General features: G+C 35.8%; 11 protein-coding genes, 1 long non-coding RNA gene and 2 pseudogenes across 17 annotated transcripts; 6 read left to right on the top strand and 8 right to left on the bottom strand.

Moving 5' to 3' along the window:
• Positions 1-2,464: 2,464 nt before the first annotated feature.
• On the top strand, positions 2,465-6,699 carry LOC137713630 (probable inactive leucine-rich repeat receptor-like protein kinase At3g03770). Of its 3 annotated transcripts, none has more exons than XM_068452954.1 (8): positions 2,465-2,937; positions 3,536-4,882; positions 4,975-5,108; positions 5,209-5,452; positions 5,555-5,766; positions 5,860-5,882; positions 5,973-6,084; positions 6,245-6,699. In XM_068452954.1, exons 2-8 carry the CDS (start codon positions 3,589-3,591, stop codon positions 6,455-6,457), a joined length of 2,232 nt encoding a protein of 743 aa, XP_068309055.1. In that variant the 5' UTR covers positions 2,465-2,937; positions 3,536-3,588; the 3' UTR covers positions 6,458-6,699. The 3 variants fall into 3 exon arrangements, with proteins under 3 accessions (XP_068309055.1, XP_068309054.1, XP_068309056.1); XM_068452955.1 differs by lacking the exon at positions 2,465-2,937 and adding an exon at positions 3,021-3,065; XM_068452953.1 differs by lacking the exon at positions 2,465-2,937 and having other exon boundaries at positions 2,952-4,882.
• A 3,602-nt stretch (positions 6,700-10,301) lies between these two features.
• Positions 10,302-12,343, top strand: LOC137712327 (F-box protein SKIP23-like). Its single transcript, XM_068451426.1, has 3 exons — positions 10,302-10,327; positions 10,923-11,819; positions 12,009-12,343. Exons 1-3 carry the CDS (start codon positions 10,302-10,304, stop codon positions 12,316-12,318), a joined length of 1,233 nt encoding a protein of 410 aa, XP_068307527.1. The 3' UTR covers positions 12,319-12,343.
• A 7,019-nt stretch (positions 12,344-19,362) lies between these two features.
• Positions 19,363-21,730, top strand: LOC137713469 (uncharacterized). 2 transcript variants are annotated; one of them, XR_011065310.1, is made up of 5 exons: positions 19,363-19,745; positions 19,845-20,012; positions 20,135-20,215; positions 20,918-21,002; positions 21,450-21,730. It is a non-coding gene; the product is annotated as an uncharacterized lncRNA (long non-coding RNA). The 2 variants fall into 2 exon arrangements; XR_011065309.1 differs by lacking the exon at positions 21,450-21,730 and having other exon boundaries at positions 20,918-21,443.
• A 428-nt stretch (positions 21,731-22,158) lies between these two features.
• Positions 22,159-25,244, bottom strand: LOC137712037 (beta-glucosidase 24-like). Its single transcript, XM_068451184.1, has 11 exons — positions 25,160-25,244; positions 24,990-25,048; positions 24,838-24,913; positions 24,619-24,696; positions 24,052-24,139; positions 23,683-23,941; positions 23,460-23,575; positions 23,132-23,355; positions 22,983-23,011; positions 22,494-22,708; positions 22,159-22,414 (listed from the first exon to the last, which is right to left on the bottom strand). Exons 1-11 carry the CDS (start codon positions 25,227-25,229, stop codon positions 22,240-22,242), a joined length of 1,389 nt encoding a protein of 462 aa, XP_068307285.1. The 5' UTR covers positions 25,230-25,244; the 3' UTR covers positions 22,159-22,239.
• A 3,630-nt stretch (positions 25,245-28,874) lies between these two features.
• LOC137713514 (argininosuccinate synthase, chloroplastic-like) lies at positions 28,875-32,793 on the bottom strand (annotated as a pseudogene).
• Positions 32,794-40,094: 7,301 nt separating this feature from the next.
• Positions 40,095-43,099, bottom strand: LOC137712043 (beta-glucosidase 24-like). Its single transcript, XM_068451191.1, has 11 exons — positions 43,015-43,099; positions 42,845-42,903; positions 42,693-42,768; positions 42,474-42,551; positions 41,907-41,994; positions 41,538-41,796; positions 41,315-41,430; positions 40,987-41,210; positions 40,838-40,866; positions 40,349-40,563; positions 40,095-40,269 (listed from the first exon to the last, which is right to left on the bottom strand). The coding sequence occupies exons 1-11, from the start codon at positions 43,082-43,084 to the stop codon at positions 40,095-40,097; spliced, it is 1,389 nt and encodes a 462-aa protein (XP_068307292.1). The 5' UTR covers positions 43,085-43,099.
• A 3,630-nt stretch (positions 43,100-46,729) lies between these two features.
• On the bottom strand, positions 46,730-50,640 carry LOC137713178 (argininosuccinate synthase, chloroplastic-like). 2 transcript variants are annotated; one of them, XM_068452445.1, is made up of 11 exons: positions 50,485-50,638; positions 50,337-50,414; positions 50,047-50,105; positions 49,859-49,943; positions 49,533-49,674; positions 48,731-48,779; positions 48,427-48,609; positions 48,048-48,122; positions 47,788-47,973; positions 47,578-47,666; positions 46,730-47,493 (listed from the first exon to the last, which is right to left on the bottom strand). In XM_068452445.1, exons 2-11 carry the CDS (start codon positions 50,401-50,403, stop codon positions 46,947-46,949), a joined length of 1,482 nt encoding a protein of 493 aa, XP_068308546.1. In that variant the 5' UTR covers positions 50,404-50,414; positions 50,485-50,638; the 3' UTR covers positions 46,730-46,946. The 2 variants fall into 2 exon arrangements, with proteins under 2 accessions (XP_068308546.1, XP_068308545.1); XM_068452444.1 differs by having other exon boundaries at positions 50,337-50,640.
• Positions 50,641-57,949: 7,309 nt separating this feature from the next.
• Positions 57,950-60,948, bottom strand: LOC137712045 (beta-glucosidase 24-like). The gene is made up of 11 exons (XM_068451192.1): positions 60,864-60,948; positions 60,694-60,752; positions 60,542-60,617; positions 60,323-60,400; positions 59,756-59,843; positions 59,387-59,645; positions 59,166-59,281; positions 58,840-59,063; positions 58,691-58,719; positions 58,204-58,418; positions 57,950-58,124 (listed from the first exon to the last, which is right to left on the bottom strand). The coding sequence occupies exons 1-11, from the start codon at positions 60,931-60,933 to the stop codon at positions 57,950-57,952; spliced, it is 1,389 nt and encodes a 462-aa protein (XP_068307293.1). The 5' UTR covers positions 60,934-60,948.
• Positions 60,949-65,081: 4,133 nt separating this feature from the next.
• On the bottom strand, positions 65,082-67,945 carry LOC137711957 (protein ROOT INITIATION DEFECTIVE 3-like; annotated as a pseudogene).
• A 2,578-nt stretch (positions 67,946-70,523) lies between these two features.
• Positions 70,524-73,470, top strand: LOC137712917 (cycloeucalenol cycloisomerase-like). The gene is made up of 8 exons (XM_068452119.1): positions 70,524-70,643; positions 70,757-70,899; positions 71,095-71,178; positions 71,720-71,761; positions 72,212-72,322; positions 72,395-72,586; positions 72,925-73,022; positions 73,117-73,470. Exons 1-8 carry the CDS (start codon positions 70,637-70,639, stop codon positions 73,307-73,309), a joined length of 870 nt encoding a protein of 289 aa, XP_068308220.1. The 5' UTR covers positions 70,524-70,636; the 3' UTR covers positions 73,310-73,470.
• Positions 73,471-74,636: 1,166 nt separating this feature from the next.
• Positions 74,637-82,511, top strand: LOC137713146 (ribonuclease J-like). Of its 2 annotated transcripts, XM_068452406.1 has the most exons (17): positions 74,637-75,003; positions 75,493-75,715; positions 76,059-76,182; positions 76,477-76,533; positions 77,017-77,208; positions 77,287-77,364; positions 77,718-77,900; positions 78,018-78,098; positions 78,769-78,834; positions 78,935-79,027; positions 79,521-79,646; positions 79,947-80,060; positions 80,210-80,305; positions 80,387-80,484; positions 80,581-81,083; positions 81,434-81,879; positions 81,971-82,511. In XM_068452406.1, the coding sequence occupies exons 1-17, from the start codon at positions 74,817-74,819 to the stop codon at positions 82,064-82,066; spliced, it is 2,763 nt and encodes a 920-aa protein (XP_068308507.1). In that variant the 5' UTR covers positions 74,637-74,816; the 3' UTR covers positions 82,067-82,511. The 2 variants fall into 2 exon arrangements, with proteins under 2 accessions (XP_068308507.1, XP_068308508.1); XM_068452407.1 differs by lacking the exon at positions 74,637-75,003 and having other exon boundaries at positions 75,557-75,715; positions 76,059-76,168.
• Positions 82,512-84,251: 1,740 nt separating this feature from the next.
• Positions 84,252-85,202, top strand: LOC137713992 (putative calcium-binding protein CML19). Its single transcript, XM_068453353.1, has one exon. The coding sequence runs from the start codon at positions 84,498-84,500 to the stop codon at positions 84,918-84,920; it is 423 nt and encodes a 140-aa protein (XP_068309454.1). The 5' UTR covers positions 84,252-84,497; the 3' UTR covers positions 84,921-85,202.
• A 1,857-nt stretch (positions 85,203-87,059) lies between these two features.
• LOC137713068 (conserved oligomeric Golgi complex subunit 2-like) lies at positions 87,060-92,707 on the bottom strand. Its single transcript, XM_068452311.1, has 12 exons — positions 92,054-92,707; positions 91,568-91,774; positions 90,824-91,160; positions 90,144-90,305; positions 89,946-90,045; positions 89,630-89,845; positions 89,439-89,547; positions 88,997-89,197; positions 88,264-88,368; positions 87,628-87,753; positions 87,401-87,535; positions 87,060-87,299 (listed from the first exon to the last, which is right to left on the bottom strand). The coding sequence occupies exons 1-12, from the start codon at positions 92,507-92,509 to the stop codon at positions 87,186-87,188; spliced, it is 2,268 nt and encodes a 755-aa protein (XP_068308412.1). The 5' UTR covers positions 92,510-92,707; the 3' UTR covers positions 87,060-87,185.
• Positions 92,708-97,048: 4,341 nt separating this feature from the next.
• Positions 97,049-102,679, bottom strand: LOC137711965 (metal transporter Nramp7.2-like). The gene is made up of 13 exons (XM_068451116.1): positions 102,530-102,679; positions 102,322-102,400; positions 101,945-101,985; positions 101,518-101,596; positions 101,096-101,200; positions 100,463-100,572; positions 100,156-100,337; positions 99,910-99,979; positions 98,788-98,961; positions 98,262-98,366; positions 97,953-98,084; positions 97,761-97,856; positions 97,049-97,375 (listed from the first exon to the last, which is right to left on the bottom strand). The coding sequence occupies exons 1-13, from the start codon at positions 102,677-102,679 to the stop codon at positions 97,049-97,051; spliced, it is 1,650 nt and encodes a 549-aa protein (XP_068307217.1).
• Between the last annotated feature and the right edge of the window lie 2,616 nt (positions 102,680-105,295).

Genomic DNA, 105,295 nt, shown 5'->3' with positions numbered 1-105,295 from the left:
CACCCTATATGTTAATTGAAACTACGAGAATAAATCAACTTAGTTACGTCCAGCTGCACTAGGAGTAACTTAAACATGTTTGATTGACATAAATTTGGCACCCACCACATCATATGTGGTATCTGCAATCCAGGGCCGTCTCTAAGATTTTGGGGGCCCTGTGCGAAATTTATAAAAGCGCCCCTCCTTAAGATAAGTCTTAAAAAATGTAAGACAATGTATTGACGCTAGAAAAAACCACTTAAATCAAAACAAAGTTTAGCACTCACTGATTGTAATCTAAAAATGTCATTAATAATAAGTAAAAAGAGCTACAAACATAACATTCACTAAATAATCAAAAGCAGTTCAATCTTAAACAACCAAAGAAGAAAACGAATTTCAAAAACTCTAACTTCAAAGTTTCACTTGAATATGTAACATTATTATATAATAATATTGAAAAAATACCGTCTTTTATGGTGTATTATTGGCACTCAAAATATCTTATTGTACTCTAAATTTTTGTATTTAGAAAGAAAAAAAAAAAATTCTTATAAGGAGTGTAAGATGAGATTTTAATGTGCTAACAAAATCAATTTTTGAATATAGAACATTATTTCATACCAAAAACAATTTTAAATATAGAATATTAGGTGACAAAACTTTTGAGGCCCCTTCAAATTTGGGGCCCTCTGCTACTATACCTTTCGCACCCCCTCAACGCCCCCTCTGATGCAATCTAATGTTGAAGTGGATAATGACTTTTAAAATGCTCTGCAACCAGCACAAGCAAAGCCTTGCATTTTCCACTTTATTTAGAGCTGGTTTGAGCAGTGTTCTAAAAATCGGCCTAGGCGGCACCTAGGCGCTCGGCGGTGGAATCCCGATCTGATTCGAGCTAAATCGTTCAGGTAAGGCGGGAAGGATTTAGGCAGCTGCCTAGGCTGTGCTAGGTGGGGTTCAGTGCTCTGCTAATCTCCCCTCGCATCCCCACGATCCACAACCCACAACCCAAATCTTCAAACATGCGCTCTTGCACCCAACATCAATCAATGAACCCAAGTAGATTGAGAATATAAAAGGATGAACAATACACATAATCCGTCTGTTGGGTTTTACTGCAGAGAGAGAAGGGGATATGTTGAAGAGATCCGTCCGTTCTGTTGAAGAGAAGAGAGAGAGAGTCGAAAGAAAAACTGAAAATGGGAGGAAAAGAAAGGCATAACCAAAGACTAAAGAGAGAGTCCGACATTAAAAAAAAAGACTAAAGAGAGAGAAGGGGATCTCTTTGCAGAGAGAGAAAGAAGAGGAGATCTGTTGATAATAAATGCAAGCCTACAACCACTGAACAAGTGATGGTTGATTGGGATTAGCATTGGAGAGACCAGAAAAGTTGTCGGTTTAATTGAAAAAGAGGGCTTTTCTTTCAAGTTGGGTCCATTTTGTTCAAAGAAAAAACAAACTAGGCCCAATATTCTTTGTATAAAATTAGAAAAAAAAGTCCTAAAATTATACACATATACTCATATTTTATAATATATAGTGTAAATTTATGTAAATCCGCCTAAGCCGCCTAACCACCTAGGTGCTAGGCGTTAGTCCACCGCCCGACTAACGCCTAGCGTTTTTTAGAACTTGGGTTTGAAGTTATTTAAATTTTTTCTAAAAGTGGATTTTTAAAAAAGTAAAAAAAAACTTAATTGTGTTCGTTAAATAAAAAAAAAGTATTTTTTTTTAATTTTTTCAAAAGCATAGATTTAAAACACTAGAATGCAGAAACAATTATACACATACTTTAAAAAAACCGTTCTTTTTTATTAGAGGCAGGTGAATAATACCAAACACTTTCCTATCTTTCTCCATGACTGAGTATTCTCACAACACAACAAATACAATTTAAAAAAAATAAATACAGAAACTCAGAAACTAGCCCTTTCATACACACCACATATTCACTTGAAAGTGCTACTTCATAAAAGATGCAAACAAATCCAATGACAGACAGTACCATTAGAGGACAGAGATTTAGTGGTTGTTGTTGTATTGACCTGGACGATCTTGCAGATTCTTGGCACTGTCATTTATCTCGAAGATTACCTAGCAGTGTTTAAAGCTGTAAAAACTTGTGTAGGGTTCGAAAACGTTAATATTTCGTCAATCCGCATTCAAAGCGATGGAGATTTGAGTTTTGAGTTTTCCATTCCAATCCAGTACAATTTGTTTGGCAGTGCTAGTATGATAGTATGTACATATGAAATATCTTCTAACTAGCCGACTGCTTCAGAAAATTTGTATGGCTTCGTCTGCTGCTAATTTTGGTCCTGGTTTGGCACACAGCCTGTAAAGTTATGGCAAGTAGCAATCACAAGTTCAAAGGACATGCATTCCTTTTACCAATTTACCCTTTTGTTTTACATATTTTGTGTTCATAATCGAATTACAAAAAAAAAAAAAAAAAAAAAAAAAAAAAAAACTAGCCAGACTCTCTCAATCTACAAAGTTCTGATTTACTCCTTCAACTTTCAGTTTAGTTATAAGCTCTTAATCTATAAAATAAGTTTTTCTGAATTGTTAAATTTATCACCTTTTTGTTGTGCTATTCCTCGTTTGATGAACGGAAATAACTCTTGATTACAATTTTGTCAGTTGTGGACAAATTAGCATGTTTTAAAATATTAGACGGCCAGAAATCAAAATTGAAAGTCGATAGGACAAATTAAGATACCAAGTTCATAAGTCATTGCTTCATAAAAAAAGTACGAACTCCCTTCCACAATTTTTCTTGTGTTTTCAAGTTGGTCTCATGAGGTCTACCACTTCTCTCGTTGCTGCGCAGAGAGGGCAAATACTGTTTCAGAATATTAAGTAAAGCCTACTCCATTAATGATGGAGATAAACCACTTTTCTTTCCAAGAAAGAACACCATGTGGGAGAACTTTAATGCATTCATTGGAGGTACCCACCACCCACTTTCTCTCCAAACTTTCTCATCTTTTACATCCATTTTTCTAAAAAATTTCACAATTTTTATTGCATCTAATAAACTCGTTTTACAGACGTGGGATAAGCCAGTTAGTTAGAGTGTGAGTTTGCCTCGTTGAATTCAAGTTTGAATTTTTAAGCTAGTTGACCACCATACGTGTCTGTCTCTTTGCACTCAATCTTAATCCCTCTGTGTGAAGGATTTGAGTATTTTAGAATATCGACGTGTAAGAAAATCTAATACAGTGTATTAGGAAGCAAGTGTGATCATCCACTTGGAACTTCACTTCCATTTTTCTCTGTTTCTGCCTGCTTCATATGTTTGTTGAAACTTTCTCAAATGCTCAACTTTGGACATTTTATTTTCTTTTATCTCGTATGAACTTTCTTTTTTGTATTTTATCTTATCTCGGTTTCTCTAAAATCTCATGAATTTCCCATTATCCAATCTGATTCTGTCATAACTCACAACTGTGTTTCATCTTTAATGATCCCCAAATAGTTACCATCATTCTTAAATATAGGTTGGAAGTTTTCAATTCCTGCTTTATTGGGTTCTTTTATTTTGCAGATTTCAGAAACTTAACTCCTTCATGAAGCACTTCTGAGAAAAGCGATTTTGTAATGGGGTGTTTCAGATCATTTCTGCTATTCTGTTTTGCATGGAGCTTCTTACTTCTAGGCACTCATCAACTCCAATCCTCACAGACCCAAGTGCTTCTGCAGCTCAGAAAGCACTTAGAGTATCCAAAACAACTAGAAATTTGGAACAATCCCAGCTTAGATTTCTGCTCCATTTCTTCATTTGGTCAAGTTAACATTACATGCTTGGACAATCTTGTAATTGAGCTCAGAATCAAGGGTGATAAGATTAAGCAATCCAAAGAAAGCGGCTACTTCAACGGCTTTCCAATCCATAGCCAAACTTTATCAAATTCTTTTTCTTTGGATTCTTTTGTCACTACCCTTTCAAGGCTAAAAAGTTTGAGAGTTCTTAGCCTTGTGTCTTTGGGCATTTGGGGTCAACTTCCAGATAAGATTCATAGGCTGTCTTCCCTTGAACATCTGGATTTGAGCTCGAACTTTCTATTCGGTTCAATCCCACCTAGGATTTCCGCAATGGTAATGCTTCAAACTTTTAAAATCGATGAGAATTTCTTAAATGATACTTTCCCTGATTGGTTTGATTCGCTTTCCAATCTTACAACTCTGAGCTTGAGGAACAACAAGTTGGAAGGTACATTGCAAGGTCTTAGTAGCCTAAGCAGTTTACAAGTGCTAGATTTGAGCAGGAACAAATTGAACTCTGTGTTGCCTCCAATGCCGAAAGGGTTGGTCATGCTTTCCATCAGCGAAAACTCCTTCTCCGGCCAGATTCCAGTGAAATATGGCAAGTTAAGTGGACTTCAACACATTGATATGTCACACAATGCACTTATAGGCACACCTCCTGCTGCAGTCTTCTCTTTGCCTAATATTAGTTACTTGAACTTGGGGTCAAATCTGCTGAGTGGCTTGCTTTCAGGCAATCTAATCTGCGGTAGCAAGCTTAATTTCATCGATATATCGAATAATAGTTTGACGGGTAAGTTGCCTTCATGCTTAAGAAACGTATCAGAAGAGAGAGTTGTGAAATTTGGTGGGAATTGTTTGTCCATTGGTATGCAAAACCAGCATGAACAAGCATACTGCAAGGAAGTGATCAGCCTGAAGAAGAAAGAGTCCGGAGGGAACAATGTAGGGATCTTGGTGGGAGTGATTCTAGGATTAGTTGTACTTAGTGTGCTTCTGGTTTTAGGGTTTATCATTTTCTGCAGAAGATATTGCCTTCGTGGAATATCGGAGCAGAATTTGCTGCATAAATCAGTGCAGGAAAATTCAGCAGATGGGTTTTCGACCAAGCTTCTAGCAAGTGCAAGTAGGTCAATCGCTAACCAGAATGTACTCTCTTTTTTTGTTTCATTGAATGAATATTTAAGCTGATCAAGTTGGTTCTTTTTGCTTATTTAGGATTTATTTCACAAGATGGAAAGGTAGGGATACAAGGCCTCCCCGTGTGCCGGACATTTTCTTTGGAAGAGTTGATGGAAGCTACGAAAAATTTCAACAGCTCTGCCTTTTTGGGTGAAGGTTCCTATGGGAAGGTATAGTTTCAATGCAGAACATAATTACGAATTGAAACTATAATTTTCGTAACTACATATATTCTTTAAGTTCTTACTCTTTTTTTCCTTTGGCATGCAGCTTTACAAAGGAAGACTATACAATGGGACTCAAGTTGCTATAAGGTGCCTGCCTTTGTCAAAAAAGTACACAATTCGAAATGTTAAACTTCGGTTGGACCTGCTTTCCAAGCTTCGGCACCAGCATTTGGTGTGCCTTTTAGGGCACTGCCTCGATGGTGGTGGACAAGATGATTACAGTCCGAACAAGGTCTATCTTGTGTCTGAGTATGTCCCCAATGGGACATTCCGTGCTCATCTCTCTGGTAAATTTTCAAAACCTAAACACAATATACTCTTGGTGGAAAAACACAAACTTATCATTTTGTTGTCTAAGCATAGCAATAATGTTATGTATGTTTTTGTAGGGAATAGTCCTGGAAAGGTTCTCAACTGGTCGGAGAGATTGGCAATTCTAATTAGTGTGGCCAAGGCTGTGCACTTCCTACATACCGGAATTATTCCTGGTTTCTTCTGCAACCGCCTAAAGACGAACAATATCTTGCTCGATGAGCATGGTATGGCAAAATTGAGTGACTATGGACTGTCCATTCTAGCAGAAGAAACCAATAAATCCACGGTATGTCTCCTCATAGTGACTCAATGATCATTTACCCCTGCGATAATTTTTTCTTCCCACGCAGTTCTGATTGTGTACTTGTCTTGTTTGTAGGCAAAAGATGGCCTAACATCATGGTAAAATTTACACCATATTTTTACTGTCTACTTTCTGCAGGTTTGTACTAGAGTTCTTTAGTTGTTGACATTTAACATTGTCTTGATCAGGCAAATGAAAAGTTTAGAGGACGATGCTTATAGCTTCGGATACATACTACTGGAGGCTCTTGTTGGATCTTCCATGCCTTCTCGAAGAGAAGTAATCCTTCAAAATAATATGGTTACTCATTAACTTCTGACCTGTTGCTTATCTACACTAATATTTACGCTTCACACGAAAAATGTGCAGAATTCATCATGTCCTATTGTTCTCAAGATTTTGGTGACCGTATAAGTACGCGCTTTTATTGATCGAAAAATGGTTCTACAATTTGCTGCAGGCATCTCTGAATAGCCAGGACGGGCGGAAGCAGATAGTTGAACCGGCTATTCTAGCCACATGCTCACAAGAGTCTCTGTCGATCGTGATCTCTATAATGAACAATTGCATTTGTCCAGAATCGAGCCGTCCATCTTTTGAGGACATCCTTTGGAACTTACAGTACGCAGCTCAAGTGCAGGAAGAAACAGCAGATGGAGACCAAAAGATTTGACACACTGCAGCGCATTCATTGAGTTATATTTTTGTAGCCTCTCCAAATCACTGCCACTTCATTGATTTTCAGAATATTGATTTTGGGGCTAAATAAACAAGAGAGAATATGTGAAATTCTTTAGTGTGATCGACAATAGTCCACCAATGTTATATCACGTGCTTTATTCATTAGTATTATCCAAAAATATAGAGACATCTGACCGCCACATTGAGTTGTATACCTAAAAACATTTGGGCCAACAGAGAAAGCTTTGTTTTTGTTACAAACCACGTTACCATTCTAGCTCGTATAAATAACTAATTCATCTGAGATTACTGAAAAAACTTAAATATTCTTGATATAAATAAACTTAATTATATACAGCAAGATTAACATCGTTAATATAAGGATTTGATTGTATAAATGACACGCTCGATCCCGATATCCACCAAACATCAAGGTAGGCACGTGCTGGCCGACATCCGAAGGTGACGAAGTCATATTGTGTGTGTGTGTGTGTGTATAAGGCATATACATATAGAACACTTCATCATTCATCTGAAGGTTCTACATCACGCGCCTGTAGGCAGATCATTCGCCCGTAGACAGTACCATTTGCCTGTAGGCACTACATCTTCCAGCCGAAGCCAATATATAAATATCTTCTGGCCGAAGCCACCAATCTACGCCCTACTAAGGCCAATATAAATAAGTATCTTTTGGCCAAAGTCACCTACGCTTGGCTGAAGCCAATATAAATATCTCCCACCCGTAGGCACCAACCTAATGCCTGGCCGTAGCCAATATAAATATCAATCGACCTGTAGGCCCCTACATCACCCGATCAAAGCCAAAATAAGTATCAATCGCCCGTAGGCTCCTACAACACCCACCCAAAGGCATATAAGTATCAATCGCTCGTAGGCAGGACCGTTCGAATAACCACTAAGTAAGTATGTAAGGACATTAACATAATATTTATAATATATATATATATATATATATATATCTATCTTAATCAGAGTTCAATAGTTAAAACGTCATATCATAAAACCTATTTGTAGCATATAGTCATCAATCATATATACTATAAAGAACGTAAACTCGATAAAGCATGAATATCATAAAGTGTAAATCCAATTTACTCATAAACATTTCATAAAACGTAATCGTTAAATCATGTTTTTCATGTATACATTTCTAATAGTAAAATATGCATTTTAGAAAGGGTCTTCTCACCTTACACCATTGGCGAAGAGTCGTGTAACCAAGGGTGGATGGAAACGCCACAAACAATTACACTTAAGTACATAAAGGTACCAATTAATAAAACTATACTATAACGATTGAATTTCAGGAAACGAACGTCATAAATAGATTCATGACATCGAATTACCCTAAGAAGGGTCCCGAGCAAATTTCGTAAAAGTCAACACAAAGAATATTCTAGGAATATTCCAGAGAATATTCCATTTGGGTTGGGTCGGTCCAGCCGATTCTGGGCCTAAACTTTGGGCCGGTTCTATGGGTTTGGGCTGAAAGGTTTCTGGGCTGGACTCAAGGTTGGGCCGGGTAGCTTGGCCCAATGATTGGGTTGGGTTAGTGTTTTCAGGTCGGGCCTGGCCCGTTTCCATGCCGGTTTCGAGGAAGAGGAAAGCCGGAGCTTTCCAAGCATCGTTCAACCACAAAACGTAACCAAAACAGGTTGTGCAATATACCAAAATGAAGCCCAAGGAACAAGGAAGAGCTTCGTACCATTTTCACAACATGTGGTGGCCGGAGTTGGCCGAAGTTGGCCGGAAAAAGGCCTGGAAGTTTCAGGATCTCGCCAGGATATGGGGAAGTCTCCCCGAGCTGGTTTTTCTTTGTCAAACGTCCCCAAAACATACTTAAATTCTTTAAAACAACCCAGAATGTTGAAAAGGAAGGATGAGCAATGGTATTTCGAGCCTCACCTAGTCGGGAAAGGTAGAACTTGCCGGCGTGTGGGTGTGCTAAGCATGTTTGGGTGGTCTCTGTGCTTCACAGAGAAGGAGGGAGAGAGGAGAGTCCAACGACGGTGGTGGGTGATGGTGTTCAACGGAGGAAATGGGTGTCCGTGTGTGTGCATGTGCGCGCTCGGGGGAGAAGAGCACAAAGTAGAGACGAGAGGGAGAGCTGAGATAGAAAGAGAGATAGAGGGCTTAGCGTTGTACACGGAAAATAGGAGAGGAAGAGAAAAGAGAGACCAAGAGAAAGTGATGGAGAGAGAGAGAGAGGGTGCCACGTGGCAGGCAAGGAGAAGGGAGGGTCGAGGGACCAAAACAGAGGTGGGCCTCTTGGGCATACCATTTAACGAGAATGTATGATATACAGCCTAAATTTACATTTTAATTTCATAAATATCAATTTTTATAAAAATTATCAAATATATCCAAAATTTTACTGGAGTAGACCTCAATACCCTCAAAGTTAATAACAAACCTAACCCTAAATCGAAACACTATTAGATGAATGAACCTGTTTATGAATGAACCTGAATTCATTTCCAAGAAAACTTGCTGTTTGACAATACCATCCACATCTCATGGTCTCATCCCCACCTCCCAATCAATCAGACATTTTGTTTATGATTTTGGTTTTGCAATAAAAATTGAAATTTGTTTGTCTACAAGCAATTCTGATGGGCTTTTGACAAAAGGTAGAGCTCCTAATGATCAGTGAATAGATGGCAACATGCCATCGTTGCTCCCAATTAGCCAGACCCTCATTCAACTTTCCTAATATATTTCCTTTTGATTTGTTAGGTTTTCAACGCATACCGAAAGTATAAGAACAAAAACTAGTTATTATTTTAGTTTTTTTAATTGAACATTTCAAAACAATATGAAGGAGAAGGATAAGCAAAGGCAGAAGGGGGGAGGGTTGCGGTGGTGGGTGGTCCGGTGATAAGTAAGCAGTCTTGTGAGTTTGAATGACAGGGAATTCCAACGATTTTAGGTGTAGTGTAATTTGATTATAATTTTGAGGACAGTTTGGTCTATTTAAGCGTGTTTTTTGCTATAATTGATAGTTTTTATAAAAACAGACATTTATGAAATTACAGGGTAAGTATTGGTTATATATGAGAAATTCCCCCATTTAACACTAAAAAGAAATATTTAAACAAATAAAACCCAATCAAAGTGAAAACACCAAAATACCCCTTTTGTTCTGTAAATTTCAGGACCCGTTGTTACAATAAAAGAGGAGTTAACAAACAGTCTATCATAAATAAGAACCTTCAATAATATACCAAAAAAAGTTGTATATGAATGGATTCTTACCCTTTGCGCTTGTGATCTATACGATCGATGCCCTCTGCGATATACTTCATCGCTCAAGGTTCCCTTTGCACATCGAAAATTTCAGACAAAAAGCAAGAGTTTAGCAGAGATTAAACAAAAAAACTCAATTTTAGTGCAGATAATGAGCAGATGTCTTGAACCGCTCTCAGTAGTGGAACTGACAACTACATGAATTGCTTAATATAGGAAGAACAAGAGACTGAACTCGCTCCGGGTGCATGCTAGCTACCAAGTCCGAATCCAAATCCAAGTCAAAATTTCAAGAAGCGGAGCTTTGCTGGAGTGTTGCGAGGAACTTAATTTTGACTTAATAACTGTTACTTATTTTTGACTTGATAACTGTTAGGAATACTTAGCTAATTCATTTGCTCTTCTAATTTTTACAAGTGGATTTACATATTAAGTGGTGCGTGCGTAGCAATTGTTAATTATTTCTCCTTTACCCAAAAACAAAGGTAATTTCCAATGAGTTTGAATCCCAAGAAGTTGACCCTCCGATTAAAATTTAGAGACACTTTATTGGAAGTTCAAAGGAAATGCATGTTGTAGAATTCCAAGTCAGGTATGCTCCTTTGTTTTGGCTTCGTGACGGGAACTTGATAAAAATGCGGGTGATTTTCTAGTTGAAATACTTCATTCTAACCGGACATTAGTCCTACCGCTCAGGACCTTATTCAGTGTTGTGTATTCTATTCTATTTCTTTCCTTAAATATATGGATATTGATTAAGTAATTAATTTATCACCCTTAATAATTATGACATTTAGCCTTTTAGGATAACGAAGAATAAAAATGAAAAGTTTCCTATTCACATAGGGATTGGTTTACTACATACACACACAAAGTTTTCCATTTGTCACTAGGATTTGTTTGGACGTGTAAAACAAGGAAACTTTACTGAAAGTACCCTTTCCAATTGTCATTAGGATTCGACGATATAAAAGGAGTGATTAAGCACTGAGTATTCATATTCACAGTTTGTGCTTTCACCACGAGATTGAGAACGAGAAAGATTGAGAGAGAACATCAGAAACCGGGATCTTTTCTGCCTTCTTCTTCTTCTTCTTTCCCGGGATCTTTTCTTTCGTTTTGCAGTACCAGCTAAGCCTTGATAGTTTAATATATGCATATGGCGAGTGGTTCCGGTAATATCCCAGACGAAACCGCCTCAACACCAAAACCGACGTTTCTAGATTCCGCGCAGTCTGTAAGTTGTGGCGGTCCTCGATTCCTTCCTTCGAGAAGAACCTGCTCCAATTGCCCTCGGAAGTGAACATTGCAGACCCAGACAGCGGCTATGATATTTGCGGATATAGCTTTACCCTCGTCGAGAGTGTAGTCTATCATCTCGCACCTCCCAACGATGATGATCCCCAGAAAAGAGGTTGGTTGATTAATGTCAAACAAGTAGGTCTTGATCAAAAGGGTGAACAACACACTCATCACATGTTGCATCCGCTCTCCCGCTTATTTCGAGGGCAGCCCAAGTCCTTCCCCAAGGTATTCAACTTTATGGAATCTCGGGTATTTGAAGTGGCAATAATGTATAGTCTAGTAGAATATGGTGGGGAGATGCGTGGTGATTTTAAGGTGGCTGCATCCTTGAATCTTGATTTCCCTGCTTTCATGGCAATTGATCTATTCGGAACGTTGTACTACGGAGAGCTAGGTGCTGACGTTGTAGATTGCACCAACTTCCTTCTGAAGTTGGATGACGAATACCGCGATTTTCAAGACGTTATTTTCTTCAAAGGAAGGTTTTGTGCCGTGTGTCGTGACGGGAGAGCAGTGGCGGTTGATTCTTGTCTGAATACGGAAATGATTGCATCTCCATTACCGAATATCGCTTGCCTTGACCACGAGAAGAAGAAGAAGTTGGTGGAGTCGTTGGGAGAGCTGCTTTTAGTTGATATGTATTTGAAGGGAAATCCGTCAGACTATACATTCGAGATTTTTTACGCTCAAGCTCACGAGAAGCAATGGGTTAAGCTAGAGGCGCAAGCTCTGGATGATCGAATATTGGTGCTAGGGGATGACGGCTGCTTCTCTCTTTCTTGGTTTCAGGGAGCCTGTGAGCAAGAGTTATCCCCCGAAAGCGGCTTTCTATTCTAGGAGGGAAGTGGGCTTCATTCAATGGAATGCCTTGTTGGTTTAGCGAAAAAGGTAGTTTACTTGCTTAGTGCTTGCGCTAAGGGCTTATACCCAAAAAGTATGACACACACTATATGTAATGGGACGGACGGGATGAAAGATTTCCCTGGAGTGGAAGGGAGATGTATTTATTTCCACGAGCCTCATCATAGCAAGAGTTACGAGTTCCATCGGTTAAGAAGCATATTAAGCGATATTGCAGTGTACAGCTTGGATTCTGGCCGTGTCTCGCGGTTAGCAGATTTTCCGAGTTCGAACATCATCTTTTGCCCACCCCCAACCTGGACGTGGCCTAATATGCCAGAGTTGTCTTGCAGACGTGATCAAGGGGAAGACTCCGGATCAAGGGCGAGGAGGAGGAGGAAGATCAAGGCCGTCGTGAGATGCCGCAATGGGCGTTGAATAAGTTCTCGATCGGTGGTGTTTCTCTTTTACATACCATGTATTCTGTTCTAGCTCGATGACTTCTTATGATTCTCTGTTTGAACTTTGTAGTAGTTTTTGTAACTTATACATCTCATTGTCTTGTGTGTTTCTGTTTTCCGTTTCCAAGTTGGTGTTTATGATGATCGATTACCGAAAAATATGAAGAAAAACGAACTCGAAATTGAGATCTTAGCAGAGCAAAAGGTTGCTGAAACTGCATAATAATTTCAATAATTCACTTGATCCTATATTACACCTTCATTCTTATCTGCAATCTAGCAGAGGTACAATGGTTTCAATCAAGGTACAGATGTATTAGCTTATCTTAGCCATACAACACATCATGGACGAAGCCAGAGATCAATATGAACGGGACCATTCTCAAACAACAAAGTTATAAATTAAAAAACTCAAGAATTTACTAAACAAAACACTTATATATTAATTTATAAAGTTTTTTTATTACTAATACCATCAAATATCTTTATAAAAATAAACATGTTATTGTTCATCTATTGATCTATAACCCAACTTCTCAATTGATTCTTAAAAAATTCCCTAACTGAAAAGTGAAAACACTCTATCACGTAAGATTACCATGTGCATTATGAGCTTTTTTTCTTTTAAATAAAATAAAATAAAAAATGGGGGCGAATGGCCCCAAAGTGGCTCCGCCCATGCAACACATCACTAATATAAGACGAACAACTAGAACATGCAATTCCAACTGAATCATTAGTATAGTGGAGACTAAGACCGAATTAATGACATGATTAAGACCAAACGACATGCTTAGGGTTTGTGGTTTGGGATTGTGGTGCTTTCAAAAGAAGCAACTTATTAAATAATTTAAAACATTAAATATGTTTGGTAAAACAAAAAAAAAAAAAAATTTAAAAAAAATCTGCTATCAATGAAAGTAAAAAAAACATAAAAGCAGAAGCAAGGTTACTATGCTTCTAAAAAGGTTTTTTTTTTTTTTTTTTTTTTTTTAAAACACAGTAATCAATGCTCATTTAGTGAACTTTTCAAATGGCAAGTATAACTCTGTTTTACAAAATTACAATCTTTGCCCCCTGCATTATTCTCTTTAACCATTATTATATCACATTAAATACTATATCCTTTTTAGTCGTTAAAATGACAGCCCGTCCCAGACTTTTCGTACCATAGAGGTGAAATGACGATTTTGCCCCTAATGGATAATTGTTGTTTGTGTGGTTGTTTTGAGTTCTTGGTTGGTTGCATCCCAACCACACATCCATCATCATCCTCACCCCTCTCTCCTGTTCTCCCTATCTGTCCCGAGACCCTCTCTCTATCCCTTTCCTATCCTTTTCGTACGGACACCACCCAAAACCCTTGAAATCTTCACAGATCGAGGAAACAAGTTACACAGTTGTGCTCGTGAGGTCCTTAGGAGTTCAACCATACCCATTTCAGGTAAGGATACCTTCGTTTTCACGTCGAACTCGAGATTCCCGATTTTGGTCACTGTTCATACACACATTAATTCTTGTGTTTTTGGGAATTTCAAGCTTGTAGGAAGCTCGGTGAGGTCCTTATATGGCTCGGGATGGTTCGTTTGAAGGTTTTGGACGTCGGGATCGTGAGTTGCAGGTTTAGCCGGAGTTTGGCCGGAGAAGACGACAGAATATTCCATCAGTTTGGACAGAATGTTCCTAACGGCGTTAACGGAATCCGTCAGCGTTAACTGACGCCGTCAGTGTGCCAGGCACGTGCCTGCGCGTGGGCGGCACGTGTGGCCGTGCCTTGGCCGGCGCGTGGGGGCGCGTGAGGCGTCGAAAAATTATTTTAAAAATATGGGGATGTTCCTGAGGTTGAGTAGATCACGTTGGTGTATTCATACATCCTATTTAAGCATTTTATGAGAAGTTATTTCGTAAGGTTGGTTATGTGCTTTAAAATTTACGTATTTATAATTGTTTCGCATATAGGTGAGACCTATCTCGAGGACTAGCGCAGTCACTCGAGGCAAGGAGGTTACGACCCTTCTACATACCAGTGAGTGGGCTTTTGGTTTTTCGTATATACCTATATACTTATGTTTTTTCCCAGAAAGTGAAATGAAACGTTTATACGCTTTTATGCCATGCATTATGTTTACCCATTTAATTATGCATTATTAGTTGCATGTATACATATGTTTGGTGCTGCGGACGCACAGGTAAGTACCAGGTAAGTTATGGTTTATGTTTATATTTAGTAGTGATTTGAGATGCATAGAGAGCTCATAACTTGCACCCCCGGTGTTAGTGCTCCCGCCCAGAGTTGGGCACAGTCCTTCACGTGATGTTCACCTCCCGCACCACATGCTCACCTTGGATCCAAGTTAGGTGCACAGTCTTATCGTACAGACCACTTTAGGTGGTTCCGACTCGTAGGTGACCCGCGATTATTCGCCCAGTCTTCACGTGATCGTACCACTTGAGCGTACTTATTATACACCCAGTCCTGTCGTACAAACCAATTTAGGTGGTTCCGACTCGTGTGCAGATGTAGTTAGTGAGTTGGAGATTTGAGCTCTAGATTCAGCCGTACAGGTCACGTTAGGTGACTCCGGCTGACATATTACATGGCATTGTTTGGCATTACCTGAGTACTTGCATTTTATTTCGAGGCATGTGGCATGGCATATTTCCGAGCATGATTTATATATATGTATATATGTATATATTATATTTTCTGGGAAGTATACAGGTTTTATGGCGAGGGGTTAGAACTTTGTTTATGAAATGATTTTCGAAAAGCTTTGTTTTTGCCCACTCACGCTTTCTGTTTTGCGCCCCTCCAAGTTCTAGTTGGCTAGCACTTTTGGTGGCTCCCCAAAGGATTTTCTCGGCTTATCTGACAGATTATCACCAGTGTAGGACCGCCTTTGGGTGTGTTTATTTAGTATTGTTTCTCCCGGACTGCACTAGGTCTTCTGTGCTCTGAACTTGGATTTTCACACTTACGCTTGCACATGTATGTTATTACTTTGTGTACAGCTGGTTTTTATTTATTCGTACTTTTATTATTATTTATTAGTTTCCGCACTGTGCACATGGTTACGTCACTTCCATGTGACGGGCAGCATGCCCTGATCTCGGTCAGGGTGTGTCAGTTAACATATCCAAAACAATTTATGTAAAAATTTACCAAACACTCAAATACTACTTTTTTTATTAAAAGCACTTTTACAAAAAAAAAAAGGGTTTAGCAAACTCTTAACAACTTTATTTTATAACTGTCACATCCCAGCCCGGGACGGATCACTTCCCGGGCCCGCTCCACCACCGTAGCACGATATTGTCCGCTTTGGGCTTACCATTCCCTCACGGTTTTGTTTTTGGGAACTCATGAGCAACTTCCCAGTGGGTCACCCATCATGGGATTGCTCTAGCCCCCTTCTCGCTTAACTTCGGAGTTCCTACGGAACCTGAAGCCAGTGAGCTCCCAAAAGGCCTCGTGCTAGGTAGGGATGGGAATATACATTTAAGGATCACTCCCCTGGGCGATGTGGGATGTCACAATCCACCCCCCCTTAGGGGCCCGACATCCTCGTCGGCACACCACGACCAGGGTTAGGCTCTGATACCAAATTGTCACATCCCGGCCCGGGGCGGATCACTTCCCGGGCCCGCTCCACCACCGTAGCACGATATTGTCCGCTTTGGGCTTACCATTCCCTCACGGTTTTGTTTTTGGGAACTCACGAGCAACTTCCCAGTGGGTCACCCATCATGGGATTGCTCTAGCCCCCTTCTCGCTTAACTTCGGAGTTCCTACGGAACCCGAAGCCAGTGAGCTCCCAAAAGGCCTCGTGCTAGGTAGGGATGGGAATATACATTTAAGGATCACTCCCCTGGGCGATGTGGGATGTCACAATAACTATTTATTCTCACAACATAGTAGAAACATTTTTTTTTAAACACAGCAATATCAAACTAACCCTTACACTATGTTTGGATGAGGGAAATAAACTTGGAATTTGGGTAAAAATTAGAATTTATAAATTGACATGCACCAATTCCCTTGTTGGATTCATAAATATAGAAATTTAGAATTTCCGCGTGGAAAAAAACTTGGAATTTGGGACCTCCAATTCCCAAGTTTAAATTCCATGTAAATAGGTGTCATTTCCCAATTTCTATGAATGAGAGTTTAAAAATAAAAAATTTCATATTCAATTCCATTATTTTTTTAGGTTTACCAAATAAGAAAATTCACAAATTCTAGAAAATAAAATCTCGTCTTTTCAATTTCCATCATTTTAAAATTTCTTCATCCAAACATAGTATTAACATCATGGTTACTCTGTTGCTATGTAGATGTTCTCGAATCCAGAGCATACAATATTTGCCTTCGAACATTTTTTAAAAAAATTTATTTATTAACCTAAATAAAAATTGCTAAAACAGTTAATTTTGTACTCTTTTTTTACCAAAGAGCCCACGAGTAGAAACAAAAATTATGCTATAAATTGTTATAATTTTTTTATTTCATTTGAGTCTTTTTCAGTTTTTCCAGTCACAAAATTGGACAAAAATAAATACACAATCACCACTAAAAGATTAAGATGAACAAGAAATGGGACAAGAACTCCATATTCCACATACAAGACAAGTTCCCTCATGAGCCCTTAGTTTGTAGACAGGTTTATTTTGATTAGCAGCAAATAGCTCGAAAACATGAAGTAGTGATGCAGTGCATCAAACTGAAATTCACTGAGCTCTCATATTTAAATGGCTAATTTATATTTTAGTAATTTTGTGTTTTGGTAAGTTGTGTTTTAATTATGTATTTGGGTTGAGATTTGATGATTATCATATATAAAGTTTAAGTAGACTAGGAAGTTGTGTTAGTATTTAATTAGGCAGTTGGCTAGACCTTTTAAAATGCTGAAATTCTATCATTTAGTACTACGGTCTGGTGGTATTCCTCTTCATCTGGAAGTGAGAGGTCTTAGGTTTGAATCTCGTGGATGACGAATTCGATACCAAATTAAGTTGCCCATTATGTGTATATCGTTGTACTAAAAAAAAAATAAAAAAAAAAAACTAGAATTCTGGAGGTTGGGGAAGATTATGTATTTGAATGAATTTATGAATAGAGTTTGGCACCTTGAGACCGTCAAAAGAGGATTGGAGGAGGTTCTCCGCTTCTGTCAGAACCTGCACTGAGGGTGTGCAAGTGATGCCACTCACGCAGGGCCAACAATTCGCAAGACTCCCGATTTATGATTTTATTTTTCCTTTATGTATAATATATAGATTAAATCTGCATCTATATATCAAATTGTTCATTCAGTCTCTTTGTCCTGAGCGTCTTATCACTGCACCACCAACTAGGTCCGACTCCACCAAGCGACTTTTCTTTAGTATTTTATTTAATTTTTTTGGTATTTAAAAGCCTGGTTTTGCGTTTTATTTTAATTTCTTTTTGGTATTTAAAAGCATGTTTTGTATTTTATTTATTTTTTTGGTATTTAAAAACATAGTTTTGTGTTTTATTTTAATTTCTTTTTGGTAATAAAAGCATGTTTTGTATTTTATTTTAATATTTTTGGTATTTAAAAGCATGCTTTTGCGTTTTATTTTAATTTTTGTTGGTCCTTAAAAGCATGGGTTTTGAACTCAAAAACATAGGGATGTAAATAGATACCTAGCCACCACACCAAGTCTTTTTTTTTTCTTTTTTTTCTTTTTTAACACTATCTCAATTTATATATAATAATAAAAACTAAAATGTAAAAGAAAACTTTTATTTTTTTGGTATTTAAAAGCATGGATTTGTGTTTTGTTTAATTTTTTTTAAAAGCATGTTTCATATTTTATTTTAATATTTTTGACATTTAAAAGCATGATTTTATGTTTTATTTTAATTTTTGTTGGTACTTAAAAGCATGGGTTTCGAACTCAAAAACATAGGGATGTAAACAGATACTAGCCACCACACCAAGATTTTTTTTTCCTTTTTTAACACTATCTCAATTTATATATAATAATAAAAACTAATATGTAAAAAAAAAAAAAAAAAAAAAAAAGCAACCCAATGTTACACCTTTTAAGGGCTTTAATATTTTTTTTTTTGGGTATATAAAAATAAGGAGCTTCGAACCTAGAAACATAGGGATATACAAAGAGGTACCTAACCACTACACCAATTTTTTTTCTTTATCCCAGTTTATGCATAATCATAATAATTAAAATGTAAAAGTAAACATACCAACCAAAATTATATACATTTTTAGGGGTCTTGCACAGGCCCCAAAATCTCAAAACCGGCCTTGCCTCATGTCTACCTGATTTGGACGCACAAATTCCAACTATTACGTGGTTATGTAGGCAAAAGTTATAGTTTTGTGATTGAAACAATGAAAGTGATATTCGTGTAGAGGTTAAATAGTTTCACCAGGTAGGATACACATCACCAAACGATTTAGACTTCGAACATCACATATGGTTGTAGAAACTGTGGTAAGCCTTCTAAAGGTAATTGTCATGTCGATGGTTGTTGTTGTACTTGTGATTTACCTTAATGCCATAAACGTGCCATTTACTCATAGATACTTTGTCTGTTGTTTATAACACTTCAATCGATGGGTTAGGTAATTAAAATTAATGTATGGATGGATTCTTAGTAGATGAAGAATTTAAAATTGGACGTGATTGCATTTGTACAACTCACTTTAAATAGATAATTTATCATTGTGAGAAGTTGAAATGACACAAAATATTCATTTACACCGTAATAAAACAATTGTGCTTGGTTTTTTTTGTCTGAAAAAATATTTGTGATTGTTTGTAGGAGTATTTCATGAAAAAAGTATTTTAGAAAAGAAAAAAAAGTTGCAAGTTTTGAACCTTATATGATACATCATATCTAGGATGAAGTTGCAAGTTTTGAACCTCATACGATACATCATATCTAGGAATTCAACATCCATGAAAAGTGGATCTAGGATCCCAAAAATAAGGAAAGGTTTCTAGCAGATGGACATTGCTTACAAATTAATATATACTAAAACTCAAACTCCCCGGTACTGTTCTAGAGCAGTAAAATGGCGAAACAGCCCCTCAAAATTTTTCGTCCTCTCCATTTTGGTGTTGCCTTTCTACAGTAACAAGACCGTTTTGCCCTTATGGTTCTACGTGTCTTTCATCACTGGGTGCTTTGGCTTCGGTTGTTCTAGATATTTCTTTCCGTTTTCCTCTCTTGCATACCTCGAGTTAGTTCGTTTGTCGCCGCCTATTTCTCTTCGCCTGGGATTCTATTTTCTGTCGTTGTGCTGCTTCGTTGATTTTGTTGTTCTTCGATTACTTATCAGAATTGTTAATTTCGGCCTTTTTTTGGTTCGATTGGAATTATTTTTTGGCTGATTTGATCACTGTTTGCAAGTAAGTGTTGTATGTTTCTCACCGAACTAGGTTTCAATTTTCTACGTTTTCTTAGATGGTTTTTTAGAATATCTGATGTGGTTTGGTTTTTGGTTTCAGAAATTTGTACCAATTTGGTTTCGATTGGAATTTCTGGGCTCATCTAATCCAACATTTCCAGGTGAGAAAGTTGCTTAAATTTTGATCTTTATTGAACTCAGGTAAGCTTCTTCAGTGTTTCAGATTGATTTGAAGGAATTTTTTGCCCAGAAAAGCTAGGGTTTTCTGGTAAGTTTTTCAAGTCTTACATCTTGGGGGTTTTGTTTTGTTCAAATATGGGGTTTTGTGATTTTGGATTTATAAATGGATTGAAATTTTTTTTTTTTTTTTTTATTTCTCCTCCCACTCAGAACCTGATACTCGGTGACCTTTAGAGCAGCTTCATTCTCTCTTCTTCTCCGACCATGGTTGCTGATCCACAGGGCATCAAGGTGAGTTTGATATTGGCCATATTTTTTAGCTTTGTCAGTGCATCTAATTTATTTTTTTGGATTGGTGGTTTTCAATTTGGGGATGAATATTGTGTTTAAAGCACATGTCGTTCTGACCTTTTCGTTTATGAGGAACAAACACGCTTGCTTATTTAAGAGCCAAACTGTTTAAGTTGCTGAAGGTGCTGACCAAGTGGTGTTAAAAAGGTCTTCCATTATAATTCCCGCCTGATTAATCTTATTCCATCTTGAGATTGGATGTCCTGTTGTAATGTCCATGAGATTGAGTCAAAAGCTCCACCATTTCAAATTATTTCCCATGTAAATATTGAGAAGAAAAGAAAACAAGTTAGAAATTTTGTTGTAATAATTGGTGAGAAAATGATATTAGAAAGTGTGTAATTTGGGAGAGAGGTCGCAGTTGGTAGGTGGAATAAAAGGAGATAAAAAGAGGTTGTAGTTGGTAGGAATAAAAGGAGATAAAAAGATTAAACTTGATGATATTTACAGTGTAAAAAAAGAATTGGTTTTGCTTACAAATGAGGAACTTAGTCCACTGGCGTCAAATGCAGTAAAAATGTTATTGATGGGAATTAGCAAAATGGTTAGGCTAAATCTTGAGAAAATTTGAATTTTTTTTGGTATTTGGCAGACATTTTAAAGTGATTTTTATGGATTTTTTTATTGTTGCTGCAATTACAGATCATTTGATGAGTATGAAGGGTAGAAGTTGCTTAGAACCAGTTCAAGCTCTAATCATTTAGCAATCAAATATCTTCAGTCATAGGTTTGGGCCTTACCATCTGTATTTTAATGTTTGTTTTATACCATTTCCTACATTGTTTTGTTGTTTTAGGTTGTAGATGAAATGTAAAGTGTTATTTATTCCAAGTAAAATTAAAAAGGAAACTAGGTCCCCTTCAAAATGCATGGAATAAGCCTATGGGTTTTAACTTGGTTCTTAAATTATTTTTTCAGTGATAAAATCAATTATCAATGTTTACGTCATTTGTCAAGTGATGAATAAGTTGACATATTATATTTATTACTTAACTTTTGTTATTAAATTGTGAGTTTGACTGTACAAATCCTTCATTAATCTTTCTTTTATGTGGAGGCCAAATCACAGGAAGTTTTACTCTTTTTTTATGGATAATTTGAAGTCTTTTATGCAAATTGCAAGTTATTTTTACTTTATTTGATATTTAACATTCTAAATTACATTTAAACACAGGTACAATGTAACCTTCTTTCTTGAAGATGAGACCGATAATGAGGCAACTACAATGTCTCACAAAAAAGAAAAAAAAAAAAATCATAAGACCTCTTTTTATCAGTGGCAAAAAAAGGTTACACCCTACATAAGACCTCTTTTTATCAGTGGCAAAAAAAGGTTACACCCGACTAAATAATATCTTTTCCTATATTTAATCTTTTCTAACAGTCTTTTATACCTTGGAAACATAATTTTTCATATGATTCTTAATCCCGCAGCAACGCGCGGGCAATGTTTTCTAGTTTCTACTAAATGGGCTTTGGGTATTTTGCATCCCTCCCTCTCAGTTTTTTCGTTTTGTTTTGTCATCAAAAAATTGTGTGCGAGTATAGGATGTTCCACCGCATATTGGTTACAGACTAATCCCCTTCATTGCAGCCAATTGTTAATAGCAAAAAAGAGAGAAAATAGAATAGTAGGAAACTCCTGCCTCCTTGCAATGGGAGATACAATTGCTTCACTTGTTTCATTGAGTGTAAGAAACCCTTAAACTCTCTTGAAAAAATGATTCTTTAACTAATAAGAGGACAATCAAAGAAGTTGATGTAAGATTGTTTTGCTTGCAATATAACAAGTATATTAAAAGTACATGGCATTCCCACAGAAATTACAAGCCTATAAAACTCAACATTCAAGGCACATATAGTACATATGTTACCACTCTTTATTTACAGTTTTCTGCAATTGTGTGCAAGAAAGTAGACGAGCTTGATCAACCATCTGGAGTTTATATCGAAACCTGAGTACGTCAAGCCTCGCCCTTTAGGAACTTAGGGAGCCACTTAGCAGACTCTTTTGGAATACGCTTGAGATTGTCTTTGTAGTCGACATAGTAAAGCCCGAATCTTGGGATATAGCCTTCTCCCCATTCAAAATTATCAGATAAAGTGTAGTGGAAATATCCTTTGACATTCACACCACTCCTGCAAAAACAAAAACAACATAAGTAAATGCATACTCCATGCATCCTCAAACTTGTAAACATAGATTGCAGTGACTTACTTTATTGCCTTCTTGATCCAGTACAAATGGCGAAGAATGGATTGAATTCTATGTGGATCCTTAAGTGCGTCACTAAGTCTTAGTTTATCGTCCTTTGCCTCAGTTATTCCATTTTCAGCAATGTAGATTTTAGGGTGCCGGTACTTCTTCTTCATAAACTTTAGAAGTTGTTGTAGGCCTTGAGGGTAACTGTAGACGAACCGACTGCCTCCAGCCTACACAATTAAAAGAAGTTAGTTTTACTATATATAGAGAGAATTGTTATTAGCACTCCAAAAATCTCATTTTACAATCCTCACAAGTGTATTTTTCTTTCTAATTATGGAAAGTTTGGAGTGCCAAATGAAATTTTTGGAGTGTTAATAACAATTCCCTATATAGAAAGATGGAAATTAAACTACATAGTACAAAATTATATATGCATGTCATCCTTCCCCATTGGCTCAATTAATAAATATCACAACTTCGCAAGTCAAAAGTTACGTGCACCTGAGGACCAATTTGGGTTCCATTTGCATCTACAACAATCACAACATAAGAAAACCGTATAAGTTTTAAAAATTCTCATCGACTTATTGACACAAAAACACATGTGCGCACACAGAAAAGAAGTAATGGTGAGATATTATGAAGTTTACTAGTAATCGACGCCAAAGCTAAAGGATCATTGCTATAGGAGATTGGTGTTTGTGGATCTGCTGGGTTGTTTCTACCATATCTCGTGCTGTAATAGTTGATGCCGACAAAATCTAAGGATCCCGTGATCATCTTCTTCTCTTTCTCAGTGAAATGTGGTAGCCTGTCCTTGACCAATCGTCTCATACTCTTTGGATAAGATCCATATACTAATGGTTCCATGAACCTAAATAAGAACACCATATACAGCAATAAGACTTCTTATACCAATGAAACAAGTAAATGTAGGGATATATATACAGTTATACACACACACATATATATACTAACCATCCAAGTTCAAAGTCTATTATTCTTTTTGCAGCAGCTTTGTCTTCTGCCGAACTCGAATAAGGCTTGACAAATTGCCCTACTAGACAAATTCCAATTTGTCCGCCTTGCCTTTCCTAAAAAATAATATTAACCAAGAAAAAACAAAATTTTATCTCATTTATTTGAGATATGCAAAAGACAAAGCTTCTTTATTTCAGCACATTCGGTATGAGCGTTTCACCTGAAATTTCTTTCGGTAAAGCTTAACGGTGGAAGCATGGGCGAGGAGAAGGTGGTGTGACACAATGTAAGGTTCTGTGGCTGAATTACCACCATTTGTGCACGGAAATACAGTTTGAACTGAACACCTGCCGGGTGGACCAACGCCTTTGTCGTACCCCATCTTCGCCATAATCCATGGCTCGTTGATTGTAATCCAATTTTTCACCCTATCTCCATAAAGTTTAAAACAAAGTTTACTGTAATCCTTGAAATCTTTCCTGAAAAGAAAACGTGACAAGGAAAATATCAGAATTTATGGTCAATGACTAAATGGTATGTTATCCTAAACTATGAGAAATGAAATGGATGTAATTTAGAAGGTGCTTACACGAAGGAGCGATTGAGAATGCCGCCGTACTTGTCTGTCAAAGCTTGTGGTGGATCAAAGTGCAGTATCGTCACAAATGGTGTGATGTCTGCATTAAAACATATGGTGATATATTAGAACCTCTTCAGTGTGACAGTTAACCCCGCCTTATGATGTCAGAGTCCAACTCATGTGTGTTCATTATTAATTTTATACTGTAAATTTATCATCCATCCATATTATAACACTCATCACATTAAAGAACTTTCTGTGAATACGACCGCATGAATGTTTGAAAATTGTATTTTATGTGAAGTGGATTTACCAAATTTCTATAGAGTGGATTTGTCAAATTTGTACACAAAGAATGAAAATAAAATATGTGGAAAATAAAGCGTTGTTTCTACTTTGAGCTGGTCGATGTGGAACAAATTAGTACAACATAAACAAAGTTCAACTGAGATGCTCATGAGATTACGGAAGCCTACGAGATCTTTCTGGATATATAGATTTCAACAAACTTATGTATAATATATACAAGATCAATTATTGTCGTAATATAAAGGATTTGCTTGAACATATTCTTACCATTCTTGATTAGTTCATCGATGAAGTTGTTGTAGTGATCGATACCCTCTTGGTTTACTCCACCACTCAAGGTTCCCTCTACAGATTGAGAGTTTCAAACATAAAGCAAAAGTTTAGCAGAGATTAAACATAAAACCTTCAATTTTAATTCACAGATTAGCGGAACCACTTATTAGCAGAACTGGAAAAGAAAAAAAAGAACTAGGTAAAACTGATTACTAGGAAGAATCCTGGTCCAAGAGATGGAAAATCTGTGAAAATCAACTCCAAGGTCCTTGAGACCCTTCACTTCTTCCTACAATTACAAATATTTGGTTTAAGATTTATGCCAAAGACGAGAGAAACTTAATTATTGCTAGCTCGATATGCACCTTGTATCGCTTGTATGAATCGATGGCTGTAAACATGTTCGTGTGGTCTGCAATCCGTTCTGAAGGTAAACAAAAAAATCATAAACAAAACATAACGAACATAAGAAACTAAGAAAAGTAAATGCATGCATTATAATATATATGTCTTAGCAGCTGATATATATATAAACCTGGGAATTTCTCAACGTAGTAGTCCCAAACACTTGGTCCTCTTCCTGCTTCTTTTGCAGATCCTTCCATTTGTGCAGCAGCAGTGGTGACTCCGAACACGAAATCACTAGGGAAGTCGGACCTCTTCACTTTTAGTTCTTTAGGGTTTGATGCATTTTGTAATGGCTGAAACTCGTTCTCAGCATTCACATAAGCTGCATCAACGTATGCACTTAAATTTATTGGATTTTTTTAACTTTAATCCTTCAAAAGATTGAAATTTAAAATAAACCTGATATTAGATTAGATATTGATTATAATCCTTTGATGTGTCCTTAATTCAAAATAATTAATATGCATTTCAATTAATGTTTCCCATTAAATATTTAAATTTATTAATATACACATTTTAATTTATTTTTTGACCAAAAAAGATTTTATTTAATTTATTAATTTTATTTAATATTCTTCAAACTTGAAAGACTCAATTAATGTATCTAAATGTTAGTACCGAAATGTATAATATTGAACTAATGTATTTAAATGTTAGTACCAAAATGTATGTACCAAAATATATGCACCGAAATGTATTATATTAAATTAATTACCAAAATATATGCACCGAAATGTATTATATTAAATTAATTATCTAAATGTGTGTACCGAAATGTATGTACCGAAATGTATGCACCAAAATGTATTATATTGAATTTATGTACCTAAATATTTATATCAAAATGTATGCACCGAAATGTGTTTACCTAAATCTATGCACCAAAATGTATTATAATGAATTTAATTTACCTAAATGAAGAAGATAAAGTACATCGAAATATATTGAATAACAAAAATTAGTTTATCTAAATATTTACAACAAAAAATATTACGATAAATGAAATGAAAATGAAAATTAATACATTAGAAACTAGGAAGAAAAAGAGAAATAATTAAAAAATCAAAATATAATTAATAAATGAGGTTATTAATGTATCAAGGGAGTAAAATTAAATTTTGACCTTACTAATGGTTTTAATCTAAAAGTCATCTTTGCTAAGGATTAAGATGAAGGTTTCTATAAATTTTATTCCCTTTTTCATGTTTGAGATGCAGCTTAAAAATAGCGAAGAAACAAAAAAACCCGAAGACATGTTTTATCGATTGGAAAATTCGTGCCTCAACATATTTTCATATGAAGAACTGTTCCACAATTGTAATTTGTCTTAGTTGTTGATGCAATATGGTGAGCAAACAAAGCAAAAAATAATTATCAAGAGAAATTTTAAGATTTAAGATATTGAAGTTAATTTTATAATTAGAACTTACAAACCTTGTGACAAAGAGGCAATAATAAAAGCAATGGCACACATCCCTTGTAAGATCCTTAACCATGGTGGTAAGAACTCCATGACCTCCAAAACGAAAACCCTAATCTTAATCTTTAATTAATATTTCTTGTCAGATTAATGAAACTTAACCCATCTTTATAGGACCTCTTCTTGTCTAGCCATGAACAAGAAAACAAGAAACCAACTAATTAAACAAGATTAAACACTATTTTTCTATATATATTTTTTTGGTCAACAACAACAAACAATTAACAAACTGAGAAAATGGTAACCTTTTTTTTTCTAGAAATTAAGTGAGATATTTTTTATGTGGACCACCACTATATTAGGAGTTTGGTATCTAGGGTTCTTGAAATATTAATAACAACTAAAAAAAACCCACCATTTATAGGCAAACCATCATCCTCTCTTTTCGTGAAAGTTCCCTTTCCCCCTTCGTTAGAGTACCTTCTCTCCCATGTGTACGCCTTTTTTGACATTATTATTGATGACAGGGCCAGTCCAGGCTCAGTGCGGGCAGGACGACCATCTGAGGCCCAAAAAAGTTGGGGACAACAAAATTATTAGGGTAATATATTGATATATGTTTTTATAAGAGTATAAATTTATAAAATTTGGTTTAGTGACTAAGAAATTTAATCAGAACTAGTGCTTTTGTTGTTCAAAATTAATGAAATGAGGAGGTCTTAGGTTCAAAACACCATAGGTGCTTATTTAGATTTCAATTTTTACAAATTTCTTTTCATAATTGTATAAATTTATAAAATTTGGCTGAAAGATCAAGAAGTTTAATTAGAAGCAATGGCTGTTTAAAATTAACGAGACGTCCTAAGTTCGAAATGTTATGTGCATGTTTATTTTTTTCAATTTTTACAAATTTTTGTTTGGTTGTTAATTTATTTACTAGCTAGTTGTTATGTGGGTTGTTATTTTTAAACATCCGTTTCAATTCAAGTCTAATATTCAACAAAGAGTAACGCGTAGACTAAATTTTTAGACCAAATTTGCAAATACTATTACATGACATCAAAAGGTTTAACTTAATGTTCATTCATTACTTATACATATTCTTAAAGACTCGAAAACATTATTATTATTTTAGTCTTATATTGACGAGGTTAGTAAATAAGAAAAAATACCTCACGATTTATACAAAAACACTTTAAAAGTTTAGATGGAAAACAAAACTCATAATCTATCTACTTGTAAGCCCAAAGTTTTTTAGTTTTCTTCTCTCGATATAAAATAAATTAGCTATTTTGTGTTTCTAAATTATTGAGTTTGAAGTGTTTTTCTAAATATAATTTTATTGATGTCTTACATATGAAAACAAATAATTTTTTTATATGAAGTAATGACATATTTTTAACGTTGTCTTGGGTTTCAAAAATCTCTGGACCTGACTTGCTGGTGGGATCTCTTTCCCACTGGTTTCTTTTAAACTCTGGTTCAGACCACAAGTTTTTACACTCTGTGACTCAGATCCATTTGCTGTTCGATGGAGGAGGCTTGCGGCTTTCTCTTCCGCCACTTCTGGGGAGTCGGTTGGATGGATCCACTGCTGGGGAGGATGGCCGTGCACGGAGCAAGATTGCTGTGCTTCAATGGCGGTTGTATTACGGGCTGATTTGGGCTGTTTAGTTTCTGTTTTTTGTCTGACCCAATTTCTGTTCACCAAAGGTGCCGAAACAGTTTTTGCAGTACTAACCCAACGTTTAAAGTGGTCTTAGTTTTGTTTATTCTCTTTTTCATTTTTAATCAACCCAAAGATCAAACAAATTTTTGCACCAGAGCCACACCAAAACCTTGCAACAAAAAACAAAAACTGTGCAATAATCTCAATTTACTTTTTATTTTTATTTTGGTCTTCTTTCGGTCTGAAATTTGTACAAAAATAAATTAGTATAAAAGCAAAACAATTAAAAAAATATGGTTTTATAAATTAGTAAAACAATAAAAAATGCATTTGTGGGGATGAGTAATATACTTTCTGTTTTCTTAAATTAGTAAAATAATAAATAATTTCACAAGTATGACATGGTTGACATCTATTTCATTAGAATGAAACTGTAGGATTTCAAAATTAGATGGAAGAAATAGATAAATGGTTGGTTTGGAAAGTGTTTTTAAATGACTAAAAATGCTTTACAGAAAATGTTTTTGAAACCAATTTCTAGTAAAAATGCACATTAATTCTGAAAAAACACTTGAAATACTTCATGCAAAAACACAAAACTAATGCTTCCTAAACGCAATAACACTTTCTTTAAAAACACTTCCCAAACAAACCCAAAGTGTATTTTGATTAGTGGATGACATTTAATTTTTTTTTTTTTTTACTTTTTGGTCAACAACATTTAATTTGTTTTTCATTGTTAGACATCTTCTCTTTTGTAGATACATTAACTTTGTAAAAATTAATCAGTAGGTACATAATGTTTCAATATTCAGAGTAATACAAATAATATTCTCATTTTTTTTGCTAATTTACCTTACCTAAAACATAAATAAATTAGAAGTAGAACCACAATTAGATTCTTGTTTAAAACAACTGGCTAACATAACATTACAAACAAAACCTAACAAAGCCATTGAAAACTCCCACTTCAAGAGTCGAGCATTGCTCGAACCCTAATGGGAAGGCCATACAGCCTAATGAACCCAGCCGCATCAGCCTGATCATATATATCCACTCTCAAACGACGAGATGTCCTGCCTGTACAGGCTGTACGGGCTCTTCCGCTGGTCACGATAACTGAACCCTTGTACAGCTTCAGAATTACTGAGCCGGTGGTTGTTTTCGAGATTTCCTCCATGAACGAATCCAAGGACTCGCGAAGTGGGTCGAACCACCTGCCTGCATATACACAGCTCCGCGTATTTGAGGGCTAGTGAGTCTTTAACTTGCATTGTTCTCTGGTCCAGTAGTTTAAAGACTCCAGCTCGCGTGCAGCAGTGAAGAGGATGGTGCCTCCAGGAGTTTCATAGACTCCACGGCTCTTCATACCAACTAGCCGGTTTTCAACCATGTCAACACGGCCAATTCCATGCTTTCCACCAATCTGATTTACATGATCAAGTAGAGATGCTGGTGAAAGCTCCTTCCCATTGACTGAAACTGGAATTCCAGAAACGATTCCAATTTCTACATACCTACAGGAAACAAGAGCATGGGTTTCGAAACATACTCAGCGCACACAGTAAGAGCTAAAACACATAAGATCAGGTGGAACTTACTCAGGTACATTTGGTGCATCTTCAGGATCGACTGTTAACATGAACATATCCTTCTTGGGCTCGTTTTCTGGGTCTTCCAAAATATCACCCTTTGATCAATTCAATCAACATATAGACAAATGGAAGAGAGAATTTTAGAACTCAATAGGTAAGATCTCATATGAAAATTCCTATTTATCCAGACAAAAAGGAGAGTTGTAAAGCCTATACCTCATGACTTAGGTGCCATAAATTGCCGTCTCTGCTGTATATGGATTTCTTTGTCACTGGGACAGGCACATTATGTTTCTTAGCGTATTCAATAGCATCTTCTCTACCTGTAATATCCCACTCCCTCCAAGGAGCGACAACATTTAGTTTGGGATTGAGAGCGAAAAATGTCAGCTCAAAGCGAACCTAACCAGACAAGAGAGATTGTGTCAGAAGGAGTACATAAGTTGTTGTAATACTAAACGCTCTGAATTGCATGCCTGATCATTTCCTTTCCCAGTGCATCCATGAGCTACAGCATCAGCTCCAACTTCTTTCGCAACATCAACCATGGCCTGTTTTAAGAAATGTCATTGTATGGAGTAATAGGTAAATATTTAGTTTAATGTGTTATAGGATATCCTGATATTGACATGACAAAATGACATGGTAAAAATTCTCAAATTGAACCAATAAGGATCTATACTCGGAGAAACCAACCAGCGAGAATTAGACCTCGAAAGAACATATGCATATATCAAGAAATCTAAAAGGTAGTATCTTAATCTGTACATTTGTCTCGACTGTGGATGTATCAATCTACAAAGGTGATGAATTCATAACTAACACAGAATTGCAAAAATCAAACTGAGAGATCACCTTAGCAATAACAGGACGGGCCATTGAAGTCCCTAACAAGTATTTCCTCTCATAGATTGCACCAGCCCGCAAGCAAGGGAATATGTAGTCCTTTACAAACTCCTCCTTTAGATCCTTCACTACTAACTGAGAAGCCCCACTGGCTTTCGCCTTTTTTTCCAGACCATCCAATTCTTTTATACCCTAATAATTTCGAATAAAGTAGCAAGCACGCAAGTCAGAACCAATAATGACTATCTTAAAGTACATAGCATGAAACAAGAAAATTTTGACTTTGAAGTAGATGTTGCTACTTCTGACTTACTTGACCAACATCAGCCGTGAAGCAAACAACATCACAACCATAATTCTCCCTGCAAGTAAAAAAGTATCAGACAAAACAATAGTGACAAAGTCAATACTCAGAAGTAAAATGTCAACTGTGTTCCCTTAGAATAAATCAATATGCATTAACATTGAGTATGAGGAAATGCTTCCGGAATACATAAACGAGGACGCATGCAGCACACAAAAGAAAACTATCCAAAATGGGAATTCCACTAATCTTTAATCAGACAGAGTTATGTTTGGTCCTTATTGGTTGCGGTCCAAAGCAATTATCTCAACTATTCTGTAACAAAGTAGGATAACATGATAATGCAACAATACTTATTCTTGAAAGTACAACACATATAAACATATATAATATAATTTATGTTATGTTATACTACAAACCCCTGTTTCCTAATGTATTAAATTTGTAGTCAATTCCTTATTTACCCACAATTATGTTTAAACCTACGTATATGCTTCATCTACAATCATACTATCCCTGAGGTATGAGACAAATTGAACATTAAAAAATACTTATTCCAAAATTTGAAAATTTATGCAATTATAACATGCATATCAAAGTGTCCCAAAAAAAACCATTGGAATATGGACAGGGCTGCAATTTATGCCTCCAAAGCATGAAAGCTATTGTTCTCCACAAAAGTATAGAATTTTCAGAATTTGAATTGCAATCGAAGATAAAATTCAATCATGATGAGTCTCGTAATCTCGCGGGACATTAAGTACTTGTTTTGAAAACAAATGCCTTTCGGGGGAAAAATACACCGGCATACCTTAACCATGGGACAATGACTGATGTGTCTAAGCCACCACTATAGGCCAGAACAACCTTGTTCAATTTGCCACGCAGTCCTCTTTCCTTCGTGGATCCGGACACTTCTGTCTCGCTGTAAGTGGGCAGCACCGCTCTAATAACTGCATTCACAATTTCACGTAAAGGTAAATATAAAATTGGCATCCAACACCTACAATATTACAAGACAAACGAATAAGTGAATTTTGAAAATTAAATATCATATATCGGCATCTCAATTGAGGTCCTTTATTTGTCTATCTATCTAATGTGCAAGTGAAATAACCTCTGATTAGGCAACCGCACCTTGCTTGTTATGAGCTCTTACCCTTCCATTGCCACTGGTAACCGCAAATGCATTCCCCTGCAGCTCACTCTTTCGTGCCCCCAACTGCAGAAACAAATTAAAACGAAAAATCGCATTGCAAACACGAAAAAGGCAAAACGAACAAAAATTGATGTACGCAAGGTATTACAGGTGTAGGTACAGCTACCTCTTGAAATGAAGATAATTTCCCCGGACAACAAACTCTGCCATGATATGGATATGATTCTGCTCATACAACAAAAATAAATTATACACGTTGATATCAGAATACAACACCAAATTGTAAAATCCAGCAATTTTTCCATCAAGATTTAAGCTTTTAAGCATCTGGGTACTGCTCATTTCTCCTCAAATTGTTCTAAATCCATAAAGATTTAAATTTTATTCTCGAAATTAATCAGCATCATTTCAGGAAAAAAAAACCATCTTTGGAGAAAAGGAAAGGTGAAAATGTACCTCTTTTGGGCGCGTGAAAAGTAAGGTTGACGGCGGAGCAGGCGGACATGGACTTCAATTGGGCCATGGTTGCGGCGGCTGAGATCAGAAATGAAATTCAACGGAGAAAAGTAGAATTTGCTGAGGAAGAAAAAGAAGGGAGTCTTCCGTGAACGGAGGTTAGCGGCGGCGACAACGGCGGATGGTGAGGAGTGACGAGCGAACAGACGGTGGTTGTGTAGTTCGAGTCGCTGGCTGTGTGTCTGAGCGTCTGTCGGACTGGGGTTTATTGTGGAGGTTTATACCCAAAACAAACTAAACCCTTATTTTTAGCTAGAATCCATTTATTTTCTAAAACTCAAAATTCTTCCCTCTATTTTATAAAATTCAATATTCACGCCAATTTAGCTTATTTATGTGTATTCCGTTAAACAAACCAAAGCGAATAATGAGTTTCAGGGCACAATGAAATTGAAATCGAGTTAGCTAAAAATAAGCCTAAATTAAAAACTTGAAGGCAAAATAACCACTGAGATTATCATAACTATTTACTTTGATTCTTAACAATGAAATCGACAAAAGTGGTCTTAAATTTGTTCACCGTAAACTATTTTGATCCTTTTATGAAAAATTTATCAGTAGTCTCATTAAATTGTCATATAAACGACCACGTGACCACCTTTTAACAGTATTTTTGTGAATCAATCTCTCCACTTAACGAAGATATTGACAGATTTTAACAGTAGTCTCATTAATTATTTACATGACCGACCATGTGACTACCTTTTAATAGTATTTTTATCAATCAATCTCTCCACTTAACTAAGATATTGACAACTTTTTCACGAAAGAACAAAATAATTTACGACAAACAAATTCAAAAATTATTTTTATCGATTTTATTATTAAGACTCAACATGAAAAGTTATGACAACGTTAGAACTAATTTAACAAAAAAGCCAAATACCCACCCACTGGCAAACATAAAAGAGTCTCCCTTTTAACGTACGTGCACTTACGTCGCACAAAGCTGTTTTGCGCGACGCCACATACGTCACGCAAAGATGTTTTTCGCGACTCACGTAGCCCTGCGTCACGCAAAGTCAACAGAAAAAGCGGTAAAACTTACTTGCTTCAGTGCTAAAATCGTGCGGGACGCACAAAACGTCGCGCAAATGGCCTTTGCGCGACGAAGATTGGCGTCGCGCAATACTGTTTTGCGCGACGTAAGTACCCTTACGATATAAACAGAACACCCTAAATTAGATAAACAAAATTCATACGCAAATTCCATCTGAATATCGAAAGTTGTCAGCAAGATTCTATCACCTATGCAAATATCTCCATCATCATCACATTCAAATCAACTTTAGTTAATTGAATTAACTTTAATAATTGTAATAGGAAGTAATGATTATGTCCAACCTTTGGGACAACATTTGTAGGCTATATCTGCAAAAAAAGTACTAAAAAGTAGAAAAACTCACCAACGAACGCCAGACGTTAAAAAAAGGGACCCTAATAAAATCGAAAAACCAACAAAATTTGTATCAACAGGAGATAAGATAAGGTGTAATAATGAGGCTACATACCTATTTTTCGCTTGGAAAAATTGAAAAAAAACGCCTATTTTTCGCTATGGACCGCCAAAATTATCAATTCGCGTGACGTAGGTATACAATTCGACGTCACGCAAAGTGGTTTTGCGCGACGATTAAAGCGTCGCGCAAGGTTTTTTTATTTTTTTTAAAGTATTAAAAAAATTACCAAAAATGTGACTTTACTCCTTTCAAGTTCAATTTTTATTTCACATAAACCCCACAATAATATATTATTCTAAAAAAAACCCATAATAATTTTTTTTACATATATATCATTCAATTTCTTAAGTGTTATAAGCACAAAATAAATAAATTAAAATCTACTTAGTAAATACATATACCATTGCACTTGATGGGAAACACATTGTACGAAACTAGTTTCAACGATCCAACCGTCAAACTTATTTGTATATGCTTCGAGATCGCATACGCCAAAAATAGGAAAAATAACGATTTAACGGTAGTTTTAACGCCGATTTTGATGATTTTTTACAGCTACACTCCTTGACCCTATATGGAGTGTAAATTTCATCTTCTCCTTGGTGATTGCATTGAGGCTTGATCTTGGTGATTCCACAGGCTTACTCGTGAACTGGGCTGGAAGATTCTTTTGGTTTCCTCCAATCGTTGATTTTCCACAGGCTACTCTTGAACTGGGCTGGAAGATTCTTTTGGTCTCCCCCGAAGGTCTGAGCTTACTCTTTTTATCTGTTTATTTGTTCAATCTCTCCAATTCGTATTGAAGAGGGTTAGAGGATAACTCAGCATATGCAGTTGTTGCTTGTCTCCACATGCTTCAATGTATCATTTTCACTTGCCTTACTTGCTCCCCTTTGCAGAAGTGGTCCCTTCTCTGGAAGTGTATCAACCGTTGAAGATGACTACTCGAGAGCAAAGCTAGGTAAGCAACCAGGGAATAGATTACAAGCAGTCGGTTCCAGATCGGAAGACTGACTCCAAGTGCCAGCTGATTGCTTCTTTCACTTTGTCATGCGAGTAAGAACAAGGACAAAGAAAAAGACAGGGAAATAGCATGATATGAGATACTTTTGCTTTTTACCTTGATGATATGAGATACCTTTGCTTTTGAAGAAGCGGTGAATGAATCAGCACATGTATTTGTTGTGCTTGTCTCCACATGCTTCGATCTACCGTTTCCTCCTAGGTCATCTGTACTCCAGGCATCTAGTATCTTCTTTGGGGAAGAAGAAAAAATTGAGTAATTCGATAGGCTTTGCTGGGAGTGCACCCTCAGAGGTGAGGAAGAGTTGGGCATTTTCTTCAGGTCTGCCTTGCCATAAAAGATGAAGGTCGACATATATAGGGATTTCCCAATAGCAAGTGGTGGTACTGTTCTTTTACCATTGTCGACAAAAATTTTGATCCAGCAAATCCGGCTTTTTGAAAAAGAGTGCTGACTCTTCGATTTCTGAACGAATGCCTCTTCGATTTCTGAACGAATGCCTCTTCGATTTCTGAACGAATGCCTCTTCGATTTCTGAACAAACGCCTCTTCGATTTCTGAACAAACGCCTCTTCGATTTCTGAACGACACGTAGTAGTGCGGATGCGGCTCTGTCAGAGATCTTTTGACAAAGTTGCACGCGTTTTCTGGAAAGCCGAGAGAGCGTCGCCGAACTTTACGCAGGAAATTCTGGCTTTTTGAATCGGTGGTCGTGTCGCCTTGACTTTTTATAAAGGTATCGATCACCTCCAACATGCACACTTTGAAGATTGCCCATCTTTGAAAATCGTCTCCGGCCCTTTTAGATTTTACTTCATCCAACCCTTCTCTTTGAACACCTTTGAAAAATGGCTAACCCCCATCTAACCTTTGCTTAGATTTGAGTCTCAGCAGCGATCTGGTTGCGCCCCGTCAAGGTAATGTATAGCGCTCTTCTTTTTTATCTTCTAATGGCCCTCTTACAGGTGAAGACTCCATGATGACGGATGCAACAACAGCTACGATAGTAGCTAGGAACCTCCTCACTCCTAAAGATAGTAGGCTGCTTTCAGGACAGTCCGATGAGTTGGCCGTTCAAGAGTCCCTCGCTCTCAGTGTTCAGTGTGCAGGCTCTGTGTCCAACATGGGCCAACGCCTACTTGCTTGTTCCCGTCAGGTTGAATCGTTGATGGCAGAGGTGGAAAGTCTCAAGTAAGAGATCAAACAGCTTAAGCACGAGAATAGAAGTTTGCACGTGCTTGCAAACAATTATTCGACGGGCATGAAGAGAAAGCTTAATGAGCTGCAAGAATCTGAAGGTCGAATTCAAAGTGACCGTCAAAGGCTTGCGGCTTATCTCCAGAGGCACCTCTTTCCTGGGTCATCTAGCGTTCCACCAAGTATCGAGGCCTCGAATGGTCTATCTTCGATGCCTCCTGCTCCGATGCCTCCCGCTTTGATGCCTCTCGCTCCAATGCCTCCCGCTCCGATGCCTCGTAGTGGGGCTTCACGTAAACATCCTTTGTGAAGGCTCCATCATTCTGCCATGTTTTTTTTTTTTTTTTTTAATCAAACGGCATGGAATTTATCTTTGAATGGACGGTGATACTTGAAATGATCCGGTAATAGTTTAAATTCAAGATTGGGTGCTTGAATCATCAACAACATGTTAGTATAAAAGAAAATTGAAATTCGGGGATTGGTTTTGGATGAATTTGAAATTAAAACAGAAACTTGGAAACAAAACAGATTGTAAAACGTATTTGATGGATCAATGGATGATGGAATAGCTAAGGGGTTCTTCTCCACACATGTTACACTTGCATACAAGATGATTTTCAGTTGGTCTTTCGATAAATTATGAAACTCAACACCCCGGGTTAATTAGGTCCGCTTAAATTAACCGTCAAAAGGGGATTGTAATGGTGTGTGGTGTTGCTTGTGACTGAATGAATGGATGGATTGGTGTGTGGTTGGCACGGCATAAGGGGATTGTCTCCTTTGGTCTTCAATTTCGTCCATCTACTTGGCTTTAAGCATATGCAATCTTATGTTATACACAAGTGGATACCACAAAATCTTATGTTATACTTAATGAAAGTATTAATAAACTCTAAGTGTTAGTAAATCTACCATTTTGATGGACGTTTAGGTACGGATATTTCAGTACACTAATTTAGTGAAATATATTATGATATGGACGTTTACCAATATATTTCAGTACACTAGTTCACTACAATATATTTAGATACGGATATTTCAGTACACTAATTTAGTGAAATATATTATGATATGGATGTTTAGGTACACTAATTAGAGGAAGTTAAATAAAATTAATGAATTAAAATGTGTATAATAATAAATTTAAAATTTAATGCAATGACATTAAATAAGATATCTATAAAACAAAAATATAATATGAGTTTGAATTCAGTACACATTAAGAGACTAAAATCAATATACAATCTGACACTAGATTTTTATTAAATTTTAATCGTCTTAAAAGATTAAAGTTCAAAAATACAATTCTCGACTTGCCAATCTATTTGTTTACTAACACATGGAATTGAAAAAATTTAGCTTGTTAGTTACTAACACGTGGATCAGGCCAATCTTCGTCACGCAAAGTGCAGTCGCGCAAAGGCCATTTGCGCGACGTTTTGTGTTTAACGTCACGCAAACATACTTTGCGCGACGCATTTAGCTGCGTCGCGCAAGTTTTCGTCGCGCAAACATGTTTTTGTACTAGTGTACACAGGGCCAACAATTCGCAAGCCTCCCGATTTATGATTTTATTTTTCCTTTATGTATAATATATAGATTAAATCTGCACCTATATATCAAATTGTTCATTCAGTCTCTTTGTCCTGAGCGTCTTATCACTGCACCACCAAGCGGCTTTTCTTTAGTATTTTATTTTATTTTTTTTGGTATTTAAAAGCCTGGTTTTGCGTTTTATTTTAATTTCTTTTTGGTATTTAAAAGCATGTTTTGTATTTTATTTATTTTTTTGGTATTTAAAAACATAGTTTTTTGTTTTATTTTAATTTCTTTTTGGTAATAAAAGCATGTTTTGTATTTTATTTTAATATTTTTGGTATTTAAAAGCATGCTTTTGCGTTTTATTTTAATTTTTGTTGGTCCTTAAAAGCATGGGTTTTGAACTAAAAAACATAGGGATGTAAATAGATACCTAGCCACCACACCAAGTCTTTTTTTTTTCTTTTTTAACACTATCTCAATTTATATATAATAATAAAAACTAAAATGTAAAAGAAAATTTTTATTTTTTTGGTATTTAAAAGCATTGATTTGTGTTTTGTTTAATTTTTTTTAAAAGCATGTTTCATATTTTATTTTAATATTTTTGACATTTAAAAGCATGATTTTATGTTTTATTTTAATTTTTGTTGGTACTTAAAAGCATGGTTTCGAACTCAAAAACATAGGGATGTAAACAGATACTAGCCACCACACCAAAATTTTTTTTTCCTTTTTTAACACTATCTCAATTTATATATAATAATAAAAACTAATATGTAAAAAAAAAAAAAAAAAAAATAGCAACCAAATGTTACACCTTTTAAGGGCTTTAATTTAATTTAATTTTTTTTTTTTGGTATATAAAAATAAGGAGCTTCGAACCTAGAAACATAGGGATATACAAAGAGGTACCTAACCACTACACCAATTTTTTTTCTTTATCTCAGTTTATGCATAATCATAATAATTAAAATGTAAAAGTAAACATACCAACCAAAATTATATACATTTTTAGGGGTCTCGCACAGGCCCCAAAATCTCAAGACCGGCCTTGCCTCATGTCTACCTGATTTGGACGCACAAATTCCAACTATTACGTGGTTATGTAGGCAAAAGTTATAGTTTTGTGATTGAAACAATGAAAGTGATATTCGTGTAGAGGTTAAATAGTTTCACCAGGTAGGATACACATCACCAAACGATTTAGACTTCGAACATCACATATGGTTGTAGAAACTGTGGTAAGCCTTCTAAAGGTAATTGTCATGTCGATGGTTGTTGTTGCACTTGTGATTTACCTTAATGCCATAAACGTGCCATTTACTCATAGATACTTTGTTTGTTGTTTATAACACTTCAATCGATGGGTTAGGTAATTAAAATTAATGTATGGATGGATTCTTAGTAGATGAAGAATTTAAAATTGGACGTGATTGCATTTGTACAACCCACTTTAAATAGATAATTTATCATTGTGAGAAGTTGAAATGACACAAAATATTCATTTACACCGTAATAAAATAATTGTGCTTGGTTTTTTTTGTCTGCAAAAATATTTGTGATTGTTTGTAGGAGTATTTCATGAAAAAAGTATTTCATAAAAGAAAAAAAAAGTTGCAAGTTTTGAACCTTATATGATACATCATATCTAGGATGAAGTTGCAAGTTTTGAACCTTATATGATACATCATATCTAGGATGAAGTTGCAAGTTTTGAACCTCATACGATACATCATATCTAGGAATTCAACATCCATGAAAAGTGGATCTAGGATCCCAAAAATAAGGAAAGGTTTCTAGCAGATGGACATTGCTTACAAATTTCTACTAAATGGGCTTTGGGTATTTTGCATCCCTCCCTCTCAGTTTTTTCGTTTTGTTTTGTCATCAAAAAATTGTGCACGAGTATAGGATGTTCCACCGCACATTGGTTACAGACTAATCCCCTTCATTGCAGCCAATTGTTAATAGCAGAAAAGAGAAAAAATAGAATAGTAGGAAACTCCTGCCTCCTTGCAATGGGAGATACAATTGCTTCACTTGTTTCATTGAGTGTAAGAAACCCTTAAACTCTCTTGAAAAAATGATTCTTTAACTAATAAGAGGACAATCAAAGAAGTTGATGTAAGATTGTTTTACTTGCAATATAACAAGTATATTAAAAGTACATGGCATTCCCACAGAAATTACAAGCCTATAAAACTCAACATTCAAGGCACATATAGTACATATGTTACCACTCTTTATTTACAGTTTTCTGCAATTGTGTGCAAGAAAGTAGACGAGCTTGATCAACCATCTGGAGTTTATATCGAAACCTGAGTACGTCAAGCCTCGCCCTTTAGGAACTTAGGGAGCCACTTAGCAGACTCTTTTGGAATACGCTTGAGATTGTCTTTGTAGTCGACATAGTAAAGCCCAAATCTTGGGATATAGCCTTCTCCCCATTCAAAATTATCAGATAAAGTGTAGTGGAAATATCCTTTGACATTCACACCACTCCTGCAAAAACAAAAACAACATAAGTAAATGCATACTCCATGCATCCTCAAACTTGTAAACATAGATTGCAGTGACTTACTTTATTGCCTTCTTGATCCAGTACAAATGGCGAAGAATGGATTGAATTCTATGTGGATCCTTAAGTGCGTCACTAAGTCTTAGTTTATCGTCCTTTGCCTCAGTTATTCCATTTTCAGCAATGTAGATTTTAGGGTGCCGGTACTTCTTCTTCATAAACTTTAGAAGTTGTTGTAGGCCTTGAGGGTAACTGTAGACGAACCGACTGCCTCCAGCCTACACAATTAAAAGAAGTTAGTTTTACTATATATAGAGAGAATTGTTATTAGCACTCCAAAAATCTCATTTTACAATCCTCACAAGTGTATTTTTCTTTCTAATTATGGAAAGTTTGGAGTGCCAAATGAAATTTTTGGAGTGTTAATAACAATTCCCTATATAGAAAGATGGAAATTAAACTACATAGTACAAAATTATATATGCATGTCATCCTTCCCCATTGGCTCAATTAATAAATATCACAACTTCGCAAGTCAAAAGTTACGTGCACCTGAGGACCAATTTGGGTTCCATTTGCATCTACAACAATCACAACATAAGAAAACCGTATAAGTTTTAAAAATTCTCATCGACTTATTGACACAAAAACACATGTGCGCACACAGAAAAGAAGTAATGGTGAGATATTATGAAGTTTACTAGTAATCGACGCCAAAGCTAAAGGATCATTGCTATAGGAGATTGGTGTTTGTGGATCTGCTGGGTTGTTTCTACCATATCTCGTGCTGTAATAGTTGATGCCGACAAAATCTAAGGATCCCGTGATCATCTTCTTCTCTTTCTCAGTGAAATGTGGTAGCCTGTCCTTGACCAATCGTCTCATACTCTTTGGATAAGATCCATATACTAATGGTTCCATGAACCTAAATAAGAACACCATATACAGCAATAAGACTTCTTATACCAATGAAACAAGTAAATGTAGGGATATATATACAGTTATACACACACACATATATATACTAACCATCCAAGTTCAAAGTCTATTATTCTTTTTGCAGCAGCTTTGTCTTCTGCCGAACTCGAATAAGGCTTGACAAATTGCCCTACTAGACAAATTCCAATTTGTCCGCCTTGCCTTTCCTAAAAAATAATATTAACCAAGAAAAAACAAAATTTTATCTCATTTATTTGAGATATGCAAAAGACAAAGCTTCTTTATTTCAGCACATTCGGTATGAGCGTTTCACCTGAAATTTCTTTCGGTAAAGCTTAACGGTGGAAGCATGGGCGAGGAGAAGGTGGTGTGACACAATGTAAGGTTCTGTGGCTGAATTACCACCATTTGTGCACGGAAATACAGTTTGAACTGAACACCTGCCGGGTGGACCAACGCCTTTGTCGTACCCCATCTTCGCCATAATCCATGGCTCGTTGATTGTAATCCAATTTTTCACCCTATCTCCATAAAGTTTAAAACAAAGTTTACTGTAATCCTTGAAATCTTTCCTGAAAAGAAAACGTGACAAGGAAAATATCAGAATTTATGGTCAATGACTAAATGGTATGTTATCCTAAACTATGAGAAATGAAATGGATGTAATTTAGAAGGTGCTTACACGAAGGAGCGATTGAGAATGCCGCCGTACTTGTCTGTCAAAGCTTGTGGTGGATCAAAGTGCAGTATCGTCACAAATGGTGTGATGTCTGCATTAAAACATATGGTGATATATTAGAACCTCTTCAGTGTGACAGTTAACCCCGCCTTATGATGTCAGAGTCCAACTCATGTGTGTTCATTATTAATTTTATACTGTAAATTTATCATCCATCCATATTATAACACTCATCACATTAAAGAACTTTCTGTGAATACGACCGCATGAATGTTTGAAAATTGTATTTTATGTGAAGTGGATTTACCAAATTTCTATAGAGTGGATTTGTCAAATTTGTACACAAAGAATGAAAATAAAATATGTGGAAAATAAAGCGTTGTTTCTACTTTGAGCTGGTCGATGTGGAACAAATTAGTACAACATAAACAAAGTTCAACTGAGATGCTCATGAGATTACGGAAGCCTACGAGATCTTTCTGGATATATAGATTTCAACAAACTTATGTATAATATATACAAGATCAATTATTGTCGTAATATAAAGGATTTGCTTGAACATATTCTTACCATTCTTGATTAGTTCATCGATGAAGTTGTTGTAGTGATCGATACCCTCTTGGTTTACTCCACCACTCAAGGTTCCCTCTACAGATTGAGAGTTTCAAACATAAAGCAAAAGTTTAGCAGAGATTAAACATAAAACCTTCAATTTTAATTCACAGATTAGCGGAACCACTTATTAGCAGAACTGGAAAAGAAAAAAAAGAACTAGGTAAAACTGATTACTAGGAAGAATCCTGGTCCAAGAGATGGAAAATCTGTGAAAATCAACTCCAAGGTCCTTGAGACCCTTCACTTCTTCCTACAATTACAAATATTTGGTTTAAGATTTATGCCAAAGACGAGAGAAACTTAATTATTGCTAGCTCGATATGCACCTTGTATCGCTTGTATGAATCGATGGCTGTAAACATGTTCGTGTGGTCTGCAATCCGTTCTGAAGGTAAACAAAAAAATCATAAACAAAACATAACGAACATAAGAAACTAAGAAAAGTAAATGCATGCATTATAATATATATGTCTTAGCAGCTGATATATATATAAACCTGGGAATTTCTCAACGTAGTAGTCCCAAACACTTGGTCCTCTTCCTGCTTCTTTTGCAGATCCTTCCATTTGTGCAGCAGCAGTGGTGACTCCGAACACGAAATCACTAGGGAAGTCGGACCTCTTCACTTTTAGTTCTTTAGGGTTTGATGCATTTTGTAATGGCTGAAACTCGTTCTCAGCATTCACATAAGCTGCATCAACGTATGCACTTAAATTTATTGGATTTTTTTAACTTTAATCCTTCAAAAGATTGAAATTTAAAATAAACCTGATATTAGATTAGATATTGATTATAATCCTTTGATGTGTCCTTAATTCAAAATAATTAATATGCATTTCAATTAATGTTTCCCATTAAATATTTAAATTTATTAATATACACATTTTAATTTATTTTTTGACCAAAAAAGATTTTATTTAATTTATTAATTTTATTTAATATTCTTCAAACTTGAAAGACTCAATTAATGTATCTAAATGTTAGTACCGAAATGTATAATATTGAACTAATGTATTTAAATGTTAGTACCAAAATGTATGTACCAAAATATATGCACCGAAATGTATTATATTAAATTAATTACCAAAATATATGCACCGAAATGTATTATATTAAATTAATTATCTAAATGTGTGTACCGAAATGTATGTACCGAAATGTATGCACCAAAATGTATTATATTGAATTTATGTACCTAAATATTTATATCAAAATGTATGCACCGAAATGTGTTTACCTAAATCTATGCACCAAAATGTATTATAATGAATTTAATTTACCTAAATGAAGAAGATAAAGTACATCGAAATATATTGAATAACAAAAATTAGTTTATCTAAATATTTACAACAAAAAATATTACGATAAATGAAATGAAAATGAAAATTAATACATTAGAAACTAGGAAGAAAAAGAGAAATAATTAAAAAATCAAAATATAATTAATAAATGAGGTTATTAATGTATCAAGGGAGTAAAATTAAATTTTGACCTTACTAATGGTTTTAATCTAAAAGTCATCTTTGCTAAGGATTAAGATGAAGGTTTCTATAAATTTTATTCCCTTTTTCATGTTTGAGATGCAGCTTAAAAATAGCGAAGAAACAAAAAAACCCGAAGACATGTTTTATCGATTGGAAAATTCGTGCCTCAACATATTTTCATATGAAGAACTGTTCCACAATTGTAATTTGTCTTAGTTGTTGATGCAATATGGTGAGCAAACAAAGCAAAAAATAATTATCAAGAGAAATTTTAAGATTTAAGATATTGAAGTTAATTTTATAATTAGAACTTACAAACCTTGTGACAAAGAGGCAATAATAAAAGCAATGGCACACATCCCTTGTAAGATCCTTAACCATGGTGGTAAGAACTCCATGACCTCCAAAACGAAAACCCTAATCTTAATCTTTAATTAATATTTCTTGTCAGATTAATGAAACTTAACCCATCTTTATAGGACCTCTTCTTGTCTAGCCATGAACAAGAAAACAAGAAACCAACTAATTAAACAAGATTAAACACTATTTTTCTATATATATTTTTTTGGTCAACAACAACAAACAATTAACAAACTGAGAAAATGGTAACCTTTTTTTTTCTAGAAATTAAGTGAGATATTTTTTATGTGGACCACCACTATATTAGGAGTTTGGTATCTAGGGTTCTTGAAATATTAATAACAACTAAAAAAAACCCACCATTTATAGGCAAACCATCATCCTCTCTTTTCGTGAAAGTTCCCTTTCCCCCTTCGTTAGAGTACCTTCTCTCCCATGTGTACGCCTTTTTTGACATTATTATTGATGACAGGGCCAGTCCAGGCTCAGTGCGGGCAGGACGACCATCTGAGGCCCAAAAAAGTTGGGGACAACAAAATTATTAGGGTAATATATTGATATATGTTTTTATAAGAGTATAAATTTATAAAATTTGGTTTAGTGACTAAGAAATTTAATCAGAACTAGTGCTTTTGTTGTTCAAAATTAATGAAATGAGGAGGTCTTAGGTTCAAAACACCATAGGTGCTTATTTAGATTTCAATTTTTACAAATTTCTTTTCATAATTGTATAAATTTATAAAATTTGGCTGAAAGATCAAGAAGTTTAATTAGAAGCAATGGCTGTTTAAAATTAACGAGACGTCCTAAGTTCGAAATGTTATGTGCATGTTTATTTTTTTCAATTTTTACAAATTTTTGTTTGGTTGTTAATTTATTTACTAGCTAGTTGTTATGTGGGTTGTTATTTTTAAACATCCGTTTCAATTCAAGTCTAATATTCAACAAAGAGTAACGCGTAGACTAAATTTTTAGACCAAATTTGCAAATACTATTACATGACATCAAAAGGTTTAACTTAATGTTCATTCATTACTTATACATATTCTTAAAGACTCGAAAACATTATTATTATTTTAGTCTTATATTGACGAGGTTAGTAAATAAGAAAAAATACCTCACGATTTATACAAAAACACTTTAAAAGTTTAGATGGAAAACAAAACTCATAATCTATCTACTTGTAAGCCCAAAGTTTTTTAGTTTTCTTCTCTCGATATAAAATAAATTAGCTATTTTGTGTTTCTAAATTATTGAGTTTGAAGTGTTTTTCTAAATATAATTTTATTGATGTCTTACATATGAAAACAAATAATTTTTTTATATGAAGTAATGACATATTTTTAACGTTGTCTTGGGTTTCAAAAATCTCTGGACCTGACTTGCTGGTGGGATCTCTTTCCCACTGGTTTCTTTTAAACTCTGGTTCAGACCACAAGTTTTTACACTCTGTGACTCAGATCCATTTGCTGTTCGATGGAGGAGGCTTGCGGCTTTCTCTTCCGCCACTTCTGGGGAGTCGGTTGGATGGATCCACTGCTGGGGAGGATGGCCGTGCACGGAGCAAGATTGCTGTGCTTCAATGGCGGTTGTATTACGGGCTGATTTGGGCTGTTTAGTTTCTGTTTTTTGTCTGACCCAATTTCTGTTCACCAAAGGTGCCGAAACAGTTTTTGCAGTACTAACCCAACGTTTAAAGTGGTCTTAGTTTTGTTTATTCTCTTTTTCATTTTTAATCAACCCAAAGATCAAACAAATTTTTGCACCAGAGCCACACCAAAACCTTGCAACAAAAAACAAAAACTGTGCAATAATCTCAATTTACTTTTTATTTTTATTTTGGTCTTCTTTCGGTCTGAAATTTGTACAAAAATAAATTAGTATAAAAGCAAAACAATTAAAAAAATATGGTTTTATAAATTAGTAAAACAATAAAAAATGCATTTGTGGGGATGAGTAATATACTTTCTGTTTTCTTAAATTAGTAAAATAATAAATAATTTCACAAGTATGACATGGTTGACATCTATTTCATTAGAATGAAACTGTAGGATTTCAAAATTAGATGGAAGAAATAGATAAATGGTTGGTTTGGAAAGTGTTTTTAAATGACTAAAAATGCTTTACAGAAAATGTTTTTGAAACCAATTTCTAGTAAAAATGCACATTAATTCTGAAAAAACACTTGAAATACTTCATGCAAAAACACAAAACTAATGCTTCCTAAACGCAATAACACTTTCTTTAAAAACACTTCCCAAACAAACCCAAAGTGTATTTTGATTAGTGGATGACATTTAATTTTTTTTTTTTTTTACTTTTTGGTCAACAACATTTAATTTGTTTTTCATTGTTAGACATCTTCTCTTTTGTAGATACATTAACTTTGTAAAAATTAATCAGTAGGTACATAATGTTTCAATATTCAGAGTAATACAAATAATATTCTCATTTTTTTTGCTAATTTACCTTACCTAAAACATAAATAAATTAGAAGTAGAACCACAATTAGATTCTTGTTTAAAACAACTGGCTAACATAACATTACAAACAAAACCTAACAAAGCCATTGAAAACTCCCACTTCAAGAGTCGAGCATTGCTCGAACCCTAATGGGAAGGCCATACAGCCTAATGAACCCAGCCGCATCAGCCTGATCATATATATCCCCACTCTCAAACGACGAGATGTCCTGCCTGTACAGGCTGTACGGGCTCTTCCGGCTGGTCACGATAACTGAACCCTTGTACAGCTTCAGAATTACTGAGCCGGTGGTTGTTTTCGAGATTTCCTCCATGAACGAATCCAAGGACTCGCGAAGTGGGTCGAACCACCTGCCTGCATATACCAGCTCCGCGTATTTGAGGGCTAGTGAGTCTTTAACTTGCATTGTTTCTCGGTCCAGTGTTAAAGACTCCAGCTCGCGTGCAGCAGTGAAGAGGATGGTGCCTCCAGGAGTTTCATAGACTCCACGGCTCTTCATACCAACTAGCCGGTTTTCAACCATGTCAACACGGCCAATTCCATGCTTTCCACCAATCTGATTTACATGATCAAGTAGAGATGCTGGTGAAAGCTCCTTCCCATTGACTGAAACTGGAATTCCAGAAACGATTCCAATTTCTACATACCTACAGGAAACAAGAGCATGGGTTTCGAAACATACTCAGCGCACACAGTAAGAGCTAAAACACATAAGATCAGGTGGAACTTACTCAGGTACATTTGGTGCATCTTCAGGATCGACTGTTAACATGAACATATCCTTCTTGGGCTCGTTTTCTGGGTCTTCCAAAATATCACCCTTTGATCAATTCAATCAACATATAGACAAATGGAAGAGAGAATTTTAGAACTCAATAGGTAAGATCTCATATGAAAATTCCTATTTATCCAGACAAAAAGGAGAGTTGTAAAGCCTATACCTCATGACTTAGGTGCCATAAATTGCCGTCTCTGCTGTATATGGATTTCTTTGTCACTGGGACAGGCACATTATGTTTCTTAGCGTATTCAATAGCATCTTCTCTACCTGTAATATCCCACTCCCTCCAAGGAGCGACAACATTTAGTTTGGGATTGAGAGCGAAAAATGTCAGCTCAAAGCGAACCTAACCAGACAAGAGAGATTGTGTCAGAAGGAGTACATAAGTTGTTGTAATACTAAACGCTCTGAATTGCATGCCTGATCATTTCCTTTCCCAGTGCATCCATGAGCTACAGCATCAGCTCCAACTTCTTTCGCAACATCAACCATGGCCTGTTTTAAGAAATGTCATTGTATGGAGTAATAGGTAAATATTTAGTTTAATGTGTTATAGGATATCCTGATATTGACATGACAAAATGACATGGTAAAAATTCTCAAATTGAACCAATAAGGATCTATACTCGGAGAAACCAACCAGCGAGAATTAGACCTCGAAAGAACATATGCATATATCAAGAAATCTAAAAGGTAGTATCTTAATCTGTACATTTGTCTCGACTGTGGATGTATCAATCTACAAAGGTGATGAATTCATAACTAACACAGAATTGCAAAAATCAAACTGAGAGATCACCTTAGCAATAACAGGACGGGCCATTGAAGTCCCTAACAAGTATTTCCTCTCATAGATTGCACCAGCCCGCAAGCAAGGGAATATGTAGTCCTTTACAAACTCCTCCTTTAGATCCTTCACTACTAACTGAGAAGCCCCACTGGCTTTCGCCTTTTTTTCCAGACCATCCAATTCTTTTATACCCTAATAATTTCGAATAAAGTAGCAAGCACGCAAGTCAGAACCAATAATGACTATCTTAAAGTACATAGCATGAAACAAGAAAATTTTGACTTTGAAGTAGATGTTGCTACTTCTGACTTACTTGACCAACATCAGCCGTGAAGCAAACAACATCACAACCATAATTCTCCCTGCAAGTAAAAAAGTATCAGACAAAACAATAGTGACAAAGTCAATACTCAGAAGTAAAATGTCAACTGTGTTCCCTTAGAATAAATCAATATGCATTAACATTGAGTATGAGGAAATGCTTCCGGAATACATAAACGAGGACGCATGCAGCACACAAAAGAAAACTATCCAAAATGGGAATTCCACTAATCTTTAATCAGACAGAGTTATGTTTGGTCCTTATTGGTTGCGGTCCAAAGCAATTATCTCAACTATTCTGTAACAAAGTAGGATAACATGATAATGCAACAATACTTATTCTTGAAAGTACAACACATATAAACATATATAATATAATTTATGTTATGTTATACTACAAACCCCTGTTTCCTAATGTATTAAATTTGTAGTCAATTCCTTATTTACCCACAATTATGTTTAAACCTACGTATATGCTTCATCTACAATCATACTATCCCTGAGGTATGAGACAAATTGAACATTAAAAAATACTTATTCCAAAATTTGAAAATTTATGCAATTATAACATGCATATCAAAGTGTCCCAAAAAAAACCATTGGAATATGGACAGGGCTGCAATTTATGCCTCCAAAGCATGAAAGCTATTGTTCTCCACAAAAGTATAGAATTTTCAGAATTTGAATTGCAATCGAAGATAAAATTCAATCATGATGAGTCTCGTAATCTCGCGGGACATTAAGTACTTGTTTTGAAAACAAATGCCTTTCGGGGGAAAAATACACCGGCATACCTTAACCATGGGACAATGACTGATGTGTCTAAGCCACCACTATAGGCCAGAACAACCTTGTTCAATTTGCCACGCAGTCCTCTTTCCTTCGTGGATCCGGACACTTCTGTCTCGCTGTAAGTGGGCAGCACCGCTCTAATAACTGCATTCACAATTTCACGTAAAGGTAAATATAAAATTGGCATCCAACACCTACAATATTACAAGACAAACGAATAAGTGAATTTTGAAAATTAAATATCATATATCGGCATCTCAATTGAGGTCCTTTATTTGTCTATCTATCTAATGTGCAAGTGAAATAACCTCTGATTAGGCAACCGCACCTTGCTTGTTATGAGCTCTTACCCTTCCATTGCCACTGGTAACCGCAAATGCATTCCCCTGCAGCTCACTCTTTCGTGCCCCCAACTGCAGAAACAAATTAAAACGAAAAATCGCATTGCAAACACGAAAAAGGCAAAACGAACAAAAATTGATGTACGCAAGGTATTACAGGTGTAGGTACAGCTACCTCTTGAAATGAAGATAATTTCCCCGGACAACAAACTCTGCCATGATATGGATATGATTCTGCTCATACAACAAAAATAAATTATACACGTTGATATCAGAATACAACACCAAATTGTAAAATCCAGCAATTTTTCCATCAAGATTTAAGCTTTTAAGCATCTGGGTACTGCTCATTTCTCCTCAAATTGTTCTAAATCCATAAAGATTTAAATTTTATTCTCGAAATTAATCAGCATCATTTCAGGAAAAAAAAACCATCTTTGGAGAAAAGGAAAGGTGAAAATGTACCTCTTTTGGGCGCGTGAAAAGTAAGGTTGACGGCGGAGCAGGCGGACATGGACTTCAATTGGGCCATGGTTGCGGCGGCTGAGATCAGAAATGAAATTCAACGGAGAAAAGTAGAATTTGCTGAGGAAGAAAAAGAAGGGAGTCTTCCGTGAACGGAGGTTAGCGGCGGCGACAACGGCGGATGGTGAGGAGTGACGAGCGAACAGACGGTGGTTGTGTAGTTCGAGTCGCTGGCTGTGTGTCTGAGCGTCTGTCGGACTGGGGTTTATTGTGGAGGTTTATACCCAAAACAAACTAAACCCTTATTTTTAGCTAGAATCCATTTATTTTCTAAAACTCAAAATTCTTCCCTCTATTTTATAAAATTCAATATTCACGCCAATTTAGCTTATTTATGTGTATTCCGTTAAACAAACCAAAGCGAATAATGAGTTTCAGGGCACAATGAAATTGAAATCGAGTTAGCTAAAAATAAGCCTAAATTAAAAACTTGAAGGCAAAATAACCACTGAGATTATCATAACTATTTACTTTGATTCTTAACAATGAAATCGACAAAAGTGGTCTTAAATTTGTTCACCGTAAACTATTTTGATCCTTTTATGAAAAATTTATCAGTAGTCTCATTAAATTGTCATATAAACGACCACGTGACCACCTTTTAACAGTATTTTTGTGAATCAATCTCTCCACTTAACGAAGATATTGACAGATTTTAACAGTAGTCTCATTAATTATTTACATGACCGACCATGTGACTACCTTTTAATAGTATTTTTATCAATCAATCTCTCCACTTAACTAAGATATTGACAACTTTTTCACGAAAGAACAAAATAATTTACGACAAACAAATTCAAAAATTATTTTTATCGATTTTATTATTAAGACTCAACATGAAAAGTTATGACAACGTTAGAACTAATTTAACAAAAAAGCCAAATACCCACCCACTGGCAAACATAAAAGAGTCTCCCTTTTAACGTACGTGCACTTACGTCGCACAAAGCTGTTTTGCGCGACGCCACATACGTCACGCAAAGATGTTTTTCGCGACTCACGTAGCCCTGCGTCACGCAAAGTCAACAGAAAAAGCGGTAAAACTTACTTGCTTCAGTGCTAAAATCGTGCGGGACGCACAAAACGTCGCGCAAATGGCCTTTGCGCGACGAAGATTGGCGTCGCGCAATACTGTTTTGCGCGACGTAAGTACCCTTACGATATAAACAGAACACCCTAAATTAGATAAACAAAATTCATACGCAAATTCCATCTGAATATCGAAAGTTGTCAGCAAGATTCTATCACCTATGCAAATATCTCCATCATCATCACATTCAAATCAACTTTAGTTAATTGAATTAACTTTAATAATTGTAATAGGAAGTAATGATTATGTCCAACCTTTGGGACAACATTTGTAGGCTATATCTGCAAAAAAAGTACTAAAAAGTAGAAAAACTCACCAACGAACGCCAGACGTTAAAAAAAGGGACCCTAATAAAATCGAAAAACCAACAAAATTTGTATCAACAGGAGATAAGATAAGGTGTAATAATGAGGCTACATACCTATTTTTCGCTTGGAAAAATTGAAAAAAAACGCCTATTTTTCGCTATGGACCGCCAAAATTATCAATTCGCGTGACGTAGGTATACAATTCGACGTCACGCAAAGTGGTTTTGCGCGACGATTAAAGCGTCGCGCAAGGTTTTTTTATTTTTTTTAAAGTATTAAAAAAATTACCAAAAATGTGACTTTACTCCTTTCAAGTTCAATTTTTATTTCACATAAACCCCACAATAATATATTATTCTAAAAAAAACCCATAATAATTTTTTTTACATATATATCATTCAATTTCTTAAGTGTTATAAGCACAAAATAAATAAATTAAAATCTACTTAGTAAATACATATACCATTGCACTTGATGGGAAACACATTGTACGAAACTAGTTTCAACGATCCAACCGTCAAACTTATTTGTATATGCTTCGAGATCGCATACGCCAAAAATAGGAAAAATAACGATTTAACGGTAGTTTTAACGCCGATTTTGATGATTTTTTACAGCTACACTCCTTGACCCTATATGGAGTGTAAATTTCATCTTCTCCTTGGTGATTGCATTGAGGCTTGATCTTGGTGATTCCACAGGCTTACTCGTGAACTGGGCTGGAAGATTCTTTTGGTTTCCTCCAATCGTTGATTTTCCACAGGCTACTCTTGAACTGGGCTGGAAGATTCTTTTGGTCTCCCCCGAAGGTCTGAGCTTACTCTTTTTATCTGTTTATTTGTTCAATCTCTCCAATTCGTATTGAAGAGGGTTAGAGGATAACTCAGCATATGCAGTTGTTGCTTGTCTCCACATGCTTCAATGTATCATTTTCACTTGCCTTACTTGCTCCCCTTTGCAGAAGTGGTCCCTTCTCTGGAAGTGTATCAACCGTTGAAGATGACTACTCGAGAGCAAAGCTAGGTAAGCAACCAGGGAATAGATTACAAGCAGTCGGTTCCAGATCGGAAGACTGACTCCAAGTGCCAGCTGATTGCTTCTTTCACTTTGTCATGCGAGTAAGAACAAGGACAAAGAAAAAGACAGGGAAATAGCATGATATGAGATACTTTTGCTTTTTACCTTGATGATATGAGATACCTTTGCTTTTGAAGAAGCGGTGAATGAATCAGCACATGTATTTGTTGTGCTTGTCTCCACATGCTTCGATCTACCGTTTCCTCCTAGGTCATCTGTACTCCAGGCATCTAGTATCTTCTTTGGGGAAGAAGAAAAAATTGAGTAATTCGATAGGCTTTGCTGGGAGTGCACCCTCAGAGGTGAGGAAGAGTTGGGCATTTTCTTCAGGTCTGCCTTGCCATAAAAGATGAAGGTCGACATATATAGGGATTTCCCAATAGCAAGTGGTGGTACTGTTCTTTTACCATTGTCGACAAAAATTTTGATCCAGCAAATCCGGCTTTTTGAAAAAGAGTGCTGACTCTTCGATTTCTGAACGAATGCCTCTTCGATTTCTGAACGAATGCCTCTTCGATTTCTGAACGAATGCCTCTTCGATTTCTGAACAAACGCCTCTTCGATTTCTGAACAAACGCCTCTTCGATTTCTGAACGACACGTAGTAGTGCGGATGCGGCTCTGTCAGAGATCTTTTGACAAAGTTGCACGCGTTTTCTGGAAAGCCGAGAGAGCGTCGCCGAACTTTACGCAGGAAATTCTGGCTTTTTGAATCGGTGGTCGTGTCGCCTTGACTTTTTATAAAGGTATCGATCACCTCCAACATGCACACTTTGAAGATTGCCCATCTTTGAAAATCGTCTCCGGCCCTTTTAGATTTTACTTCATCCAACCCTTCTCTTTGAACACCTTTGAAAAATGGCTAACCCCCATCTAACCTTTGCTTAGATTTGAGTCTCAGCAGCGATCTGGTTGCGCCCCGTCAAGGTAATGTATAGCGCTCTTCTTTTTTATCTTCTAATGGCCCTCTTACAGGTGAAGACTCCATGATGACGGATGCAACAACAGCTACGATAGTAGCTAGGAACCTCCTCACTCCTAAAGATAGTAGGCTGCTTTCAGGACAGTCCGATGAGTTGGCCGTTCAAGAGTCCCTCGCTCTCAGTGTTCAGTGTGCAGGCTCTGTGTCCAACATGGGCCAACGCCTACTTGCTTGTTCCCGTCAGGTTGAATCGTTGATGGCAGAGGTGGAAAGTCTCAAGTAAGAGATCAAACAGCTTAAGCACGAGAATAGAAGTTTGCACGTGCTTGCAAACAATTATTCGACGGGCATGAAGAGAAAGCTTAATGAGCTGCAAGAATCTGAAGGTCGAATTCAAAGTGACCGTCAAAGGCTTGCGGCTTATCTCCAGAGGCACCTCTTTCCTGGGTCATCTAGCGTTCCACCAAGTATCGAGGCCTCGAATGGTCTATCTTCGATGCCTCCTGCTCCGATGCCTCCCGCTTTGATGCCTCTCGCTCCAATGCCTCCCGCTCCGATGCCTCGTAGTGGGGCTTCACGTAAACATCCTTTGTGAAGGCTCCATCATTCTGCCATGTTTTTTTTTTTTTTTTTTAATCAAACGGCATGGAATTTATCTTTGAATGGACGGTGATACTTGAAATGATCCGGTAATAGTTTAAATTCAAGATTGGGTGCTTGAATCATCAACAACATGTTAGTATAAAAGAAAATTGAAATTCGGGGATTGGTTTTGGATGAATTTGAAATTAAAACAGAAACTTGGAAACAAAACAGATTGTAAAACGTATTTGATGGATCAATGGATGATGGAATAGCTAAGGGGTTCTTCTCCACACATGTTACACTTGCATACAAGATGATTTTCAGTTGGTCTTTCGATAAATTATGAAACTCAACACCCCGGGTTAATTAGGTCCGCTTAAATTAACCGTCAAAAGGGGATTGTAATGGTGTGTGGTGTTGCTTGTGACTGAATGAATGGATGGATTGGTGTGTGGTTGGCACGGCATAAGGGGATTGTCTCCTTTGGTCTTCAATTTCGTCCATCTACTTGGCTTTAAGCATATGCAATCTTATGTTATACACAAGTGGATACCACAAAATCTTATGTTATACTTAATGAAAGTATTAATAAACTCTAAGTGTTAGTAAATCTACCATTTTGATGGACGTTTAGGTACGGATATTTCAGTACACTAATTTAGTGAAATATATTATGATATGGACGTTTACCAATATATTTCAGTACACTAGTTCACTACAATATATTTAGATACGGATATTTCAGTACACTAATTTAGTGAAATATATTATGATATGGATGTTTAGGTACACTAATTAGAGGAAGTTAAATAAAATTAATGAATTAAAATGTGTATAATAATAAATTTAAAATTTAATGCAATGACATTAAATAAGATATCTATAAAACAAAAATATAATATGAGTTTGAATTCAGTACACATTAAGAGACTAAAATCAATATACAATCTGACACTAGATTTTTATTAAATTTTAATCGTCTTAAAAGATTAAAGTTCAAAAATACAATTCTCGACTTGCCAATCTATTTGTTTACTAACACATGGAATTGAAAAAATTTAGCTTGTTAGTTACTAACACGTGGATCAGGCCAATCTTCGTCACGCAAAGTGCAGTCGCGCAAAGGCCATTTGCGCGACGTTTTGTGTTTAACGTCACGCAAACATACTTTGCGCGACGCATTTAGCTGCGTCGCGCAAGTTTTCGTCGCGCAAACATGTTTTTGTACTAGTGTACACAGGGCCAACAATTCGCAAGCCTCCCGATTTATGATTTTATTTTTCCTTTATGTATAATATATAGATTAAATCTGCACCTATATATCAAATTGTTCATTCAGTCTCTTTGTCCTGAGCGTCTTATCACTGCACCACCAAGCGGCTTTTCTTTAGTATTTTATTTTATTTTTTTTGGTATTTAAAAGCCTGGTTTTGCGTTTTATTTTAATTTCTTTTTGGTATTTAAAAGCATGTTTTGTATTTTATTTATTTTTTTGGTATTTAAAAACATAGTTTTTTGTTTTATTTTAATTTCTTTTTGGTAATAAAAGCATGTTTTGTATTTTATTTTAATATTTTTGGTATTTAAAAGCATGCTTTTGCGTTTTATTTTAATTTTTGTTGGTCCTTAAAAGCATGGGTTTTGAACTAAAAAACATAGGGATGTAAATAGATACCTAGCCACCACACCAAGTCTTTTTTTTTTCTTTTTTAACACTATCTCAATTTATATATAATAATAAAAACTAAAATGTAAAAGAAAATTTTTATTTTTTTGGTATTTAAAAGCATTGATTTGTGTTTTGTTTAATTTTTTTTAAAAGCATGTTTCATATTTTATTTTAATATTTTTGACATTTAAAAGCATGATTTTATGTTTTATTTTAATTTTTGTTGGTACTTAAAAGCATGGTTTCGAACTCAAAAACATAGGGATGTAAACAGATACTAGCCACCACACCAAAATTTTTTTTTCCTTTTTTAACACTATCTCAATTTATATATAATAATAAAAACTAATATGTAAAAAAAAAAAAAAAAAAAATAGCAACCAAATGTTACACCTTTTAAGGGCTTTAATTTAATTTAATTTTTTTTTTTTGGTATATAAAAATAAGGAGCTTCGAACCTAGAAACATAGGGATATACAAAGAGGTACCTAACCACTACACCAATTTTTTTTCTTTATCTCAGTTTATGCATAATCATAATAATTAAAATGTAAAAGTAAACATACCAACCAAAATTATATACATTTTTAGGGGTCTCGCACAGGCCCCAAAATCTCAAGACCGGCCTTGCCTCATGTCTACCTGATTTGGACGCACAAATTCCAACTATTACGTGGTTATGTAGGCAAAAGTTATAGTTTTGTGATTGAAACAATGAAAGTGATATTCGTGTAGAGGTTAAATAGTTTCACCAGGTAGGATACACATCACCAAACGATTTAGACTTCGAACATCACATATGGTTGTAGAAACTGTGGTAAGCCTTCTAAAGGTAATTGTCATGTCGATGGTTGTTGTTGCACTTGTGATTTACCTTAATGCCATAAACGTGCCATTTACTCATAGATACTTTGTTTGTTGTTTATAACACTTCAATCGATGGGTTAGGTAATTAAAATTAATGTATGGATGGATTCTTAGTAGATGAAGAATTTAAAATTGGACGTGATTGCATTTGTACAACCCACTTTAAATAGATAATTTATCATTGTGAGAAGTTGAAATGACACAAAATATTCATTTACACCGTAATAAAATAATTGTGCTTGGTTTTTTTTGTCTGCAAAAATATTTGTGATTGTTTGTAGGAGTATTTCATGAAAAAAGTATTTCATAAAAGAAAAAAAAAGTTGCAAGTTTTGAACCTTATATGATACATCATATCTAGGATGAAGTTGCAAGTTTTGAACCTTATATGATACATCATATCTAGGATGAAGTTGCAAGTTTTGAACCTCATACGATACATCATATCTAGGAATTCAACATCCATGAAAAGTGGATCTAGGATCCCAAAAATAAGGAAAGGTTTCTAGCAGATGGACATTGCTTACAAATTTCTACTAAATGGGCTTTGGGTATTTTGCATCCCTCCCTCTCAGTTTTTTCGTTTTGTTTTGTCATCAAAAAATTGTGCACGAGTATAGGATGTTCCACCGCACATTGGTTACAGACTAATCCCCTTCATTGCAGCCAATTGTTAATAGCAGAAAAGAGAAAAAATAGAATAGTAGGAAACTCCTGCCTCCTTGCAATGGGAGATACAATTGCTTCACTTGTTTCATTGAGTGTAAGAAACCCTTAAACTCTCTTGAAAAAATGATTCTTTAACTAATAAGAGGACAATCAAAGAAGTTGATGTAAGATTGTTTTACTTGCAATATAACAAGTATATTAAAAGTACATGGCATTCCCACAGAAATTACAAGCCTATAAAACTCAACATTCAAGGCACATATAGTACATATGTTACCACTCTTTATTTACAGTTTTCTGCAATTGTGTGCAAGAAAGTAGACGAGCTTGATCAACCATCTGGAGTTTATATCGAAACCTGAGTACGTCAAGCCTCGCCCTTTAGGAACTTAGGGAGCCACTTAGCAGACTCTTTTGGAATACGCTTGAGATTGTCTTTGTAGTCGACATAGTAAAGCCCAAATCTTGGGATATAGCCTTCTCCCCATTCAAAATTATCAGATAAAGTGTAGTGGAAATATCCTTTGACATTCACACCACTCCTGCAAAAACAAAAACAACATAAGTAAATGTATACTCCATGCATCCTCAAACTTGTAAACATAGATTGCAGTGACTTACTTTATTGCCTTCTTGATCCAGTACAAATGGCGAAGAATGGATTGAATTCTATGTGGATCCTTAAGTGCGTCACTAAGTCTTAGTTTATCGTCCTTTGCCTCAGTTATTCCATTTTCAGCAATGTAGATTTTAGGGTGCCGGTACTTCTTTTTCATAAACTTTAGAAGTTGTTGTAGGCCTTGAGGGTAACTGTAGACGAACCGACTGCCTCCAGCCTACACAATTAAACGAACTTAGTTTTACTATATATAGAGGGAATTGTTATTAACACTCCAAAAATCTCATTTTACACTCCTCACAAGTGTATTTTTCTTTCTAATTATGGAATGTTTGGAGTGCCAAATGAGATTTTTGGAGTGCTAATAACAATTCCCTATATAGAAAGATGGAAATTAAACTACATAGTACAAAATTATATATGCATGTCATCCTTCCCCATTGGCTCAGTTAATAAATATCAACTTCGCAAGTCAAAAGTTATGTGCACCTGAGGACCAATTTGGGTTCCATTTGCATCTACAACAATCACAACATAAGAAAACCGTATAAGTTTTAAAAATTCTCATTGACTTATTGACACAAAAACACATGTGCGCACACAGAAAAGAAGTAATGGTGAGTTATTATGAAGTTTACTAGTAATCGACGCCAAAGCTAAAGGATCATTGCTATAGGAGATTGGTGTTTGTGGATCTGCTGGGTTGTTTCTACCATATCTCGTGCTGTAATAGTTGATGCCGACAAAATCTAAGGATCCCTTGATCATCTTCTCCTCTTTCTCAGTGAAATGTGGTAGCCTGTCCTTGACAAATCGTCTCATACTCTTTGGATAAGATCCATATACTAATGGTTCCATGAACCTAAATAAGAACACCATATACAGCAATAAGAATTCTTATACCAATGAAACAAGTAAATTTAGGGATATATATACAGTTGTACACACACATATATATACTAACCATCCAAGTTCAAAGTCTATTATTCTTTTTGCTGCAGCTTTGTCTTCTACCGAACTCGAATAAGGCTTGACAAATTGCCCTACTAGACAAATTCCAATTTGTCCGCCTTGCTTTTCCTAAAAAATAATATTAACCAAGAAAAAAAAATTTAATCTCATTTATTTGAGATATGCAAAAGACAAAGCTTCTTTATTTCAGCAGATTCGGTATGAGCGTTTCACCTGAAATTTCTTTCGGTAAAGCTTAACGGCGGAAGCATGGGCGAGGAGAAGGTGGTGTGACACAATGTAAGGTTCTGTGGCTGAATTACCACCATTTGTGCACGGAAATACAGTTTGAACTGAACACCTGCCGGGTGGACCAACGCCTTTGTCGTACCCCATCTTCGCCATAATCCATGGCTCGTTGATTGTAATCCAATTTTTCACCCTATCTCCATAAAGTTTAAAACAAAGTTTACTGTAATCCTTGAAATCTTTCCTGAAAAGAAAAAGTGACAAGGAAAATATCAGAATTTATGGTCAATGACTAAATGGTATGTTATCCTAAACTATGAGAAATGAAATGGATGTAATTTAGAAGGTGCTTACACGAAGGAGCGATTGAGAATGCCGCCGTACTTGTCTGTCAAAGCTTGTGGTGGATCAAAGTGCAGTATCGTCACAAATGGTGTGATGTCTGCATTAAAACATATGGTGATATATTAGAAACTCTTCAGTGTGACAGTTAACCCCACCTTGTGATGTTAGAGTCCAACTCATGTGTGTTCATTATTAATTTTAAACTGTAAATTTATCATCCATCCATATTATAACACTCATCACATTAAGAACTTTCTGTGAATACGACCGCATGACTATTTGAAAATTGTATTTTATGTGAAGTGGATTTGCCAAATTTCTAGAGAGTGGATTTGTCAAACTTGTACACAAAGAATGAAAAATAAAATATGTGGAAAATAAAGCGTTGTTTCTACTTTGAGCTGGTCGATGTGGAACAAATTAGTACAACATAAACAAAGTTCAACTGAGATGCTCATGAGATTACGGAAGCCTACGAGATCTTTCTGGATATATAGATTTCAACAAACTTATGTATAATATATACAAGATCAATTATTGTCGTAATATAAAGGATTTGCTTGAACATATTCTTACCATTCTTGATTAGTTCATCGATGAAGTTGTTGTAGTGATCGATACCCTCTTGGTTTACTCCACCACTCAAGGTTCCCTCTGCAGATTGAGAGTTTCAAACATAAAGCAAGAGTTTAGCAGAGATTAAACATAAAACCTTCAATTTTAATTCACAGATTAGCGGAACCACTTATTAGCAGAACTGGAAAATAAAAAAAAGAACTAGGTAAAACTGATTACTAGGAAGAATCCTGGTCCAAGAGATGGAAAATCTGTGAAAATCAACTCCAAGGTCCTTGAGACCCTTCACTTCTTCCTACAATTACAAATATTTGGTTTAAGATTTATGCCAAAGACGAGAGAAACTTAATTATTGCTAGCTCGATATGTACTTTGTATCGCTTGTATGAATCGATGGCTGTAAACATGTTCGTGTGGTCTGCAATCCGTTCTGAGGGTAAACAAAAAAATCATAAACAAAACATAACGAACATAAGAAACTAAGAAAAGTAAATGCATGCATTATAATATATATGTCTTAGCAGCTGATATATATATAAACCTGGGAATTTCTCAACGTAGTAGTCCCAAACACTTGGTCCTCTTCCTGCTTCTTTTGCAGATCCTTCCATTTGTGCAGCAGCAGTGGTGACTCCGAACACGAAATCACTAGGGAAGTCGGACCTCTTCACTTTTTGTTCTTTAGGGTTTGATGCATTTTGTAATGGCTGAAACTCGTTCTCAGCATTCACATCAGCTGCATCAACGTTTGCACTTAAATTTATTGGATTTTTTTAACTTTAATCCTTCAAAAGATTGAAATTTAAAATAAACCTGATATTAGATTAGATATTGATTATAATCCTTTGATGTGTCCTTAATTCAAAATAATTAATATGCATTTCAATTAATGTTTCCCATTAAATATTTAAATTTATTAATATACACATTTTAATTTATTTTTTGACCAAAAAAGATTTTATTTAATTTATTAATTTTATTTAATATTCTTCAAACTTGAAAGACTCAATTAATATATCTAAATGTTAGTACCGAAATGTATAATATTGAATTAATGTATTTAAATGTTAGTACCAAAATGTATGTACCAAAATATATGCACCGAAATGTATTATATTAAATTAATTACCAAAATATATGCACCGAAATGTATTATATTAAATTAATTACCAAAATATATGCACCGAAATGTATTATATTAAATTAATTATCTAAATGTGTATACTAAAATGTATATACCGAAATGTATGCACCGAAATGTATTATATTGAATTTATGTACCTAAATGTTTATATCAAAATGTATGCACCGAAATGTGTTTACCTAAATCTATGCACCAAAATGTATTATAATGAATTTAATTTACCTAAATGAAGAAGACAAAGTACATCGAAATATATTGAATAACAAAAATTAATTTATCTAAATGTTTACAACAAAATATATTACGATAAATGAAATGAAAATAAAAATTATAATGAAATAAAATTAATACATTAGAAACTAGGAAGAAAAAGAGAAATAATAAAAAAATCAAAATATAATTAATAAATGAGGTTATTAATGTATCAAGGGAGTAAAATTAAATTTTGACCTTACTAATGGTTTTAATCTAAAAGTCATCTTTGCTAAGGATTAAGATGAAGGTTTCTATAAATTTTATTCCCTTTTTCATGTTTGAGATGCAGCTTAAAAATAGCGAAGAAAAAAAAACCCGAAGACATGTTTTATCGATTGGAAAATTCGTGCCTCAACATATTTTCATATGAAGAACTGTTCCACAATTGTAATTTGTCTTAGTTGTTGATGCAATATGGTGAGCAAACAAAGCAAAAAATAATTATCAAGAGAAATTTTAAGATTTAAGATATTGAAGTTAATTTTATAATTAGAACTTACAAACCTTGTGACAAAGAGGCAATAATAAAAGCAATGGCACACATCCCTTGTAAGATCCTTAACCATGGTGGTAAGAACTCCATGACCTCCAAAACAAAAACCCTAATCTTAATCTTTAATTAATATTTCTTGTCAGATTAATGAAACTTAACCCATCTTTATAGGACCTCTTCTTGTCTAGCCATGAACAAGAAAACAAGAAACCAACTAATTAAACAAGATTAAACACTATTTTTTCTATATATATTTTTTTGGTCAACAACAAGAAACAATTAACAAACTGAGAAAATGGTAACCTTTTTTTTTTTCTTGAAATTAAGTGAGATATTTTTTATGTGGATCACCAGTATATTAGGAGTTTGGTATCTAGGGTTCTTGAAATATTAATAACAACTAAACAAAACCCACTATTTATAGGCAAACCATCAGCCTCTCCTTTCGTGAAAGTTCCCTTTCCCCCTTCATTAGAGTACCTTCTCTCCCATGTGTACGCCTTTTTTGACATATTATTGGTGGCAGGGCCGGCCCAGGTCCAGTGCGGGCAGGACGACCGTCTGAGGCCCAAAAAAGTTGGGGGCAACAAAATTATTAGGGTAATGATATATGTTTTTATAAGAGTATAAATTTATAAAATTTGGTTTAGTGACTAAGAAATTTAATCAGATCTAGTGCTTTTGTTGTTCAAAATTAATGAAATGAGGAGGTCTTAGGTTCAAAACATCATGGGTGCTTATTTACATTTCAATTTTTACAAATTTCTTTTCATAATTGTATAAATTTATAAAATTTGGCTGAAAGATCAAGAAGTTTAATTAGAAGCAATGGCTGTTTAAAATTAACGAGACGTCCTAAGTTCGAAATGTTATGTGCATGTTTATTTTTTTCAATTTTTACAAATTTTTATTTGGTTGTTAATTTATTTACTAGCTAGTAGTTATGTGGGTTGTTATTTTTAAACATCCATTCCAATTCAAGTCTAATCTTCAACAAAGAGTAACGCGTAGACTAAATTTTTAGACCAAATTTGCAAATAATATTACATGACATCAAAAGGTTTAACTTAGTGTTCATTCATTACTTATACATATTCTTAAAGACTCGAAAACATTATTATTTTTTTAGTCTTATATTGACGAGGTTAGTAAATAAGAAAAAATACCTCACGATTTATACAAAAACACTTTAAAAGTTTAGATGGAAAACAAAACTCATAATCTATCTACTTGTAAGCCCAAAGTTTTTTAGTTTTTTTCTCTCGATATAAAATAAATTAGTTATTATGTGTTTCTAAATTATTGAGTTTGAAGTGTTTTTCTAAATATAATTTTATTGATGTCTTACATGTGAAAACAAATAATTTTTTTATATGAAGTAATGACACATTTTTAACGTCGTCTTGGGTCTCAAAAATCTCTTGACCTAACTTGCTGGTGGGATTTCTTTCCCACTGGTTTCTTTTAAACTCTGGTTCAGACCACAAGTTTTTACACTCTATGACTCAGATCCATTTGCTGCTCGATGGAGGAGGGTTGCGGCTTTCTCTTCCGCCACTTCTGGGGAGTCGGTTGGATGGATCCACTGCTGGGGAGGATGGCCGTGCACGGAGCAAGATTGCTGTGCTTCAATGGCAGTTGTATTACGGGCTGATTTGGGCTGTTTAGTTTCTGTTTTTTGTCTGACCCAATTTCTGTTCACCAAAGGTGCCAAAACAGTTTTTGCAGTACTAACCCAACGTTTAAAGTGGTCTTAGTTTTGTTTATTCTCTTTTTCATTTTTAATCAACCCAAAGATCAAACAAATTTTTGCACCAGAGCCACACCAAAACCTTGCAACAAAAAACAAAAATTGTGCAATAATCTCAATTTACTTTTTATTTTTATTTTGGTCTTCTTTCGGTCTGAAATTTGTACAAAAATAAATAGTATAAAAGCAAAACAATTAAAAAAATATGGTTTTATAAATTTGTAAAACAATAAAAAATGCATTTGTGGGGATGAGTAATATACTTTCTGTTTTCTTAAATTAGTAAAATAATAAATAATTTCACAAGTATGACATGGTTGACATCTATTTCATTAGAATGAAACTGTAGGATTTCAAAATTAGATGGAAGAAATAGATAAATGGCTGGTTTGGAAAGTGTTTTTAAATGACTAAAAATGCTTTACAGAAAATGTTTTTGAAACCAATTTCTAGTAAAAATGCACATTAATTCTGAAAAAACACTTGAAGTACTTCATGCAAAAACACAAAACTAGTGTTTCCTAAACGCAATAACACTTTCTTTAAAAGTGATTTTAGTTGTTTAAAAACACTTCCCAAACAAACCCAAAGTGTATTTTGATTAGTGGATGACATTTAATTTTTTTTTTTTTTTCTCTTTTTGGTCAACAACATTTAATTTGTTTTTCATTGTTAGACATCTTCTCTTTGGTAGATACATTAACTTTGTAAAAATTAAACAGTAGGCACATAATGTTTCAACATTCAGAGTAATACAAATAATATTCTCATTTTTTTTGCTAATTTACCTTACCTAAAACATAAATAAATTAGAAGTAGAACCACAATTAGATTCTTGTTTAAAACAACTGGCTAACATAACATTACAAACAAAACCTAACAAAGCCATTGAAAACTCCCCCTTCAAGAGTCGAGCATTGCTCGAACCCTAATGGGAAGGCCATACAGCCTAATGCATATAATAAGATTATGCAACTGGCGTGTAGACTCGCGAACAATGACATTTATGCATGCCTATATACCACGAAAAATAAAAGTTGGCAGACTCAACCCTCTCAAGAAAGAGAACTGAAAACAAAAAAACAGAAAGGAAGACTATAAGCAAAGGTTACCTTTCTGATGTTTGAATCTTCGGATGATTTCACAACTGCTGATATCCCAAATGCAGATGGTGCAGTCCTCAGATGCGGATATCAGACCAGATTTGCTGAAGGTTAATGCGGTAACAGATCCGTTGCAGGAATTATAGGTATGTAAGCAAACAATAATATGGAAAAATGAATATAGCTCTTATTTTGTTATAGTCTAGTAGTATTTTTTTTTTCTTCTTCTCAGATTTGAAACGAGAGAGAAGAGAGATTAATCTAGTTGCAACTTACAACTACATTAATAAGATGCTGAAAAATAAATGAACTATAACAGAAAAGATTTTGTTGAGAAAAGGAGACGTTTATCTCCAGCGATCTAACAAAATTAACTTGGAAGACCAATTACATTACTTGTGTCCTTTTAGCACAGGTGACTGATCTTCAGCACCAACCAAATAATCCTCTACCAGTCCGATTTCGAGTTTGTTCACAAAAATTCTTCCGTCTATACTTCCGGAGAAAATTAACTGCTTCGTTGAGTGAAGAGTAACTGCAGTTATCCCTGGTGGATAAACTTGAGTATGCATGAGGTTTCCCAAGACTAGATCCCAAACCTAACAACAGATACATAAATCAAAAGAATAATTTGCTCTCAGTAAGAAGATGATCAATCAAAAGATACAATTTTCTGGAGCAAGAACTAAAACAAGTTTTGCGACCTTGCAAAAGCCATCAAGTGAGCTTGATATTAACACTGGACTAGAGATGCCTGATGTAGTTAACAAGCCAGTTATAGAGGATTTATGCTCCGTTGAATAATGTAATGGTGACGGAAAGCTTTCAACATTTTCTACATCCAGCAAACTGCCATCCAAACGATTGAAAAATAGCATCTGTTAAATTCTTATTATCCTAGAGTTTTTCTAGCATCTAAAAAGTGACGAGGGCAAAATACAAAGTTTAGTTGTTACCTAATCAAGTTCCACACAAATATCATCCCATCATCTGAACCAGAAACAAGAAGAGAACCATCATCCGAAAACAGCATACAGCTCAAAGATTTATCATGTCCACGCCAAGTTTTGAGCATTTTTCCGTTAGTAACCTATGCATCAACTCATTGCAATCAGGACCCAACATTATCGACTTTCTTATTTACCATGACACAGCATTTCGAAACAAGAAAAAGTGGTGGAATTGGTGGCAGTGATTACAAACCTCCCATAGGTAAACATCTCCAGATAGAGCGCCAACTGCAAGATATAGACCATTCTTTGTGGAAGAAAGTGGCCCAATGGCCTCCAGCGGGTAGCTCTGAATAGGCCTCTGAGGCTAATATTGCATACAACAAACAAAATATGATTTGCACGAGAAAATAATGTTATTGTTTACGTTTTTTAGTTCAAAAGGATGGTGTTATCCACACACCTATTTTTAGAATCAGAGGTGTGCGCAATCTACCGAATACAACGGTTTAAACCTAGACATCAATCAGTACAGGAAAATTGCAAAGGATAACCGAATTTCCTTGTGTAATATAATTTCTTCCTAAGATCGTAGCAATCTTGAAATTTGAAACACAAAGAACATGTAATGATCTCCCCCAAGGTGAGATTATAGGGGTAAATCATCTTAACTGAAGGTTATTGGTGACAACCATAGTTATTGAGGTTAATCCACGTATTAAGCCACCAATGGTTGTACAAAACCTTGGATATTCTTTTGATCAGCCCCTCTAGTTAAATAGCTTGTCAAACTACAGAATGTAAGATTGAATACAATTTGTATTTAAATAGACCATATAATCCATTCTAATAAATTGATCTCTTTCAGGCATTTTCTTGAGTCTCTAATCGTCATTAGGCCAACATTTACACATAACTGAACAGAGATCAATTACAATTTCCAAAACCCCAGGGTTAACTAGGGAACTGTAACACTCCAAAATTGTCGTCCTGCACGAATCCATCATCCATGTCAATATTACTCTAATGTTTTTATGAGGAAGGAGTGCAAAATGACCCTTTGGGAGTGTTGAAAAGACTCTTTTGAAGTGATGGATTACTCTTCTAGAGTACCAATTAAAATTCCGAGAAAAATATATCAAGTTCACCGATTTGAGATGTTAAAAAAATGTGATTTTCCCAATTTAAATCCTAATTTCATATGATCAAATCCATGTATGTATACATGGGAATCAATCCACACACAGATTTACGAGAGAAGACAATCAAATTTTTTAGGAAAATGATTTTCACACCCCGTTCCTCCTTCTACGTATCTCTATTTTCTTTTTTTTTTAGGTTTCCCAAGGTGTCCCCAGGCAAAGCTCAGTACTAATCCTTTGAGGTACGGTCGGGCGCATATGCGGGGACCTCTTCCAAGAAAGTTTTCTACATCCACAAGGGCTCGAAACCGAGACCACTTGCTTAAGCGACCAGAGCCCCTTCCACTCTGACCAACATTCATTGGTCTCTATTTCTTTTATGTCCCCTTAATTCTCCTTTGATTTATCAATCCAATAATCACAAGGGTTTGTTGGGACAAAAAAAAAAAAAAAGAGGTGTGCGTAAATCATTTCACATTTCCTATTCTAGTACAAGATCACTGAAATCAAACAAACTCTCATTGTTGAAATCGAGTCCAAAAGCTCTGAGAATTACCTTGTTCAAATTCCACATAGAGATGGCCCGCCGCCCACGGAGCCTGGTTTGTGAACCTGAGCAGCTACAAGGACCTGGTTTCTCAAGCACACAAGACCACGAGCAGGAGAAGCGCAGGTTGGTATGTGAAGGAGTCGATCCCCTGTGTCTATGTTCCATATAGTTATCCCTGCTACCATACTCTTGTCACTGCACACAACCACCGCCTCACCACCACCACTTCCCATCTCTCTCTCCTCTCTCGGTCTCTGTCTCTTTGTGTGTGTTTTGAAATTGCATAGAGAAATGTAGAGTTTTATAGAGAGTTGTGAATTGTGATTATGCAAGGCACAATGCATGTCAAAGGGCTTTAGTCTGTGGGCGTGCATGGAAGGGGTGACGCATGGCACGTAAAAGCGTGGAAAGGACAAAGGCAGCTGGAGAATTTCGTACCTTTCGATTGTCTTGCTCGTATAGCACTTCGGGGTTTGAAGGGAGAAATTTTTATGTGCACTGGAAACACTGTTGTGCAAAATTAGGTGTTATAATACGAGAATGATATGATTGATATGTATCATTTTTAGGCTACAATATTAATAGAAAAATACATATGTTATAATTTGAGGGGAACAGTAACATCAGTGATAATGTTTTTGTGTGCACTGAAAGGTTACTCACGGTGACGTATTTGAAGCCAATTAAATATTACCATGTGTTTTAGTTTGTCCATGTGGGAGTTCATGATTGGATTTAAATGTTGTTACTGTAACGTCTTATGAATTTTCTTGTGAAGAGCGTCATGTGTCTATGTTATACAAGTGGTCGACATGCAAATACATGATTTGCCGGCTATGTCCAATGAAGCAAAGACACATCGAAGCAATTACGTAAGTGGGCCCCTGAAGAAGAAAAATGATTCTTAAATTGAGATTTTGGAGAGAATTTAATTGATTTATAAATCTATGGAGTTTGATGAGTTCAATTGATTTATAGATTCTATGTAAAATTTTGAGTGAGATGCCTCAAAATCTCATGGGAAATGAGGTATTTGTTATTTGTTATGCTTGAAATACTCTATGAAATCTATCCAATTCTTCGGAATCCTTCACTTTTTAAAATCTTTTCAAATCAAGTCCTAATTGAATACGTATGAAATTTTAGGGTATCTCCAATGGGAGATGCAAAATGCCTTGAAATGAGCATTTTTCATCTTTTTTTGCTGGAAAATTCTCTAATGATCGAATGTAAATTATTCATCTTCTCCCGAAGATGTAAATAAAACTTAAACTTACATTCAAGAGAGAAAATTAAATTGGATCCCCACTTTCATTTACATATGTCAAAAATGTAGAATGAGATGTAACTATGATTTTTTGAATCTCAAATTTGAATTTTCCCATTGAAGATCCCCTTATAAACTTACTCAAAATCCTACTAATTTTAATCAAGATCCCCTAATTGTAGGCACCTAAATTTCTACGAATTTTAATATATTCATTAAAAAAATCTTGATTAAATACCAATAAATGCACTCATAAATTAAGGGTGGTGAGTAAAAATACACTCATAAATTTATAAAAAAATTATTTTTTTTTCAAAATCTCAATTAAATACACTCCTTGTCGAAAGTTAACTAGATTTGCAAAAACAAAATGCTACAGACAAAAAATGACTTACGTACATGCTATCAAAGCTTGTCACATTAGTTACCATGTTCATGTTGAAAGTGGGCACCCTTGAACAAAACAAAGACCATATCTTTTTTATTTCTTGTCTAAATTTAACGAACAAATTAACCAGAAAATTCACCTTCTGAAAACGTAAGTTAATGTTACATCATCCAATTAACATAGACTAATGAACTTTTATGTGAGTAATCTATTGTAATTGAAATAGGAATTCGAATTTGGGTTCTCATAAACTTTGAGAAGAAAATTGAAATGAAATCAAGAACGCTTGGTCCACATTAACATATCTTAGAGGTAGAACTGGAAAAAAATTTCGAAATTCCCAAATCAAATCCAAAAAATCCCAAACCCATAACGAAAAATCCCCAAAAATATTTGGTTTAGGATTCGGGATCTCATTTCGGTTCAAAATCCTGTACCGAACCAGTCCTACTTAGAGGTATATTTTGGCAAAACGTGGTGTTGTTAAGGTTGTACGTCTTTATTTAGCCTACTCAACTCCAAACAACTTACATTCACTTGTTTTAAAAGATAAGAGTAAATTGTAGCAATTATCCATTTACTTTAACTCAATTAAAGCAATGGTCCTTCAACTAAAATCTATTATCATTAGTCTCTCAACTCATCAAAACGTGCAGCTATAGTTTCTCAACTAAAAATTCATTACAATTAGTCCCTCAACTAAAAATCCAACTGAAGAAATAGTTTAACAACTTTAACCCAATTGGAGCAATAGTCCCTTAACTTTAACCCAGTTGTAACAATGGACCTTCGAACATAACTCATTTTGACAAAATTCTGACGAAGTTGACGAAAAATATCATAGTTACATATTTTGATGAGTTGAGGGACCAATGGTAATGAATTTTTAATTGAGAGATCATTGTTCCAACTTAATTAAAGTTGAAAGACCATTACTCCAATTTACTTAAAAAATAAAACTACTACATTTCTCTTGGCACCAAATTTTGATGACCTAGTTACAGTGTCAAATTAGATTATTTTCTTCAAGGTCACTTGTACATTAGTAAATACCTAACTCAACAGACCCCTTTTAGCAAAAACTCCGCCACCTCAGCACAATACGACAAGTGACAACAAGTACAGAACAGCAGCAATATCTAGGCGCAATCACGACGGAGCTCACTCTCACTAGTCACTCAGACAGTGAAACACTCAAAGCACCGCCCACCGCTTCCACGTTCCGCCCCGATCCGAGTAAAAACCACCGGTTTTGAAGATCCGAATACCAAAATGGGCGGTAAAGTTCGCTACTACTCGAATTCAAATTCTTCAGTTGATTAGGGTTTTGAATTGCGGTATCGGAAGTCTAATCCGGGTTTTTGATAAACCCGTGTTTGGCAATGCGTGCAGGTAAAGAAGAACCGGATTGTTATTCGAGTTTATGGTTGGCTCCGAATCCAAGCAAGAGATGGGGGGAGCTCTTCTTCCTTCTCTACACTCCTTTCTGGCTCACTCTCTGCTTGGGAATCGTCGTGCCCTTCAAGCTCTACGAGGTTCGATTTCCGTATCATCTGTTTGGTTACTGAGAAAATAACAAAGAAAATAATAGAAAAGATGGAAACTTTATTTGATGAAATGTATTTGTAGTCCGTAGCAGTGAAAAAGTGTTGATTTTTTTGGGTGAAATTGGTCAATTTTCTTTTGCTAATTAGTTTTCGTAATTGGATTTTGATCTGTGTATGCGGCAGAGCTTTACGGAATTGGAGTATTTGCTAATTGGATTGGTTTCAGCAGTCCCTGCATTTTTGTTGCCATTGCTCTTCGTCGGGAAGGTATTACTTGAATCTTACTAAGTTCATCTTAAATTTCATTTTTTTGGACAATTTTCAGCTTAATTAAAATGAGGTGTCCGGAATAACGTTTAAATTTTTCGTTTCCCTATTGTCGAATGATGGTTAAAATTACAATTCCACTAGCCCTTTTATTTCCACTCTCGAAAGTGCTTCTTAAAGTGCTTTTGGTAAAAATGTTTTTGGAACCAAAAATGCAAGTGAATCTTGGTTGTGCTTCTTCCAAGAAGCACTTCCAAGTGCTTTTGGAACCCAAAAAAGTTTTCTGTAAAAGCGCTTTCAATTATTTTAAAGCATATCCAAACGAGCCAATAGTCCTTGTAGTATAAACTTCATTACTGTTTTGAAGTTAGTAGTACTTTAATCCAATATACGAGAGAGAAAGTATGCATTCGTTGATAAACCAATGTATGATTAAGCTTTTAGTGCAATGGAGTAGGAACTATGGATTGTATTAGCCAGAGTTTGTTTATGTTCTAACCTTTTCTTTTTTTTGTTTAATTTTTTGCGAGTATCGTTGCAGGCAGATAGCAACTTGGCTTGGAAGGATCGTTATTGGGTCAAGGCAAGTGTTTTCCTGGGGTAAATTCATTATATGTCATAATTAGGACAAGGTCATCGAACAATGGAACTTATAATTTGGATCATCAGCTTTTGTCTTATTGGTGATATTTTTTAGCAAGGAAAGTCTATACCTTTTGCAGCCAGTTATGCTGGACTTATCGTTTATTCAGAATGCAGTGATATTTCTCTTCTTGGTACTTTGTATGATGTGTTTATATGCATGATATCAAACATCTTGGAAAAAACACTCATCATTTGTTTATCAAGTTGCAAAACATGTGATAAATGAAAATTTTCCGATGTGAGTCTTGTTCTTGTCCCTTGAAGCGGTTCTTTTCTCTTCACTGCTTTACTGCACTAATTGATCCACTAGCACTTTGTTTAATATGACATTCTCATCTGTATTATAATTTTATGCTTAGCCTGAACCAAACTTTGATTTCTGTAACAGGCCAGCGTGTGGATAATAATTTTTAGCTATGTTGGGAATTACTTTTGGACCCACTATTTCTTCACCGTTTTGGGAGCTTCATATACTTTCCCATCATGGAAAATGAACAATGTAAGCGAGAAATCTTGAAACGCTCTGCAATAGACTACCTAGCTTTTCTAATCACTTTTTATTTCTGTGCAGGTACCGCACACTACCTTCCTCCTGACACATGTTTGCTTCCTATTTTATCATGTCACCTCAAATATAACGCTTCGCAGACTACGCCATTTTACTGCTGAATGGCCAGAACAAGTTCAATGGGTTGCTGAGGCTGCTTGGATTTTGGCTCTTTCTTATTTCATTGCATACTTGGAGACTATAGCTATTTCTAACGTATGTTGCAACACATTTATGATAACTTTCATCTAACTACTTGTACATTTTGACTAATTTCTAAAGGTGGCCTATCAATAAATTAGGTTAGATAAGGTAGAATGCTGTAGTTCATATATATGTCGCTTCATGTTCCTCTAGTCTTCCTTATCCTTTGCATTCCATTTGACCCGTATGCCTTTTCCGCTATCTCTGTTGGTTGGTGACACCCTTGCAATATAATGGAGCTCGTAAATAATTATGCATTCCATTCTTTGAAATGCTGGTAATTTAATGATTCGTTGATTTCTACGTGAAATAGATGCTGTTACAATGATGTTTGCTTTGACCATGTGCAGTTCCCTTACTATCAGTTTGTGGACCGGGCGTCTATGTATACAGTTGGTTCCTTGTTTTATGCGATCTACTTCATCGTTAGCTTTCCCATGTTTCTTAGGTAAGAACCAGACAGCCTTTTGGTTCAAATTATTGATCAGAAATATATCAGATCACTTAGAATGCTCATAACACGTGTTTGTTCATGTTAACAGGATCGATGAGAAGCCTGGCGATCCATGGGACTTGCCTAGAGCGGCCATTGATGCTTTGGGCGCCGCAATGCTGGTGACAATTATACTAGATCTGTGGCGCATCTTTCTGGGACCTATTGTCCCAATTCCAGAAACAAAACAGTGTCTTCAACCTGGACTGCCATGGTTCCCGGGACACGCTGCTCAAATTTGACAACTGCTTGTGCAACCGGGGACCTCGAGTTATTTCCCAACACCGGAAGATTACCACGCTCAGGGATTTCTTGCAGTTGCTGCTGCAATGGTTACTGTACCATGTTTGGATGACTAATTTTAATCTCAAGGGCATAAAAAGAATTGTATCAGATTATTTCATATGATGCATGTGTTGTTGTACCTTCATAATTTTTGACACAAAGGATATTTTCATCCAATGTGAATTTACTAATTTACCACTACATCAATATGAATAGCTTGTACAAGTACAAGTCCTGCTTTCTGGAAAATGCTTGCTTACAATTTTCAAACACTCACCACAAAAATTGACACACTGAAATCCAACCGCTAACATCTATGTGAAAAAGATAATAACTAAGGAGTCGGTATTCACACTTCAAAATAGTTATTATGTAGTTTAGTTTTTGCTTTTAGCGAGGAATTTGTGATTCAGTTGATTAAGAGCATTTAGAGCATATGAGATTGAGTGTTCAAATTCTTCTTCCATGGCAAATTCTAGTGCCTGCTTGTCAGCCCAAGTGGTTATGCGGCCACGCACACAAATCGAGTGATTAACAACAACCCTATCTTGGTCCTAAATTTATGAAATAAAGGTGACATGCGACCGATTGTACATAGGAACTTGCTCTTTTCCAATATCACTTGTATTTGTTCATTTATTTTGGTTTACTAAAAGAAAATTGGTAATAATAATAAGAGAAAGAAAAAAAAAAGGGCGTTAAACAAGTATGTATGATTTTATACACGTGTGGGGTGGGGAAAGGATCCAATCCGGATCTCTCCCATCAAAGGTTCAGGATCAAGTGATCTATGCTCTTGAAATTTGATCCAACGGCTACAAACAGGGGCCCCTTAAAAGTTATAATAATTGTAGTTGTTGGATCAAATTTCAATGGTCCGGATCACTTGATCCTTGATCTTTAATGGAAGAGATCCGGACCGAATCCTCTTCTGTGTAGGGGGGAGACTCACACGTGCGAGTGCTTTATCACCTTCATCCTTCCAAAAATGATAAGAGAGATAATTCAGAAGCCTACAAAAATCCTCTAAAATCCTGGGTTCAGGATCAAGTGATCCATGCTGTTGAAATTTGATCCAACGACTACAAACAAGGGCCCCTTTAGAAGTTATAATAATTGTAGTCGTTGAATCAAATTTCAACGGTTCGAATCATTTGATCCTTGAACTTTAATGGAAGAAATCCGGACCAGATCCTCTTCTGTGTAGGTGGGGGGGTGGGGGCGGGGGGAATGGTTTAAGCAAAACCCACTCACACGTGCGAGTGCTTCACCACCTTCATCCTTCCAAAAATGATAAGAGAGATAATTCAGAAGCCTACAAAAATCCTCTAAAATCCTCACTCCCCATTCTGCACTCTCCCTCCCTCCTCCCCTTTCCCGCTTCTCAGCAAACCCCAACAGCCTCCAGATTTCCGGGGTTTCGTTTCGCCGTTTCGGGCCTCCGAAACGTCCACCTCCACGCTCATGCAATTAGGGGTTTTGGGGGGTTTATCTGTTTACCACTCTCTCTACCCAGCTCCGTTTAAACAAAGCTCGTCGGCCCAAATGGCCGCTCTCGGAGCTCTTTCTCCTTGTCCCTACAGCCTCCTGTGGCGGCCGAAAACCTCGAACCGCTGCGTTTCGTGCTCCGTGGGCTCTTCCACTGCTACAGGTACTTAAAATAAGAATTTGGGTTTTCTTTTCTGCGTTGGAAAAGTTGAAGAAAATGGAAAATGGGAAGTATTATGAAATTTAGTGAACATAATTTTTAGTAATGATGTTTTTGTTTAATTGGGTAACAAAGTTTTCATTCTTCTGTTTGGTTTATGGAATTTGAAGCAGGTTATTTGAACTAATTGGAATTCGAAATAGGGTTTAGTTTTGCTCTGTAGGTTGTTTTCACCGTCTCGGGCATTCTATTTGCGAGAAAAAGATTATAATTTTGTTTTAAAAAAAAAATTGATTTTTTAGTGACCATACTTGGGTATAATGTGCATTAAGCTTATGAATATGTTTTATATAGATTGTTTTGACAAGAAATCGAATGAGAAGTTATGTTAATAATCACAGGTTGCATATTCTAGTGGCTCCATCTTACCATCGTATAATCGAATTTTTTTAGATGATATTGATGGTTGTTTTATTGGTTTAATTCATTTAGGAACACGTAGGTCGAATGTAAGAAGATCAGGAAGAATGGAAGGGCCTCGGAAAAGTATGGAAGACTCTGTTCAACGAAAGATGGAACAATTTTATGAAGGGAGAGAGGGCCCGCCAATCCGTGTTTTACCAATTGGTGGCCTTGGAGAAATTGGGATGAATTGCATGCTGGTCGGGAATTATGATCGCTACATTCTGATTGATGCTGGTGTCATGTTTCCAGAGTATGTGAAGTAGACTAGTTTTCTATTGTTTATGCTCCTGAAAGATTGTATCTTAGTAATAATTAGATGTACTTTTGCCTGGTATGGGTTTCTTTTCTTAGGAGATTTCTTCTTTCCACATTTTTACCGTTATGAATTCCATTTATTTAAGTAGAATCGACAAAATTTCGTAATAGCAGCATAAATGGAAGGATAAATCTGCTGCATACATTCAAAACTAAGAAATGCTTTGCATGAAAAATGGATCCTTATTCGTATTTGCTTCTTCTATGAGTGTCTGCTGAAAGTGATCCCTATTTGCCTTCTCTTTTCTTCTGCTTATGTATGCTATATGTATTTTCAGCTTTGATGAGCTTGGAGTCCAAAAGATTATACCTGATACCACATTTATCAAAAAATGGAGCCACAAAATTGAAGCAATTGTTATTACACATGGGCACGAAGACCACATTGGTGCGTTGCCTTGGGTAAAGTTTCCTTCTGATACAATGGAAATGCCATTTTGGCTCAATATCATACTTATTATAAATCTACTGCATTTTCTATGTTTGTACTTTGTAGAAAGAAACATCATCGAAGGACTGATTCTATAAAGTAGTTTTTGCTGTTTCTTTTACTTCTAGTGCTTTTCTAGGTTAAGACGAATTTAAACTGTAAATGTTTGTTCTAGTTAAAAAAGTTAATTTTTTGAATTAACATCCGCTGGAAGTTTATTAGTTTGGTTATGGATTTTAGTTAATACATATTTTTTCTCCAAACAGGTGATCCCAGCTTTGGATCCCAATACACCAATATTTGCATCATCCTTTACCATGGAGGTAATTCTTGCGTAACTTTAATTCTGCAGCTAAAAGTTCCTCTCACGATATGTAAATTTCAACAATGTTGTTTTCCAATGCTGACCACCTAAGAGTTGTTGGTCTAGCAGTCAGGTCCTTGGTTTGCTCCCAAGTGGTCTGGGGTTTGACTCTCTCCCACCTAGCAAAAATGCTAGAGTTTCTCGCTCCCCAAATGTTGTGGGGTCAGGCAGGGAAAAAGAGGAGGGGGGGGGGGCTAGTGATTAGTCAAGTCAAAGACTCGGATACACTAGTTTAAAAAAAATAAAAATAAAAATGCTGACCACCCGTGGAATGTTAAAGTACTTTCTTTAACCATCCATTTTTAGGGTTTCTGCATCTTATATTGTTGATTTATATGAATCTTTTTGTGATGAAGGATGCCTATCCTCTTGAATTCCTGGGGTTTTCAAATTTTGGTGTTAGCATAATTTTCAAAAAAGTTGATATTGTTCTTTTGAACAGCTTATCAAAAAACGTCTGAAGGAACATGGGATCTTTGTTCCATCTAGACTTAGGACATTTAGAACAAAGAGGAAATTTACGGCTGGACCATTTGAGATTGAGCCTGTTCGGGTGACGCATTCTATTCCTGACTGTTGTGGATTGGTTCTTCGCTGTTCTGATGGGACAATTCTTCACACAGGGGACTGGAAGGTAACATTTTTGCACCTGTATAGCATCTTCTCTTCTTTGATTAAATTCTCAAACTTAATAATGAATTTTGTTAAACAGATTGACGAGTCACCATTGGATGGTAGAGGTTTTGACCGTGAAGCCTTGGAAGAACTTTCAAAAGAAGGAGTAACATTGGTTAGCCACTGAGTCTAGTAATGATATATTTTCTGATCTCTTATCCTTTAGGATTCACTTGGTAGTGAAACAGGCATTTTTCTTGGGGACAAAATAGGGGTTTAATTGTTTGTGCTGTTAAAATCAAGAATATGAAATTCATATTGTTATTTGTTACTAACCATTAATGGAAAAATTTATATATTCTGAGTCTAAAAAAACTCCTCAAAATGATGGGGTATACATGAATTGTGCACGTGGTTCGTACATTGAAGAATTAAAAAACATCTTGTAAACCACATTTTTGGTCAAGATTTAAAACTGTTTTTCATGGAGGAAAAGATGAAGGTATCAATTAATGCCCATTTTGTCAGATGATGAGTGACTCTACAAACGTACTCTCACCTGGAAGGACGACGAGTGAATCTTCTGTGGCAGATGCGCTGTTGAAGCATATTTCAGCTGCGAAAGGGAGGGTTATTACTACTCAGTTTGCTTCAAACATACACCGACTTGGAAGCGTGAAAGCTGCTGCTGATTTCACCGGCAGAAAGTTGGTAGGTTCCTATGACTTTATCCAACATAATCCAGTGTGCTTCTTTTCCTTAAATTACCTTCCACCTTAGTATAGTGTGAGATAAAATGTTTCTAAGTGCTATATTATGATCTGTTAGGTATTTGTTGGTATGTCCTTAAGGACATATCTTGATGCAGCTTGGAAGGATGGGAAGGCACCAATTGATCCATCATCCCTGGTAATAATACCTGTTGTCTAATTCTCTTTTACATGGGTAGACGAAGATCCCGTAATTTTTCCTCTTTTCCATCAAGTCTGGGTATGCGTGCATGTCCTTATCATATGAGATCTTGTGATGCTTCATGTGACGTGGAAGTACAATTAAAGAAGTAAAAGCTAGCGTCAGCTTCTATTTGGCTGACGAAAACTGTTTTAGCCATAAATGAACTGTGAATAGAAAATTTGACTTGCGTCATTTTTACATTCAACTTATTTCAACTAAATGAGTTCTATCTCGAAGTCCTTTACTAGTTCTTGCCAGTAAACTCTATTTGGGGGCGTATCCTCTATTACTCGATTACGTTGTAAGCTATCAAGTTTTCTTCTTTCCACTTTGACCTGAAGTTTGTTTGGATTATGCAGAAGTATAATGTTTCTAGTTCAAAACTTCTAGTCTGGATAATTAAACGATCTGATTCTTTTTGGGAAGATAGTAGAAAACATACCGGTTGTTATATTTAGGAATTTGGAAACGGGTGCCTGATGGACTAATGCTGGAATTGGAATTATGCTTGGTTATCATTTAGATCTCTATATTAGTAATGGCATCTATTCACTTTTCTCCTCTTTTTAGTGCGAGATCTCATCTCAGCGTAAAGTTTTACTTATTTATTATTACGTCAATTTAGGTGAAAGTGGAAGATATTGATTCCTATGCCCCAAAGGATTTGCTGATTGTCACAACTGGCTCTCAAGTAAGTTTATCAAGATGCCCTCCTATGGCTGCCCGGTTCCATAATGTTAAACCTTTGGCTGGACCTTTTTTCTGGCAAATGATGTATGCTATTGTGTCAGGCAGAACCACGTGCTGCTCTAAATCTTGCATCATTCGGAAGTAGTCATTCCGTCAAACTGAACAAAGAGGACATAATTTTGTATTCAGCTAAGGTAAGAAAACTTGATTTAATAAGCCTCTCCAGTTGATTTTTGATATAAATTATATCTATATAAGTTTTCAGCATAACCAAACTTATTTAGATGAATAAGAATGTTTATGCTCTCAACTTCGTTTGTTTATTGACGTATAGTTTCTATACCCCTTTAAAACTTATTTAGATGAATAAGAATGTTTATGCTCTCAACTTCATTTGTTTATTGACGTATAGTTTCTATACCCCTTTAAGTTTCCTATACTCATGGTTAACAAATCTAGCTTTTCATTGAAAAAAGAAAGAAAGAAGAAATCTTTCCAAAGTTTAATTCACATGGGTCCGTAGTCAAAGTTGAAATTACCAAAACTGGAAGTTGCATGCAGAACATCAGCTAAATCTTTTGGAAATCTTTTCCAGTTATTTCTACCGTTTTTCAGAATTCTGATATCTACTGTCGCTGCATGGTGAGATTGATCTGTTTGGCTATTTTGACCTTGTTTACCTTATAGGTAATTCCTGGTAATGAATCTAGGGTAATGAAAATGTTAAACCGCATATCAGATCTTGGGTCAACTATAGTGATGGGTAAGAATGAGGGGCTGCACACTTCTGGTCATGGGTATCGTGGAGAATTGGTAAGTCTTGTATTTCAAGATTTCAATTTCAAAAGGTCCTACTTTATTTATATGATAGGATTTTGTTCTAATCTTCTCAACGGTGATGATAAACTTTATATGACATTGTTGCTTCTTCTTATTTAGGGACAAAAAAAAAAACAGTAGTCTTTCTTTGTTTCACCTTCTTATTTTCTTTTCTCAAGGACTAAGTTACAATGCCATAGTGATTATTTATATTCTGATATGCCTTTTCATGTGCAATTTTCATTTGGTTCCATCTTATATATTTTAACTGGGAAATCTTATTTTCTTTTAAAGGAAGAAGTGCTTCAAATTGTGAAGCCGCAACATTTTCTGCCCATACATGGAGAACTCTTGTTTCTCAAAGAGCATGAATTGCTTGGGAGATCAACTGGCATTCATCACACCACTGTGAGTCACTCTGTTTATCTTGTTATGCTCATGGAACTTATCCTGTTGATAATTCCTTGGTCAATGATATGATCCAATGATATGTAGTATGCGTAATTGTAGCTTAAGTTTTCTTCTGTGGTCATAATTCAAAAAGATTCATGTTACAGGTTATAAAAAACGGGGAAATGCTTGGGGTTTCTCATTTAAGAAACAGAAGAGTACTTTCCAATGGTTTCACATTGCTTGGAAAAGAGAATTTGCAGGTTGGTGTTCCTTAAGAAGTTTTATCTGTGTATTATGATAAGTTAATCGAGCAATTCTAATAATCTAGTCCTATATTACAGTTGAAGTTTAGCGATGGCGATAAAGCATTTGGCACATCAAGCGACCTTTGTGTTGATGAGAGACTAAGAATTGCCTTAGATGGCATAATAGTGGTCAGGTAGGTTTCATAGATTCATCAGTGACACATGCATATTCCTAATATGGCAATTTCCATATGATAGCATCCTGATCTTCTTCTTTTCTTGGTTTTAAGCATGGAAATCTTACGACCTCAAAACGTAAATGGTTCAACTGAAAATAGCATAAAGGGGAAGATAAAAATTACTACTCGATGTTTATGGCTTGACAAAGGAAAGCTTATTGATGCACTCTACAAAGCCGCCCATGCCGCACTATCAAGCTGCCCCATAAGTTGTCCTCTTCCTCACATGGAAAGAACAGTGTCTGAGATATTGAGGAAATTGGTAAGAAAGTACAGTGGTAAAAGGCCAGACATCATTGCCATTGCCATGGAGAACCCTGCAGCAGTTCATGCTGATGAGGTCAGTGCAAGACTATCTGGAAAATCTTATGTTGGTTCAGAGGTGTCACAGTTGAGGAAAGTATATGATCAACATCAAATTAAGAGTCCGTCAACTAGGACACAAGCAGATGATGGCAAGGCCAATACACATTTTCCAAGTCAGTCAACTACAACACAAGCAGATGAAGGCAAGGACAACACATTGCAGAGCATCTCGCAACAAGATACAGAAGGTCATTTACTCTCTCTCTCTCTCTCCACATGCACATGGGCAAGTGTCTTCATAGACTCCTTTTAGAAACATGTTCGGCATCTATATGCACATATGCAAGCATGTATATGCATGTATTCAGTAATTATATGTAACACTGCATCGTAAAATGGTGTTTCTTAGCAGTAACTATCGATATTTTCATGATTCATCGAAGAACTTTCCCTTCATTATGTATTGTAGGCTTTTCCCTTTCCATGACTATCACCTCTATGTCAATCTGATGTATCTAAATATTTTTTTACCTGGAGTTGTGATTTCTGGCATTGACGTTGGGTATGTTTTATTCTTTCATCTCATGATTCTCATCAGAGTCCGTACTTGAAGATGATGGCATCGAAGTCGAAGGACTCCTGCCTGAGGAAGATTCTGCCACTTCAAGTTCCAAGCCAGAGAAGCTTTCTTCTGATTCAGAGGATTCGGAGGATTTTTGGAACGCAATGGTTAGGTTATCAACTGGTGACAAATCAGTAGAAGATGAAAATGGTCTGGTTGCAGAACAGGAAAATCCACAGAAAGATGGTCCTGAAAGCAGTGAAATACCAAATCTTTCAAAGCCCGTGAAACGCAATAAATGGAAGACTGACGAAGTTCAGAAGCTTATTACAATGCGCGGGAAACTGCATAGCAGATTTCAAGTTGTGAAGGGTAGAATGGCCCTCTGGGAAGAGATATCTAGAAACTTGTTGGCCGATGGGATCAACCGAAGCCCAGGACAATGCAAATCTCTGTGGGCATCCCTGGTTCAGAAATATGAGGTTTGTCCACCTACACCTTAATGCCCGCGTTCCTTCTTCCATTTGTGCTTGTTTTATCATTGCGCTAATCAAATAATGTCTTCACGAACAGGAAAGCAAGAGCGGAAAAAGAAGTCGAAAGAGTTGGCCATACTTTGATGAAATGGATGGAGCTCTGTCTGATTCCGAGGAATTGGCAACAAAATGATTGCTAGAGGCGAAAACAGTTCCCTGAACTTCTGAAAAAAATCCCCGAGAACCAACATTTAATCCGATAGAGCTCGAGGAACAGCCAGACAAATGATAATTCAGCAAGACTCAACGTGTGGATGGTTGTCAGATCGAAGGGATTTGAAAATGAGAAAGTGAAGTAGGTAATTGTAGCATTTCCCTGATAACCTCCATGTATATCAGTGAATCAGATGGACAAGCAAAGGCTCAGGGTGGAAATTTTGTAGTGGGAAGATATCTTTAGCGCTATAGGACTCGTTTGGAAGTGCTTTTAAAATAACTAAAAACGCTTTTGATGAAAATGTTTGTTATACCATATCTTCTTTCAATATTTATGTTCTTTTTTTTTAGAAGAGATCAATATTTATATTCTTATTTTATGAAATGGTGAATGCAGGAAAATTTTCTAATGCTTTTAGTTGATTTTGTAATATATTCTTCTGATTCTATCATATGATTAAATTTCAAATATAAACTTAACCAGGTTGTTTAAAGTAATGCGTTCCCTCTTGGCACCTAAATTCAAAAAAAATTTCTTTGTAGTTCAAATAAATTTAATGTAAAATATCGTTTGTATTAAAAAAATTTATCGGATGTAAATTCAAATGCTGAGTCGATGTACATGTTTCTTATTACTCAAACTTTAATAAGAAAGATAATTGCTCATGATTGACAAGTCATCAAAGAATAATTTAGGTTTCACACGAAGGATTTGACTAAACTTGTATTCTTTATGGATCATTCTGGATAAATGACAACTGAATTTTGCATCACAACGCGTGGAAGAAACACAATATTGTATGACATGTACAATCTGTACTTTTTTTTTTTTTTTTAATCAACGAGAAAAAGGAAATTTGAGTTTGCGATCTCTCATGCTTATCCCATTATGGGTTTTTCACACGAGAATCTCTACCATATAGGATAATCTCTAATGCACGGGTCTCATTCTTTACGAGCGTGTCGAAAGGGTTATCTTATCACATATTATACAATGGGGTGACGCTAGAAAGACCGTTATTTTAAGGGAGGTTTAACAAAATATTCTCGATATTGTTCACTTTTAATGAAAAATCACATTTATACATTTCCCTAGTACTATTCACTATACCTTTAAAAATGGCTTTCCATTAAAGAGGAAATTTTTTTGGACTTTTCGTTAATTTTTCTTTATTTTAAATCATATTTTATAAATCATATGATGTCGCAATTAATGATTAGATTCATTCTTTAAATGATTAATTGCCACATCATGTGACTTACAATTATAGTCTAAAAAGATGGTCTCTCCAATAATTTTTCTTTACAATGATCCAATGGTAAATGCGTTGATTCTAGCTCCCAAAATACAAAAAAAAGGGAGGTCCAGAGTTTGAGTCTCCAAGCTGGTGAGTCTGCTTGACTGTGGCCAGGGGATGCTGAGATGTCTCTGTGAGTCTTTCCGACTCCTAGAAAGAGTGGATAAATGTGACTTGGCACGAGTTGTCTTCCTTTAAAAAAAAATAAAAATCCACTAACAATATCCACATATTAAAGTCGGACAAGCCGTATAATCAAATTGCTCTCCCGCCGTCTTCCTCCTAAACTAGAAGTTGTGGGTATAGATTGTTAATATGAGTAGGACAATGATCCTTTCCAAATCCTCTTTGTGGGGATCCAATGATCAATTAATCGTGTTCGTTCATCGTATATTATGCAGTCAGTTTTCGTTAAATATTATTTATATTCAATTTTAAATTAAAATTTTAAAATAATTTATAACCGCACAATGTACGATGAACGGATACGATTGATTGATTATCTGGATCACCACAAAAATGATACGGAGAGGATCGTATTCCATATGAGTATATCTCATACACTATATGCCACGCAATGCGCACACAATGATTTCGCGTCATATACGCGTGTGTACAACGCAGTCAGACGTATGTGTCTGAAATAATAATCACTTTCTCAAAAAGTCAGAAGCAGGAGGATGTTGACCATAATAAAAGACATGAAACTACTAGTCTCTCTTTCTAGATCGTTGAACTTCTCCCTCTTCCTTTGCAAAATCTGCTTCTGCGTTTCTTCCCTATTTACCTCACACATGACTATGTGCGGAGTCACTTTTTTCCCAGCTACTTTCCTTTTTTTATTTTTATATATATTTTCCTCCTTTGTTGAATGTTTCATTTCATGCATTAATGTCCAGAAAACTCACAGCAACTTCTGCCCATGACATAGAACATGGCAATAAGTCGGTCCAGAAATGATATATATATGCCTGCACGGCTGCAATAATATTGTTCCACTGCAAGCGAATTCAGTTAGGTTTTTCGTAACTTTATGTATAATTAATCGTTTAGCGCATATATCTTTGCATCTGAGGTCTTGTGTTTGAACCCTTTAGATATCACTTGTGAATGGAAAGTGACAAAGGATATGGACGTGTTTTCAGATACTTTGACGAAGATGGTGATGGAAAGATTTCGCCTTCGGAGCTGAGGCGCCGGCTAGGGTTGATGGGAGGAGAGCTGCTGCAGAATGAGGCGGAGGTGGCGGTGGAAATGCTGGACTCGGACGGAGACGGGTTGCTGGGTTTGGAGGATCTTGTGGGGTTAATGGAAGGAGGGAAAGAGGAGGAGAAAGTGAAGGGTTTAAGGGAGGCTTTTGAGGTGTACGATGTGGAGAGGTGTGGGTTTATTACACCCAGCAGCTTGAAGAGAATGCTGAGCAAGCTGGGTGAGTCCAAGTCCATTGATGAGTGCAAGGTGATGATCCAACGGTTTGATTTGAATGGGGATGGTTTGATCAGTTTTGAAGAGTTCAGAATCATGATGCAGTGACAATATGCAATTGCGGTTGCAGTGCTCGTGTATATATAGAGTGTATATATTTATTGATCCATTTTTCGGAAATCGGCCAAATTGATTATTTTTTATATTTCAATTGCTACAATGATCGAAATCAAATATTGATCGTCATGTTGATGAACATTGCCGACATATTGAAAACTAATCATTTACGCAATTGAGATTAGAAAAATAATCGCTTTGGCCAATTTTTTTTGTTTTTATGGGTTTAATTAGGTTGAGATTTTCTCTAGCTGTCCATTCATCTTATTCTTAGTGATTTTTCATGCGATAGATTTTTAGCAGTGGTTTGATTTGAATATACTAGTAAAATAAACTCCTTGGTAATATTTCATGGGAATTAAGTAACCAATTCTATTGATTTTTGGGATGATGAATGTGGGTTTGGGTACACGGAGATTTCAATTTTGGTACATGTTAGGCCTCAATTTTGTGAATAATGATTTCAAATTATGGAAAAAAAAAAATTCATTATGCCCAGAATATAAATGGTACACCACTGCAATTATATAAGTCGAGAAATTTTTTATTTTTTAAGTTGTTAATTTTTTTAACACAAGTATCTTACCACTTGTGTGACCTGTGGTGTACCACCCTTGTTTCACACACAATGAAAGATCTCTCCAAACTATGAGACATTTTTCAATACCCCTCGACCAGTACATCACATGTAATTATATAATTAAAGGAATACTTGAAAAAAAGTAAAATTTCACCACTTGTATAATAATATGTGGCGTATCGATTTGGATTCCAAGTATATTGAAAAATCTCTCTCAATCTATTGGCACCGACTTCCTACACTAATTTTTTTTGTTATTAGATGAGGTGAAAATTTATTTTTTGTTCTGAATAAATGAGGCTTGAAATGGGTAAATGATTTACATCAAATTTGAAATGAGACTTGTCCTCTCTGTATGTCAGCCGCCACCCCTTGCTCTTGCTCGAGGTAGGCGGCAACCCACTACTCCCTCATTTTCCTCCTCCTTCCCTCCCCTCTCCTTTGCCCTTTCCCTCTTTTGCTCCCCTCCCATCTCCTCTGCCCCTTCCCCTCCTTGCATCCCACCTCCTCTTCCTTCCCCTTTTTCAGTCTTCTTCCTTCATTTTTACTCTCTGTTCTCCCTTGGAGTTTTATATCAGTTTTTCTTTTAGCCAAGTCTCAACTATCCTCTGAGCTTGTCTCAAATTTGGGCTTCATGCCCCTTATTCGACATTTTTTGTCTGCTTTTACTGCTTTCTGCTTTTAATTTTCCTTCCTCCCTCCTCCTTAGCAATGATTTTCAATCTTCACCCCACCATGTGCTCGAATTGGCGGGCTCCAATCAAAAATTGGATATCAAATCCACTTCTGTCCCTCACTTCCCTTCCCCAAACCGACATATGCCAGATCCTCATCGAGGCTAAGTGTTATGTAGTCTCCGCCACATTAAAAGTATTTTACATATCCCCTTAGCCTCACTTTCTACCCATAACATACTTTCTTGCTTTCTTTGTATATCTTTACAAGTGTTCGAGAAGGGGACTTAGATCTGGTGTCTACTTTCTCAATTCGGAGTTTGATTTCCTCCAAGGATGTGACGACGGCAGGAGTCTGGTTTATGCTGCTTAAGATTAGGTTTTTTGTTTGTTTTTTGCAACCTTTGAACCTAAACTTGTGTGGGACTCCTGCTGTTTCGTAGGTAGCAGTTCTCATTTTGCCTTGACTCTTTTTAGGTCTTGTAATAGTTTTAATTTAATAGAAGTTCTCTTGTTTGACCGAAAAAAGAATAAAAATTTTACATCATCACATCACCTCGTTATCAAAAAAAAATTAGTTTAATAAGTTTTTGTTTTTCCGAAAGGAAAAATTATTATAATAAGTTGGTTTGAAGGACATCAGACCCTTGGCCCATGAATAGAGGCTTCAATTTGGTACCTTCATCAATTTTAAAAAGTTTATATGGAACGGATTTACTACCATGTGGAGTCGCTTATCCAATAACATATTGCCAAGTGCAAGTTTTTACTCCATATGCCAATATATTACTAAATCGGAATGCCACGTGACGATGAACCCATTCCAAGAAAAGCAAGCGTGGTGGTTTTAAGAATCTAATTTAATCTTTGAAGAAATTATTATTAATAAACCTCTTGCAATAAGCATAACCACTTCACAACTAATCAACTTATAACAAAATTCTTTGAATTTGGAAAGCATGAAAGTACACTTACAAATCGGGAAGGGCTGAATGCCCAACTTCATAAATCAATCACAATTTTCCTCTCTGGAGGAGCAACACATTCCCACAAGGAACGATATGTCTCAATATTGGAAACGTCAACACCGAGGGCAGCAAGGTTACGGCCATACTCCTGACAACCATATACGTCGCCATTAATCATCTTGTATTAAGTCAATAATTTCTTAGCCGTTTGCCTGACAACATACATGGATAACGTAGGCCAGTTCTTACCTGAATGTCGAGGAAAATTTGCATGCATATCTTGTCAGTGTCCGACACATTGTGATCAGAAACATCTGAACTTGCTCCGCCTCGTCTTTGTGCACCTTGCCTTATTCTCTGGAGTGAAGTCTCCGTTTTCCTAGCCTGATCATGATAGTTAGGAGTTTAGAATTCAACAAATATGAATTGCAGAAGGTTATATATTTCAAGGGCCATTTCAGCATCCGGACACTAACCACGCTGACGACATTGGAAGCTTGCTCATAATAACGACCAGTAATCTCAGTTGCGGCATTGAGCAGCACTTCGTTGATAGCATCCCTTGTAAGATACTTTGTAGCTCGTTCTCCTTCCAAAAAGGCCTGAGAGTTGTTGCTTGTTCAGTATATATTTCATAATTTGGAATAAAATTCAGGGTGCACATTCTGAAGATCAAAAGATGTTGCATACTTTACAAATTAAAAATCCATCTAAAACAACGTTAAAAGTAGTTATGTTCTGTTTTACCAAGTCCATTTAGCACAAGGCAAAAAAACTTTCCACAGCTAATCAGTTTTACTTGGAGTAAAGAAAAATGATACCACAGGGATCCGATAACACTAAAACATGTGATCGTAAGTGCAAGAATTAAATGTCTCTTCCATATCCTATGAATGGTAAGAGCAATAAGACTGACACTGTATTCCACCTCATCTGAATTTCTGAAAGACCCAGTTTTGCAAGATGGGACCCTAGAATATCGGACCCTAGATTATTGCTACAGCTAAATCTATTAACTGAAAACAGCAGGGAAGGAAAAATAAAAGTAAAAACCATTCACTTGTTTCGGAACATGATGACAATTTTAGCCATAAAGATAGAAGGCCGCATACCCTCAGGGGACGCGATACTCCTGCCACATAGGGTGAATGTCTGACGGGAAGAGGCTTATTTGTCATCCTGTACGTTGCAGTTATTCCCTTTAGCTGTGCCAATTCCTACATTTTTTTTAAGGAAGGTAACATCAAAACGAATATAGACTTCACAAGACAGGAAATGATAAATTAAGAAAATCCGTTAAAGACCCAAAACAGAGCACCAGGATATATCTCTCACATGATGTTTAAACCCATCACCCAGCTTCACATTTTTAAAGGTGTGTGCAAACCCAAGGGGGTCCAGTTTATTGCATTGCACGATTAGCCCAAAATATATTCTTAGAGCATCCCCAAGAGATGCTGTAAAACAGGCCAACTTTATTTTAAATAGTCAAACTTAAAAATTTCATCTCCAAGAGATGCTGTAAAAGACTATTATAGCAAAATGAAGAGTCACTCTTTATATTTAGAGAGCAACTGTTCGCTTGCTAAATATTAACAAAATAATAAAACTCAAGGGTGGACCCTTGAGCAAGGAGAAAAGGAAGAGAGAAAAGGGTGTTTTAGGAAATGAGCGGGTTGGGTTTGAATTGTTAATAATAAAATATTCAAAGTTGCTAATATAAAGACTGTTGTTGGAGAAGAAAGTTGAACTGAGTAGCTAAAATAGTTTTTTGACACTGTTCACTTGCTAGTTTAACAAAAAATTAGTCTCTCTTGGAGAAGTTCTTAATCAGTCAAAACTTACCGCAGCAGATTTTTCAACTAGTGCCTCTACAATTGTGTTGATAACTTGAGGCACTAAATCATTCAATGATTTTCCTCCTTGTAAAAGGCTCTGTTTTACGAGATCAAGAACATCGGCAGGACAAGAAGAAAGAAGCTTAAGTACATGCCCGAGGAAGTCACCACAAACCACCTTGTACAGCCGGTCTGTGTCATGAATAATCTGCAAAACCAACACGTGTCAGTCTCTGTATTAAGATTCATTTTTCTTTTTTGAAATTAACTGATGTATATTGGTGAGATGTGGCACGATCCAATTACATTAGAGAATATGTGAAGTCTTTTCACAAGTTTATACAAAGTCCAAGAAGACTTTTAGACTTATTTTACCCTCTTAGCTATGCATGGATTTAGTACATTTTAGACACTATTTTATATTAGTAAAATCAAGACATGAAGCATACATATATAAAATCATCAGGAACAGCTGAAGTAGCCCATTCAGAACCAGATTTGGAGCCGGTTTGACCCATCTTGCAAGCAGCCAGTCCAGATGACAGCCAACTTGAATATCTATGATACAGTCACAAATATGTTGTTAGTAACAAAACTATGGTCTAGACTAAAATTTAGCATCCAATCTCCTCAAACTGACCTTGAAAGAAGCTGCAAAGATAAGCGAAGAAACTTATCAGCGCAAGAAAGAACAATAACATCTTCTCTCCAACAGGATTCCAAGCACTCTAACAAAGTGACACTTTGTTTTAATGTTAAATCTGGAGAATTTCCTTGACCAGAAGGTACATTATGCACAGGGAGAAGACTAGTCTCCACAAGTATAGAATCTAGAGCCCCTGCAATTTCCTGAAACCTGAGGTAATTCTAGTAATAAATTAACAGAGCAGTCCACAACATAAAACCTCAATTCATATTCGACAAAATCAGTAACCACCAAGAGTTCTGCCAAGTACCTCAAAGAGAAATAAACCCCAAGGTTCCATTGCTTCATGAAGTCAATATAAACAGCTTCGGCTCGAAATTTGGAAACAGCTGATCTGGATGGACAATAGCCTTGCATGACAATACAATGTCAGCAGCAATTGAACTGTGGATAAGCTATGCCAAATTTTAAAACTTAAATGAGATAATGGGGAGATACTAATTTCTACCTTCTAGATGAGCCAAGAACTTCAGGCTTGATTTGTAATTTTTCAAAAATTCTGTTGGTCTTCCAGGAGAAAAAGCACCGGGTTTCCCCTTTTGGATTGCTGACAGAACCTCTTTGAGGATTGAATTTGCCAAGAAGTCAAACACGTGCAAACCAGAATTCTCTGGGAAAAGAAACCCATAAAAACAGTAAAGTGACTTGAAAATATAGACATATAACATTCATGTATACATATCCATGTCAATTCTTATAATTTATAACCTATAGCATGGCCTTTTTATGTTTACCATGGATCTATGACGAATTAGCCATCTCCTAAATTTATAAAATCATGGTGCATCGCAAAAGCATTGTATACAAATGAAACAATGAAATTGAGGCAACAAGAATCCAGATAAATGAGTTAAAGATAAATGAAATGATAATGCTACAAAAAAAGAAAGAGAACAAAACATGGTGCATCTTGTAAAATGATGACGTAAAGGAGTAACAATTGATTTCAGTCTACACGAATACACATGCTTAATCCGTAGACTAGGGTGCATCACAGAACCATGGCCATTAAATTAAGTTGCACGATTGAAGCAATATGTTGTATTCTGATACAAATGAGTTCAGATAATTGTAATGGGAGTATGATACTGCAAAGAAGCAGCAATGGAGTTTGGACTTTTTCAATACCTTCGAAAGAAATTTCCAACAAAAATTTGCAGTCATTTTCAATACATGTCTTGATTTGCTTGTAATCATTCTCAAGGTCATCTCCAGAGGGTCTTGTAGCAGCCCCTGATGTTCCATGGGGAATAATTTTTTGTATCAATGGAGCTACTATAGTCGTGCGAAAAAGTTCTTCTGCACTCCTAGTGTTATCTATTGCAGCATATGCACGTAAGCAATTGTAGATTGCATTTGCATCTCGATGTTCCAGTCCATCTACAAAACAATGTCCCAAGCTAGCATCTAGTAATAGGCTGGCACCCTGAATCCTCTTCTCCATGTTTTCAATGAAAGGCAGGTTCTGTACTGGCATAATAGAGAAAATAGATGAGCACAAAATGTCCAAGCCCATAATAAAACAATTCAATGTTCAAAATTAGTGTGGATGGAAAGGAAGTAATATAAGATCCGGGGCAAGAATTCTCAAAAATTCAGGTCATCTGACATCTGAACAAAATTAGCTTACATATATAGACCCACATTTTTTCACTGTCGCCTACACAAACGTAAGAAAATTAATAGCTTCTATCAAAAAGAAAAATAAAACGATCAAAATTTAACCGCTCGGCACTTCTTGAAGCCACAGTTGAAAATGCACTCGACGAGTTTGAACTGAATTCTGCTACAATTCAAACTCAAGCCACAGCTACAGATATCAAAGTCGGATGTAATAAAAAATTGATTGCGTGAGAGAGAAAAAAAAGCAACCTTTGCGTGAGCGATATAGAACTTTAGCCGGTTCATCTCACTAGCAATTCTCTCCAAAAGCATGCTTTGAGTGTCTCTGAGATTTGTTCCATTCTCAGCATGTTGTAAGGAAGTTCCATTGCTAAAAGAATTCTTCTCTGCCAAATTTACATCTCCGTTCGACCAATCAGCCGGCACACTCGGCAGCTCTTTTATTAGTTTTTCAACCTGCATTCAAAGTAGGAGAATGGGAACAAAAATCAAAACAACATTGCGGTTAATTGAGACTGATTTTCCAATCTGTTTAATCTTCTCTTCTTCTTAAAAGCTCTCAAATTGGAAATCCAGACAGTGCCACGCAATGCGATTTCAGATCGAGAAGAACAAAAAAAAAAAAAATCAAGGCTCAATCAATAAGCAATGAAATTCATACTAAATCCTTCAACTAAATCACTGTCACATGCTCCAAATTCCCAAACGCCAAAGCTAAATTCAGAGACGCATTACCTTAGAAACGACATGAAACGTATCAAGCAGGAGCTCCAAGACCTCTCTGGCCTCGGCCGCCTCTAATCTCTGCTTCAATCCGTTCGTCAAGGCCACGAGCGAGTTCTGCACTGAGCCTCTGAACTGCTCGATCTTCTCCCTCAGCTCGACGAGCGGGGCCCGCATGCGGACGACGGCGGAGTCGACGTCGACAAGCTTGGTGCTGAGGTTGACGAAGTCGGCGTAGTCTCGGTTGATGAGGTCGATGAGCTCGTGGTTGAGGGAGGCCAGGTAGGATTGGAGCTCGGATCGGAGCGTGTCGAAGGGGACGAAGGTGCGGAGGTCGGAGATGTACAACTCGGAATCGAACTCCGGCGAGAGGAAGAGCGCGGGCTTGAACCAGAGAGGGTGGGAGTCGAGCGGGTCCGAGAAGAGGTTCGCGGCGGATCTGTGCGGCGCTGCGATTGGATCCGCCATTGGAGTTAGATTTTCTAATTCTCTCACTTGCTTTTCTTCTTTAGATTTCGTTACAATGTGTTTGGATGGCGAGAAAGTGCGTGGGAAAATCGGAATCGAAGAGGTGGTTATGCTTTTACTCCAGAGCCAGAAGGATGTTAGAAAATGAAGACGACTGGCTTACCGGGGCGGGTTTTTTTAACGGCTGGTCACTGCGGATCTGGATTACTTATTCTATTTTAAATTAAAATCATGAATAAGATCAAAATCTAATTTTAATCACTTATACATTAATAACTTCATTTGTTAATTACATTTTGATTTTCTAATTATTTCTTCTTCTTTTTTTCTTCTAATATTTAATGTATTAATTTTATTTCATTTATCGTAATATATTTTATTGTAAACATTTAGATAAACTAATTTTTTGTTATATAATATATTTTGATGTACTTTGTTTTCTTTATTTAGGTACATTAAATTCATTATGATACATTTTGGTGCATAGATTTAGGTACACAGATTTTGGTATATACATTTTGGTACATTAATTTAATAATATTTCAGTGCACACATTTCGGTACATAAATTTAGGTATATTAATTTAATATAATACATTTCGATGCATATATTTCAATACATACATTTCGGTACTAACATTTAAATACATTCGTTCAATATAATGCATTTTGGTACTAACATTTAGGTACATTAATTGAGTTTTTCAAATTTGAAGAATGTTAAATAAATTTAATAAATTAAAAAACTCTTTTTTGATCAAAAATAAATTTAAATTTATATATTAATAAATTTAAATATTTAATGAGAGACATTAAATAAAATGCACATTAATTATTTTGAATTAAGAACTCATCAATGGATTAAATCAATCTGTAATCTAACAAAGTTTATTTTAAATTTCAATCTTCTTAAAAGATTAAAATTAAAAAACCTCTTTTTTTTTTTTAAATATATTTTCTTTCTCTCCCACTATCTCACGTTTCTCTCTCTCTCTCTCTCTTACACACACGCCATATGCCATCACTTTTCCATCACATCTTTCTCCCTCACGGTCCCATTTTCCCCCCATTTTCCCTCATTTCAGCCGATTCTTTCGCTCTCTTCCCACTCATCTCTTTCTTTCTTTTCTTTTCATCTAACTCTCTCGTCCCGTTTCCCTCTTCATGGCACAAATAGTAGCTCACCGCTGTCCTACAACAAGGAGCTCCGACGCGAAGGAGGAACTCTGGCGATACTCCTCGGTTTCCTCGAACAATGTAAGGTTTGAAATCACTCCTTACATTCCATTCATCATTTTGTTTAACTTTATAACCTTTGCATGTGAGCTTTGGCTTCACACTTGTGAGTTTTGAACGGAATCACTGATGGATTCCATGTCCGGCTAGCTGCAGAGAACTCCGGCAATGATTCTGGCTAAATATTTGCCGTTCTGACGAGGCCAGGCCCATTTTGTTCCATCTTCAAGTTATCTAGACCTAGTTCGAGCCTTGCATGCTGAATTTGCTTCATTCCACACAAATGGCTTATGGCCTTCATCCGCATCCATCTAATCATCTTCTTCTACACCAGGTACGAGCACTAGATACCCTATGCTCAGGCATCCTCTGATCCTCTTTGGCGTGAAGCTGTGGCCAAGGACATTGGGGCACCATAACAAAATAATACTTTGGTCCTCACCTCTTTATGCAAATGGGTATTCAAAGTTAAGTATAATTCCGACGACATCGTTGAACGATACAAGGCACGCCTCATTGCCAAAGGGTACACCCAACAAGGTCTTGACTACAGTCAAATTGGTGACATTTCGGTGCCTTCTTGCTCTTGCAGCCGCCTACAATTGGCACCTCCATCAATTGGATGTTCAAAATGTTTTCCTTCATGGTGACTTAGACAAGGAGGTTTATATGCGACTAACTTCCGGTCTTTGCCGATAAGGAGGAAACATGGTGTTTTGGCTCCAAAAGTCACTTTACGCCCTGGAGCAAGCTTCTCGCAATTGGTTTGTGAAGCTCACTACCGCACTTTGCGAAGCTGGCTTTGTACAATCTTTGGCGAATTACTCACTTTTTACTCAGTCTCAAAATAATTCTTTTACTATTGTATTAGTTTATGTTGATGATGTCGTTATTACAAGGGATAATTCTCAAGTAATTGAAATGGTGAAAGACTTTTTCCATCGTCGTTTTTGCATTAAGGATTTGGGACTTCTGAAATATTTCTTGGAGTATAGAGGTGGCAAGATCACAGAAAGGGATATTTGTCTCACAACGCAAATATGCCCTCGAGGTCATTGACGATGAGGGTTTTCTAGGTGCTCGATCCTCAGCGTTCCCCATGAGGGAATTCCTTTCCATAACCCCACTAGATATAGTTGTTTGGTGGGACAACTTATATATCTGACAGTGACCAGGCTAGACATTAATTTTGTCGTTCACATCCTGAGTCGCTTTATACACGAGGCGCATCAACCACATCTAAAGGCCGCAATGAAGGTCCTGCTTTATATTAAAGGATCACTGGGTCAAGGTTTGTTCTTTCCATCTCAAAATAATATCAAGTTGAAGGCATTTTGTGACTCAGATTGGGCAACTTGCCCTATCACCAAACGATCACTTACAAGTTATTGTACATTTCTTGGGAATGCACTGATTTCTTGGAAAACAAAGTACCGTTGCACATTCCTCCACTGCAGCGAAGTACTGAGCCATGGCAGATGTGTGTTGTGAACTCATATGGCTTCGGTACATACTCAAGGAGTTACATGTTGAACATCCGAAGGCAGCAACTTTACATTGTGACAACCAATCTACTTTACATATTTCCAAGATTCCTATTTTTCATGAGCGAATGAAGCACATAGAACTAGATTGCCATCTAGTACGACAACATCTTGTGGATGCAAATTTCTTCCTCCTTACTCTTGGACAAAATTGCACCTACAAAACAAATAACACCTTAGGTCAAGGCCAAGAGCCTCACGCGCCCATGATGAATTTTGGGGGGGGGGGGGGGGGGGGTTGGCTTTGGCCGAAGAACCTCTGATGCCAAAGTTAGAATTTTGAGGGAAAAGTGTTTGGAGAATTTAGAGAGTTTAGCAAGAGAATTAGGATTGAGTTTTGGAGAGAATGGGGTAGTATTTATAGGGGTGTGGCCGGCCTCCTTGGGTGAGAGAGGACCAGCCGGTTCTTGATTTGTGTTCAATTGGGAATAATTGAATAATTAACTAATTAATTAGCCAATTAATAGAATAATTGCCTAATTGATTAGCTAATTAATATAATAAAAGGGGAAAGATTTGGGAGTTACCTTGTGGAGAGGATTTGATGAGGATGGATGAAATAGGTTTTGAATTGTTACCTATTTTGGGCACTTTTGACTTGGTTGAGGGATAATTGTCCGCTGCTTGTGCATAGGAATCCCGGTGTGCCTCAAGGGTAATTTTGTCCTTTTTTACCCAAAAATTTACGTGTCGCCTTGTGATTATTTTTGGCTCCACACATCTCACATCAGGTTTGGTTTCCGTTGCGTACACACCGACAAGTTCAAACTTGGCTAGCTTGTTCACAAAGCCATTAGGAAAGGCTACTTTGAAACTCTGCTTGGCAAGTTGGGAGTGTACAATATCCACTCACCAACTTGAGGAGGCATGTTGAGATATCATTTGCCTTTGATTTTGTCAAGATATGTTTTCCTTGATTGTTGTAATTGATTATGTAATTATGTTTAAATTAGTCAAATGGTGTATTTTAGGATATAGAATCCTTGTTAAATATGATCTCCTTGTACTATGATCAATGAAAAGTATTACCATTTTCACAACTATGTCGTCTTTTTTGGTCTCAACGTCAAACGCTTGAACAATGTTTGCTCAAATGACACGGTAGATCATAGATGACTTTTTTTTTTTTTTTTTTTTTTTTGTTTTAGTTCAACGATATATTTTACACTGATGGATGGAGTTTGGCTAAGTCACACAATGGGCAACCTAATTTGATATCAAATTCGCCATTCATGAGATTCGAACTGAAGACCTCTCACTTACAAGTTAAGAGTAATACTATCAGACCGTAGTACTGAATGTCAGATCATAGATGACTTAAATGTGAGGATATAATTTGCAGATGACCAGTAGGAAATACATTATGATCTAAATGAACAACGTTGCAACAGAGATTCATGATACACCAAATGATTATTCTTCCCTTACATAATTTATTGTTCAATATGATGAACACCACATAGTCCTCTCGGGGACATTTTCGGAGTGATACAATAAGAGTCCTACTACTTGTTAAAGAGCTTCTATCTTCTAGTTCATAAAAAACCATTACAATCTTAATTCTTAAGTGCAACGCTGGTCTCTTTCCTCTCAAGGTCTCGAAAAGGTACAAAGATTCAGCAGGTATTAAGTTCGACTAACACGGCTCGTCTCTTTTCCTCGAAGGTCTTGAACCGGTACAAAGTTCAACAAATATTAGGTTCGACTAACACTGGTAATGCAAAGTGGGAAGCATATGCATATGAAAATATATACGTCCTCTACTGAGGTAAAGGTATGTCAGCCAAGTCCTCTCTGAAAGGCACTGGGGGCTCACCATGGTTGGGAAGCCCATTTTCCATTTGGTTTTGGGCTGCCGGGTCGTTCTTTGTGGGCTCAACAAAAGTTACCACACTGTCTTTTCTTAGGGTTAGGTAAAGGACTGCAAGGATGTAAATGGCCATGAGAGGGAACACCAATATCCCAATGAACACAGTTGCAACTTTGGGTAGACTGCTGTGGATTATCCACCCTACAAATCCTGTGCTGAGGTAATAGATGTTGATGCCTATGATTCCCATTCCTAGAATCCATGATATCACAATGATCTGCATACAAAAAATGCCAACATTGTTAGTTTCAATCAGTACTAACTACTAGCGGGTTAGTTTGATATACATTACTGATGTATCATCTATGAGTCACTTTTCTAGGTTTAGTGGCTATACAGGGTTCGTTTGGAAGTGGCCATAATCACTTATGAGAGACTCTTCTCAAAATAACGTCCAAACGGACCCATAATAATAATATAGTACCAGACTTTCGGTGTCCAAGCCTCCAAGCTTCATCTCTCACTTGTCACTCTGAAGTTCTTAACAACTTAAGCTTTTTGTGTCCGGTCGATTATTACTTAGTAGCTAGTTAATTCAAAGGGTTCCACAGTTAACTAATTGAGATGAAGCAAAGCAAAGAGAGCTGAAAAAACCCACTCACATAGATTGAATTCTTGTGGGGTCCCATTTTGGTGGCACTACCGCTGAATTTGAGGAGTGGAATTAGAGCAAATGGGAGCTCAAAAGATAGTATCATCTGCAAAATGCATTTAAAATTTGCTCTCTAATTAATTATTTTTTGGTATATGGATTGGGAAGAAAGTTAAATATAATTATCCAGTTAATTACAAACCGATGCAATGATAATGAGCCTTCCTGCTCCTGAAGATCCGCCGATAATGGAAACAATGAGGCTTGGTGTAATGGCAATGCACCTCGTCATTAAGTTTCTAGCCCATTTTTTCATCTTAATGTCCAAGAAACCCTGCAAATCACCATCAATTTTAAATATTATACTTTACTCTAACTACGGGAACGGAAATTCAAACTTAAAAGTAATGGGGAGAACGCACTGCTATAGCCAACTTACATACGCTCAAGTTTGCAATTTTATGTTTAAGTACTCATAATAAATGAAGAAAAGTATAAATATAAATTTAACCTGCATGACAAATTGTCCTGCGTAAGTGCCTGTAATCGTGGAGCTTTGGCCTGAGGCTAACAGTGAAATGGCATACAAGATTTTGCTTGATCGTCCCAACACATTCTGCACATATAAATAGATTAGTTATCTCCTATTATATTCGGAAACAGTATTTTATTATTTGTTACGTTACAAACCATCAATCTGGTCTATAAATAAGATGAGTTTGTACAATGTCAGATTTTATTTTCGGAAACAGTATTTTATTATATGATCCCTTTCTTAGAACAGAGTCTGTTTAATGTACCATAAACAAAATGATAGGTCCCGTAAGAATCATGGTGACTCTATAGAACTCTTGCATCTTGGAGCAAAAAATAGGAAACAAACACGGTGAAATTTATAAGACGTTGTATATGACGGTGAAATTTATAAGACGTCATACCTATCACGTTTTTGCAATACCTACTATGAAGCTGGCATATATATATATGAACACACGCGTGTGATGTAGATTAGAGGGACGTAGGTGATTAGTTCGTACCTGGAGAAGAAAGGAAGCAGAATTGAGAGTAAGATTACTGCATATGTCGTTGTACTTATCCGAGAGGTTGCTCTGATGGCAAACGGTGCCGGATACGGAGATAATAGCAACATTGATTAAAAATGCTACAAATAATGCAAATCCACTCTCTATCAAGAAATATCGACATGCATCCTGCAAAAATTCAATTAATTAGTGTTAAATAAACAATATGCGAAGCATTAATTAAGGAACTTGTACAGTAATGGCAGCCATATAGTATATGTATACCATATATATATATATATATATATATATATTATGGTATATTCCATAAGTATTCTAATAATCTTTTAGATTTATATTTAGTAAGTAGATGCATGCATCATGCTTCTCACTTATAATTGAAAATTTCAAAAGAAAAATCAAACTAATAATAAATAAAAAAATAATCTTGTAAAAAAAATACAAAATAATCAACCTTTTTTTATTAATACTAAATATATAAAGGGAGCACTCCAAAATGATGAAACATTCAAAATACCATAAATTGGTCCTCATGAGTTTAAAATTACAATTAAATTAAAATGAGTTAAAATAATTCAACAAATATTAACTTTGAATGAATGAAAATTTAAAACATTTTGAATGAATTTGAAATTTTAAACTTAGAAAAAATAATAATAACAAAACCCCCATGTTACTATGTTAGTGGGTGGTTTTATGTTTAACTTCTAATTTATTTTCAATTTTTTTAAATAGAACATATATAAATAAATAAAAACTTGATTTTCTTAATTTATTTTGTAAAAAACCATAAAAAACTTTAATTTTAACATACAAAAGGCCAATTGCACGCATCACAAGAGGCTAGTACTAAATAAAAACTCGAGTATAACTGGGATTCATAGAATATGGCATCAGGAGGTTCCTCAAACTATATTAACTTTACAATGTTTTGTATAATTTAGACAAGGTCAAAAACAGTTTAGCATTAAGTTGATAATTTGTTCTATAACTTATTTAACTATGAGAGATTTTCAACCAACCAACTACTTGGATCTTCATGCCATTTAAAATTGTATAAATTATTTATTTGTAATCTAATTGAATAGAAAAGCTGATTAAATATATGGGGCTTACGTTGATGCCACGGACAGATTTTGGAATTTTCCTTGAAAGCACAAGAGCTGAGTGGAGAAAAAGATTGTGCCTGTCAAAATAGTCAAGTGTTAGATGATATAGACAATAAGCGTAGCTAGCAACATATTATTATAGAATATGTAAAAAAAATTAGATGACGTAAGTATTATTGATCAAATTTTAAGTATTTTCATCGATTGAAGTTGTAGTTTAATAACATAAGCATTTGTCGAGACATGTACTTACGGCATAATAAGGGCACCCAAGAGGGCAATGGCATCTCCGGTGGCTCCCTGGCCTTTGAGCTTAGGGATGAACATGCCTTCGAGCACACCGGATGCCGGAGGCTTCACATAACTCATTTCCCCAAAGAAACAGGCAGCCATCACAAACACCAGCACTGCTATCAGCATTTCCAGCTTCCTCACCTGCCCATATACATAATGCAACCACAAACATACATACGTAACCGAATAAATTAAATACACATGAATATATCAAATTATATATACGTAACCGAATAAATTAAATACACATGAATATATTAAATTACCCCATATTTCTGCAGGCCAAGAAGGAGAAGAGTACTGAAACCAGTTAAGAGTACTCCAGTCCAAACTGGAATATTGAACAGTATATTTAGGGCAAACGCTGTGCCAATAACTGCATGCCAAAATTTAGAATCCTCGTTATAACTTGTTCTCATAGGGTTGGTCTAAGATACTCTTTAAAAGAATCGTCAAGGCCGGCCCTGAGGGTAGCCCAAGTAGGCGCCTGCCTAGGGCCCCCACTTCGGAAAGGCCCCCAAAAAAATTTTATATCATGTAATTAACATATAAATATAAAAGAAAGTAAGAAATATCATAATTCATTTGCTAATGCAGTGGAAATGTTGGCTTCATTTTTCTTTGGGGTGTTGAGTTCAAAACATGAAGCTGCCTTTTAGTCAATATACAAAGAACCGGAGATCAAAGAATTTTAGGGCCCCACTTCAAAGGATCGCCTAGGACCCCCAAATTCTCAGGACCGGCCTTGATCGTCACCTATACTATATATTATATAGAGATACAAACATTTGTTAATATTTTTTCTTCTATTTCTTTTTTTTTTCTCTCTTATACGTTATGGATTCACACACACATTAATGCATAAACATGAATTAAATTTGAAGTGAATATATATTTGCCTTCGGGTATGTCAGCCGCTATGACGGCTAATTCTGCTAGCAACCACAAACAATACTTCACAAATGGTGGGTATTCCGCCTTGCATAATTCTGACAAATGTTTCCCTGAAATTTAAATGGAAAAATATAAATATTATTTAAATAAAAAATAAACCAATAATAGAGATCTTCAATTTTCCTTTTATGCGTAGAATAATATAATCTTCAGTTTATTTCTCTCCTCTCTCATCATCATATCACCTGTTTATCTTATCTGTATCTCCAATCCATTTGTGTTAACAACAACAAAAAGGAAAGAACTTGTTCCTAATCTCTATTTATTTATTATACAATTTCCCTTAGTTATGTAGTTATATAATATAGAATATTATTAATATCTGTGCTATTTTTTAAGATTAGAATAATGTCTATCCATTTCATACCAGTTGTCACACCAAGGTTTGCTGCGAGAGACTGGATTATGAGAGCGAAGATCAATCCAATAAGAATCACCCATAGCAGCTGAAAATACATAGCAAAATATATAATAAGACCACTGCTCCGGCCTTTTCTTTTGCATGCTAAACACATGTAAAGAATTCGATCAATTGATCCTCACTATTTTTTTTTAGTAGTGTTGCACTTACTATCTATTTCTACAATTATTTGTACCGCATTTCTCTATTAGAGGTAGATCGCTTGCCAATATATGTTGATTTCATCTCTATTAGAGAGATGGTACAAATGATAATACAAATAATATGTAAGAATAACATTTTTGATCTTTTTCCTTGTTCTTAATGCTTGCTTTTAATAATCATCTTATTTTTTCAAATTTTTTTTTTGCCTTTCTGAATTTTGTTTTATTACCTCGTATCTGTGACTTGCTCCAGCTTGGAGATCAGTTTCCACTGTAAGATTACCATAAACAACATATACTTTTGTCAATAAATGAAGAACAAAAAGCATAAAGACATACGTATACATGTACGGACGTACGCATGCAAATATTGTTATGAAAGGTTGACTGAGCTCTGTGTGTGTGTGTGTGCGCGTGTGCCGCGGCCGCCGCCGGGGGGGGGGGGGGGTGGTGTGGGTGGTGGTGTTAAATGTGTTTATACTAGACTATATTGTCAAATTGTAAATTTGAATCCCACATTCAGGATGAGAATCAACTTAATCAGTGGTTCGAATTTACAGTTTAGCAAAACTTTTCATGTATATAACACATGGAGAGAGAGACTCACAGTTGCCAGGATCAAGGTAAGCCAAAGAGACAAGGAAGCCAGGGCCAACATGTGCTAGAAACTTTCTCCATCCAGGCTTCTAGGGATCATCGGAATAATTAATCAACAAACTTAGAACATTTTATTCTGTAAAAAAACTTCATAAAATTAAGAGAGAGAGAGAGAGAGAGAGAGAGAGAGAGAGAGAGAGAGAGAGAGATTAAATTACCTGAGGCTCATCCTTAGGGTCAGTATTATGATCAAGGTCAAGATCAAAGTGTTCGCTGGGTGGTGTGGGTTCTGAATAGATGGCTGATATGCGTTTGGAAGCTCCATCTGTACTTGCTCTCTCTTGCTGATCTGGATTTTTGTTTTCCATCTCTCTCTCTGTATCTGTGATCTGCAGCAGCTAGTTAAATTGAGTAGTGATGACTAGTATTGCCTGAATGTGAGGCGAGAGAGAGAGAGATATATATATATATATAGAGAGAGAGAGAGAGAGAGAGAGAGAGAGAGAGAGAGAGAGGTAGCTATATAGTGCATGCAATTATAAAAATAATAATAATGCAGTCCCTCTAATCTGCTCTAATGTGTCTTTCTCGAAGTAGCATAGAGGACAGGGCACTTCCTATTCCTACATGTGCGTGCGTGTGTGTATAATTATCTTATTCTCTCTCCACCATCCCTTTGTTTTATAATTAATTAATTACTGTAGTTCTAAACTATTGTTCCAGTTAACCATGACTGCAGATTCCAGTTTTTCTGGAAAGAAAAACTATAGATTATTGAATATTGTATATGCTATAGTGTGGATAAGACTTGATCTGTACCAATATGGTCTTGAACCTCAACTCTATCAATTACAGAAAGCAAATGTTTTTATAAGTGTCGGCGTAAAGCAAGGCGTTTTAAGGCCTGAGCTTTTATACATATAAGATACACACACACACATATTTCTAAAGAGACATTTGGTTCTCATCCTTATTTTTGCTACTTCATTAATTAAAATTTTATTCTATTTTAATTTTTAATCAAGGTCCTTAAGTTGTAATAAACGTCATTAATTATTTCAATAATAAAATATTCTTTATTTCTAAATATATTCCTTTAGTGTTAGAAATGTTACATTTGGAATATTTATATTTATGGTTAAATTTTTTATCATATATTTTTATTTTTAGTTTGTACCCATTTTAAATTGCAACCCTTTTTAAATTTTTACCAATTTTCTTTTCAGTTTTAATTTGTACCCATATATTAATTTCTTTTTATGCCCATTATTTTTAAAGTTTGTATTTGTATTATTTGTACCCATTTTTATTTTTGCTAAATGTACCCATGCTAATTATATGTATTTATTTTATGTTTTAAAATCTATCGGTCGTTATTTTTTAAAATATGTTAATAATTATGTGGGTAAATTATTTTCTTGCTATAATTTTGTGAAGAACAATATTACTCCAATATTTATTTTTAAGTATTTATTATATTTTAAAAATATTATTTGAATTTTTTTAAATTTCATAATGTCACATCCCGGCCCGGGGCGGATCACTTCCCGGGCCCGCTCCACCACCGTAGCATGATATTGTCCGCTTTGGGCTTACCATTCCCTCACGGTTTTGTTTTTGGGAACTCACGAGCAACTTCCCAGTGGGTCACCCATCATGGGATTGCTCAAGCCCCCTTCTCGCTTAACTTCGGAGTCGTGGGTCACCCATCATGGGATTGCTCAAGCCCCCTTCTCGCTTAACTTCGGAGTTCCTACGGAACCCGAAGCCAGTGAGCTCCCAAAAGGCCTCGTGCTAGGTAGGGATGGGAATATACATTTAAGGATCACACCCCTAGGCAATGTGGGATGTCACAATAATTTGTGGGACATTAAATGCATAAATGCATGAGTAAAATCCCTTAAATGATGTTAAGGACCTCAATCAATATATGTAAGCAAACAAGGTTTCAGTCTAACAATTAGGTTGATTAGGGACCAGAACCAAAATGACCATATATCTAAACTACATATTAATATAACTCACTTTGTCAACTAAAAGCCAATGAAATTGCAATTATAACCTTTACTACATAACTGAAAAAAAATGGGGGCATTAAAGTTATTTCGAACAAACAACTTTTAGCTGTTTCTTTTTAAACCTCACAGCCATGTCACTCTATCACTACCCTCTAAATTCTCTCTCTCTCTCTCCCTCCCTACCCCCCCCCCCCCAACCGCCAACACTTTTTTTTTTATGGCTGCATAACTCCTACCAAATTTATTTTAAAAAACAATGTTTGAGAATAATATAAAAAAAAAAAAGAGATTTCTCACACATAGAGTGTGTGACCTGTGCTAGTACATATATATAAAACACTAATGGTTAGATCATTCATAAATTTAACACAAAAAAGCCAGAGGAGTGCTTAGACTAGATACATACATCATAATACAATTTTCAATCTACTGATTTCACATTTTGTTTACCTAGGAGTTGTTTGATAACTATTTTATTTTTAAAAAAAAAAAATTTATGTTCCATCATAAAATTAATTGACAATGTGAAAAGTAATGTCCCTCTTCTCTACTCGACGAGGGATCATACTCTCTAAGCATTTTTGGTTTTTATTTTAAAAAACTTGTTTCGTAACTATTATCAGTTTTAATTTTTTCAAGACTTGAAAGCTTTTTTCTTCTTTTTTTTTTTTTTTTTTTTTTTTTTATAGTTTTGAAAATTTGACATGGTTTGGTATGAAAATAGAGAATACTTACCAAATAATTTCATTTTAATAAAAGAAACTAAAAACTGAAATAATTATCAAAACATCACTTTAAGAATAGATATAAACTATTTATTAATAACACAATAGGCATCATATAATTGTTTTGTAGCAGACAGATGGTTTAGATTTTTCTTGTTCATAAGTAGTTAAAAAGAGGTTCAGTGACAAACAAGGTTGCCATGCATAAAGCTTGTGTATGAAGTTTGATGGCATTAGTACA

This window comes from Pyrus communis, chromosome 13, assembly GCF_963583255.1.
Source record: "Pyrus communis chromosome 13, drPyrComm1.1, whole genome shotgun sequence".
Lineage (NCBI taxonomy): Eukaryota > Viridiplantae > Streptophyta > Magnoliopsida > Rosales > Rosaceae > Pyrus > Pyrus communis.
The sequence above is the reverse complement of the archived record's forward strand: the minus strand, read 5'-3'. Positions and strand labels throughout refer to the sequence as shown.

Coding starts and splice junctions, on each gene's coding strand:
- LOC137713630 (XM_068452954.1), top strand. CDS start 3,589: ATGGGGTGTTTCAGATCATTTCTGCTATTCTGTTTTGCATGGAGCTTC. Junction 5,767..5,859: donor AAGAAACCAATAAATCCACG/GTATGTCTCCTC, acceptor TCTTGTTTGTAG/GCAAAAGATGGCCTAACATC. Junction 6,085..6,244: donor TAATCCTTCAAAATAATATG/GTTACTCATTAA, acceptor AATTTGCTGCAG/GCATCTCTGAATAGCCAGGA.
- LOC137712327 (XM_068451426.1), top strand. CDS start 10,302: ATGCATGTTGTAGAATTCCAAGTCAG. Junction 10,328..10,922: donor GTTGTAGAATTCCAAGTCAG/GTATGCTCCTTT, acceptor GTAATATCCCAG/ACGAAACCGCCTCAACACCA. Junction 11,820..12,008: donor GACGGCTGCTTCTCTCTTTC/TTGGTTTCAGGG, acceptor TGGGACGGACGG/GATGAAAGATTTCCCTGGAG.
- LOC137712037 (XM_068451184.1), bottom strand. CDS start 25,229: ATGGAAGGATCTGCAAAAGAAGCAGGAAGAGGACCAAGTGTTTGGGAC. Junction 24,697..24,837: donor TTGGACCAGGATTCTTCCTA/GTAATCAGTTTT, acceptor CTCAATCTGTAG/AGGGAACCTTGAGTGGTGGA. Junction 23,356..23,459: donor ATAGACTTTGAACTTGGATG/GTTAGTATATAT, acceptor GTTCTTATTTAG/GTTCATGGAACCATTAGTAT.
- LOC137712043 (XM_068451191.1), bottom strand. CDS start 43,084: ATGGAAGGATCTGCAAAAGAAGCAGGAAGAGGACCAAGTGTTTGGGAC. Junction 42,904..43,014: donor CTACGTTGAGAAATTCCCAG/GTTTATATATAT, acceptor GTTTACCTTCAG/AACGGATTGCAGACCACACG. Junction 41,431..41,537: donor TTTACCGAAAGAAATTTCAG/GTGAAACGCTCA, acceptor ATTATTTTTTAG/GAAAGGCAAGGCGGACAAAT.
- LOC137713178 (XM_068452444.1), bottom strand. CDS start 50,403: ATGGCCCAATTGAAGTCCATGTCCGCCTGCTCCGCCGTCAACCTTACT. Junction 49,944..50,046: donor AATTATCTTCATTTCAAGAG/GTAGCTGTACCT, acceptor TTGTTTCTGCAG/TTGGGGGCACGAAAGAGTGA. Junction 48,123..48,426: donor CCCGTCCTGTTATTGCTAAG/GTGATCTCTCAG, acceptor TTCTTAAAACAG/GCCATGGTTGATGTTGCGAA.
- LOC137712045 (XM_068451192.1), bottom strand. CDS start 60,933: ATGGAAGGATCTGCAAAAGAAGCAGGAAGAGGACCAAGTGTTTGGGAC. Junction 60,401..60,541: donor TTGGACCAGGATTCTTCCTA/GTAATCAGTTTT, acceptor CTCAATCTGCAG/AGGGAACCTTGAGTGGTGGA. Junction 59,646..59,755: donor ATTCTCAATCGCTCCTTCGT/GTAAGCACCTTC, acceptor TTTTCTTTTCAG/GAAAGATTTCAAGGATTACA.
- LOC137712917 (XM_068452119.1), top strand. Junction 70,900..71,094: donor TGCCCTTCAAGCTCTACGAG/GTTCGATTTCCG, acceptor TGTATGCGGCAG/AGCTTTACGGAATTGGAGTA. Junction 71,179..71,719: donor CATTGCTCTTCGTCGGGAAG/GTATTACTTGAA, acceptor GTATCGTTGCAG/GCAGATAGCAACTTGGCTTG.
- LOC137713146 (XM_068452406.1), top strand. CDS start 74,817: ATGCAATTAGGGGTTTTGGGGGGTTTATCTGTTTACCACTCTCTCTAC. Junction 79,028..79,520: donor TAATTTTGTATTCAGCTAAG/GTAAGAAAACTT, acceptor TTTACCTTATAG/GTAATTCCTGGTAATGAATC. Junction 80,485..80,580: donor GATGGCATAATAGTGGTCAG/GTAGGTTTCATA, acceptor CTTGGTTTTAAG/CATGGAAATCTTACGACCTC.
- LOC137713992 (XM_068453353.1), top strand. CDS start 84,498: ATGGAAAGTGACAAAGGATATGGACGTGTTTTCAGATACTTTGACGAA.
- LOC137713068 (XM_068452311.1), bottom strand. CDS start 92,509: ATGGCGGATCCAATCGCAGCGCCGCACAGATCCGCCGCGAACCTCTTC. Junction 91,775..92,053: donor CGTTTCATGTCGTTTCTAAG/GTAATGCGTCTC, acceptor CTTTGAATGCAG/GTTGAAAAACTAATAAAAGA. Junction 90,046..90,143: donor GTTCTTGGCTCATCTAGAAG/GTAGAAATTAGT, acceptor TTGTCATGCAAG/GCTATTGTCCATCCAGATCA.
- LOC137711965 (XM_068451116.1), bottom strand. CDS start 102,679: ATGGAAAACAAAAATCCAGATCAGCAAGAGAGAGCAAGTACAGATGGA. Junction 101,201..101,517: donor AAACCTTGGTGTGACAACTG/GTATGAAATGGA, acceptor TTTAAATTTCAG/GGAAACATTTGTCAGAATTA. Junction 97,376..97,760: donor CCCACAAGAATTCAATCTAT/GTGAGTGGGTTT, acceptor TTTTGTATGCAG/ATCATTGTGATATCATGGAT.